The 144179-nt window shown below is 44.3% G+C and overlaps 3 protein-coding genes and 1 long non-coding RNA gene across 6 annotated transcripts; 2 read left to right on the top strand and 2 right to left on the bottom strand.

The window, feature by feature from the left end:
- Positions 1 to 24537: 24537 nt before the first annotated feature.
- On the top strand, positions 24538 to 42880 carry GJA5 (gap junction protein alpha 5). 2 transcript variants are annotated; one of them, XM_066619142.1, is made up of 3 exons: positions 24538 to 24995; positions 36063 to 36278; positions 39173 to 42880. In XM_066619142.1, the coding sequence occupies exon 3, from the start codon at positions 39196 to 39198 to the stop codon at positions 40303 to 40305; it is 1110 nt and encodes a 369-aa protein (XP_066475239.1). In that variant the 5' UTR covers positions 24538 to 24995; positions 36063 to 36278; positions 39173 to 39195; the 3' UTR covers positions 40306 to 42880. The 2 variants fall into 2 exon arrangements, with proteins under 2 accessions (XP_066475239.1, XP_066475238.1); XM_066619141.1 differs by lacking the exon at positions 36063 to 36278.
- Positions 29685 to 61126, bottom strand: LOC136643799 (uncharacterized). The gene is made up of 3 exons (XR_010794059.1): positions 60921 to 61126; positions 30214 to 30314; positions 29685 to 29860 (listed from the first exon to the last, which is right to left on the bottom strand). It is a non-coding gene; the product is annotated as an uncharacterized lncRNA (long non-coding RNA).
- ACP6 (acid phosphatase 6, lysophosphatidic) lies at positions 60740 to 72670 on the top strand. 2 transcript variants are annotated; one of them, XM_066619139.1, is made up of 10 exons: positions 60740 to 61152; positions 65999 to 66127; positions 66218 to 66348; positions 66654 to 66733; positions 68073 to 68160; positions 70090 to 70222; positions 70638 to 70741; positions 71040 to 71135; positions 71903 to 72062; positions 72192 to 72670. In XM_066619139.1, the coding sequence occupies exons 1-10, from the start codon at positions 60955 to 60957 to the stop codon at positions 72327 to 72329; spliced, it is 1257 nt and encodes a 418-aa protein (XP_066475236.1). In that variant the 5' UTR covers positions 60740 to 60954; the 3' UTR covers positions 72330 to 72670. The 2 variants fall into 2 exon arrangements, with proteins under 2 accessions (XP_066475236.1, XP_066475237.1); XM_066619140.1 differs by lacking the exon at positions 72192 to 72670 and having other exon boundaries at positions 71890 to 71976.
- Positions 72671 to 76645: 3975 nt separating this feature from the next.
- Positions 76646 to 97054, bottom strand: BCL9 (BCL9 transcription coactivator). The gene is made up of 7 exons (XM_066621753.1): positions 96890 to 97054; positions 95100 to 95416; positions 87640 to 87829; positions 86893 to 86989; positions 84443 to 86678; positions 79738 to 79998; positions 76646 to 78774 (listed from the first exon to the last, which is right to left on the bottom strand). The coding sequence occupies exons 1-7, from the start codon at positions 96940 to 96942 to the stop codon at positions 77666 to 77668; spliced, it is 4263 nt and encodes a 1420-aa protein (XP_066477850.1). The 5' UTR covers positions 96943 to 97054; the 3' UTR covers positions 76646 to 77665.
- Between the last annotated feature and the right edge of the window lie 47125 nt (positions 97055 to 144179).

Raw genomic sequence — 144179 nt, 5'->3', positions numbered from 1 at the left:
GCAACCCCATTCAGAGCAAGCCGATAATCCAGCACCTGCATCGAGGATTTCTGAACCAGGATTATCAGGATTATCCGATTATCTGAACTCTGTCTTATCCGGATTTAATTTCAGCTTGTTAGCCCCCATCCTTGTTAGTGAAAGCAACCCCCTTGCCCCCCTTAGCAATGCAATCCTGGAGATCACTTCGCTGCCTCTCCCTTTCCCCAGAGGAAAGGGAACAGGGGAACCTTTGAGAACCACTGCCTAAGATGTTTGAGTGTTCCAGGTTCTCTACAAGGAAGTATGTATGAATTAGAGATACTTAAAACGTGTACTTTTTTTGAGACACACTGTAGATAAAGATATGGAGTGGGATGGTGCTGATGAGATGGAATCAGGCAGGTTAAGAAGGAAAGGGGCACAGAAAGGAGTTTTCCATCAGCTATTTCAATTCTCTTCTCAGCTCAGCTGTCATCTAGAGCTGCAAGGCTTAAGATTCTTGTTCAGGCCATTCATGTATACTTATATCCGCAGGGAGCTGTCAGCCCTGAGAGATAAGGCTGGGAGAAAGAGGCTTAGTGGAGGCCACCCAGAGAATTTCTAATTGATGATGAGGTGAGATATACACTTTTAAAATAAATGTTTAGGATATTCGACAAAGAAAGCTTAAATTAGTTTGTGTGTTCCTCTGATGATAATCTACAATTGCCCTAACATACATTCAATTTATTTCATTGTCCTCATACGGATGGAACACAAATTGCATAGGAAAAGTTCATAAGTACATTTTAGTGTTCTGTGCAGGGTGACTGGATGCAATGAAGGACAGAGTGCCTATACCTTTAACTATTGTATAGAAGAAGGAATTTTGGCAGGTGCAGCTTTTCCAACCCTTCCATGTTGAGCTGCACCTGCCAAAATTCCCTGTTCTATACAATAGTTAAAGGTATAGGCACTCTGTCCTCTATTGGATCTGGTCACCCTGGTTCTGTGTGAAACAGTTCAAAGGTCTGAGAGACAGATGGCAAGGGCTATATTTGTCTATATCAGTGGTTCTCACACATTTAGCACTGGGACCCACTTTTTAGAATGAGAATCTGTCTGGACCCACTGGAAGTGATGTCAGGACCAGAAGTGACATCATCAAGCAGGAAAATTTTTAACAATCCTAGGCTGCAATCCTACCCACACTTACCCAGGAGTTAGTCCCATTGACTATCATTGTTAAAAGTATATACATAATAGCCTGTTTAAAGTACAGATTGTAACATTTCCCCAAATGCAGTCATATATCATGGTAGCATCAAGTCTAATAAATTAAAAATAGAATATTAAAATGAATGCGGACCCACCTGGTGGGTCCTGACCCACAGATTGAGAAACCCTGGTCTATATCATTGGGCCAGTCAGCCTAACATCTATACTGGGTAAGATGGTGGAATGCCTCATCAAAGATAGGATCTCAAAACACATAGACGAACAGGCCTTGCTGAGGGAGAATCAGCATGGCTTCTGTAAGGGTAAGTCTTGCCTCACAAACCTTATAGAATTCTTTGAAAAGGTCAACAGGCATGTGGATGCGGGAGAACCCATAGACACTATATATCTGGACTTTCAGAAGATGTTTGACACGGTCCCTCACCAAAGGCTACTAAAAAAACTTCAAAGTCAGGAAATTAGAGGACAGGTTCTCTCATGGATTGAGACCTGGTGGAAGACCAGGAAACAGAGAGTGGGTGTCAATGGGCAATTTTCACAATGGAGAGAAGTGAAAAGCAGTGTGCCCCAAGGATCTGTCCTGGGACCGGTGCTTTTCAACCTCTTCATAAATGACCTGGAGACAGGGTTGAGCAGTGAGGTGGCAAAGTTTGCAGATGACACCAAACTTTTCCGAGTGGTGAAAACCAGAAGTGATTGTGAGGAGCTCCAGAAGGATCTCTCCAGACTGGCAGAGTGGGCAGCAAAATGGCAGATGCGCTTCAATGTCAGTAAGTGTAAAGTCATGCACATTGGGGCAAAAATCAAATATATAGGCTGATGGGTTCTGAGCTGTCTGTGACAGATCAGGAGAGAGATCTTGCGGTGGTGGTGGACAGGTCGATGAAAGTGTCAACCCAGTGTGCAGCGGCAGTAAAGAAGGCCAATTCTATGCTTGGGATCATTAGAAAAGGTATTGAGAACAAAATGGCTAATATTATAATGCCATTGTACAAATCGATGGTAAGGCCATACCTGGAGTATTGTGTCCAGTTCTGGTCGCCGCATCTCAAAAAAGGCATAGTGGAAATGGAAAAGGTGCAAAAGAGAGCGACTAAGATGATTACTGGGCTGAGGCATCTTCCTTACGAGGAAAGTCTACGGCGTTTGGGCCTCTTCAGCCTAGAAAAGAGGCGCCTGAGGGGGGACATGACTGAGACATACAAAATTATGCAGGGGGTGGACAGAGTGGATAGAGAGATGCTCTTTACACTCTCACATAACACCAGAACCAGGGGACATCTACTACAATTGAGTGTTGGGAGGGTTAGGACAGACAAAAGAAAATATTTCTTTACTCAGCATGTGGTTGGTCTGTGGAACTCCTTGTCACAGGATGTGGTGATGGCGTCTGGCCTGGACGCCTTTAAAAGGGGATTGGACAAGTTTCTGGAGGAAAAATCCATTACGGGTTACAAGCCATGATGTGTATGTGTAACCTCCTGATTTTAGAAATGGGTTATGTCAGAATGCCAGATGCAAGGGAGGGCACCATAATGAGGTCTCTTGTTATCTGGTGTGCTCCCTGGGGCATTTGGTGGGCTGCTGTGAGATACAGGAAGATGAACCAGATGGGCCTATGACCTGATCCAGTGGGGCTGTTCTTATGTTCTTATTGTCTATATTTGCAACAGCAGAGCATGATGTATAGAAGCTTAACAAGCAGAACAGGAAAGTACCAAATTCAAAGCCTATCCAGATCTTTACAGGTGATGGGAATATCATCAAGCTTTTCATATATTCAGCCTTCTTAGAACAGTGAGAACAGTTGAATAATGAAGTAAATCACCTTGAGAAGCTGTGAAGGTGGATCACTGCAAATTAAGAGGAGGCTAAAAAGACAAAGTATAAGATTTCCTGAATTGTTGAAAGGGAGCAGACACACACACCTTGCCTTTTCCAGGTCAAAAATCTCTGATCCCACCTCTAAAGCTGTTGCATTCTCAGCAGATTCAGTCAGGAGATTCCATGGTATTTTATCAGAACAACTAGGAGGTGAGCAAGCAGCTGATAAGAGAGTGCTAAGAGTCAACAAGGAGGTGCTGTTGATGAGAACTGAAGCTGAGCTCATGCTCTCTGCCAGTCACATGTGTACTGATACTCTGCAGCCTGATGACATTCTGCAAGCAGCTTCCTCAATGAACAATTCCTACCTCACACATCTATGGGGTGGGGGGGTCCTATCAAAGAGATTAAAGCAGAACTGAAATGGTGTGTGTGTATGTGTGTGAGAGAGAGAGAGAGAGAGAGAGAGATATGAGGAACCAGAAAAATCAGATTAGGAGTTCTACACAATGCACTTACCAGTCATTGCATCCCCAAATGAGTTGCCCAAAAACCACAAAGTGACCTGCATAGTCAGGAGTGGAATCCCTATGAACTTTATATTTTGACCAAGTGGCTGGTAAGGGTGTGGATTATTACAACAGAGATCTAGAGAACTCAATTATGGACATGCCTTTTGATTCCTAATGGCCTGGAAAATCCTCAATGTGTTTCCACATGTGTTTCTTCTTAGAAACATTCCAAAAAAACACTTATGTGGGAAGCCTGTTTATGTTGAGAAGCCTGTGAAGAAGCCAAGGTGCCTCTTTCACCTGTTTCTCTTGTTGATTAGCAATTCTCCACTTTGGAAATTTGGCAAAAATTTTCATTTTCTTTCCAGGGTTATAGTTAGACTGATGACCAGTGTACACATTATATTACACTTGACCTAGATGTTTTCTTGGGTTGATACTCCTGCTGTTGCTGTGGGTCATCTGGTGTGCTCCCTGGGGCATTTGGTGAGCTTCTGTGAGATACAGGAAGTTGGACTAGATGGGCCTATGGCCTGATCCAGTGAGGCTGTTCTTATGTCAGCCAGCAACCAGGCAAGTTGGGAGAAGTGGGAAATATTGTGCATCAGGAAAACTGTAATAGGAACAAAAACCCTTCACCCTTAATTGTACCATCAAGATCAGTTGCTTACATCTCTCAGCCCTCACCTGCTAGTCATTCCTGTCCTTTCTCCTTCAGAATTGGCCAAACATGAAGACAGTTTTTGTTGAGCCCTTGAAATAGAGGCTATTTTTGTCCGTCTTCCAAATGTCAGTTGGAAATCAAGCAGTTCAAAAATGAGCTTCTGGGATTTAAAAGTCTCATGGAAATGTTTTGCTGGAGGAAAATTCATTAGATTTTTCATGTCTGCATTCTTGCCTTTTTTTAGCAATGGATAATTTCAAAACGACAGTGGCATACATCAAAATAGTGGTTTGTGGAACTTGAATTTCTACATCATATAGGCCAGGAAAATAAGGACTTGTTCTCACGACCCTGTCAGGTCATGGCAGCCATGTTTTATGGGATGGGCCATTGTAAAGTGCTTTACTATTGTGTAGCCCTTCTAGGTTTGCCTGTCAACTAATCTCTACCTTTTCCCCCATCTTTGAACCAGGGTTTGCTTTGTCTTGGCACACAAGCCCACAGTCCCTATGACATCACGCACTGCATCTCAGCAGATACAGAAAGGGAAACATGGGCTTTGGCACTCCTCACCATTGGTCCTCAAACCCCTCTCCCAATCTTCTGTGTCTTGTGTGCAGTAAAATTAACATCATAATGTTTCTCTACCTTCCTTCTTTGGTTTGGCATGAATGTTGTGACTATGACGCCTTACTCCATCTCTTACTACTTAATGTGGAGACCTAAGAGATTGTCCCCAGACTTCCAATGCATAGTTCCCCTTACCCAATCTAGAAATGATTCCAAGAAGAATCACCACTTCCATGAAATCACCATCTCAGAGGCTTGGGACATCGGTTAAGAGTAATCAGATGGTGAGAAAGAGAGGCTTCTCCACTGCAAGAGAGTGAAATGTTTTATAGCTTGCTGAGGGGGTCACTGCTTGCCTGTAACTCTGGTTGGCATTACAGAGAACTAACACTCAAATCACAATCTTATACCATGGTTGGAACCTTTAGTACTGTTTTGCTTCTTCTCTCCCTTTTCCCTTCTCTTCCACCTCTCCTCGTTCTGCCTCACTACTGCACAAGCCACAGCTCTTCAGTCCCTGGTCCTCCTGGGTTAGTGTTCCCTAAGACTAGCGGTTTCCAAACTGGTGGGTCACAAGCCACCAGCCTGAGAAGCTCTGTCCCTTTCCCTTTAAGGGGCAGGGGGAAGGCAGCAATGCAATCCCCAGGAACGTGCTGCTGCCAGGGACAGAGGGTTTTTTAAAAACTTACTCTAGGTCCGAGGAGCTTGGGGAGCCCTCTGCAAGACTCCCCGTGCCTTCAAACAGCTGAAGGAAAATAGCCAGTTCCAGTTTTGTTGCAAAACCAGAAGTAGCTATTTTTCAGTATTTTCAGCCATTTGGAGATGCAGGAAGCCTTGCAGAGGGTTCCGCAAGCTCCTCAAACTCCCTGGAGGGCCTGCAGGACCCACAGTAAGTTTTTAAAAAACCCTCTGTCCCTGGCAGCTGTGAGATGTTGGGGATCACGTCACTGCCTTCTCCCCACCCCCACAATGACTTAGTGCTTCCCACATATCTGACGATAAGTTTGGGAACCACTGCCTAAGACTCATCCTGCTTCACACCCTCCTTTTTGCAGCATAATGTACACCTTTGCCATGAAAGATGTTCCTCATTCTCCTGCCTAGGAATTGCTGGTGTTTAGGGCCTAGCTGTGTGAGTGAGTGAGTGAGTGAGTGTGTGTGAATGTTTCATTTCATTATCATTTTTATTCCGCTTCCTGACTATTGCACTTTTATCCCTACAATAAAGCTATACATTATCCCCATCTATATCCTTGCATTTCTCTTCCTTCATGCCACTCCATTGAGTTGTGCCATAATAAGCCACTGTGCGTGGTCCCTATACACATAAGACAAGCTTTTCAAACTGGGGCGTCGTGACACCCCAGCCTGTGAGCCCTAACCTCTGCCCCCTTAAGGGTGGGGGCAGCCTGGAGGCAGGGAGGAGGCAGCCCGGGGGGGGCTGCAGGGGCTTGGGTGCACTTACCCAAGCCTCCTGCAGCCTCCACTTCCGCTTTAGCAGAGGTGGGGCACGATCGCTCTGCATTTACTTTCACTGCTATGGGGAGCCCTGCTGCAGGTTCCGCCGGGCTCCCTGCAGCCTGGGGAGGCTGCAGGAGGCTTGGGTAAGTGCACCCAAGCCCCTGCAGCCCCCCGGGCAGCGCGATCCTGGGATCACACTGCTGCCTTCCCCCCATCCCCGCTGCCTCCCCCCTGCCCACACAAGTACTTAGTGGCTCTCAAACTCTCCCAGAGAGTTTGACAACCACTGACATAAGACATTGTCTCCATGTGTGTACATCACATGTGTCTTAGAGCACACCAAATAACAGTTCATGTCAAGGTGGTTGAGTGAGGTTCAACACCATACACTGGATTCTGCCTGTATCAAACATTTGGTACATGATGGCAGCCCAATTCTACTGAAACCCCTGCATGGCGATGCAGCAGTGCTGGCATGACCTCCACTATATCTTCTTGGGGTAAGTATCTAGGGGTAAGGAGACATTTGTTCCCGTGCCCCAGGGTAAGCCCCAGGAACTGCTATGGGTCAACTGGGATTTGCACCAGTGATATCACTGCCACAAGTCCACATTGTCCTATTTAGTCAGGTCAGGGTTTGGATTTGGTGGGTTCCACTGCCAAACCCACCCCTTCCCAAACCTGATCCACCCATCCCCACCCCATCTCATCCCCATTCCGCCCATTCCCATCCTGTTCCACTACTCCTCATTGTCTCCCACCACGTTCTATCCCCTGTACTGGGCTTACTTACCCTGGCGGGTCCCCAATGTCCACCAATGCACATGGGAAGGCTCCAACCTTCCCACCAGCACACCCACAGCCTGTGCTGCTTCAAAGCTTCACATGACTACCTCCACCTTGGTCTGGTGCAGTGAATGAATCCTAACTGACTGAAAACTGCAATTATTATTGAATTCAGAGTCATTTTAACAAGTCCAAAAAAGACGTTTTCAGGTATTTCTACTCTGGAAAATCTTGTTCAGAATCATTCCAGTTTACTAAAACTGTAAGCATTTTTTCAGCAGGCAAAGTTTGCTGAGACTGAGTCTGTTGGAGAAAGGAAGTGTATGTGATGGCGTTGTCTAAAAATCAACCTTATCACTAATCAAGTGAAAAATGAACAAACAATACAGATCGTTCAGATAAGCCCAAACTGCCACTGGACTCAGAATCTAGGCAGGATATTGATTAGAAAGCCCATTCTTTATTGCTTTCCTATTGTTTAGCATTCACCACCCCCTACTGTGGGAACCCAGCCAGTCTGGTCTGTTGTTAAACACTCTGTTATCAATAAGGCAAGTGTAAAATATCTCTCTTACATATGGAAACTAAAGATAGGCAAAGAGAGGCTATCGGAGAGAAATTTTCTGCAATGCCATAGTATCTACCCTGAAAATATGTTACTGATTTGTGTCTCCAGCCAACTTTGCAAGTCCAGTTCTTTATCAACTAAGATACAACATTCATTTGTCTACATTACTGGTATTTTTTTTTTAAAGAAAAAACACTCCTATGTTTATGCTTACTACTAAGATTATAGCAGGGAAAAAATAATGGACAGATATGTTCTGATATCACTATCCCCAAGGTGTGGTGGTCTGGACGCCATATGGCGAAGTTGGAGTGTCCTCTCCAGTGCGCGAAGCCTGGGTAAAGAAGGTATGGAGGACAGGCTGTTACCCATGCAGCAAATCCCCCCTCTCCACGTCGCTGGAATGGTCCAATGGAAAGGCAGAAGCCAATACGGTTGGTTCCAGCAGCGTCGCAGGAGTTGCCAGAACGTGGCTGTGTTCAGCCATGAACTGCCTCAGGGACTCCGGCTCCTGATTTTGCCTCAAGGTTGACTCCTGAAGCCTTTTCCACAACTGGATGTAGCCACAAGGCAGTGGAGGTTTGGGATCAGAGTTTTCCTTCTCTTAGATGAGCTGCCTTCCCCCCCCTCCCACCCAGCATCCTCCGTTTCACTCAACACAGCTCTCTCTCCAATTTCCAGGTACCCACAATGGCTGGATGATGGATGATGGCCGGATCCCAAAGGATCTCCCCTATGGAGAACTCGTGCAAGGAAAGCGCCCTGCAGGCAGACCACAGCTGCGATACAAGGACATCTGCAAGAGGGATCTGAAGGCCTTAGGGAGGGACCTCAACAAGTGGGAAACCCTGGCCTCTGAGCGGCCTGCTTGGAGGCAGGCTGTGCAGCATGGTCTTTCCCAGTTTGAAGAGACACTTTGCCAACAGTCTGAGGCAAAGAGGCAAAGAAGGAAGGCCCATAGCCAGGGAGACAGACCAGGGACAAACTGCACTTGCTCCCGGTGTGGAAGGGATTGTCACTCCCGGATTGGCCTTTTCAGCCACACTAGACGCTGTGCCAGAACCACCTTTCAGAGCGATACCATAGTCTTTCGAGACTGAAGGTTGCCAATACAAAGGTGGTCTGGATCAGAATATAAGATGTATGAACTTCATTTTCCAAAAGCAACAACACAGAAGCAGCAAGGAGATGTCCTTTCTTGAAGTCACTTTCAGTGGTTAAAGGGTATGATATATTTTTAAAAGAAATACATAGCTGTGTTGGTTCATAAGAGAAAACAAACAAGCAAAACACAAAACCACATTCTAAAGCCGCCAACCAAAATGACACAAAATCTTGAGCAGCTAGCTTTCCAGAACTCTTTGTCAGCCTGGCTAGTAAGAAAATGTAGATCAAGGGAGCTGAGCCTGGCAAAACTATGCACTCACTACGCACTAAACATTACTCAGGCTGTGCCAATCAGTCTGAGACAATGAAGAAACAATAACGGCAATTCTTCCATTTTTAGAAAATATAAATATTCTCTGTTCTCTGTTCCATTTCTAGTGCTAACTGCAACACACAGTCCCTTGTAAACAGAGAACAGAAGTGAAAGTAAATGCTGATAGTAGCTGCGCGTAGAACTCTGGGTTGTATTCAGAGAAAGCCAGTCATTACTAGGCACCATTGAAATCAATGTGACAAGTTACTTGTGACTAGCACTACAACCAATACACATCTACTCAGAAGTGTTTTATGCCAGTAAAGGTTCTGTGCATACATATACTCACAAGTGAGGCCCACTTCAGTTCAATGAAACTTACTTCCAAGTATGTGTGTATATGATTATAACCATGGTCTTCAGGCATGGGAAAATCCAGTAGGGCTTGACTTGAGTCAAGTTCAGAGACACCGCCCCCCGCAACTTGACTCAAAAAAGAGTCATAACGGGGGCACTTTCCAAGTTGCCAAGTCACCCTCTAGTGACCCTAAAAGAGTCGAGTCGAGTTGCCCCTCCCCTTTAGAAAACCCACTGAGGAAAAAATGGGGCTGCTGCCGGGTATGTGTCTGTGTATGTGCGGGAGTTCTCTTTAACTTCCCCCCCTGCTGCCCAGTCCCATCTATAAAGAGGGTGGAAGGGGTGGGAGGGACTGCGAGAGAACTGGGAGAGAAGCGGTAAGAGGGAGGAGGGTCACGTGCAGTAGCTGCAGGGCTTATCAGGCCGACCCGACCCTTTGCAGCTCAGAAGCAGTCCCACTGTAGCTGTCATTCAATGAAGCTCCCTCCTCCCAAGTAACAACAGAGCTTACAGCAGCTATACCATGCAGTTATCAAATATGATTGCTACAAACGGCCTTCCTCCCCTCTCTGGGCTTCTGAAGCCAATCAGAAGGCAAGAACCTCCTTGGGCTCCTCCTCCTGCCCGTCCTCAGCCAAAGATCCAATGATCATCAGTTCCTTCTTTCCTATCAGAGACCTGCTCCCACCTCCCCCCTTCCACCCTCTGCAAAAGCAAAACATTAACCCTTTCTTGCCTCCTGGCTGGAACTTCCCTACTGCTCACCCAGTCAGAATGCTGGCCCCAGGAGGTTTTTCATGCCATGGAAATACATATACCCAGACACAGGCAGACTTGAGTCAGCATGCATGGGGATGCACAACTCAAGTGTTTTTCAGAGTCTTCCATGTGCACAACTCACAAGTCAACAAAAAACACACATTTTCATGACTCAAGTCCGAGACACTGACTCGAGTTCCCATCCCTGATAGTCATTGATAACTTGGATATAATCCTCTGACAAATTTCAGTCTGAACATAAACTCCAGAGGCACAAAGAGGCCTGAACAGAGGAAGACAATATCAAGAATTTCGGAGATTATAAGTAATGAGTTAACAATGAAAAAAATCACATGGCCTTGTGAAGAAGGTAGAAGGTTTGCAGGATGGGATGTGTGCCAGATTGTTTAAATATCCTTGTGCAGGAGGAGAGCCACAAGGCTGTCTACTTGAGAGGACATCATACAGTAGATTAATAAACCAGATGGCATTCTTATCACTCATCCAAGGGCAGCGGTAGCCATAACAATACAGTACAGTGCAGCATCTTCCAAAAATTCTGGAATGCCATTCAACTGCTGGTACCTCAGGTCATTAAACTGAGCAAGCTATTTAAAAAAAAAATCATCAAAGATTTTGATGGTATATCTGTGTGTGTACACTGAATTTAAAGCATCCTCTTAGCATTTTCCCCCACCTCTATCCAGCCATTACAGCTGGACTGTTGTGATGCCATAAGTATAAATTTTAAAATGTATGTTGAATCTCACTGTTCATTCCCATAATCAAAGAGAAAAAAGTAAGCTGTTCCTTTTGCTATGTATGCATGTCCAACAGTCTATCATCCTTCCTTCTATTAACAATTGTGGAGCAGCTATGTAGTGTTAACATACAAAATGTTCACATTTTCTTTTTCCCTTCTTTCCAGCACAATTTAAATAAACTAGCACATACCCTTTCTTTACACCTGAACATCATAGTCCAAAATGCTCCATTGGCCAGCTGGATGTGTATACAAACGTCTGTTACATCAAAAATTATTTAAAAGGCCTAGTATTTTAAAATGGCATTGATCTTAATTAAGAAAGTGAGCAAGAAGGTCCACTGGGGTGAAGGGGCAATGATAAACTGGCCAAAGGAGAATCTACATCATAATATACACTACTAATGTTCAATAGTTGTCACCAGTGCTTTTTTTGTAAAAAAAATAGGTGCAGGAACTCACAACTTTTTATTTATTTATTTTTAAACCATTTTTATACATGCGTGCGCGCACGCACGCACACACACACACACACATCCATCCCGTGTGAGCTCCCTGGTAGCAAAAGCACTCCTGCCACAGCTGGAGTGAATCACCCCATTTTTTTTTAGGTGGGGAGGTGCTCCATTGGGCTATAGGAAACTCTCTCCATTGGGCTATTGGAAAGCCTATACAGTAGTTAAAGTGTTCAGAGCAAATATATAAGGTCTTCAGCCCAGCAGGTGGCCATCAGTGCCTCAAGTGTTAGTTCCAAACACTTTGAATCTAAGATCTCTGGTGGCTTAGTGGTTAAATTATAGATCTGTAGAGCTGGAGGCCTGGGGTTCAAATCCCCCTGAGGAATAATTTTTTTTTTTAAGGTGGGAAGGTGCTCCATGGCTGCAAAATATAAAGGTTGGTTGCTAGTTGTCAAAAGGGGGGCCAGTTGAGGCTGCAAAACTCCTCAAAGTTCAGTCCCAGGCAGGCTCTTTTTTGACCTTTTTTTTTTTTTTTTTTTTGAGTTCCAGTTAGGACTTAACCCACAGTTAAGCTCCTGGAGTGAGCCCCCTGCTGGAGGCTGTGGGTTAAGTCCTACCTGGGACTTAAAAAAAAAAAAAGTTTAAAAAAGAGCCTGCCTGGGACTGAACTTTGAGGAGTTTTGCAGCCTCAACTGGCCCCCCTTTTGGCAACTAGCAACCAACCTTTATATTTTGCAGCCATGGAGCACCTTCCCACCTTAAAAAAAAAAAATTATTCCTCAGTGAGATTTGAACCCCAAGCCTCTGGCTCTACAGACCTATAATTTAACCACTGAGCCATCAGAGGTCTTAGGTTCAAAGTGTTTGGAACTAATACTTGAGGCACTGATAGCCACCAGCTGGGCTGAAGACCTTATATATTAGTTCTGAACACTTTGACAACAGGCTTTCCTATAGCCTAATGGAGAGAGTGCTGGGCTGTGGAGCACAAGGTTGGATGTTCGAAACCCTCCCTAGCAGTGCAGAGCAGCAGTGCAGAGCAGGGTGGTGCAGGCAGGGAAAAAAAGGTGGGGGCAAGGTGGAGGGAAAAAAAGGGGGCAGGGTGGTGCAGGCAGGGCGGGGAAAGGTGGGGGCAGAGAGGAGGGGGGAAAAAAGGTGCCGGACAACGTTCCATTACAAAAAAAGCCCTGGTTGTCACACAACACTTCAAAAATCCCCCACACTCAAAAGATTACAAAAATGCAAATGACAGAAAATATGTATGGAATGCTCATAAGATTCAAATAATGATGCCAAAATATAAAAACAAGTAGTACATGATCCAGTTAAATTAGTTCCCACTAAATTAAACCACATGAATAATCTCTATTACTGAAATCAGTAGGATTAAAGTGCTTCACTTGGACTAGATTGGGGTGTCCAAACATTTTGGCAGGAGGGCCACATCATCTCTCTGACACTGTGTTGGGGGCCGGGGGAAAAAGGAATTAATTTACATTTCAAATTTGATTAAATTTATGTAAATAAATGAATTTATTAGAGATGGAACTTATAAGAATGAATAAAGGTCTTGCAGTAGCTCAAGGCCTATAAAAGGCCATGGACAAAGCAAGGTCAGCCTTTCCTTCACTGCCACTGCTGCATCACAGACATGAAACAGCAAGTGGTGGAGGAAGCCCTCGTCCCACAGCTCAGGTGAGAGGTCGAACAGTTGCGTTGGGCCAGCATGGGCTCCAGCAAGTCTCCAAAGGGCCAGAGGCTCATTGGAGACTAGGGGCTCCCTGAGGGCCTGACTGGGAGCCCCCGAGGGCCGCAAGTGGCCGATAGGCCAGGGTTTGGGCACCCCTGGACTAGATTATGCCTGCAAAGTCTGAATCAGGGAGTTGCACTAAGTCCAAACACAAAAACTAGTTCAGAAACTTTTTTTCAGAAACCAGATGTGAATCTAAACTTAAAATCTCTTGGGGCCCAATCCTACTCAACCTTCCAGTGCTGGTGCAACCACAGTGCAGCCCCAAGGTGAGAGATCAAATATTCCTTTACCTTGAGGAGGCCTCCATGACTGCCACCCTCACTGCAGGATTCAGTGCATGCCCTGTTGGCATGGCTGCATCAGTGTTTGAAAGTTGGATAGGATTGCTTGCCTTGAAGCTGAACCAAGCTCCTAAACTCCTGGGAAGGTGCGGGAGGGTGCTGTCAGGCTAATGCTACTAAAACTTTCCTGGTTTTAATCATGTGGTGCATAAAAGTATCTACCATAATGAACAATAAAAAACAGTATTTTTCTCAAGTGAAAAATTTGTTTGTTACATCCCTTTTAAGAAAGGCAACTGCAAGCGAAAAGGTTTGATTTTTTTTTTTTTTTGCTTGTAATGTATCTAAACAAGCTCAGAACTAGGTCCAAGCAGAGCTGGCCTTAGGGCAATTTGATCAGTTTGGCAAAATTTGGCAAAATTTGGTACTGTGACTGGAATGGAGCACCTGCAGCCGCAGCCAACACTTGCTCTGAAGTTGATGCTCCAGCATGGAATCGTCCATGCCGAGGAATTGTGAGGTATTGTGAGGAGAGCACAGCAAGCAGAGCATTGCCACAAGACAGCTCTCCTGCCTGCCCCTGGGACCTATTGGCTTGAAATTGCCCTCTCCCCAAAGCTGTTGATGTTGGTGACACTGCCAGGTTCCTCACCATTGCCACTCATTCTGGTGAATGGGGGGGAGGGTGTGGGGTTGAGGAGTCCCACAAAAATGTTTTGCATTGGGCCCCACAGCTCCAAGTATCTGAACCAGTCACTGAACACTGAACTATTTTTTGAAGTTAGTTCAGAACCAGAACAGAACCTAAATTTTTGATGGTTCAACACCCTGATTTGAACGTGCCCTTCCCCCAGGAAACCCCAGCCTGAAGCCATCTGCTCTTATGTATAAACTCAAACCTCACCAGTTATTACCATAAAAATACTGATAGCACCAACAATGAATCACAATTATGAGGTAAATCAGGAACTTTTACCAAATATTCATAGCACAGAGCACTTCTGCATTCATAGCACTTTTACCAAATATGTAGCACAGAGTTTCTTTTCTTTTCTTTTTTAAATCACCCATCATAAATATCTCATAATTTACTGTCCTCTTCCCTGCAGGATGAAAATAAACCTCCCTTTCATGAGACCAAGCCTTGAAAAAGAGTCTGAGGTTTCATTTCAGAGCTCCAACTAAAAAAATTTCCTGCATCTTCAGCCATTTCTAATTATATTTTCACTGACAATTCTGCAGCTACATCCCGTGATATCCATTACTTGGTGACAGGACTCCCAAATACTGGGTGCATTGTGTTAAGCCAGACTAGGGTTCCTTTTGATCACAGAGGAACCATTTGAAATGTTTGCATTAGAGGACACAAAATAATTTTCTGAAAGGCTCTGCTCAGTCCACATGACGATCACATGCAAGGCTGATGTTCCACTGCTGATGACAGATGTTCATACAGGCAGACAGACAAATTTCCTCCACCCTCCTAATCTATGAAGGTCACCATTATACAACTCGCCATGTGTACACTTCCTTCTTTTTGCTTTCTATTTTCTGACAAATCTCTGCTTTCCCACAGGGTCTCCTACTGATAAAACCCTGCTGGATCAGACCAAGAATCAATCTCATCCAGCACCCTAGTTCCCACCATGTCCAACCAGATGCCTCTGGCAAGCCACTTTCCTACAGGTAGTTCCCTAGCAACAGGTATCTCCACTCTAGCTCTAAGTGAAATGATGCCCAAGAGCCCAATTCTATCTGATTTTCTAGCACCAGTGCAGTTGCAATGTACCCCAAGGTAAGGGGACAAATATTCCCATACCTTGAGGAGGCCTCAGTGACTGCTGCTCCACTGGAGAACGCAGTGCATGCCCAATTGGCGCAATTGCACCAGTACTAGAAAATTGGATAGGATTGGGTCCCAAGTCAGGATCTAAAATTCCCACTTCCCCCTGCCTTTACACACACACACACACAAGTCCCTTCATTGCTTTGTCCCTCCAGCCTGTTTTGAAGAAGGACCAGTATACAAGGACCTTCGGGGAGAAAGGCGGGGTAGAAATAAAGTTATTATTATTATTATTATTATTAAGGAGAGAGCAATGAAGCTATCCCAGAGCACCTACTCCCCCTTTCCTCCACCACTGCCTTCATCTTCTTTTCCGCCCAACCAGTTCTTTGAAACAGACAGTTTTAATCACAAACCCTACCTAAGCAGTTCAAATATTTTATTCTCACAGTTTCCATGGCACCAGTCGGTTTGATAGTTCATAATAGCCTGGAAGGCAAATTATACAGGAAACAAATATCATGCACTAGGGATGGCCACGGTATATATCTTAGTGTTTCATCATTACATAGTTGAGCAAGCCTGTTTTGTCACTACAAGACTATCAACCTGTCCTGTGCATCTCAAAGGATACATGTGCATTGTAAAACCAGGTTCACTGCATGAGAACAAATGCGGTAATATTCAAACAGGACTTTTCAGTCACTGCATATAAGCATGAACCCCCATGAAAGTGACGTACTCATTTGATTTGCTACTTATTATTGCAGTAGAAAACAGCTTGTGTGCCGAAAGTTACATGATATTCTTTTAATGGCAGAATACAAAGTTTATGATGGCAACAGAGCTGAACACCTCCAGTGAGATAATTCATGTGTGTACTGTATAAAAGTGTGTCAGAAATTAGTTTGTTGCAACAGGCTCCTGCTTCTTTTTTTCTCATCCACACAAATACTGTATTCACTCTAAGTCTTATCATTAAAACTGAATCTCATTAAGCAAACCAAGGCTACTGATGTTCCTGCCACAAGGGGGGAGTTAATCTGTATGGAAAATGGATAGGAGGACAGGCAGGTGCTTTCTCAAAAAAGACTCTAGCCCAAGATTCTTCAGATGCCAACACTGCAATGTTTAGTATTCCAGGCTGTTGACAGTTTCTCAGCATGCAGCTTTTACCGAAACAGTAGTTTCCATTCTTTGATGATACTTGCTGGTTATTAACAATTTGTTGAGGGCGCAGTATTTTTGGCATGGTTTACTTCCTGTCACACTTGACTTACAATGCATTTTTCAAACAGAAATTACTTCACACAGGTTTGGAAAGTGACTGATGCCGGGTTACTCTCGTCCACAAATAGGCACTACTGATTACTGCAACACATTGTGAGAGGGGCTGTCTTTAAAAGACTACCTGGACATGTCAATTGGTCCAAAATACAGCCACTCAATTGTGAACCAGAGTGGACAGAATGGAGCACATCTCACCAGCTCTGAAGTGAATTAATTTGCTGCCTGTCCATTTTTCAGTTCAATTTCCAAATGCTGGTTTTAAGCTTTAAGGCCCTCTAGGGTTTGGGATCCTGATATCTTAGGACGACCTGTTCCACATGAACCAGCAAACCAACCCAAATGGTAAGATCTTCTCTAGAGACCCTCCTCCAGAGTTTAGATGGGTGGTAACCAGAGGAAGCAGGGTTGGCCTGTGCATGAAGTAGCTGCATCAGGTAGGGGTGTGGCCCATGTACATTCAGCACCTGTATGGTTTCTCCACCAGTTACCCACTCTCCCAGCCTGGCCATTTGCCCTCTGGGTCAGTCCTACAGTAGCAGCAACAGGAAATAATGCTGTCTCCCCTTCTCTGGGCAGACCAGCCGTCCTTACACTTTCTCTTCCACTCTCTTCTCAGACTCTTTGGCCAACCCAGACTTTTCAATTAGGAGGAAATGGGGACAGCTCCTGCTGCTGCTGCTAGTGCAAAGCTGGGTGGCAGCAAAAGAGGAGGATGGTAGGGGTCACATCAAAGAAGGGAGGGCGGCATTGCAGTGCTTTAGGAAAGGGCTTTTTCCATTAGGAAATGCTCTTCCCAGAAGATTCACCCAGTGCCAAATCTTGTGGTTTTCCAGCACCAGGTGAATAGCACTTTCTTTGCCCTGAACTTTTAAATTGTCTTTTAGAACTCGTTTAATGTTGCTGTTATATTGTGAGTTTCTGCTCTTTGTAGTTACATGTGATAATGTTTTAGAACTGCTGTGATTCTTTTGACTATTTGTCAGCAACCCAGAAGCAGTGAAACTAGAGGAAAAGGTATCATATGTATTTAATAGCTAATTAGGGCTTTGGTGTGTTTTTTTAACCTATAGTAGATTAATTCAGTAGACAAGTGACACCTCTGACAAGGAAAAAAGAGCAAAGATCATAATCAAAATCACAATCTATAAATGAAAGATTCCAGTTACATATAATTTGTTGATTAAAACTTAAGTGGCATCAAACTCTTCTCATTCCTGTGTATTCCCAGACCAGATGTACAGCAGGACAACTGTCTAGTCAGCTCTCTATATTATTAGATGTCTTAATCTGTTTCAAAAATAGTTTTCCTGCTTCGGAGAAACAGACATAAAAATAATTCAAATAGGATCAATAACTGGTTTTGTCTTGCGATAAAATTGTAGCAACATATTGAAAAGCTGCACATTTTTTAACATTTGTCATGAAGGATGTGAGAGGCTTTAAATCTATGTCTGGCTTAGTGACATCACTGGGGGGATGCAGACTGCACTGGGTGACACCATTAGGGATTGACACCAAAATGACTATCTATATTGTGCAAGCAGCAGGCTTTCATTAAGAGTTTTTCCTAGAACTGCAGAGAGGGGGGATTGGATGGGTAACTGCCTGGCTGCTTGCTTATGAAAGCAGGATTCCCAGGGTCTGGAAGGTTTCAGCTGAGAGGGCTGAGGATCTATCACACCCCAAGTCCTGTGAGGCTCATTGTGGAGGAACAGTTCTTCCTCACCCTGAAGGGTGCCTGTGAACAGCAGGGGTGGGGCCAGAACTGAAACAGGCTGCTTGTGAAACCACCAATCAGAGGACAGTGAGAATACTGGCTTGTGCCTCCACTGGTCTGGCTGATGGAAATATCAGACTTTTAAAGGTTATTGAATTCAACTCAAGTCTACTGTGATATATTTGATTTCAGAGTCTGTAGGTTGTACCCTAAATCAGTGTTTCTCAAACTGTGGGTCGGGACCTACTAGGTGAGTCGCGAGCCAATTTCAGGTGGATCCCCATTCATTTCAATATTTTATTTTTAATATAGACTTGATGCTACCATGGTATGTGACTGCATTTGGGGAAATGTTACAGACCTGTACTTTTAACAAGCTACTATGTACATTCTTTTAACAATGATAGTCAATGGGACTTATTCTTGGGTTAGTTTGAGTAGGATTGCAGTCTAGGATTGCTAAAAATTTTCCTGCTTGATGATGTCACTTCTGTCCATGATATCATTTCCGGTGGGTCCTGACAGATGCTAATTCTAAAAAGTGTGTCCTGGTGCTAAATGAGTGAGAACCGCTGCCCTAAATTAATGTTACATGAATGGAAGAACCCATGTTTGCTCAAAGGGAAGAGGGGGTGATTTTTGCCTAGTGTGGTGTCTACTGAAAATCTGCTCCTGGGGGTTGGGGGACCATCTAGAACAGGATATGCAGCTTTGGAGCTGCAGTAGGAAGGAAGAGGGAAGAGGTTTTAAAAAACCAGCCCAGTGTGAATGAAAGGTATTCTGTTTTTAGTACAAGATAAACCCTATAGGTCTTGCATTGACATATCCAGACTGTAATTTAAAAACAGACCCAATTCTTGATTTTATTTCTGTTCATAATTTATTTTAAAAGTCCAGTTTCACTTTTAAAACTACTTGAAATGATTTTATTTCCTTATGACCTTTCATATTCAGAGTTTGACTGCATTTCATTATGCTGGCATGGAGTATGCCAACACAAACCTTGTACCTATTTTTAAATGGTGACTGGTCTCTTGTGTGTAGTCCAAATCACATAAAGATTACGACTTCTCAGATTCTTGTCTAAGCAGTATTTTGAAATATTTTTTTCCAGAAAATATTGAGCCATAATTTTGGCATGTGATGGCTGTCAGGGCATTCTTGCCCTGGGGCAAGGGAACAAATGTTCCCTTACCTCAAGGAAGCCTCTAGGGCTCAAGCCACCACCGCCCCATGGGATGCAGTACAAACTTCAATGGCATAGCTGCATTGGTGTGGGGGGGGCAGTTATGTTGGTTGGGCTGCCCACCTTACATCTCTGATAATTTCTTTGCCTACTGCAGTGAGGCCCTAAAATCCATTGGCACTTGTGAGTGGTTTCCAATCAAATACTGCATTGGATTATCAGGTGTGTTGCCCCTCTTTTCTTCGCCAAACTGACATCATTATAATCCCCATTGAAACATAAACATTCAAAGCCACATTTCAGTTGAAAGCAGAATGTTAGAGGGATCATTGCTTACTGTACTGTAAAACACATCTTTTATCTCACTGTTATCTCTAATTCAAGGATTGACCTTGAAATAGTGGTTGACCAAGTCAGATACTGGCCAAGACCTACGTCCATCAGAGTACCCATCAGCCAGACCAACTTCTGTACTCTCAGTATCAGTGGCAGTAGTAGTACCCAGTATGCCATCATGGAGGGCATGTGTAGGGCTTAGCCCCGAGAACCCCAGCAATGTGGTACAAGTGACTTTTGCAGGCTTTTGAAAGAAGCACAAAAATCTAAAAAATGAATGTTACCCAAGAAATAATGAGGTGAGTTCATTATATCTTTTTCAACATCCGGCAGAAATAGTCATCCATTTTCATCCCAAAATTATTGCAAAGATAATACAGAAATAGAAGGGAGATACTAGAACACTCAGCTGCCATAGTATTTTGCTCTTCATTATGAACAAGAGTGTTTTAGTACATAGCTATTTGGTATCTATTGAAAAATAAGAACTGTTATGCTTAAGATAGAAAAGTTGTGAACCACTGCAGCAAGTTCAAGTCATTAAAATGGGGGTCAAGAATGCCATTCACAGAGATATTCTCCTGTGCGTACCTCATGAATTGGGGTACCGCAAGAGCATTCATGCACAAGTTCCATTTAGTTCAAGGGGTATGTACCCCAATGACAGCAGAAGCTTACGACTTCTTTTGTTAGCTCAAAAAGTATGGGAAGGCCTTGCTTCAGATTTTAATACAGGCAGCTGTAGTGTAATGGAATAAATCGACCAGAGAAACACGTTGCAAGGGAAAGGGTTGGGTAAGATAGACATTTCGTTTAGAGAAAATCCTGTTGTGTACATAAACCATAGCAGACACTACCAAATATCATGCCATAACATCTTACTCACACTTTTAAACTGCTGCCTTTTAAAGATACCAGTTTATGACTTTTAAAAAAAACTTAAAGCAGAATTGATGGTGTCAGTATAGTGAATAAATCTTGCAAATAAATAGTCCGTCCATTATCATAGTCCAATTGACAACTCCATTCCAGGTCCCAGGGGAGGAAATTAATAAAACTCATAGTTACTTGGCTATTGTTTTCCTAAAACAATTTGACTTCCTTTGCGATAGCCCCAGATTCCTTTATTTAAAATAGAGAGGCTGGGAGCCAGAGGAAGTGTTTGGCTTGAGCCAAGCCACTCTTACAATAAAGCCTTCTTGGGACCACATTTATATCCCCATCCATGACTGTGATTCTTTTAAGTGAATTGGAGTTCAACAGCTGCTGGACTGAGAGTGCTCAGAAACTGGGAGACCCCACAGCTTCAGCTTTTTGGGAACCTCTAACCAGCCAGCCGAAAGCAGATAAGAAGTGAAGTTTTAGCAACTGTCTGAGCTTTGCTTATCCCACCTATAATATCCCCTTCCATCAGAAAGGATCCTTGCTGGATACAAGAAGAGAGGTATGTTCCTGTAAGCCGTAACATGGCCCCAAAACTAAAACATTGGTGAACTTCTCCATCCGACTTATTTTGTGCACTTCCCTCTACCTATACAAAATCTTCTGAATGGCATATAAAAAGAACATTGTGTTTGGAAGGTTTCAGCAGAGAAGTTAGTCTTACCACAAAATGTTTGGGTTTAATCAGGTTTAAGCAGATTTTATTAACTGAAGAACTTGTAGTTTTGCATGGTGCTTGATAACTCATCCAAAGTTGCATGTCCTCCTGTGGGATAATAAAACTAGATTGCCTCAAAGCAAAGATTTGCAGTGCAATCCTATGCATGTTTACTCAGTACTTGGCTTCCTGGCTTCCTTCCAGAGATGAATTTACAGGATGGATGTCTAAGAGCCCAATCTATGCATACTGACTCAGTGGAAAATTTCACTGTATTCAGTGGGATTTATACACAAGTGTGTAAGATTGCAGCCTGAATTGAATGGATGTTTTGAAGGTCTATAAGATTAAAAGTGCCATGGAAGTGATCAATAGCAGCTATAGGTGGTGACACTATTTGGCCCCACTGTTACAATATTTATGTTACTTTGTGAGTTATCATTTTCGTTTTAACTTACTCATTATGTTTTACTATGTTAATACCTTGTTTTTCAACCACAATGCATAATCCCAAAATGGGATGACCTTTCTTCTTCTGTTACCTATTTTACTTCTAACTGGATAAATTTTCTTAATGGAGAATGATTAAACAGGTAAAAAGAATATAAACAATTATTTTTTTATAATCTCACTCTTCCTCTGAAGATGACAAAGCTCTATACAAGATTCACTCTTCCCCCCCCCCCCCCCGATATCAGTGTCATGTTATTGGAGGTCCTCAGGCAGAGCCCTGCACTGGGCTTCCCAAGTTTTTCAGCAGTAGGCAATTGGAGGTGGCAGTGGGAGGTAGCTCTTTTCACCCTCCCCACTGGGAAATGGAGCGGTATCTGTGGTAGCTAACTGATAGTGGGAGATTCAGGGGGTTGGTACAGCTGGATGGACCAACTTGTGGCATTGGTTCCTGGCCTGTGCCCTACCTGGCCACCTCTGTCACCTCTGCTCTTCATTTTATCCCAGATCCTATTCAGTTAGGTTAGGCTCAGAGTGTGTGGCTGCCTCAAAGTCACCTAGTGAGCTTCATAGCTGAGTGGGGATTTGAATTTGGGCTCTCACAAATCTTAGTCCAACCCTTTTACCACTGCACCATACTGCCTTTCATTATGATGAAGAATTTAACGTTCAGGGATTTAGCACCCAGAAATGAACTCTACAAAGGAACGCAGAGGATCTCTCTCAGAATCAGCTCCCTCAGGCAATTTGTTTCAGCTCTAACATGCTTATATAAATCCATTGAAAATATTTCACCTCCCTGTAAAATTGGAGAATTGCTTATCTAGATCATTCAGAAACCTCATAGAATTTAAATGAAACACTTCCACTACATTGTATCAGTGAGCAATGCCAAACTATTGATCTTAAAAGCAACTATTCCAAGTCATTCTATGACAGAAAGCTTATTCCCCTGTCACATTTTTACCTGGTACTAGAATTTTTCATTATCTCTTTTTATGTTGTCTATCTTTTGTCTTTTATGCTGCTAAATGCTTTACATTTATCTGATCAATTAATTAATCCACTCACACAGGACTGAAAGATCATTATAATTTGATTATATTCATCTAAGGTAATTTCTCTGGACAGTAAACAAGACCGAGTGGCACAGATCGCCTGAGCTGCAGGGATAATCATGGAATGTGTATTAACAATCCCCCTGCTTGAGAGGAGATCCACAATAATAGCTTACAGCCCATTGTGAGACAACTGAAAGGTCAATTTGGCTTGGGGTGGCTCCAGGAGTTAGTCAGATTGGGTATCAGCCAAGGCCCCATTCCCATCAGTGGGCTTACCCAGATGAGTTCACCCACTGTACCCTTCAGTACTATTCAGATTTCTACTACAAACTACAGATTTCCTTCCCAAACTCATTGTTAAGGAGGGTGGGAGGATAATCCGCCCTGTGAACGACACTTGAGGGTTATGGTTCAACCTCCTTGGCATGCAAGGACCAGAAGCGAAGCTGGTTTACAAGTAATATCATGTAGTGGACAACTTGTTTTCCTTGGATCTTCTATAGTAAGCACTGGGTCACAAGTTCATTTCTTGATAGACTATTTGTGTAGCAAACAGAGTGCTTTCCCCCCTGTTTTTAACTTGATGCTGACATGTATCACAAATTGGAGGGAGCCTCAAGGCCATCTTGTCCAACTCCTTGTTTGAAGCAGGAAAATCTTTGCTAGAGCACCCCCAAAAGTGCTTGTAAAGCTTCTGCTTGAAGACCTCCAGTGACAGGTTTCTCCTGGTATTCAACTGGAATCTCCACCCCCCCCCCCCAATTAAATCCTTTAGGTCTAGTTCTACTCTCTGAGGCAGCAGAAAACAAATCCTTGCCCACTTCAATGTGACAGCACTTCAGGTATTTGAAGAGAGCTATTACATCCCTCTCAGCTTTCTGTTCTTCAGGGGCTAAACATCCAAGTCTTTGCAACCATTTCTCATAGGTGGAGGTGTTTGAAAACAGTGTTATTGATATAACTCAGAAGTGAGCCCAGCGAGTTCAGTAAGAAATAGGCTGTAATCCTGTCTTACTCACTGGAACAAGTCTGTGCCTCTACACAAACACCTCTGTACACAGGGCTTGTTTTTCAGGGCTTGTTTTCAGCAGCTGACCATCTTTGTTGCTCTTCTCAACACAGTATCTCTCTGACACAGTGTCAGAGAAATGATGTGGCCCTCCTGCCAAAATGTTTGCCCACCCCTGGTCTAGATGTATAAAGACTGGTTGTTTTTTAATCTGTTTTAATATCTTTCCTGATGTTGAGGTCGGACTGATGGGTCTGTAAATATCTGGGTTCTCCTTTTCTCCCGTTTTGAAGATCAGGACAACATTAGCCTTTCTAGTCTTGTAGCACCTTTCCTGCCTTTCCAGGATTTTTCAGATAAGGGCCCCTTATCAAATACCCCAGTTCCCTAATGTACAGTTCATCTGGTCTAGGTGACTTGAATTCATTTAAACCAGTTAGGTAATTCTTGACCAGCTGTCAATTTTAATCTGCAGACATTTGTCCTCCTTGTTTACACCACTCTTGTAGGTCTGGACAAATTTTCCCCTATCCTGCAGGAATATATATGTCTTTTTTTTCCTCCTAAGCAAAGCATGCTTGGGAAATAAAACTGTATGACCATCAGGAATTATGCTTTGATTGGTTGAGCTCCAGAGAAGAAGCAAAGGACAGCTTATTTTCACCCCACCCATAATCACTCACCCCCTCTTTTCCTTCTTGAGTGGGGAAAAGTTTCTCAGAGATCTCTGGTTACACAAGGGGCATCACTGTTTCTCACTCTAATGAAAGGCTTGATAGCGTCTTGTTATCTGAAGAGGGTTAGATGTGCAGTGCTTATATCCTGACGACTGAAAAGGGCAGTGTTAAAACAAGCAGTTGGTGTAAAATGTCTGCAGGGACAAACTGGAAAGGTGAACCGTGGAAGAAGGCTAAGAATATCTATAGAATGACTATTAAAAAAAATTGACTACAAAAGGGGTGAGGAGGACCAAGTGTGAGGAAGGAATGTGAATACATTGGGAGGAGGGGAAACAGAGTTTAAGAGGGAGCGAAAGAAAGAAGAGGTGGGAAAAAGAGTGAAAGAAAACAGTGGAAAGAGAAAGAGAAGATGATTAAGACTACGGAATAGGAAGTAGAAAGCAAATATTAAAACTCCCTCTTGAAGAACAGAACAAAAATTTCAAGACACAAGAGGAGACACAGGTGAGTAAAATTGCCAATAATAATAAACAAATGGAAAATCAGATTGGAGAGAGAGTGTGAAAGTGTAAAGTTGCAGTCTTCTCACCTTGACCCTTGAAACCAATGAAATATACTCCTGGGAAAGGACCTGGATTGTGGAGAATTGGAGCCTAACGACCTATTCTTGCCTTCTCAAAAGTAAGCACCTTGAAATTCAATGGGACAATCCCTAGTAAGTATGTATAGGATTGCAGTCTAGGACAACAAGAACTTGTAACCATCTCTCTTTCATTTAATTCAAATATTAAGAACCATCAGTGTGCTTCTTTCAACAGTGTAACAGAAGCTTCTTTCAAGAGATTTTAGCTTGTTTGTGAAGTTTGTGGAACCAAAGAAAGGAGTCTTTTACTACAGCAGAGGGAAAGAAATTTTTTCAATGCAATCATGTGAAGTAAATATAGGGTTAAAAAAACATGGGTAAAAAACATGATGTGCTAGGTGATGAACAGTGCAAGCCTATACATGTCTACTTAGAATTCAGTTCCATTGTATTCAATGGGGCTTACTCCAAGGAAAATATGTATTGGATTGCAGCCTTAGTTCAGCCTTTTTTTCCCTTTAGAGTACTTTAGAATGTTGTTCCTTGACAGATTGCATCCTCCTAATGTCGTCAATGTGTACATATAGTAATAAATGTTATTCTTATCAACATTCTGTCTTCCCAAGCAGTAATCTAAAATTGTGATTTGCCTGTTAGTTCACTTTTTAATTAGAATGTTGCTATCTGGTAACCACAGAAATGTGTAACTACTAAATACACTTTGCTTAGTAAAGAATTTTTGATATCGTTGGGTTTTTGATTTTTGCTTTTACTGTTTTGTAAGCGTTTGGGGAGACAAGTGCTAGAATTGGTGCTAGATTTTTGCTTAATGTTTACATTTAAATAGTCACATCATGATGAGGATAATTCTGGTGGTGGTGATGAAGTTTGCAAAGAAGTCTTCTAATCTCAGAAAAACCTATAAAAATTTTCTTACTTCTTGGAAACAGGAGACAAATCTTTCATCTCCTGATGAAAGATTTGGTTTAAGCTAGCCTGATCCAAGGACTATCAGAGGTGTTCTTCAGCAGAAACGTTTATAAGCCATAACAAGGAAGGTGGTAAATGAAGGGGCTACAGGAGCCAAATACTGCCATCACAAACATAGCTTTTGAACCAAACCAAAGAAAAAACATGAATGAAGTAGTCACACAGTTATTCTTATGGGATGCTCAGTGCCAGTGACAAGCAGAGGAAAGCCAGCCAATTTTTCCAGTAATCTGACTCCAAACACCTCTTTTGAATTCCCACTTGTCTTGGCTCAAGTTTCTAAATTTCTCTGCCAAGCAATGCCCAAATGATGATGATGCTGTTTTGGAGCTTTTCTTGCAGCTTTCTGGAACAATACCTTTGACTGGACAATACCTTTGATTGGATGTGAAATACTAGCCCCCTGAGACACAAACACACATGCAGTATTTAATGGATATATTTGTAGACATTTCCTTCCCATGTATGTGTGTGTACCTACACCAGTAGCTGTTTTGAAAATGAAGGTACACCTCCATCACTCGTGTCACATACAAACATCTGCCCTGCAAATTGAGCCCTGCAAAACATCTACCCTGGCTAATACTACTGGTACTACTTTTGCTGAAATATGTGATAATTCCTATGCAATGAGGCTCATCCCCCCCCCCCCAACTGTCACGTTGTGACTTTTCTCATAGGATTTCTAAAATGTTTAAGAAGCTCGGGCTGAACCACCCAAGTAGATGAGCACTCACGAAGTCTTTTAAGAAACACATACACAAGAACACATCTCCCTGTCAGCAGCATCTTGGCATTCAAACAACCCAATCCTAACTTTCCAGTGCCAAGTTAGCCATGCCAACAGGGCATGCACTGCATCCTGTGGTTGGGGGCAGTCTTGGAAGCCTCCTCATGGTAAGGGAACATTTCTGATCCCTTACCTCGGGGGTTCATTGTGGCTGCATTGGTGCTGGAAAGTTGGTTAGGACTGGGATGAAAGATATGTGCCTAGTGCACTACCTGAAATTGATCTTTAGCTTTTCAGTATAAAGAACACCACGTTTCAAGTTCCCTCCAAAGGAACTGTGGGTTTCACTTAGAGCTGGAGATAGCTCCAAGCAAAAGCTAGATATATTTTGCACGATGGAAGAACAGCCATTTTTGTTTCTTTGTCCAAGTGGCCCTCCATGCAAAATGTCTCTCATCTAGCAGAGTCTGATCCAGCTAAGCATGCAGTCCTCCCCCCACACTCAGCTCTGGAGAATGGAAACTTTATCACCAAGCGGACATTTTACTCTCTCCCTAACCCCATTATTTTGTCTATCATCTTGCCTGAAGAAAAGTTCTAAAGAACTTGAAAGCTTGCTGCTCCCTTTGTATGACATTTTCTGAGATAGTCCTAATAAAGGTATTAACTTACTTTGGCTTACCTTAGACACTGAATGTACTACATCAGATTTTTTTTTTTTTTTTGCTATTTGGTCCACTCAGTTCTACTATATCATGGGTAGCCCAATCCTGAGCTGCCCGGGGCACGCAGCTGCAGTGGCACCAAGAACGGCTGCTGCCGCATCCTGTGCACCTCAGCCTGCAGCAGGTGGCACCTCAGGAGAAGGGGACGAAAGTCCCCTTCCCCAGGGTAAGGGAAGCAGCCTCGCAATGGGGCTACCACTGACCAAAGGCAGTAAACTCAAGGCAGTAAAGTAAAGGCATTCATGTAGGGCAGGGGTGCCCAAACCCCGGCCCTGGGGCCACATGCGACCCTCGAGGCCTCTCAATGTGGCCCTCAGGAAGCCCCCAGTCTCCAATGAGCCTCTGGCTCTCCAGAGATTTGTTGGAGCCTGCACTGGCCCGACGCAACTGCTCGCAGCGTGAGGGCAACTGACCTCTCACGTGAGCTGTGGGATGAGGGCTCCCTCCACTTCTTGCTGTTTCACAACTGTGATGCAGCAGCAGCAAAGGAAAGGCCAGTCTTGCTTTGTGCAAGGCCTTTTATAGGCCTTGAGCTATTGCAAGACCTTCAGTCATTCATATAAGTTCGTTTTTAATACATTTATGTAAACTTATGTAAATTTATTCAAATTTTAAATGTAAATTAATTCTTTTTTTCCCTGGCCCCCGACACAGTATCAGAGAGCTGATGTGGCGCTCCTGCCAAAAACTTTGGACACCCCTGATGTAAGGCACCGAGCCCTGCACAGACAGACAGGATCCAGTGGAGCTGAGCTCCAACTGACCCACCGCCTGCCTGCCTCCCCCTGGCATGCCTCCCACCCACCCTCTCCCCACCCCACCTCCCCGTCATGCCTCCCACCCACCCTCTCTCCAACCTCCCCATGTCTCCCTCCTCCCCGGAATGCCTCCTCCCCGCCCCTGCTTACCATGCCATGGCTTGAGCAGCAGAGGACGGGCGCCTGCCCGGCACTAGCCCAGCCCCAGCCAGCACTGGGCTAGCATGGGTGCTGGCCCAGCAGTAAGCCTTGCAGGTGTACCTTGTGGCATGTTTGCAACAGTGCGGTCCGGCGGAAAGCCAGAGCGCCTAGCTCAGGACTGGGCTCTGCAATTTTATACACACTTACTTAGGAATAGATCCTATTGAACTCAGTGGGACTTACTTCTGAGTAGACATGCATAGGATTGTGCTGTAACTTATATAGACTCAAGGGGGAGTAGCTGCTTTTGAGAACTATGAAAATCAGGTGAACAGGCTTCCACTTTCCTCAGTATATGTACTGTTATTGTGTTAATGATGCTGAACTAGGGACAGTCATTCCTGTTGCTCTATATCTTAAAACAGAGGCGTCACTAGGGTCTGCATCACCTGGTGCAAGATGCAATGTTACCCCCACGATGGACCTCCTTCCATACCAGACCATACAGAATAAATTACAATATCATACACACAACCTAAATGCAGTGGCATCACTAGAGTTGGTATAACCCATATTAACTTTATTTTAATCTATAACTGTACAGGTCACCTAACAAATCATTAACCAACCAAAAACCAACCAAATTTGACAACACACAATGGAATAAAAGTGCTAATATTAGCTCTGATACATGGAAATGAGAGCTGACTCATGCTAACACCCAGTTGGTTCTCTGCTGTGTCATAATAACACCTCATTGACTCTCAGAAGAATCAGTCTCATTGGTCAGTTTTGAGTTAAAGAAATCCATTTTTTGTTACATAAGGCAGTTGTGATTTTCATTTCTGGCTTTTTTGGCTATAACTTTTGATAGAATACAGCTATTTCAGTGCAGTTTGTTTCATTGCATTCTGCATTAAATTGAATGATATACAGCATGGTATTATTCGAAGATATGAAGATTTTAAAATTTTTGCCAGTAGTGATGTCATACACCCCCACCCAATAGTGCATCTCCCGGTGTGATCTACACACCCCCTAGTGACGGCAGTGCTTTAAAGTCTCCAGTAATGGTCAGCCTTACATAGTCTAAGAGGGACTTCATTAATTAAGGCTTCATGCAAAATTTCGGGTCAAACGCTACCATATTTGATTCATTATGCTCTGGCAAAAATTGCAGATAGCCATGTTGGTCTGTGAATTAAAAAAAAAATCCAGAAACAATAGTAGGGCTATAACTTTATTGGGACTAACTGAAAGGTCACAAACGAGAAAATCCACAACTTCACCAGAGCTCTTAATCAGGCAGAATGTTCAGCATGGAAACCACCACCACCCAAAAGAGTGGACGATAATAGAGAACAAGATGAAAAACCAAGTGAGCCTCTTAATGTGGAAAGCAGGAGGTGTCTTGCAGATTTCATGCACTGGATGCACTCTCCCTTTGAAAAAATAAAAACCTCTAGTTATTCTGTCTTGCCTTTAATACTAATCAAAACTCATGTTGTGGGACAGAGCAAAAACAGAGGAAGAGGTGGTAGTCCTTTCACTAGCAAAACTGGAAATTAATTTTCCACATAGAACAGTCTTACTTACAATCACACCTTCTCCCTGGATTTTGCTATGCTGGGAGAATTCGGAAGGGTTCAGAGTTCAAATGGCCACTTGAGAACTATGCCAAGTATTCCTGCTGCCACAAGTATTTCTTTATTTTTACCCATTTAATGTTTTATTTTATCCCTGTACTCTGCCCTTGAGAATGTCAGCCCTTCACTGGAGGGAATTTGAAACATACCAGAATATGCCATCACTCCTCTTCAAGTCCTTTTCTCTTTGGCCTTTAGGTGGATTTCACATATCCTGCCCTTCTGTTTCTGCTTGCTTTATCTCACAGCACTGAAAAGAAATGGGAGGAATGAGCAGTTATTAGGCACCCAGGGATTGTGTGGCATGCCTGGGGTGCCATCACGTTGAGGCAAGATAAAGAAGAGGCCAAAAGATGGGACACAGCACAGCAGACAGCAACCCCTGGGAAACAAAGAGCATGGCAAGAAGTCAGTTTCCTCCTAGTGATAAATCTGACAATCTTGTGCTCCCACTTCACAGTGTGACGTTTGGGGAATATCCATTCAAGGACAACAGTACTATTTGTTCCCATAAAAACTTAAAATTCAGGGGCCTTTGGGGTTTTTTTCTTCCCTATTACTCCCAGTACAAAACAGAAAAAAATTTCACCTTCTCGGTTTATGTGGACAGAATGGGTGCATATGACACATACAAATAAGGGCGCAATCCAAACCTGTGCTGGAGCAGGCAAGCCAGGAGGCTTGCGCTGCATCCAACGCAGGTTTGCAGTGAGCAGCAGCTCAGCCAGGGGCAAGGGTAAGCTCTTCCCCTTACCCCGGGTAAGGGCTGCGTGCCCCTATGGGTCTCCTTGGACCTGCGCCACCTCTGGTGGTGGCGCAAGTCCAAGGAGAGCGGAGCGACACAAAGCTGCTCTGCTCGCCCCAGGGACAGGGGTTGGGATCCAGCCCTAACCTTCGCTCCCCGCATGCCCTTCCCTGGGCACGCCCTCCCCCCACCCAGTAATGCCCTCTCCTGCCTCCTCCCCACGCCCACCTTTGCTGCTTGTGTCAGCGCGCTTGCGCCAACACAAGCAGCAGCGCGGGAGCCGCGGTGGAGGCTTCTGCCTGCCGACGCAGCTCTCACCCACAGAGGTGCAAACGTGCTTTACGGCACATTTGCGACCCTCCAGGACCACCTATGCCGGTATAACTGCCGGTTAGGATTGTGCCCTAAGATATATAATTTATGACACATATATGACACATATAAAGAAGAAACACCGGTCTGTTCCTCTGTGTGTGTAGGGCATTTTTATTTATTTAAACATTTTATCCCTTTTACTACAGTAGCAAAGAGGCTTACAAGAAAAACAAAAGGGGGAGGGGGGAAGAGATCAATGTAAGACACAAAGTGTTCCTGACAGCAATTTGGCAAGTTGCTTTCTTCTAGAGAACACAAAAAATATTTTTTCCCAGAAACACAGATTCCTTCAAGCTGGGACTAGGCACAGTCCCAAGTTTAAGCAACACTCTAATTTTTTTGCCCCCCCCTTTTTTGTCCATATGACCTGCCACTTCTCCTGCTGCCTCTGCCTCCTTGTCCTTTCTTAAGCACCTCACTGCTTAAGGAAGTTGCTGGGCAAGGAGAAGAGGGGGAAGTGCAATGCAGCAATCTTGAAGCATCCCCCTCTCCTATCTGACCGCTGCCTCCTCCACCTTGTTCCTTTCTGACTGTATCTTCAAACAAGCAGACCGGGCAGAGAAACCAGCATGCTCTACTCCGTTGGAAGACCTGAGAAGGTGGAAACAAGGAGGCAGTGGCAGAGGTGTAAAGATGTAAAGGAGGCAGGGCGAGAATCATCTCCTCCTTGCCCGCTCTGCCATACCTGGTTGGGCAAGAAAGTGGTGGCAGCAGAGTGATCCTGTTTTGATCACTCTCCTGGAAGCCCCTTCCTGCCTTTTTCTCTTGCACCACAGCAGCAGCAATGCTGGAGATAGAAGAGGATGGCCTTTGCCCCAGTCCTCCTCTTGCTTACTCTTCCTGAGTGAGACGTGATTTAGAGTGCAGGTGAATACAGGTGCTGTGTGGGCAGAGGGCCGGGAGAGGTGGCAGCGACCACCTCAGGCTGCATCCTATCCATGCTTTTCTGGCTGTAAGCCTCATTGACTATAATGGAATTTCCCTCTGAGAAGACATGGGATTGAGTTCTCGGTCCCCTCTCATGATAGGGTTGATCTTGGCTGAGATTCTTCTGACAAGTTTGATGCTAATATATTATACGTTTCATACTTTTGTGGTCTTTTGAGAGTCTCTTTTGCTTTCCTCTTTTGGCATCTTAAAGACTAACAGATATGTTGTGGCAGGAGCTTTTTTATGGATGACAGTAGCAGAAGCATTCATAAGCATGGATAAGAATTTTTGAGTTACGTTCTGTGCAATACTACCTCCAAGTATCTGCAATTGACAAATATATACAAACAGGAGTAGAAGGGAAAGCTTACAACAAGTGGACCTGAGATGCCATGAAACACAAGTACAGTGTGTGATATTTCTGTACAAAATTCATAATGCCAAGTGGTATTTACAATGCCCTTTCCCAGACAATTACACTGTATCAGTGCCACTATACTTCATCTAGTTCACTATGCCAATATTTCCTAATCTGTGTAGGTTGCTCCATATTATTTGGCTGTCCTCACTGGTGTACCCAACACCTCCCAATTTAGTACCAGCCATACGATTTATATCCTTAGCTACGTGTCAGTTAACTCTACTTTGAAGTCACTGATAAAGACAGTCCTAGTTTACTTAGTATTCACTATCTGTGTAACAGCCTTCTGTTATACTCAAGCCCAAGGTCATTATCTGCCACTCAGAATTATCCTTCAGTTACAGGTTCATCTGGTTCTCTGCCTATGAAGCACTATTCATAAACATGGATGTGAGTTTCACAGTTGTATTTGTATAAGACTGCATCAGATTCAGCTGCTTCTCTCTGTGATCTCAGAGGTGTTCAGACTCTTTCTCCTGTTGATTGGCACATAAGAACATAAGAACAGCCCCACTGGATCAGGCCATAGGCCCATCTAGTCCAGCTTCCTGTATCTCACAGCGGCCCACCAAATGCCCCAGGGAGCACACCAGATAACAAGATACCTCATCCTGGTGCCCTCCCTTGCATCTGGCATTCTGACATAACCCATTTCTAAAATCAGGAGGTTGCGCATACACATCATGGCTTGTACCCCATAATGGATTTTTCCTCCAGAAACTTGTCCAATCCCCTTTTAAAGGCTTCTAGGCTAGACGCCAGCACCACATCCTGTGGCAAGGAGTTCCACAGACCGACCACACGCTGAGTAAAGAAATATTTTCTTTTGTCTGTCCTAACCCGCCCAACACTCAATTTTAGTGGATGTCCCCTGGTTCTGGTATTATGTGAGAGTGTAAAGAGCATCTCCCTATCCACTCTGTCCATCCCCTGCATAATTTTGTATGTCTCAATCATGTCCCCCCTCAGGCGTCTCTTTTCTAGGCTGAAGAGGCCCAAACACCGTAGCCTTTCCTCATAAGGAAGGTGCCTCAGCCCAGCAATCATCTTAGTCGCTCTCTTTTGCACCTTTTCCATTTCCACTATGTCTTTTTTGAGATGCGGCAACCAGAACTGAACACAATACTCCAGGTGTGCCCTTACCATAGATTTGTACAACGGCATTATAATACTAGCCGTTTTGTTCTCAATACCCTTCCTAATGATCCCAAGCATAGAATTGGCCTTCTTCACTGCCGCCGTACATTGGATCGACACTTTAATCGACCTGTCCACCACCACCCCAAGATCTCTCTCCTGATCTGTCACAGACAGCTCAGAACCCATCAGCCTATAGCTAAAGTTTTGATTTTTTGCCCCAATGTGCATGACTTTACACTTACTGACATTGAAGCGCATCTGCCATTTTGCTGCCCATTCTGCCAGTCTGGAGAGATCCTTCTGGAGCTCCTCACAATCACTTCTGGTCTTCACCACTTGGAAAAGTTTGGTGTCGTCTGCAAACTTAGCCACATCTGTAGTATCAATCTGGTACCATTAAGCATACCACTAACTTCAGTGCAGGATTTTGTAAAATACATTCTTTTTTGTACCATGCTTCTGGCTGTATTAATTCCAGAATGTACACATACTAATCCTTTGGGCATTATAGCAAACATGTGGGAGCAGCTTAAATTTATTATTAAAAGTCAGTATGGTATACATTAGAGCAGCAGGTTTGGCCTGGAGAGATCCATGTTCAAAACCCTCTTCAACCATGAAGCCAACTGAGGCTGCAATCCAGTACACACTTTCCTGAGAATAAACCTCATTAAATACAATGGGACTTACTTCTGAGTAGATATGCATAGGATTGTGCTGTGAGTGACCTTGAGCCAGTGTTGTTGCTAAGGAGGCAGAGGGGGGTTAATTGAATGTGACTCAGATTGAAGCCTTTAAACAGGAACTTCCAATTTTTGTGAAAAGCAGAAGTCCCTGTTTAAGGCTCCAGAGGATACTCCAAGTCACATTGACTTCCCCTGGCAGTATGGCACTTGGGGCAACTGTCTCCCCCTCACCTCCCCACAACTCAGAAGAGCTCCCAGCACCTTTAAACGGGGATTTGTCCCCGTTTAAAGGCTCAAGGAGCATTCTGAGTTATGAGGTATTGTCAAAGAGGTGCTTACTTTTTGGGGTTTTCATGTGAAAAATGACCATGGCAGTATTGAGAAATGAGTGCTGTTATCTCCTGAAAATAATCGTGTCACTTCTGGGCGTGCAGTGGGAAGGCATAATTTTGAAGTTTGCCCCAGTGGCACAGTGGCTAGCTATGCCACTTCCTTGAGCCAGTCACTTTTTCAGCCTAACCTAGTTTACAAGATTGTTGTGAAGATAAAAGGTAGGGGAGAACCCTTATGCCACCCTGAGCACTCTGAAAGATAAGCAAGAAAAAAAGATAACAATAAACGACAGAAGCAGTAGCTAAACGCAAATTAAAATAGCTAAGTCAAAGCAGAAGCTGAGACCATGATGTAAGGTTTTACATACTACTAAAAACATGGGAAAATAGAACTTTGGTAACTAAAAGAAAGCAGTTGTGACTCTATAAAGAAGTCCCAGGGAGAAGTCTCAGAATTTGGGCACCACCACAGAAAAGGCCCTCTCACTGTTGGGCAACCACCCAAAGGTGGAGGCACTTTTCAATGGGTTCATTCCCTGCTAAACAAACACCTTCACTTGTGCAAAAGGGGAACCACTTAGTTTAAGTCGTTTGCCTGAAACCTGATGCTGCTTGTCTTTTCGACTCTTCAGATGTTACAGCAATGACTGGCAGAGGAATCACATAGTTTCAACCCAGTGTGTTGCTGAAACGTTGCTGTAACCCTACATGGCTGGGCCCAATTACATGCGTCCTTGGCTTGAAATTGTTGTTTGTCTGCCTGAAACCTGACACTGCTTGTCTTTATGACTCTTTAGATGTTATGGTGATGGCTGGCATCCCATGGTTTTCATCCCAGGGTGTTGCTGAAATGTTGCTGTGACCAACATGAGTGGGGCCAGTCATATGGGTTCCTGTCAAGAAATTGTTGCCTGTGATCCTGGCCAGGCAAGAAGTGTGTGTGGTAAGGAGCCACAGAATTGGTGCTTATGTGGTACTGGGCTTCTACGCATTGAAACAATACCACGGAATGAAAGCTGTTTCCACACCATTATAGTAATGTCTCAACTGAAGGAAAACAGCATCAGGTCAAGCAGGCAATGTCCCTTCTGCACAAAGATCTTTGTTCTTTAAAACCCAGAAAATTCAAGATAAATTTTCAGCATCAACCATTATTTTGCATGGTAGCTTCTGAGTCTCCCAACGTTACACATTTTAGAAGATGTTCTTAACTGTAAGAATTGTCCAGCACTGAAACAGGCTGCCTTGTGCAGTTGTGAACTCTCCCTCATTGGAGGATTTTAAGGGGAAACTGGGTAGCCACTTGTCAAGGATGCTGAACTGAGCACAGTGACATCCAAGCTCCCTTTCAACCTTCACCTTCTACCAGGTCCGGCTCATCCATTAAGCCAAAAGAAGTGGTCACGTCAGGCAACAGGTTGGCCAAGGGTGCACACAGCTCTCGACCTGCTTGCCTCCACTGAGTCTCCTCTTTCTCCTCCTGCTCCTGGGATTAAAAAAGGAAGAGGGGGATAAAACAGAAGGATGGAAGAGAGATGAGTGGTGGGCTAGAGTTCTGGAGGACTAGAGGTTGTCACATCATCAGGTAAGGAAGGCAATATTTAGAACACTGTTTCAGGCAACAAAAAGTCTTCTGCTAGCCCTGCATTTTGTGCCTGTACATACAACTTAAACTTAAAAATAATATTAGAAAATGGTTCCCATCCCAAAGGGGCTAACAATCTTTAAAAGATGAAAAGACACAAAGAAAACAGACACCAGATTGCGAACAAACAAGTTTGTTGTTGATTGCAACAAACAAACAGATTGCAAGGTTGGCAATCTTCAGTCACTTTTCCTGTGGGAAAACGTAGATGCTGGGTTCCGCTATTCATATATCTGCTGCTCCGTTTTAAATTTAAGCATCAACTTTTTTTGGAAGGGAAAAATTCTTGGCTTTCCAGGCTGAAAACAGAGCTGAAGCTCAGACAAAAAGGGCTCTCTATGGGTCCTATCCTATCCACCTTTCCAGTGCCAATGCAGTCCCAAAGTAAGGGAACAAACAATTCCTTACCTTGAGGAGGGCTCTGTGACCATTTCCCCACTGCAGGATGCAGCAGACACCCTGTTGGCATGGCTGCACCAGTGCTGGAAAATTGAATAGGATTGGGCCTCAAAATGGAGGCTTACACAGGAGGAATTGATTCCCCACCCCCACCCCCAACCACCCTGCCAGTGCCAGTGTGCTCTGTACATTCATCAACTATGCTTGGCTTTCCAAGTTCACTGCTTTGTTTGGAGCACCAAGTAGTGATTTGCAGTATGGTTCAGTCCTCACTCTCATTCAGAGCATGTAATAGCATGAGTAATAGTTATGAATTCAAAAATGCCATCCTCTCTCCCCTGCAAATGGTGTTTAATAAACAAATTAAACATATTAAATAAATGGTGTTTAATAATTGGGTGACCTAAAAGCAAAGGGCCACTGGGATTTGGAGTGCAATGTCCAGATACATAGAATTACAATTGAACAGATCCATATAAGGCCCATCCAGCCCAGCATCCTGACATCCACAATGTTCAACCAGGTGCCACCAGGAAAGGACTTTTCTCTTCTGCCATTGCTCCCCTGCAACTGATATTCAGATGTCTGCTCCCGCTAAGCTTGCAGGAAGCATGCAGCAATTGTGACAAGTAGCCACTATAGACCTGTCCTCCGTGAGTTTGTCTCCTTTGACAGCCATCCAACTAGTGACCATCATCACGTCTTGCAGTAGCAAATTCCATAGATCAGTGGTTCTCACACATTTAGCACCAGGACCCACTTTTTAGAATGAGAATCTGTCAGAACCCACTGGAAGTGATGTCATCAAGCAGGAAAATTTTTATCGATCCTAGGCTGCAATCCTACCCATACTTACCCAGGAGTAAGTCCCATTGACTATCATTGTTAAAAGAATATAAATAGTAGCTTGTTAAAAGTACAGATCTGTAACATTTCCACAAATGCAGTCACATACCATGTCATATCAAGTCAAATATATTAAAAATATTGAAATGAATGGGGACCCACCTGAAATTGACTCACAACCCACCTCATGGGTCCCGACCCACAGTCTGAGAAACCCTGCCATAGATGATATGAAGAAGTACTGCCTTTTGCATGTTCTAAATTTCCTACCAACCAGTTTCATGGGATGATCACTTCATGGGATCAGAGCGCGATACCATAGTCTTTCGAGACTGAAGGTTGCCAACACAATACACTTCATGGGAAGTTTAATGTTTTGAGAGAGGAAGGAAAGTATTGCTCAAGCCACTCTCTCCATACTATGCATAATTCCATAAGCCTCAATCATGTCCTTCACCCATAATTTTATTTTTCAAACCAAAACTGTACATGCTAATCCAAATGTGGCTTCTCTGTTGATTTATTATAAGGACATGATAATATTAGCAGTCCTATTTTCTGTCATTCTTTTCTGGCATGGACTGTTCTTTCTTCACACTGAAACTGAGCAAAGATTTGGGTTATATTAGACACATAAAGGCTGCAATCCTATCCACACTTACTTGGGAGTAAGCCTCATGGACTAAAATGGGACTTACGTCTGAGCAGACAAGAACAGGCGTGGGCTCTGAAGCAGCAATCCTATCCAGTACACATTTTCCTGGAAGTAAGCTCTACTGAACACAATGGAAATTATTTCTGAGTAGACTTGCATAGGATTGTGTTTCAAGTGACCCCAAGACAGGCTACTGAGGGACAGAAGCTTTTGGTGTACTTACACTGGTGCTTTGATGCACTAAAAAACAGAACTGCAAGTTTTCATTGATTGAATAGATTAGTGAACAAAAGCATTTGGTGATGAGTCAGTGGGAGAAATTTTAATAGGTGAAACTGAGTGAGAAAAAAACATCTTAACTTTCCGAAGGCACTTCAGTTCTTACCATACAGCAGGGCTTTTCAAACTGGGGCGTCGCGACACTCCAGCCTGTGGGCCCTGGCCTCTGCCCCCTTAAGGGGTGGGGGCAGACTGGAGGCTGGGAGGAGGCAGCGGCGCAATCCCCAGGATTGCGCCGCTCAGGGGACTACAGGGGCTTGGGTGCACTTACCCAAGCCTCCTGCAACCTCCCAAGGGTGTGGGGAGCCCGGTGCGACCTTTGGCAGGGCTCCCCACAGCAGTGAAAGTGAAAGCGGAGCGATTGCGCTCCACTTCCGCTTTAGCCTTCCACCTGCCCCCGCTGCCTCCCACCCACCCCTGCAAGCACTTACAGTGGCTCAAACTCTCCATGAGAGTTTGAAAACCACTGCCATACAGTAATGAAGTAATGCAACACTAACAAGAGGGAAATTGCCTTTTTTGAGTTCCATGATGGGTTTTGTGGCAGTTTTAGAGCCTTTTAAATGTCATTCGTTTGGTAAACAAAATACTAACCAGTGGAACTGTTTTCTCTTCCTTTCACTCTCACTCACTCTTTCTTGCTCTCTTTCTCCAGAGGCTGAGCCCCTGTGAGCCAAAATGGGTGACTGGAGCTTCCTGGGAGAATTCCTTGAGGAAGTCCACAAGCATTCCACAGTGGTGGGGAAAGTCTGGTTGACTGTTCTCTTCATTTTTCGGATGCTTGTGCTCGGCACAGCGGCAGAGTCCTCCTGGGGCGATGAACAGTCTGACTTCATGTGTGACACCCGGCAGCCTGGTTGCGAGAACGTCTGCTATGACAAAGCTTTCCCCATCTCTCACATCAGGTACTGGGTTCTTCAGATTATCTTTGTCTCCACCCCTTCCCTACTGTACATGGGCCACGCAATGCACACTGTGCGCATGGAGGAGAAGAGGAAACTCAAGGAAGTCAAAGAAGCAGCAAGGGCAACAAAGAACAATAGTGACTCTTTCCACCAACAGGAGTACCCTGCAGTGGAGAAGGCAGAGCTGTCCTGTTGGGAGGAGCCAACCGGGAGAATCATTCTTCAAGGTACATTGCTGAACACATATGTCTGCAGCATTTTAATCCGCACCACAATGGAGATAGCTTTCATTGTTGGGCAGTACATGCTGTATGGAATCTTCTTGGAGACCCTCTACACCTGCCACCGCCAGCCCTGCCCACATCCAGTCAATTGCTATGTCTCTCGGCCTACAGAGAAGAACATCTTTATCATCTTCATGCTTGCTGTGGCAGCACTTTCCCTCTTCTTAAGCCTGGCTGAACTGTATCACTTGGGATGGAAAAAAGCCAAGCAGAGACTTTCTGGTTCTTGCAAAGGCAACCCTAGCCCAATCACAGACAAACTGGAGGCAGAGTCCCAAGTGAAGATCACACAAAGTTGCACTCCTCCTCCAGATTTTAATCAATGTTTGGCCAACTCTGGTGGGAAGTATATCAGTCCCTTTAGTAATAAAATGGCATCTCAGCAAAACACAGCCAACTTTGCAACAGAAAAGGTTCATAACCAAGAGGATGTTGATGGAGGAAGTCAGTTTATTCAAGTTAACTATCACCAGAATCCTGAGACCAGCAACAGCTCTGCACCCAGCCTGCTGCCCAATGGTTACTTACAAGACAAGCGCAGGCTTAGCAAAACCAGCCGCACCAGCAGTAAGGCTCGGTCCGATGACCTGTCAGTGTGAACTGTCTTCCGCTGGGACAAGCAGAAGGAAAGACCCTCCTACCATTCTAAATATCTGCAGTTTAACTTTTGAAATCCTGCCACTCTGAGCTCCAATACAATTCACCTCGACTCATTTAAAGTGAATGGCATGGTGTATTCAAAAAGGTTTTTGTGAAAGATCTATATTTAAAAAAAATCATTGTTCAGAAATTTGAAACATTTTAAAATAAATTTTAAACATTTAAACAAAACGTTTTAAAATAAATAATAAACGTGTCGGTTAATAGGGAGGACACTTAGCATTCTCATAAACAGCACGTGACTCAAATCATATGTATATGGTATTGGCAACCTTCAGTCTCGAAAGACTATGGTATCGCGCTCTGAAAGGTGGTTCTGGCACAGCGTCTAGTATGGCTGAAAAGGCCAATCCGGGAGTGACAATCCCTTCCACACCGGGAGCAAGTGCAGTCTGTCCCTGGTCTGTCTCCCTGGCTATGGGCCTTCCTTCTTTGCCTCTTAGCCTCAGACTGTTGGCAAAGTGTCTCTTCAAACTGGGAAAGGCCATGCTGCACAGCCTGCCTCCAAGCGGGCCGCTCAGAGGCCAGGGTTTCCCACTTGTTGAGGGGAATCATATGTAACCTCACCAATTTAAACCAACAGAATCATTATGACTTCCCCAAAGTACCCTAAGAATTGCAGTTTTGTGATGGTGCTATGAAATATCCCTTGGATGTCCTGAACCCTTTCATAAGACAATCGTTCCCAGGGTTACTTGACTGGGGACCATGACTGTTTCAATAATGGCAGTATGCACACACCCTCAGTCACAAACTAGCCGAGCGTAACCATTGGCTGCTTTCATTCTGCAGCGTTGACATATGACAACTATAATTCATAATTTCTCAGTCAAAGACTAAGAGCTGGCTTGCTGAACTGAACTTCTACTTCAAATGAGGCTGGCTCTCATTTCTGGGGTTGCCACAATACTGAAGGGTTGTGGTTGCGTTGCTCTACTCCTGTTTTGCAATAATTTTAGATTTTGGAAGTACATCAACTTCACTCCTTCTGGAAAAGTAAAACATCAGGCAGAGCTGGCCCAAGGCCTCCTGATATCTGAGGTAGCACACCAAATGCCATCAGCCCCTTACCCAGCGGGATACTTTATTGCCTCCATTCCTTTCTCCTTCACAGTTCCATACCATTCTCCTCTTCCTTTTTGAATACAGGAATTGGAAGGAAGTGGAGGAGTAGAGAAAAGAGGTTGGGTGGAGATTCACATGCTCCACCAATTCACCTCTGAGGCCTCACAGACAGGCTGGCCTTTATATATATCTTATCATTTCTCTGTTGGACCCCACACATTATACCAGCTGACCATACTTATTTCAACTTCATGTGCAATGAATTCTACTTGAATTTGTGATATGTTTTTATGTCTGTTGTGTAACTACTTTGGAATTTGTAAAATCTCACAACCCTAGACAATATTCTGGCTCAGTAAGATACTAACTGAAGATACTCTGTCCCAATCCTCTGCTTTTTTCCCCCTTGCACCTTCCTTCTTCTTCCTTTAACCCTTTAACCCTTCTCCTCTTTCAGTTATGCTTTGTTCTCTCAGTACTTCCTCACCCATCCCTCCACTCCTGCTTCCATCTGTGACCACTTCTTCATCTCTCCACCCATTCTCCATCTCTGTCTCTCCTTTCTGCTGCCAACCTTCTTTCAGAGACCAATACCAGCTGACTGGCCTCATCAATTGCTGGCTTCTTCGCACTCAGCAGTGCCAATCAATGCCATCATCAGTCAGCCATATCACTGTGCACTGCCTGCCACAGCAGTTCCTGAGAGCCTTTAGCTCTCTCTCAACCAGCTGGTCAGTTCACAGTACTTATTAGAGTTGTTCAATAGAACATTCTTTAAATGGAAATATTTCCCATGGGAAAAACTCTTAAGAGAAACATGCAGTGACTGTGTGGGGATGTACATTGTTGTAAATGTTTTGCCTATCTGCCTTTTTGGATGTTCCTATCACCAGAGGCTCCTAGATATCACCGAAGTGACTGCAGAGTCATTTGGATGCATGTTTGCCCTTTTTTCTTCTTCCCTAACTGACTGGTAAACCAAAAACTTTGAGCCAGTTCATTGAATCATGAAGCCCACATGGCTCCAAAAGAGCAGGAGGTTCAAGAGGTTCAGGTAATCTCAGGGGACAAATCCAAAAGTTAAAATCTAGTTAATGCCCACAGGTTGTAAAAAGCAGAGTCATGTATGCACACATACCTTTGCCCTGATCTCTCATCCAGTTAGTGGGATACAGTGATGGGAATTGCCCACTGGCCCAGCTAGGAGTGGGTTTAAGGACCAAGATCCTGGACTAGTGTGAGGATAGGTAAGGTACCCTGCATGTTGCATTAGCATTTGATTTATTTTCAGCTAGCTTTTTAACCTCTGTGCCACTCTTTGCCCAACTCATACGCTTAAACTTTGCCTTTCCATCATTTGTCGAGTGCCATATTTGTGCCTGTTTATTTTAACCTTTTTTGACATTCTTCAGCCCTTAATAAAAATAAAATTATTTTTATTGTTACTAATTAACCTGCCTGGTCTCAGTTCTCTTGGGTTGCCCCATCTTCTAAGGGGACTCCCATGGATTGTGGGGCTCTCAGTTCTTTTGGGAGGGAAGTTTCCCCAAGGCGGTCTTCTCCTGTTTGGTCTTCCCTGGCCTTGGGTGGTGGCAGCAATAACCACCATCCCAATTTATGCTGAGTTTCAAGAGAAGATAGAAGTGGGTGCTCATTGCTAGATGCTCTGCGCTACGTCTACTGCCACAACTGATCATTGCTGTTTTTATTTGGTGCTCTTGATTCCAATTTTGACACCTGTGCTGTTGCATATAAAGAACCTGGCACAAATACACCCAGGAATAGAAGTGAGATAAACTATCGTGTTTTGGAGAACCATTCAAACATCAGCAGTAGAAAGTTCTAAACAGTTTCTATGCTCAGGAAGTCCAGTCAGAGTCAGCATCCAGAGAAGCAGTCAATAGTGCTGGGCAGACGCACTGGCTGGAAACAGAGATAGCAGCGTTCAACGTAGTTGGACAGTTGGAGAAGGAGCCTAGAGATTCTGAGGCACCAAATCATAGCAGCAATGTCCTGAAATGCATGTTTGACCACCAACTTGTATAAATCTTCTAGAAAAGACTTGTGTCCAGTCAGAGCTACAGAAAATGCAGTTTTCACGTGAAGACTCTGAATTGTATGTCTCTTTGGCCTTCTTAGTCTTCTGGAGCAGACAAGATAAAGTGCAAGGCCCTGCACAGGTCTGTTGCCTCCTACCCCCTTAGCATCTCAGATATGTTAGAGGGAGGAGAGGGATTTAGTCTACACTCATATCCTTCTCCTCTTCATTCTCTCAGAATCTACCTAGATCAGAGCTAGTCTGTTGACCAGCAGGGCCTATACTTACATATCCCTTTCTTCATCAGTGCCGTATCTGAGGTTTTCAGATCCAGTGCCACAGACTGTACAAACCTTGTGATTACAGTATTTCCCATTCTTTGGAACCTAGAGCTGACATCTCTGTCATCCTGGATAGAGATTCCTACCCAGGAGGAATCTCGCCAGTAAACCAGGATCTGTGTTATCTGTGGGCAGCTCCCATCAAGTTTTCCCCTGGCATGCAACCCCCTGCTCCATCTCACATGAGACTGCCAGCATTGAGATATTGCCACTTAGCTGGTGATTCCTCCCAAAGAAACCTTTGTCTTTGACCTTTAGGGACCTGAGTTTGTCTTCCACAGGTCCTGACAAAAAGTGCCTGTTTAATAGTCTAGGTAGGCACCAAAAGCTTTAAGGTATCCTCAAAAGGCCTGAAGCATGTTTCATGTATGTAAAGACTTCAGTGCCTTCAGATGAATACATATTTCAGCTTTACCTTTATATGACCTCTTAGAGCGAGTATATTATTTTGTGATGTGTTCCAGGCTAATTGACACTTATTCCTAAAGAAACCAGAAACACTCTATATATGTTTATACCACACAGTTCATACTGGATGTCCAACTGATAGCAAGTACCCTTAAAGAGACTTTGTAGGTTGCTCAGATGACCAAGATAGACTGGGAACCTGTCTGCTTATCACAGAACCGAGATAAGGGAATTCATTTTGTTTACCTTTTATGAAGATCTAGTAGCAGGTAGCAATATGCTCTACCTCCTTTTTCAAGCAATATGTCTTTCATGTGTTTTATATTATGTTATATATTTTGTTCAAATAATGGGAGGAAAAGGAGACAAGTGTTTTCACTACTTTAAATGGCAGCCTTGCAAGCGGACATTGCCTTCCCTTTTTTGTGAGCAGAGGAAGTAAGGACATTAGCACCCAATTTGTAGTATTTTTGGTGTCCAGTTTCTCCATCATTCAACCACTGGTTTTGTCATTTTAATTTGGGAGAAGGTGAGAAGACGCATGTTCTCTTCTCAAGAAGTTTCAGATAATGTATTGTGCTTTGTTTTGTCCTAATAAAGTTTGGACTCAAACTCCTCGTTTGCATCTCTGTTCTCCCACAGCCACAATAGGAAAATGAAACTCCATCAAGGAAAATGTGTGTGCCTGGCAAACTTTTGTCCCAGGTGCTAACCTTCAAAAACCAGAACAAGTATCAGGATCTCAGCATTCCTGTGGCATTGAAAGGCAATTACTTTAACTATGATATATATTTTCATGAACTAGAACGTGCTTGATCAGATCAGATTGCTGCTGCTACTGCTGTTGTCTTAAAACCAATCCTAATCAACTTTCCAGAGCCAATGCAGCCCTGAGGTAAGAGAACAAACATTCCCTTGGCTTGAGGAAGCTTCCATGTCTATCCACCACCAGCACCACCACAGAATGCAACACACTGCACTGGCACTATAGTTGGGTAGGATCAGAGTTGGACCTGGGCTTTTTCCTACCTTGGGAAAAGAGCTCCTAGGGGCACTTTACTGAGCCCCACCTCTGAACCAGAAGAAATTGCAGTGACATCACCACATCACTGCAATCACTTCCAGAACAACACCAGAAGTTGAAGTCTCTCCCGGCGTGATTCTGTGGTGCTTTTGGCCACTCCCCTTCCTCTCATCCAAGGAGAAGAAAGAAGCAGCCCAGAGTAGTGCAGAATTGCACTGGGAATGGCTGCAAGTCTTGGCATGATGCTGCTCTAGGCCGCATCTTTCCTTTCCAACTTTATAGGACGAGAGGAAGGGGGTGGCCCAGAGCAGCATGGAATCATTCCCAGAGTGGCTGCAACTCGCACCTACTCCAGGCATGATTCTGTGCCCCTGTTTGGTCACTGTAATACACAAGCAGACATTCATTGTGATACAGCTTGTGTGGCCAATGCCAGTCTTCTAGCAGCATGGGATGAAGCCTGTGGACAATCAACTGTACCTAGGGTTGCCAACTTTCTAGGATTAGCCTGAAGTCTCCAGGAGCTGGCAACCATTTTCAGGTGACTACTGAAAGCAATCCTGGAGATGTCAACAGACTCCTTGGTTCAATGACCTCACATCAAGTTGGAAGGTAACTTCTCCAGGATTTGCTTCAATCACATATAGCAACACTAGCTATGCTGTGTACACATCAGACCCCTGAAACAGGCAAAACAAAACTCTCATACTGGTCCTTGAAAAAAGCAATTTCTTATGTGAAGATTGCCTGGCCTGTTTTGACCAATGTTCTTCCAATGGAGCAAGAGGTCTTGATAGGTCTGTGTGTTTAACATTCCACATATTTATGTATTACACATGAAGTTAAATGACCTGACATGCTTCAGTGGTCCTTGGTAAACAGCAGCCAGATCGGCAAGAGGTAAGGATTGGGGCCATGGTTTAACCCTACCTCCCACTGCAGTTCCAATCCCTGCCTCCACACATGTATTTTCCAAAGGAGAAAGTTTCAACCAACATTAAATACAGTGACATATTTATTGTCATGTGAAGCCTGTCCCAGATTCCAAATCAGTGAAAAGAATTCACGTTGACCATGAAGACATTCCTGCTTCCAAGGAAGGTTACCATTTAAAATGCATTGGGCAATAGTGTGTGCGCGCACACTGGCTTTTTACAAAAGAGGAGGAAGAAAATTTGGCCACCATGTCAGATGCCCAAAGATGTCCACCAAACCTCCCCTAGGGAAGACCCTGCCATGTACAGCAGTGTACTAGGCATCTTGGAGAAAGGGTCGGCTTTGACAGTAATAAGTACAAATGAAATAAAGCACCCCAATCCCATCCAAAGCCAGGGTGAGTGGGTTCTGGAAGAGACTGGGAGAAGGTGGAAGGCGAATCTCCTTGGTGGACTACCCAGAGCTCCACTTTCCCTTTTTGTCGCCTCCAGATTCAGCACACTCTTGGCCCAGTGGAAACAGGGAAAAGGAGCAAGAGGAGAAGCTGAGGCACTTTCTCACACTTCACACACAAAACACCCTTCCCAGACACTTGGCCACTAGGGCCACACTGAACCTTAAAAGAACAACCTAAACACAGAAGTGAAGGACTGCCACAGAGACCTGCCACTTGCCTACTTTTCCTTGGCTATTTGACAGCATCCCTTCTAACGTCGTCTGGATTATGCAGCATTGCTTCTAAAGCTGTTTGATGATCAGCTGTTGAGGCCCAATGGTGTTGCTCAGCCTGAGTTATGCAAGTAGAGAATTTAAAGCTGGTCGAAGACTTCAAACAAAAGTATGTCTATTCTATATAAAGAAATCAAACACACCAAAATTAAATACTAAGTTGCCACATAATTCATTTTGACATCCCAGCATTTATCCACAGTTAAAGCAGAGGTTTTTCTCAGCAATGCTATCTAAGATGCCTTACCAAATGGAGATTGCCAGAGCTGGACTCTAAACCCCTACAGGTTTAGCATGTTCTGTACTTTTTAACTATGAGCCTTTCCCATAGATTGGAACTGATATTCACAACTATTGGTGACTAGAGGCACTTGGTGGAGCTGTAATGAGAGGAGGAAAAGGAGTATACTCACTTGGCGTTCTCACCTCACCTCCAGCAACCTAGCTCACATCTATTCATAGTCCCCACCAGTGAGCCTCAAAGCCCTTTCTGAAGACTCACAATTTCCCTCAGTCTACATCACCAATGAACAATTGCAAAATAGAAGCCTTCACCAATACAAGAGGCCTGGGGCCCACAAAGGTTATGCAAATTGGGCATGTTCAATCAGTACACTCCTTTGTGTGGCATCCAATTGGCTCCTTTTTCTTTAATTTGAACTATCTCATGCATGTAATTCGAATTCCTAAGATGGTACCTAGATACAGATAGCTGTGAAGGCCTAGGGGAAGGCAGGCTAGACAGCAAAGGGGAAAGAAACTACTGGGACCCCAGAACCTTAGCATTAATCTGTGTTTGTGTAGGAGAACCTGGGGAAGACGAATCTATTTTGTGGACTACCCAGAGTATCACCTTCCCATTTTTGCCTGTAACCATGCTTAAAGCATTCTTCAATCAGGGCAGACAGGGAAAGGGAGTGAACCAAGACACCTCCACATACTTCACTGCACAGAACACTCTCCCCAGTCATGTGGTCGTTTGTGTCACACTGATCCTCAAAAACGTGACCAAAAGGTAGAAATGGACTGCCACTCATACATGCATAGAAGGAGGAAATTGCTCCTTTCTGCCACCTCCTAAAAGCAGGGAATGGATGGATAACATGACAGTATTTTGAAGTTGCGGACACTCCCACTCATTGAGGGAAAAGTTACAGTTCAGTGAACTCAACCACCAGCTTTGTAAGCAGATGGTCCCGGGTTCAAACCTTGGTAGAATAGCTTGAGACACACCCACGTCCAAACTTCTGGAGGGTGGCTGCTGCTGGATAGCATAGACATTTCTGAGTTTACTGAGTATAAATCAGCTTCCTCTGTTCACGTCAAGGAAGAAGAAACATTTTCTACTTGCCTGTAAAAGGCAGCAACTGAAACTTACATAACAGTAACGGGTGGTCACCCAGTACAGCATCTAACCCTTCATGGTGTGTTGCCAAGGATATGAATGTTTTCAGCCTGGATCCCCTGCCAACTTCAGGCAGCTTTACAGGAAATGGGCACTTGGCAATTCCTGATAAGGCAATTCCTCTCTTCAAGGTGTCTGTACCCAGAAATTCCAAGATCACTGATAAGGTCTGCAAATCCTGTCTCAAACCAGCAAACTGATAACCATCAACTGTTGGGAAAGTTACCAAAAATTGAGGAGTTAAGAGGATATTTTTATGCTACGAATAGAACAAGATGTTATAAACCTTTCAAAAAATGATTTATAATGGAAACTTTGACAAGCTGAACTGTTTTAGCAGTTCTGCCCAGGCACCATTATAAGCCACAGAATCTTTCAAATCAGTTGGAACCATTTGAACATATATTCTCTCTCTTTGAGTGTGCACTAAAAATACATCAGAAATGGGGAAATAGATACTGTTAAACAAGAAACAGGTGCTGCTTGGAAGCAAAACTCAAAAAGGGACATACTCTTGGTTTACTGCATTCCAATGGCCAGCCATAATTTCAATGTATTCCTGTGACTATTCGGAAGGAGCCAGTGCATTCCAATGTTCATTCAGTGGCATCCTATTGAAAAGACTTGCACATCCTAGGATTTGCCCTCCCAGGTCCAAAGAGAAACCTTCACTCATTTTTGGCTGGATTTGGTTATACTACAGGCAAATCACCTCTCCACAGGTTTCTTGCCCTGCAGTGCCTAAGGAGGCTCCTAAGCTTTTGCACCTCAATCATCCAACATCCACTAAATCCTACCCGTAGGCTCTCCCTCTCCCCAGGGATTACTGAGTTTCTGAAAATAACGTGCAAGCAACAGCTGGGAAGACCAGCAATGTCTTGAATGCACATGCCATGATCCCCGAGACAAGGCAAAAGCCCTTGCTCCTATCCGTTGCCTGATCTCCACCCACATGAAATATTGGGGTAACAACTAAAATAGAAAGCCATTCAAAGGGGGGGTGATAAGCCTAAGGTTCTTATTCAGTTGCTTGCTGGATGCGGAAAGATCTGTTGCTCTTTACGTCTTGGTGGTGCGGTGCTTGTATTTAATGGAGAAAGTTTTCCACCACCTCTAAGCAGTCACTGTCTGCATACTGATAAGAATAGACTATTGTTTCACGGCTCATAGTACTTAAAACAAGAGCAAACAAACCATTTGGTGCATGACCTGGAAAAGATTCTTCTGAATGTTTGGTTGGGGATAACATTCTGCACTGCATGGAGGGAACAGCTTTGTCCAGGGAAGAGAATCTTCTCTGAATGTAGCCTACAAAAAAAACCAAAGCCTCCAAGGCGGAGTTGCTAAAATAGTAGGTATTGTTGCAGAAGGTAGAAACTAGCCTGGCTGTCCCTTGCAACCTTTTTGTTTTATGATTACACAAGTAGTGTATTAATCTAACTAACTGGATGGATTTGTAAGATACCCCAGCATATGTCCATGATACCCACACAATATGCAAGAAGCTCTCTTCTGCCAAATCAGACCACTTGCAATGCAATGGTTGGAAAACTAATGGTCCAATCCTATCCAAGATCGGGCCAGCATGCAGGTGGGTCTACATCAATAGAACAGAGTTCTGCTGTTGTAAAATGGGTTTTAACTGTGCACACAGCATGCCAGTGGTGTATATTTTGCACATACTGCTGCAACTGGCAGCTGCCCAGGAGGCCTGCCATCAGACAGGGAAAGGTAAGACCAACAGCAGTGAAGGTGGAATGAGGCATGGAGGGGTGGAACAGGGGATTTCCCAGGTATGGTGGGGGGCAAAAAGGGAGGCAGACCAGGGGCAGGAGGCTTTTAGATCTGAGAAGTCCCATGGTGGCAGCAGAGGCTTTCCCAGGTTAAATGAAGAACAGTTCACTTACCCCAAGATGACTTTTCAAATTGCCTGCTTCCATGGATGCAGCGTGAGTGCCAATGGCATTTCTGCATCTGCAGGGATGACTGTGATATGATTGGGCTGTGTGTTCCTTATTCATGCTTCTCATGCAAGCTCTTTGTCAAACAAGGACCTAGGAACCCACTTCAGTTGTCAATGGCTCCCAGGGTTTTAATAAGGATCTTTCCTTGCTCTGCCTGAAGAGGCCAGGTCTCAGCCTGAGACTTTCTGCTTGCAAATATGTACTTTATCACCGAGCTACAGGCCCAAGTGCAAGAAATGCAGAACTCAAAGGGGCAATGTAAGCACTTAGGTAAGCGGGATGGGCAATATGGGATTGGGGTACAATAATGGCAGTCAGTAGCAAAGCTAGTGAAAATGCAGCCCAGTGCAAAATGATGTTCCAGAAGTGACATCGCATCCAGACTTTTAAAAAGTGAAAAATGCAGCAGTGGCATAGCTAAGGCATTTGTTACACAGCATCAAAGAAGATTTTGTACCCAGTCCCCTCCATGGCAAAATAAATAAAAAGTTTTCTGGTTAATTGGCCATAACTTTTGATAGAACACAGATATTCCAGCATGGTTTGTTTCATTGCATTCAGCATTAAAGTACCTTTCCAATGATATATAATATGATGGTGTAATTCGTACATATCAAGGTTTTCACGATAAAAACATTTTCAGGTTAATTGGCCTTAGCCTTTGATAGAATACAGATATTCCAACATGATTTGTTGCACTACATTCAGCATTAAATTACCTTTCCAATGATATATAATATGATGGTATTATTTGTACATACGAAGGTTTTCACTATTTTGGCCACTAGAATCAAGCTCAGCTTGTTGCACCCCCTCAAGCTTGTTGCTCAGTGCAGTTGCTACCCCCTGCACCCCTTTAGCTATGCCACTGATGACAGTGCCCAAAGAATAATCCAGAGGTAATGGTGGTATTGGGCCCTTGGTGACCAAACATGAACCATAGGCACACCCATTTATAGATCTACCCTCCATGAATTTGTCAAACCCCTTAAAAAAATCTTTCAAACGGAGGTTGTTGATACCACAATAAGAACAAATCATGTACACTTAGAGCTTAGAGGAGAAATGCATCATTTGGTGGTTAAAGCCTACCATACCATGCAATCTCATTTTCAAATCCCATGGCTGCTCTCTAGTGGACAAAAGGAATATGAATAAACCTTATTCATAAAACATAAAATCGCACTTTCAATTCAACTTCTTTGTACTAACAGAAGGCCCATCACATAAGAAATGGGGTACAAAGGGAAAGGGGGGACTTGTTCACAACACTCTCTCCACATTTACAGGGGCATCTTAAATGAAGGGGGAACCAACAGCTGGAAGAAGTAGAGCACCCAGAGTGAGACCATATTCCAGAAACCTTTGGCTTCTCTGAGAAATTCTTTGTTTGTACAGAGTCTGGACTGGGCAAATTAAAGCATCCTGTGATGTTTCTGAAGAACCAAGCAACTGTTTTCATGATGGTTGTTGCTATTGTTATTTATACAGTATACCACTTTTAAAACAAAAGTCGTTCACAAAGCAGTTGACATAGCAAAATAAATCAACCCATGGTTCCCTAAAGGGCTCACAATTTAAAAAGGGAGAACAGCCACTGGAAAAGGTGCCATGCTGGGGTGAAGAGGGACAGTTGTCTCCCCCTTTAAAAGATGCATCTTTGCTCAGTTAGCAAGGGATCTTGCCCATTTAAGCCCAGTTATTTAGGCTAGGAAACTTTCTGAATTTGATAATGTTCAATTATGATACTGGAGGCACACACTGCATGCTATGGGGGGGGGGGGGCAACCAGACAGCCTGTGAGAGGTAAGTAAAAATCTTTTTTATTTATCTCCCCATAGGCTGCCTGGTTTCTAGTGGGCCTCCTGGGATCCATTTACCTGGCTTAAGGAGCCTCACAGAGCATGTCATGGTGGAAAAAGGGGGATAGCATTTTGGCATGTGGCACTGCCTCCAAGATCCTCCCCATTCTACCCCAAACTGTCTCCAGTTCAGCCTGGTCCCTGCCTCGATCATCTCCTGAACTACTACCCCCACCAACTTACCTGTCTCTGGTGGGGTATTGGGAAGCTGCTGGTGGGTGTGCATGGGCCCTCCAGCCAATTGCACCAGTTGCTCCACAGTGCACAATGCTGACACACACTGCCAGAATGGTGCTTACACTGACAGGTTGTGAGATCTGCACTGGATTGGGCTGCTGGTGCATTATCCAAAACAGCTGCATAATATTCACTAAAGATGAGAGATTTCCACTGGCTATGGCTGCAGTTATTGTATTGGGAAGTAAATCCTATTAAACAAAGTAGGACTTCTGAAGAAATTTAGGATTGGGTTTTAAGTGCCCAGAACTTTCCAAAAGCAAGTGTATGTAGTTATAGGACAAAATAGTGTTTCTTCATAAGATACAAAATAATGTTCCATACTGTTTGCTTATGTCATAAATATTAGTGTTGTGAGAAATGGGCACATTACAAAGCTCAGGTAGGTGGAAGGTATGAAACAGGTGTAGAGGATCATATACATCTGCTCGAGAGCAGATCCTGGTGAAATACAGGCATCTCCTCCGGGAACCAACAGCTTTTAAGGATGTGCTGGGCCCTGGATCCAATAAGGGTGTCCATAATACATACACTATTCCTAATGTTTACATTCAGAAATTTATCCCCCCCCCCCCAAGCCTTTTACACAGAAAATCAAACTCTTAACAGCTCAGTCCTAACTAATTTTCCTGCACCGATGCAGCCATGCAGGGCTCACACTGCATCCTGTGATGAGGAGACAGTTGCGAGGCCTCCACACCATAAGGCAGAGGTTTTCAAACTGGGGTGTCGTGACGCCCCAGCCTGAAGGCCCTGGACTCTTTCCCCTTAAGGGGCAGGGGCAGGGGGGAGGCAGCGATGTGATCTCCAGGATCTCGTCGCTCACAGGGCTGCAGGGACTGGGATGCACTCAACAGTCCCTGCAGCAGCCGTCCTGGGGTGCAGGGAGCCCTGTGCGAGTGCCTGCACGGCTCCCCAGCTCGTTAGAAGTGAAAGTGGAGCAATCGCGCTCCACTTCCAGTTTTGTGGAAGTGGAGCGCCATCTCTCCACTTTCACTTTTAGCAGACTGAAGAGCCCCGTAGATGCTTGTGCAGGGCTCCCTGCACCCCAGGACAGCTGCTGCAGGGACTGGTGAGTGCATTCCAGTCCCTGCAGCCCCCCCAGCGATGCAATCCTGGGGATTGCGTTGCTGCCTCCCCCCCACCGCCCCCGCAAGAACTCACAGCAGTGCAAACTCTCCTCAAGAGAGTTTGAAACTCTCCTCAAGAGTTTGAAAACCGCTGCTGTAAGGGAACATTTGTTTCCATTGTCACAAACTGTGGGCCTCTAAACTCACAGAACCACCAAAGACTGGTCGGTTTTTGGCACACTCCTGACCCACTGCCATCTCAACCTTAGCAGGTCAAGCACGTGGCTTCCAGTTAGTTCCTAAGTAACCATGGCTCTCAAGACTTCACCAATCAGTCAAAGAGTCAAGGCTACTGATCCCAAATAGTTCTTACTGCTCCCGCCTAGCTCAAAAAAGAATACTATTTCAGAAACATTGAGGTACATTTCTGGTGAAGGATGCCGCTGCCACCACCCTGATTAACAGCCAGACACTTTGACTTTGGGGCAGTTGAAGGCTTAGGGCAGGGGTTTCAAACATAAGGCCTGTGGGCCAAATGTGGCCCTTGGAAGCAATTTATCTATAATTGGGCCCTCCCAGCTTGATAATTGGACTCTCTCATATCTTGAAAATAACTGGGGCGTACCTAGGCCATCTGTCACCCGTGGCAAACTACCATTTTGGCACCCTCCCCAATTAATTAATTAATTAATTAATTAATTAATTAATTAATTAATTTAATTATTATTATTATTATTATTATTATTATTATTATTACTGTATTATAGAAGATAGCAATGTAAAAATGGTAGATGAAATAACTTTAGCTTACAAAAACTTGTGCCACATTACTTTGTTAGGGCACAATCCTAAGCAAGTCTACTCAGAAGTCCTATTGCGTTCAATTGGTCCTACTCCATAGGATTGGCCCAATCCTATCCAACTTTCCAGCACCAGTGCAGCTGCAGTGCAGTCCCAAAGTAAGGGAACAAATGTTCCCATACCTTGAGGAGGCCTCTGTCTGCCTCCCCACCACAGGATGAAGTGCATGTCCCACTGGCATAGCTGCACTGACACTGGAAAATTGGATAGGATTGGGCCCCAAGTTGTCACAGGGTCATGAATATTTTACAATCTTGGCACATCTCCCACACACACAGTTCTGTCTTAAGTAGCATTACGAACTCTGAAAATATCTGATCAAAAGCATTCTCTCAGAGACAACTGCATCCTAAAGTGTTCTGGATCTTTAAAATGCAATGTAAGAAGTTGCCCATAAATCATAATCCTGAGCACATTTATTTGGAAACCACACCTCAGTTACCCCCAAAATGGGGGTGAAGGTGTTATAATTATACACTAGAAACAAAACAAAAAACAGCTGCCAGCACTCTGAGGCTGCAATGCTAACCACACTTACCTGAGAGTAAGCCCCATTGAACAAAATAGGACTTACTTCAAGTAGACCTGGTTTAGATTGTGCCCTGAGTTTGTTAGCAGCACGCCTGGAGGGCTTTGGAAAGGGGGGGAGTGATGAATTTGCTGGGGGAGGGGAAGACTTTGTTTTGTGTATATCTGCTAATTGCAAACTGAGACCCAGAGACTGGCTGCAATCCTAACCTAACTTTCCTGTGAGTAAGTCCCATAGAACTCAATAGCACTTACTTCTGAGTAGACCTAGCTAAGATTGTGCCTTTTGTCTTACAATAGCAGCCAACGTGGGAAGTTCCCCCTCAGGAGGCAAAAGGGGAATGGCTGAAAAGGAATGGGTATTTTTATTTTTTAATCAAGTTTTGGAGGCAGATGCCCTGTTTGCCCCACCCTAGGTTCACCAGTGGGAAATATGAATAAGATTTGCACATTTTCTCTTCTGAATTTGAAGCTAATGTGTTTCTATACAAGAACAAACTGCTTATTTCTGGCCATTATCTGATTAATGACATCTCTTTCTATTTTATGATGTCACTTCCAGTCCTCAGCAGGCACTATGAATGCTAACTTTAGCCCTCTGTATGAAACAAGTTTGACATCCCTGGCCTAGTCAGCTTTTGTGCCCCCAGCACTCTTCTAAAACAGAAGTCCAAGTTCCATGACTCTGACCTAACAAGTCACTTAAGTAGCAGGTTGACTACCTGTCATAACAAAGATGCACCTATGTTTCTTCAGTACTCAATAAAACACAGGTGTAAATATATATTTGATTTATCTTTGATATTCAATAAGGTTACACATATACATGGAAAGGCACTTAAGTATAGCATTATAACTCATACAAATTAAAAGCAAAAAAAAGCTAAGCTTCCTAAAACTTATTGAACCTCACACTCACCCAAGGTATTCAATCTTTGCATATAAGCAAAGGACCTCTCTTTCACCAGCTGAACTTCCAAGAAAGGTCAAGCAACTGTCAGGCCACTCATTCCAACCTTAGAAGCACAGCTGTCTTCAATAAGGTGTTTTTGAGCGAATCTGAGTTGTGTTGAGCTACGTATATTACCACAATCCAGGTCAAGATAAGGAACCCATTTCCCACAACTGGTGCAAGATGGAACAAGTTGCTCAAAATGGAGTCAGAGGCCTTGCTTAAAGTCTGGGTTTTTTACCAGCTTTTCCTTACCTCAGGGCTGCATTGCATCAGCTCTGGAAAGCTGGTTAGGGCTATTAATGTGATAATTATGATAAGACTAATTAAGCATAGGCTTTCATATCCTTGTGTTAAATTAAATTTGGATTTTCTTTTAAGATCTATAACTATGACTTTATGATGAAACATGAATTATGAGTTAAAATGTTTGCTAATAGCTGGATTTTAAAAAATGCAATTTAAAATGTAAAAATTTATTTAAAAGGAGAACTTGACAGTGTTCTTTGGAGTCACTAAAAGATGATTCAGTGACTTGGAAGTGCTTCCATTATGACTATTTTTCCAGTCAAGTCACAAGGAGTGGAGACTCTAGACTTGACTTGAGTGAAGCCCTGCTGGACTTTCCTGTCCTTTGGCTTGTGTCCTTGAATTGACTTCACACACACATCCTGGTCACTTTGGAGTACTGCTGACACTCAGTGCTTTTTATTCCCAACCACTGACTATTGTTGCCAATTTCCAGATGATGGGCAAATTCACTAGTCCCTGTATCCATCTCTTCTTCCCCCCTGCTCAGGCTGGTCTGGTAGAATGAGTTGTAGAGCAGTTCGGCTGCAGGAACATTGTGGCATCTGCCTCCTCTCAATCCCTCCTGGCTCCCACTCACAACTTATGCTGGGGGGAGAAATAGGGATCTAGGTGGCTGACTGAAGGAAGTTTTTATGATAGTCAGTGTTATCAATTAAAGTAGAAATTGCAAGACCTGAGGAAAATGTGGCCAGCATGACTATAGTGTTTGGTGGTTTACCACTATGTGTCCATGTCTTGAAATGATGCCTTCATTTCTTAGCTATTCCCCTTGAAGAGCGAGAAGGTTATTTATTGCAGATGACTGATAGAATGTGTGTGTGAAAAATTTCTCCCTTTGTTTTGTTCCCTGCCTGACTGCCTTTGCTATGTAAATGCCAGAGAGATACTTTGATGACTTTGGCAACCAGATACCTCCAGGAAGGAAGTTCCATGGCCAGCTCCATGGTTCTACCTTACAAAAAAGTAACATAATGGGGAGCTGCAGTCAATGGCCAGTAGGTCAAGGGAGTCTCAGGTCAAAAAAGTTCAGGACCTATTGCCCTACCACCTTAGGCCTCTGGCCCCAGCCTGGTTAGGATGAAAACTTCTCACCACTTAGCACTGATTTCTCGGCTTCTGTTGGCAGCCTTGTAAATTCATACTATGAAAACTCTTTTGACATGGTTGCAAAAGCCACCAAAGCCTCTGAATGCTGGATCTGCACTTACAGACAGCACATATAGGCATGCAATCTGAAGGGTTCCCTAAGGTGCTTGAACCCATTAGGTTCTGATTTGTTAAACTGGTCCTGGGTTACACCACACTCCTGACATTTAACTCCACCAAATTTCTGGGATTAGGGGGTAGGGAGAACAAGGGACCTGCTTCTTCATAAGGAACAGGAAGAATCAATGTTGAATATTCAGCCTATAACTGATAGTACATATGATGGTCAAAATCTCACACACCCTAACAGCACTGCTGTACTTCTCTCAGAACCAAGTAACACAGCAACCTGTACATACTCCCATCTCACTCCTATAATTATATAGGTAGTTGGACACAGGTGTAGTTAAAAAGATTGCAGGGACCTCTATGGTGAGTATTTATAACAAAGTATGGGAAGGCCTCAAAATGGCCACGGTACCAGAAGATTGGAGGATAGCAAATGTCACGCCTATCTTTAAAAAGGGAAAGAGGGGGGACCCAGGAAACTATAGGCCGGTCAGCCTAACATCCATACCGGGTAAGATGGTGGAATGCCTCATCAAAGATAGGATCTCAAAACACATAGATGAACAGGCCTTGCTGAGGGAGAATCAGCATGGTTTCTGTAAGGGTAAGTCTTGCCTCACAAACCTTATAGAATTCTTTGAAAAGGTCAACAGGCATGTGGATGCGGGAGAACCCATGGACATTATATATCTGGACTTTCAGAAGGCGTTTGACACGGTCTCTCACCAAAGGCTACTGAAAAAACTCCACAGTCAGGGAATTAGAGGACAGGTCCTCTCATGGATTGAGAACTGGTTGGAGGCCAGGAAGCAGAGAGTGGGTGTAAATGGGCACTTTTCACAATGGAGAGAGGTGAAAAGCGGTGTGCCCCAAGGATCTGTCCTGGGACCGGTGCTTTTCAACCTCTTCATAAATGACCTGGAGACAGGGTTGAGCAGTGAGGTTGCAAAGTTTGCGGACGACACCAAACCTTTCCGAGTGGTGAAGACCAGAAGTGATTGTGAGGAGCTCCAGAAGGATCTCTCCAGACTGGCAGAATGGGCAGCAAAATGGCAGATGCGCTTCAATGTCAGTAAGTGTAAAGTCATGCACATTGGGGCAAAAAATCAAAACTTCACATATAGGCCGATGGGTTCTGAGCTGTCTGTGACAGATCAGGAGAGAGATCTTGGGGTGGTGGTGGACAGGTCGATTAAAGTGTTGACCCAATGTGCGGCAGCAGTGAAGAAGGCCAATTCTATGCTTGGGATCATTAGGAAGGGTATTGAGAACAAAACGGCTAATATTATAATGCCGTTGTACAAATCTATGGTAAGGCCACACCTGGAATATTGTGTCCAGTTCTGGTCGCCGCATCTCAAAAAAGACGTAGTGGAAATGGAAAAGGTGCAAAAGAGAGTGACTAAGATGATTACTGGGCTGGGGCACCTTCCTTATGAGGAAAGGCTACGGCATTTGGGCATCTTCAGCCTAGAAAAGAGACGCCTGAGGGGGGACGTGATTGAGACATACAAAATTATGCAGGGGATGGACAGAGTGGATAGGGAGATGCTCTTTACACTCTCACATAATACCAGAACCAGGGGACATCCACTAAAATTGAGTGTTGGGCGGGTTAGGACAGACAAAAGAAAATATTTCTTTACTCAGCGTGTGGTCGGTCTGTGGAACTCCTTGCCACAGGATGTGGTGCTGGCGTCTAGCCTAGATGCCTTTAAAAGGGGATTGGACAAGTTTCTGGAGGAAAAATGCATTATGGGGTACAAGCCATGATGTGTATGCGCAACCTCCTGATTTTAGAAATGGGTTATGTCAGAATGCCAGATGCAAGGGAGGGCACCAGGATGAGGTCTCTTGTTATCTGGTGCGCTCCCTGGGGCATTTGGTGGGCCGCTGTGAGATACAGGAAGCTGGACTAGATGGGCCTATGGCCTGATCCAGTGGGGCTGTTCTTATGTTAAGATTTTACCCTCCAACTGGGCTGGTACTTATTGCCAAAGTTGGGTAATTTCTGGGATAAAATTAACAAAACAACAACAACAACAAAAAACCCTGGGATGTGTTACAGGCAAAAAGAATAAGACAAAAAAAGTCCATTTTTCTGGGAATTATTTTCTATGTGTGTGCCTTGATTGGTCTGGAATAAAAGGCAGGAGCTATAACATTTCACATCACTTAAGCCAATGCTCACTTTCAGCCATACCTCTTCACAAGCCTAGGAGTATCTTTATGGAATTCACTGTGGGATTAGATCCCCAACAGAGGAGGATGGTTCCATGCTGTACTTCAGTGGGTAATAATAATCATCATGCTCCTGATCATCCTTGGTTGTTTTATTCAATATGTTCCTAGCCTAATTAAAACTCCAGTGCCCCACAAATATAAATCCACAGCATGAGGGTTCACATTAGTAATAAAGTACTAGTGAACAAAGAAATGGGGAACTGAAAGCGGAACTCATGGCTGAAACATAAGACAAGGCACAAGCAGCTTGTAGCTTGCATGAGAACTAAGCAACACATAGCTAGCCAATGACAATCAGAGCTGAGCCCAGCAAGTCCCACACCAGAAGAAGGCCAGAAAGCCCAACCAAAAAATGCAAGGGTGTGGATAAGAATGAATGGGTGGGAATGTAACTGGGATCCCAGTAACTGGGAATGAAACTGGAATCCCGGGCACAGAATATAATAAGTTCTGCCCTTATTTTTGCTGGGCCCACTGGTGTACCCATTTGGTTCCTGTTGCTTATATGCAACAATGGGCAGAAATGGCTTAAAAGAAACAGAGACTCAGGCTGCAATCTTTCCTGGGAGTAAGCTCCTTTTACTATAGTGGGACTTACTTCCAAGTAGGCATGCATAGGATTGGGCTCTTAAAGTACTGTATAGTTCTTTAAACACTGTTTAAAGTAAAGTATAGGAGTGCACTGAATTATTTAACCTTTTTATTCCTAGAAATTGCTTGGTCCTAATAAGACCTTACTCTACTCTGGTTTGGGATTTCTTCTTCTTATGAACCAAAAATCCAATCCTATGCATGCCTACTCAGAAGTAAGTCCCATTCGAGTCAATACTCCCAGGAAAATGTGGCTAGGATTGGGCTGCAACACTCCAGCCTATGATTTGTAGACTGGTGCAGACTGAATGTTGCTGCAACAGCACCATTTCACACTGAGTTCAAAGGCAGCGCATCCCCAACCACCAGGACAGCCAATTTCACCCCCACCCACAAGCAGATTAGCCCAGCAGCGCCTCTTCCCCCATGTGACGCAGACAACATGAGTTGGCAGATCCCACCGAGTGCCCCGCTGCCCCCTGGGAGTTGTAGTCCTGTTGCTGGGCTGGTGCGAGAAAGCTGGGATGAGGGAAACCACATTTCCCAGGAGGACCCACCCTTGTCCCACACAAGTCTGGGGTTGCTCCCATCAGCTGGGAAGGAGCTGGAGAGCTCCCAGGGTATAAAGAGGAGCCTGTTGCTGCATCCTGGATGGGGATGTTGCCTGCAGGCATGCGCTGGTGAAGCAGAAAGAGGTGCAGCTCTCCCGGGCTGCAGCTGCAACAGCTGCTTTGTCAGCGCTGGTGGGGCGAGCGAGAGGCTGCCTACCTACCTGCTCGCCTGCCCCTGGTCTTCCTTCCCGGAGCATGCACCTGTGGGCGCGGGTGGGCGTCCTGGGCACGCTGGTCTGCTGCGTGCACAGCACCCGGAGAGCCCTGGCCGAACCCCGGGGGAGCAGGCAGCCGCGCGGCAGCAGCAGAGAGCGCATGGAGCTGAAGCTGGTGCAGGTGCTCTTCCGCCACGGAGCGCGCACTCCGCTCAGGCCCATCCCGGGCGCAGAGCAGGTGAGGGCAGCGCGCGCTGCTGGGGAGGAGAAGCGCGCGGGCTGGGCTCGCGCTCGGCAGTGCGCGGGTGGCTGCAGGGCATTGCATTGCACGGGGGGGCTGACGTAGACGAACAGGCCTTGCTGAGGGATAGTCAGCATGGCTTCTGTAAGGGTAAGTCTTGCCTCACGAACCTTATAGAATTCTTTGAAAAGGTCAACAGGCATGTGGATGCGGGAGAACCCGTGGACATTATATATCTGGACTTTCAGAAGGCGTTTGACACGGTCCCTCACCAAAGGCTACTGAAAAAACTCCACAGTCAGGGAATTAGAGGACAGGTCCTCTCCTGGATTGAGAACTGGTTGGAGGCCAGGAAGCAGAGAGTGGGTGTCAATGGGCAATTTTCACAATGGAGAGAGGTGAAAAGCGGTGTGCCCCAAGGATGTGTCCTGGGACCGGTGCTTTTCAACCTCTTCATAAATGACCTGGAGACAGGGTTGAGCAGTGAAGTGGCCAAGTTTGCAGACGACACCAAACTTTTCCAAGTGGTGAAGACCAGAAGTGATTGTGAGGAGCTCCAGAAGGATCTCTCCAGATTGGCAGAGTGGGCAGCAAAATGGCAGATGCGCTTCAATGTCAGTAAGTGTAAAGTCATGCACATTGGGGCAAAAAATCAAAACTTTAGAAATAGGCTGATGGGTTCTGAGCTGTCTGTGACAGATCAGGAGAGAGATCTTGGGGTGGTGGTGGACAGGTCGATGAAAGTGTTGACCCAATGTGCGGTGGCAGTGAAGAATGCCAATTCTATGCTTGGGATCATTAGAAAAGCTATTGAGAACAAAACGGCTAATATTATAATGCCGTTGTACAAATCCATGGTAAGGCCACACCTGGAGTATTGTGTCCAGTTCTGGTCGCCGCATCTCAAAAAAGACATAGTGGAAATGGAAAAGGTGCAAAAGAGAGTGACTAAGATGATTACTGGGCTGGGGCACCTTCCTTATGAGGAAAGGCATTTGGGCCTCTTCAGCCTAGAAAAGAGGCACCTGAGGGGGGACATAACTGAAACGTACAAAATTATGCATGGGAAGAGTGGATAGAGAGATGTTCTTTACACTCTCACATAACATCACTACCAGGGGACATCCACTAAAATTGAGTGTTGGGAGAGCTAGAACAGACAAAAGAAAATATTTTTTTACTCAGCATGTGGTTGGTCTGTGGAACTCCTTGCCACAGGATGTGGTGATGGCATCTTGCCTGGATGCCTTTAAAAGGGGATTGGACAAGTTTCTGGAGGAAAAATCCATTATTGGTTACAAGCCATGATGTGTATGTACAACCTCCTGATTTTAGAAATGGGCTATGTCAAAATGCCAGATGCAAGGGAGGGCACCAGAATGAGGTCTCTTGTTATCTGGTGCGCTCCCTGGGGCATTTGGTGGGCTGCTGTGAGATACAGGAAGCTGGACTAGATGGGCCTATGGCCTGATCCGGTAGGGCTGTTCCTATGTTCTTATGACGTAGGAGGCTGACACTCCTGCAGGCCTTATTTGGGAAGAACGTGACTGCCTTTGAAGGCTGACCCAAGTCACTGGCTCCTCTGCTCGCCGGTACTCCTCTTGCACACTTCCCTGTAGAGAGAGAGCAGCCTGACCGAGGTCACCTGGGGAGGCTGCACACCGCGGAAGTGCAGTGGATGGGGAGGCAGGTAAGGCACAGCCTCCCCACCAGAGTCCTTTGAAAAGTACCACCACTGTGTGGGGTGCCCAAGTACTCACAACCCACACGAGTTGTGTGGGGAGGCAGGTGAGGCCGAGCCTCCCCAATGAGTCCTTTGAAAAGCACTGCTGCCACACGAGGTGTGCAAGCACATGCAACCCATGTGCAGAGCCCATGCGTGAGGGCAGAGGAGCAGGCAGGCAGAGCATATGGGCTGTGTGTGCTTGCGTACCTCACATGTGGCAGTGCTTTTTGAAGGACTCCAGTGGGGAGGCCACCACACGTCCCTGCTACACACAGTGTAGACTCATGTCCCACCATAGACACATGTCCCTGCTACACACAGGTGCAATGGGAGACCCTTGCAATAATCAGCACAGCCCTTCTGGAAGCTGCTGCTGCTGCGAGTTTTCAGCTTTAAAAGCCACACTAAACAGGAAATGCCTGTTGTGGGCAATATGATTGTGAAACGTGTGTGATTGTGAAACATGAAGAGCAGCAGATGCATTTGCTTGCCCTTGACGTTTGCTGCAGCCTGAACTGTAAAATGTGAACTGAAACATGGTTAAAACAGCTTGCTTTGATCCTGTCCTGCGCTGATACCTTCTATGGGTGCAGTGGTCAAAGTACAGAGGCGTAGCTATGCCATGCTTTCATACCGCAGATTATAGCCTGTGATACAGCTTGCATTTTGCCTGGAAAGTGTAGAAAATGCATAGTGAAACTCATAAGTGGTGTTGGATTAAGAAAACCTAAACTCCTGCACAGCTAAAAGAATGAGCTGTGCATGAGACCAGCTGCATTGTTATGACTTGCTTGATGTCAGGAGTGCAGACAGGCAGTGTGCACTTATCTCCTACCAGTCAACATGTGAGCAGAGAGCAGCATGTGAGCAGAGAGCAGCATGTGTAAAAACACATTTCTAGGTTCCTGGGGCAGGAGGTGCAATCTAGAGGTGGAACCAGTGCCTGGAACATCCTGGGTTCTTGCCTTGGATGGGAGACCGGAAGTTGCTGACAGACCTCACAATAGGCACTGTGAGAGTACATTGTGGAAAGCACCGGGAGAGGGTGTGGAACGCAGAGGAGACAACTACAGCGGGATAACATCTTGAGAATGGACCTACAGAGAGAGAACTGCAGCTGTTATGAAGCTTTGGAAGGTAGAGCACAGCCAAGAGGCTGGCTGCATTTGGACGGAAGCATCTGGTGAACTGAGGGTTCTGCGTCTCACTGAACAATACTTGTCAAAACCCTGTTTGAAAAAAATGGTGGATTAGGACTAGCCTGCCTATGTAAACCACCTTGAGCCGGGGGGGGGGGGGAGAAATCAGATAAAGGTGGTACAGTACATAAATAAAAATCAGTAATGTAGGAGCGTGGCTTTTATCTGGACACTTTTCTTACTCCCAGTTGTCTGCTTCAGCACCTTGCCAACAGCATCAGAAGGTCCCATCTAGAATTCTTTCAAGTGCAGTTGTAAGCAAAGCTATGAGCAGGACTGGCAAGTAGGGCTGGATGTCCCTTTTGGAGGATTAGAATCGGAGGATTTCAACATTCACGGGTTTGGTATCTGCAGGGGTTCCTGGAACAAAACCTCCACTTATAACACAGGTCCACCTGTACTTTGCCTTGTTTATAAACTTATTGCATGTCTCATCAATGCAGCTCACCAACGTAAAAACAGGCTCCTGTCTTCCCTCTCTCAAACTGCAGTTTATTTAGCTTTGGTCAGTTCTATAACATACTTTAGCCTTTTTGACTGGTACTAATAGTGATTAGTGATTTCCCCTGGGGGCTGGGGATAAGAATAGGCCCTCTGTTTGGCTGTACTTGTCGTAAGAGGCAACTAAACAGCCACCAGGTAGATGGGACTCTGTAGCCTGGGAAGGCAGCTCATCTGAGTGAAGGAAAACTCTGATCCCAAACCTCCACTGCCTTGTGGCTACATCCAGTTATGGAAGAGGCTTCAGGAGTCAACCATGAGGCAAAATCTGGAGCCGGAGTCCCTGAGGCAGTCCATGGCTGAACAGAGTCACATTCTGGCAATTCCTGCAATGCCGCTAGAACCAACTGTATTGGCCTCTGCCTTTCCATTGGACCATTTCAGCAACGTGGAGGGGGGGATTTGCTGCATGGAAACAGTCTATCCTCCATATCTACTTTACCCAGGCTTCGCACACTGGAGAGGACACTCTGTTCCAGAAGCACCATTCAGAACCACCATACCATAGTCTTCTGTGACTGAATAATAATAATAATAATAACAACAGGTATTTATATACCGCCTTTCTTGGTCTTTTTATTCAAGACTTTATTCAAGGCAGTTTACATAGGCAGGCTTTATTTAAATCCCTTATTAAATAGGGATTTTTACAATTTGAAAGAAGGTTCTTTCTTTCAAGAACCACTACATTCAGGTGTTACATTCCGATCTGGCTTCACATTCTGGCCTCCATCCTCCCACGCTCAGAGCAGATGGAAATAGCTCGGCTCAGCTTGTCAGCTGCTTCAAGGTCACACGGTGCCGGTGGCCTCGAACTGGCGACCTTGTGGATGTTATCTTCAGGCAGACGGAGGCTCTACCCTCTAGACCAGACCTCCTGCCCCCCTCCTGAAGGATGCCAACATGGAATAGTGATTATTAGATTTCATTTCTCTGTTGTAAAGAACATGGGGTTGGGGGGGAGCATTGAGCTAAATAGTTGGCACTGGATGTTTCTGGTCCTGCCTTTACTAGACCAGGCCTACGAGACATCAAAACTGAATCAGATGACAAAGAAGGCATTACGGTTTGGGATTAACCAGTGAACAACTTCTGCTTGTCTTGGTTGTGAACCCATTATCGCCACTGTGCCTGCTTGAGTTTTTTTAAACTAAAGATTATGAATGGAACAGTTAAGTCTTCACAAAGCTTGTAACTGACTTATGGACATTGCTGCTACAGGATATTGTGATGGCTGCTAGCATAGATGGCTTTGAGTGGGGATAAGACAAATTCATGAAAGAGAGGTCATCACTGGTCATTATAGTGATGTGCACTGGCCGAGCACATCTTTAGGATTGTGCTGTTTTCTGCAAGATTTATCTGTTTGAAGCTTGTGAATTCCTAGTTAAATATTTCTCTCCTGCTTTTGGAACAGGTGAAGTGGGATCCTGCTCTTTTGGAGATTCCTGATCAAACAAAGTTTGACTACACAGTAACTAACCTGGCTGGTGGACCAAGACCTTATTCTCCTTATGATGAGAATTATAAAAAAACTATACTGAAGGTGAGAGTTTCTCTGAATACATGATGTGTTTTCCTAAAAAATGATTGCCTTTCTTCTTTCAACAATTAAATTGATCTCTTCTGTTCCCAGGGTGGTGTGATTGCAGGGCAGCTGACAAAGGTGGGCATGGAGCAAATGTTTGCCCTGGGGGAACGGCTAAGACGACGTTACATTGAGGAGACCAGTTTCCTCTCGCCTACATTCAAACCTTCTGAGGTTTTGTGAGTCTTTAAACGTTTGGATTTCCCAACCACATTCCCAACCTCAAGATTTCCATGCAGAGTCCTAATTTGTTTGCTGTCCAGCTGTTGAATTCAGTTTATGCAAAGACTCTCCAACTAGCATTAAGTAGACCTCAAGTACTTTCATGTAGCAAAGCTAGTGTTTCACAGGACTTGATCTTGATGCCTGGCGCTACTGGTGGTCCAGAGTGGAGAAATCCTCAAATCCCCTAGAACATGCTGGTCTAGAAGCAGCAGTTGTCGTTTTGCTCCATTTCACTGGTAACCTTTTTTCTGTCTTTCAGTGTTCGTTCCACTAATATTGTTCGGAATCTGGAATCCACACGGTGTTTACTAGCTGGAATGTTCAAGCAGCAGAAAGAAGGTTAGAAGCAAAGGGGATCTTTGTAGTAGTTGGCTGCACTGAGCAAGAGGTTGGGAATAGATGACCTCCAAAGTTCCTTTTGACCTCCAAACTAACAGTTTATGATCCTATAAGAACCTCATTCTTTGGGCAATCATCCTTTTTCTAAAAGCATTTTTCCTGGGTGTTTTTTCTTTATCTGATGCTTTTTGATAGGGTATACATACAGCTGTAAATATGGTCCCTTGTTCAGGAAGAAACCACAGTATGTAGTAGAAATGTTTGTTTTGCTCTGTATTTCTGACTGGATACCCTTATTTCTCTTGGCACTAGAAATGCAATCTTGAGCCTCCTTTGCTCATTACATTCCTGTGTTAATTGAACACAGCAGAAGCAGGACCACACCACCTGCCTGGTCATGCCGCCAAGCACCTCATACTCGGCACTTGTTTGCAGCACCAAGCAGTGAACACAAGGCAAGTTTCTCTCTACAGTTCAAAACTCTGTCCGCCCAGGGTTTTTAATTGCAGGGAGAAACTCACCTTGCATTCAGTGCTGCCTCTGTAGACAAGTGCTAACTGAATATGAGGACAACAAGGGCATGGCTAGAAAATACTTGTTTTTAGTTAGCCAACACATTCTGGCTTTCTTTGGCTGCCAGGGTTCAGTAAAACAGGAAGGTAATGAAGGAAAAGTTGATTAAGAATGGGATTTTCATTTTCAGAAATTGAAAATGAGAAATTGAACAGAGTTCAACAGGTATGATGAACACATTAACTGAATTACTTAGTCCTGTGTGTCCTTCAACCAAAAGTGGATGATTTGTAGACCCCAAAGTTCTGGCACAATGTGGTACCTTAAAGTTTACAAAATCCTATCTTGGGAAACCATCATTCACGTTCCATAAACCTATTTGATAACAGTAACTTATTTTAAGTGCTTTGATGAAGAGCATAGCATGCTATAAGTATTCATTTACAAACAAAAGAATTGCAGTTTTAAGTTGTGTTGATGTACAATCAAGGTTTCCTGTCTCAATAATTATTTGGAGTCATTTTAATGCTAGGCAAAATATTTGTATTAACATAGTGCCACCACCCCTTCCCCCAAGCTTGGTTAGACTGTATTCATGATTTATTACCACCTTGGAGTGGACTTAAAAACATACGAGTGCAGAGGAAGGTCCCTGAGAAAATGTGCACAAATGAGGAAAGATGGCTGGGAAGTTATTTTCCTCAAAATTGGGCTCACAAGACTGTTTAATTCTGCTTAAATTAGTATGTGTTGGAAATGCTAATATCTGATGTTTAAGAAAATAGTTATATATGTTTTGGCAAAACCATTTCATTCCATTTTGCAGGGTCTATTATCATCCTAACAGATGAATCTGAATCTGAAATTCTGTATCCCAATGTACAAAACTGCCAACAACTGAAAAATATTCACAGGTAAACAACTGCCGTTCTACAGACTATGTTAAGTGCCCTTACAAAGACAAAGTACAGTTACACCTTAGAAACTAATGGGGTTACTGTGACTTGTTCACTCAAAGGCAGCAGCCTATTTTAAATTCATGAGTTCAGTTGACTTATTGGAAGTAACATCTCCCCCACACTGAGGTGTTTTTGCAGGAATAATTCTATACATTAGCTCTCTGGGTGTGGTTGGTCTTCTGTTGCATCTGGCAAAAAATAATTGCAAAGTTGACTCTTCTCTGAAGCAAGTCCAGGCTTGGTATTGTCTCTGTACATTTTGATGGAATCACTTTTATATGCAAAAACTATTATGGACTGATCATGTTAGCTCCTTGCTAACTGGGTAAGAGGCACTTTCTCAAGGGGGTGCTCCTCTTTTATTTAGCAGGGGGAGAGTCACCCCAGCAGTGTCTTTTCTAGTGGCCATCTGCTGGTATTTTGCATCTTTTTAGATTGTGAGCTCTTTTGGGACAGGGAGCCATTCATTATTTGATTTTTCTCTGTAAACCGCTTTGTGAACTTTTCACTGAAAAGTGGTAGATAAATAGTTATTATTATTTTGACATAGTCCCTAAGAGTGAGACATCCAAGCAAAAAAGCAACATAGCTCCTGTTCTGTGGCAAAACAATTTTGTGACCATGCTGAGTATATTCAATCTTGTGAAGAAGAAAATTGATGAACAAAATCCTAGAAAGCTAATTTGGCAAACTGTACACACATTGCATTAGATATTCAGATGACAATGATAAAAGCATCTATTTCACCTTTTACTATAGGCTTCATGTAAGAATCCCTGCTGTGTTGGAGCCCTTCTGTAGCAGGACTTCCAGATGTTTGGCAAAGCCACTGAATGTCATTGTCTAACCTCTGGGTAACAGAGCACTAAGCTGCAGGGCAGCACACCTTGGGGAAACCGTGGTCCTCAGGTAGCTGTTATGAACTGACTCTTCCCAATTTAATTTTAGAGATCGGTTAATGTGCTTGTGATGAGCATTGTTTAGAATTGGTATGAAAAGGTCTGCTCTGCTTTCCTGATAAAGTGAACTGCTGTTGCACTCACTGGAAAACTCAAGCAAAACCAAGAAGTTTACAGTAAAAACCCCTGGGAGCAAACTCCAAATCCCCCATCTCAGGTGATTGAGATAAAAGCATTTAAATAAGGCATACTTGGCATATGGCAGGTTCTGGGAGGTCCAGGCTGAGTTGTCCATAAAGTAGACCAGGGTAGCCTTCTCAGACCAGACTGCCACAGGTCACCTGTACCATCTGCTGCCTGCTTGCTGGTGCTACTGTTCTGCACTTCCTGGATTTAAATGCTTCTCTCCTCTCCTGGTTCAGATCCAGGAAGGGCAGACAGATGTCATGTCACTTCATAAATAGAAGAGGAGGCTGCCATTTGGCATAGAAATATGCCATGCACCACTAGGCAAAGAGATAGTGGCATTTGGTGTCCCACCTCATGTACAGCCAGATTTTGGGCTGGACCTGTAAGAAGAGGCAATAGGGAAAGAGCTATTTTCATTTCGTACAAATATCCAGAAAAAGATGTCCTGTTTTTAAATTGGCAGAGGTGCATAACAGTAATTTCCACATTCTCCTTAAGAGCACACACTTTTCTTTTATACTCATTCTGAATCCCAGAAACAATCCTACACTTCCTTTCAACTTTGCTTACCTTCACAACCCACTTTGTTGTCCATAGTGGGTTCTGGGCCTGCCAAGTCCAGGAAGCTGCCAAGTCCAGGATGCTGCATATGCCAATATGCACCATATTCCTGCCAAGTCCAGGAATATGGTGCATGACCCAGAAGCAGCTTCCTTGTCACACATAATGCCTGGACTCTGTGGGCCATGACCACACTGAGGAATCCTGTCCTAAAGCATTTATTTTCCTTTGACAGAGAAATATATGCCAAAGTGGCTCTACAGGCAGACTTGTCTGATGACCTGAAGACTATTAAAGAGAAGATCGGCATTGACAGTGAGAAACAAGTGGATTTTTTTCTCCTCTTTGACAACCTCCTTGCAGAACAGGTATGCTACATCTTGGTAGAAACATCTTTTCTAGTGCTGAGATGGAAATTGTCACTACATTTTTGACCTCAGATTGGGTTGATAGGGGCTGAAACTGGAGTTGACTTCCAGGGAGGCCTAGGGAAATTGAGACTTGGGGGCAGCTTACCATTAAAGGGCAAGAGGCAGTTTATTTTCTTAAGTTTGCTTCCCCCTTCCCAGCTGCTTGTTTGGTGGTGGTAGCAGTAATAGTATGGAACCGTAGTCATGCAGAACCCTTTTTACTAGATAATTCCATTCTCCTAATAACACTTGTTGAAAGTGCATGGTGGAGTCAGTACTGGAGTAAACACTGACTACACAATGTGCTCGTGCTTAATCTTGTCACTGTAGGCAAGAGGTGTGTGTGTGTTAATTGCGCTATTTTGCCTTCCAGGCCCATGATCTACCAAGCTGCCCTGCTCTTAAGAATTTTCTGCCAACAATTGAGCACAGAGTCATTGACTCTTTCTATGCTTCAGGCACAAAATACAGTTCAAGGTGAGCAGTCCCAGGGGATGGGGGGGGGGGAAGATGGAATGTAACTAGGATTTATATGCTGACATAGCTGTTTATATACCTGCAACAGGAAGCATGACTTAAGTTTTTTCATAAGTAGTTTTGTGTAGTTTGGATTTAGGCTAGTGTGATCTACTGATTTCTAATCTCTTAACCTACACTTGTAGGTTAAGACCAGCTATCTAGGAAACCAAAATCAGACAACATTACAATGTTATGAGCTTGGTTAGAAAAGTAGGAACTTTAAAAGCTGACTCCTTTTGTTCATATTTTCAACTAGGGAGTCTCTTCAGATGTCTGTGGGTCCTCTTCTTTGTACAATGGAGAAGAATATTAAGGAGGCAATAGATCCTTCCACTCCTGCTATCAAAGCCAGGTACATAAATTACTAATATCTGTACAGTCTCTTCTTGCTTCCACTTGCAATATGTATAATCCAGAAATACCAGTTGCTACACTGAGCACAGACATGCAAAGGATACCTGCTGGCTAAAAATATATAAAAGCAAAACCAAAACAAGCAGAAACTGGAAGTAGTATTGAGTGAAAGGAACAAATAAGCATCCAGTCTGGTCTTGTGGCAAGTTCTCATCCATTCAAACAGGGCAGTTCTTTGTATTTGACTTTTTTCTATTTCTGTTGAGGAATGCTAAGGAGAGTTGACAGACCCACCAGTTCTCCAATATTTGAGATTTGCTTTACCGTTTTTAACATTCAAACTGTAACCAGTAAAAATCCACTTCTAAATAGCCCTAAGAGCCCAACCTATCCAACTTTCCAGCACCAATGAAGTCCTGAGATAAGGGAACAAATGTTACCTAACCTTGAGGAGGCCTCTGTGGCTCCTCCCCCCCAGTGCATGCCAACAGCTGCATCAGAGGTGGAAAGTTGGATAAAACTTGGTTAACATGAAGATCTCAAACTTGGGTCCACAGGAAGTCTGATAAATGAGAACTGCATATGGAATTGCCTGCATGCAATATCCAGAGAAAATGGAAGCATTCTTAGCTCAGTTTACACAGTCATCCTTGAATGCAAGAAAACACATTACCAACATAACTTATACTTTTACATAGAAAAAGTAGGGGGTATGACTACAAATTGCTAATACTTCTGACCCAGTATAACAGTTTTTTCCTTTAGGAAGCTCATGCTATATGCTGTTCATGATGTTACCCTCCTTCCACTGCTGATGGCTCTGGGACTCTTTAACTTCAAGTGGCCTCCATATGCTGCAGATTTGATATTGGAGCTTTACCAGCATTCCAAGGACTGGTTTGTACGGTTGACCTATAATGGAGAGGTATGAACTTCAAGCTGATAGTCACACACCCATTCTTTACCAGACAAGAAATAATGATGCTGTAGAAAAATGCTTAATTTCTTTTGCTAGCAGTGCCTACAACTTGATAACTTTGGTTTCTTTCAACAGGAAGTGGTTCCAAGAGGATGCAGAGCTGGTCTCTGTCCATTGGAGGACTTTCTGAATGCCCTTTCAGCCTATAGTATGAAACCTGCAGAATATAACATGCTTTGCTCACAAACAGAAGAGATGCTATCAACAGATTAGTGATACTAATTTATTCTATTCTGTCTTGTTTCTAAATACAGTACCATAAAAACAAGATACTATCTTATAAGTGAGCTACATTTATCTGGTATAGTAACAGACAGCTTGTTCCAGAACCGGGGCTGAATGCTGCTATTCCATTTTGGAAATGGGCTTCAGTAGCAGAATATAAGTATGTGCCCAATGGGACACACGACTGCTACAGTGCAAGATTTAATGGTAACTCAATATGGACTACTAGAACATATAATTCTGCCTGAATGAAACTAGAAATGGATTCCAGAAAGTTATCACCTCTTGTGCTTCTGACCTCAATTTTGCATTAAAATGTTGTGGCCTTCCTTGCAGAAGTTCTTAATATCTTTTAATTAAGGTATCAATTTGTACTAAGTCTAATCCTATTTTGCTATAGAACTTAATATGAATCCCTTCTAGTTGCAGTAATAAAATAGGAAGGGAAAAAGCTGCCACTATCTAAGCAACTAGCTTCTAGCCACAGCATAGAATTTCTATCCATACCAGCTTTCTTCCTCTCAAAGGAACACTAATTTTGGATTGTCCAGTGTTTTTGAAGCGAAGACTAAGCTTGTTAAGTCTGCAGCAAAAGGATTGTTTTCCCATTTTAGAACTAAACTATCCTTTTTGTCATGGTTTCTGTAGCCTTAGTGTTACTGGATTTTGTAGCCACTTTATCATAAATGGCTGATGTTAAAGTGGCAATGCCAACTCAGTGTGCAAATTATGGTAGCGGTCCTTTGACAGAAGTGAGAGTGGAGCCTGAAATGAAGACCAGAATTATCTCTAAGCTAGGAAAATGGGTAGCAAGATGGCAATGAGCTTCAAAGTAAGTGTTAAGTACTGCACATTGGGGGAAGAAATCAATGAGTTCTGTGCTGTCTGAGAGAAGAGAGATCTTAGAGTGGTGGTAGACAGCTCAATGAAATGACTTGGTGTGCAGTGGAAGTGAAGGCTAATTCCATGTTCTGAATAATGTCTGTTATGCCACTGTACAGATTTATGGGAAGCACATATCTGGAATATTATGTCTAGTTCTGGATACAGTGGAACTAGAAAGGTGCCGAAGAGGACCCAGGGAACCTTCTTTTTGAGAAAAGGATAACTATTTTCTAGAACAGTGGTTCTCACACTTTTAAGAATGAGAATCTCTCAAGACCCACTGGAAGTGATGTCATGACTGGAAGTGACATCAAACAGGAAAATTTAACAATCCTAGGCTACAATCCTACCCACACTTACCTATGAGTAAGTTCCATTTACTATCATTGTTAAAAGCATATACATAGCCTGTTAAAAGTAGATGTGTAACATTTCCCTAAATGCAGTCACATCCCATAGTAGCATTGTCTATTAAAAATAAAATATTGAAATGAATGGGAACCCACCTAGTGGGTCCTGACCCACAGTTTGAGAAACACTGTTCTAGAAAGAAGGTGCTGGGGACGACGACAATTGAGACATGAGATTTATGGAAGGGATGGACAGAGGGATATTTTTCTCACAGAACACCAGAGCCAGGGGCCATCTACTAAAATTGAATGGTGGGAAAATTAACAAAATAAACATTTTCCCAGTATGTAATTTATGGAACACCTTACCATAGGATATGGTGATGGCACTAGCTAGATGCCTTTTGAAGGACAGTAGACAGATTTGTGGATGAAAAGTATCACATGGGACAAGCCATAATGACTGCAACCTCCAGGTTTTAGAGGTAGCTTATCTCTGAACAGCTGCAAAGAAGTGTCAATAGGATAAACAGTCAGCTCATCAGCTGGAGTTAGGTTCCTGGAAACCCTAGCATATACCAAATCATTGATCCTAGGTTGAGGTGCCAGCAGAAGACCTTCAGAATGGCTGTGAGAAGCTATCTGCACCATTTTGAGGCTTCCCACAGCAATTTTAAAGGGCTCCATGCTATTTGGGAAATTCTTGGCTGGTAAATGGTGCTGCTGAATAGCATGGAAACTTGACTACTATAGCTGAGAACAGACTGTATCACAAGATGTAGGTGACAATTCATTTACATAAGCAAATCTGCACATAGAAAAACATGAATAGAGAACTGATTGCCATTATCTTCAGTGCTCCAAGGCATCCCATGGGCCACTGCAATAGAGGAAGCTGGATTAGATGGGCTCTTGGCCTGATCTAGTTGGGGGGAGGGGTTGTTTTTTTTTTATAGGTAAGCATGCCATAAGCTACAATGCTATGCTTACATTAGCCTCTGTTAGAAGGTCAGATTGAATAGATCAGCAATTCTCACAAGTTTGAAAACTCCACAGGTTTGAGAACTGCTCTAAGGCTGCAGGGGAAGGGGTGGTGATGTGATTGCAAAGATCATGCTACTGCTGGGAACAGAAGGGGTTTTTTGGTACTTACCTATGCCAGCACCAGCCTCTGGGGTGTGGGGCTCTGCAGGGCTTCCTGCACCTAAGTGAACTGATCACAACTCACTAACTTTTCCAAAGTGTGGGGAATCCTGCATTAGGGGTCCAGGAGATTCCTTGCACCCTCAAGTCCAGTGGCAGCATAGGCACTCTCTCCTTTTGGAGAGGGTGTCACTCCCTTCCCTCACACCCTACCTCCTAAGGGGGCAGAGACAAGGCTTCTCTGGCTGCTAGGTTGTGACACAGCAGTTTGTTTCCTGCCCTTTCAACATCTATGGAGGGGTTCTCAATGTTAAGTAGGAAAACCCCAAATTCTAATCTGGTTAGTGATAGCAAGCTTTCTTGCTTGCTGAGAGAATAGCTCTGGACATTGTATTTTACTACAGCTCATGCAGCATTAACTATCTCAAGTCAACTAAACTATATACAACCTTGTTCCTTTGAAGTGCCTCCCCTTCTCCTACTTTGCTCCCTATAGCAATGCTTGGATTAACCAAGGAAGACCTGGTTTGGTTAACAGGGCTGAATTCAAAACACATCACTTTCTAGCTTCATAAGCTATGCTGAAGAACTTTACCCCAGCCATGAGTAGTTCAGTGAACCTTCCCAGAAATTTGTGGTAGAGAAGATATCCTCAGAATTGAAATGAAGGCTTAAAGTGCCTTGTTGCCCTAGACAGTGGTTCTCAAACTGTGGGTTAGGACCCACTGGTGAATCACCAAAAGATGATGAAAAGATCAGATAACTAATTGCCTCAAGCAGTAGTTGCTAATTACCCTGAAAATAGCTCAGCTTCTGCAGTTTGCAAGCATGTGGAAGTATAAGGAGAGGAGGGTCTTTTCTGGCTATATCTTTCTAGATCTTTAAAAGTCTGGTAAACCTAGGTGTGTCCGTATAAGAATGTTTTAAAAAGTGAGTCTGGGTGTTAAAGTTTGGGGACTGCCCTAGAACAAAGTTTCAGGCCCTCATAGCAGAATTTGCCTGCTTGAAAGAACCTTCAGGGAACACTATTTACAGTCTTAAGTTCATGCTTGGTGGTATAAAGGGCTGGAAATATATCCATTTCAAACCCTATGGGGTAAACTAGATGAACCAATGGGGTCTGGATTTAGTTGAAGACAGCCACATTACTTAAAGTGGTGGGTTTTGACCCACCAAAGGAAAATGGGGCCATTTCCCCCTTAAGGGGGGAAATGACTTAACCTGGGGCATTGAGAAGCCTCCCAGAGGGTCCTGGAAGCTCACAGCTCCCTCTGCAACAGTGAGTTCCAATTTGCAACTGGAGCTCCAATCACAAATCAGAGCTCACTACTGCAGAGGGGAGACACATAGAGGCTTCCCACCCCACCCCCTTATCTCTGCATATCCCTTGGCACTGTGATAGCCTCAGTGCTGGCAGGACACACTCCCAGTCCCCACCCTCATCAAAACACCCTGAGAGTTTGAGAACCACTGCTCTCAGCAATGCATTATGTAATGGGGGAAGTCTCTTGCAGTGGAAAGGCCTTAGCTAAGATTGCAAGCTATGACACTGAAAACCATTTGCTTTTCAGCTAAAGATAGATGACACTGATGTATGGGACTTTGCAATCGAAGTTTACCTGAGCAAATGCACACTCTTCTAATAGACACCACTTGTAGTAGCTTATGCATAAGAGCCAACTTACTGGAAGTACTCAACCTTTTTTACATATGCCACAGCTAAAGATGAATCTTACTAACAGTTACTGCCTCTGCAGAAATTTTAATTCAGTCTAGAAGGTAGCAACTGGAGAGCAGACTCAGATAACCAGCTACAGCAGAAGAGTTTGGAAATCATCTTAACACAGGCTGAACAATGCATAATGGCAAAAGAGAAATGAACTGTTTCATTTTTGTAAGAAACAATATATTTTATTTTTCTGACACCACAGCCCTGGCAAGTGGTTTTGTACCAAATTTAATGGAGGTTACACAGAGAACGTTTTACGCTGGGGAACAAAAAAAGATAGCCACAAAAAAAGTCAGGATAACTTTTAGTGTCTATTCCACTCCCACATTAATAAAGTCACTTGAGGGTTCTAAGAAAAGGAGACTAAGAAACAGTAAGACTACTGTAGAATGTAACAGTGTCCAAATCCAGCCTCTTCCTGAAAGTAGTAACACTCCCAGTATGAGAAGGGGCTCTCCTAGATTTACTCCCCCAAATAATACAATGTATTGCAGCTGCCAGAGGAGGAGACAGTAAAGGGTAGGGAGGACTCAGATGCCTATTTTTATCTTTTTTTTTTAAGAGTGGGAGGGAGAGACAAAAGGTGCTGGACAGCACTCCATAATTTTGAAAAATATGTCCTTAACTTATTTCTTTTAAAAGATTCCCCCTCACTGAACTTAAGTTCCTTTTGTGCTTTTCATTAATACTCTGCTCTGAGGTCGTAGTTTGGTTTTTCTATACATTGGAGTTGAAGGAAAATAGTCCAAAGTTCTGAAGATGGATTTTCCACCTAAAAGTAAACAGCCTCTCACCCCAAAGACTAAAGTCTCTGCTAAAATCCCTTTTACAATATTGTACAGTACACAAAAATAACCCCCCAAAAATAACAGTCCTGGGAGAAGCCAGTCCAAAGGACGTAAACATACAGAGAATGGTGCAACTTGTGACAAATGGCAATTCTCAAAATACAGCTACAGATTCTCAAAGCAGGTGCCATCACAGGATACCCAAGTACACAAAAATAATTTTTAAAAAATAAATCTTAAAAAAACAACCTGTTAAAATGAATTCATTTGTTTTCAGGTAATTCCATACATTCGAGATTTTCCAAAGCATCCTCTGGTCTGTTTTCACCTATTGCATGGCCAAATTGTGCTCCTGGAGCTCTCGGGCAGCTCCCAGGACCGGAATCTCATCTCAACAAGGATCAAAACCATCCAGTCTTACGTAGCAGCTTAAAACATCATGTTCCCTGGATTTCCAGGGCCTTGGCTAAATCCTCCCATTCCTACATCAGCAGCCATACCCCGGGGTCTCATCTGCGGAGGGATCATGATGTTCTGTTGGGGTCCTATCATGCCCTGCATGGACATCATCATACCAGGTGAACCCACAGGTCCTGGGTGGCTGTACAGCCCAGCAGAAGCTCGGTCCTTGCCTGGAATCATACCCACTGGGTTGCTCATTAGAGTGGGCTGGCCAGGCATTGCTGTTTGTGCTGGTGACATCATCCGATGGTGAGGTCCCATCATGCCTTGTTGCAGAAAGGCAGGTGGTCTCATTGGGTTGTGGCCTGGCATAGCTGATGCTGTTCCCAGAGAGATATCAGGAGTTCCCACTGGCCCTGGGCCTCCCATGCCAGGTAATGCCAGACCCATTCTTGGATTCTGTTCTCCCATCATTCCTTGCATGTGTGAAAATCCAGGCCCAACACCCTGTGGCTGTTTTCGGCCTGGTATTTCCCCTCGAGGAAAATATTGTAGCGTCTGGCTAGGCTTCTCTGATGGAATAATCCTGGACAGGTCAAATTCCGGTATTCCAGTGGCTCCAGGGCGAATTACTTCCTGCAGCTCTGGATCAGTAAAAACCGAAGGCATGTTGTTTCCTAGGACAGTAAAAGAGTCTGGTCCCCCAGGACCTCCAGGCTTGCAAAGTGCTGGATCTGTTGAACTTTGGGGCATGCTGGTGGGACGCCCTAGAGGTCCTTCACCATGGAAGCTCATTCCAGCTGGGAAGTTGCCTTGTCCTCCACTAGGTCCATTATGTGGAAATGGCACCTGTTGGGGAGGGGATTGTACTGGAGGAAACCCCTGTGGGAAGCCCAGGCGTCCTTGAGGTACCACTGGAGGCTCTTGGGAACCATGGCCCATCATTGGATTGTGTGACATCAGGCCAGGTCCCACTGGGACCCCATGAGGAGGTATATTGGGTCCCATCGCATTTGGAGAGGGCATCTGGTTACTGTGAGTTAGAGGTTGAGTCATACCCATTGGGCTAAGAGTTGGCATTGGGCCCACCTGGTTGGGACCCGAAACACGAGGATTCTGGGGATTAATGCCCATTCCTAGAGAAAACAGAAAGAATTAAGTTTAGAAGACCACAGCAAATACAAGAGCTTTCTAGAACTTAACAGAATCTTGCTTTCTTCAAGCATCTCTGCTATGAAGGATGCCGTATCACTACATTAGCAGTCCTGCATATAGTACCAGATCGAACCAACCCACCTAAACACCTAGTTTCTCACTCTGAATTTTAGGGATTTCCCCCCTCCCAAGGTGATTTGTATCTGAAGAGATTAGCATCTCTAAAACAAACTGGAAAATGTGAGTCTTCTAGCAGATTTTTCTAGGACTCGATCAAGCTCATGGTTTTATTCTCTTTGCCCTGATTTAAAAGTTTTTGAATTAAAAAAAATTGTATGGTTTGTTGGTATAACATTTATATCCACATTTTCTCCTACTAAGGGACTCCACAGTGGCTTCCAACAACAACAACAAAAAAAAGAGTAAACACAAACATGATCCAAAGCTCAACATTCACAGTATCAATCAACATTAGAAGGAGTCTGTCTCCCATGAACTTCTCAGGTGAAACAAGCACTTGAGAGACAGACTCAAGCTCGCAGGAGCCGGGAAGACCCAGGGATCTTCTTTCCCCTGGGCCAAAAAGTTTGAGAATGGACTTCCAAGTTCAAAGCAGTGTGAACAAATGCATATTGGTTTTGCTGCTGGAAAAGTGTGAAAAAATGTTTTTTCCATAACTGCTTACAAAAACCATCACCTACAAGTTCTCTGATTACGTTACCCCTCATTAGGCACACAACCTGGTTCATCTTAAGCAAGTACCTCTTGACCCTACACATTCAATAGGACTATTTCAGTGAGCCAAAATAAATACATTCACACTCAAGCTACACAAAGAAACAGCTTTATGAAAGCAATTTCATCACCTCCCCTGCTCCAACCAAGGAGAACATAACCACACACTACCCACCAGGCACAGCACCCCAAGAGCACTTGTTTCTCACCCGAAAGATTGTTCATTGGTGGCAAGTTTGGGGAACGTGCTGGAGGAGAGTCATCATCTGAGGAGGCTACAGTCTTGATAGCATCATGGTAGAGCGGTGTAGAGCTGGGCATTGCAAATTTAGACATCCGCGACATCATGATTGAGAGAGGATTTTGAGACAAGGTGGGCTCTGGGGGTATTGTGTAAGGACTACTAGAAGGAAGATTTCCAGGAAGAGTCACAGGTGCAGCCTGGCTAACTGTTGAGGGAGGTGCACCGCCTGAAAAAATAAAATGCAAGTTGTTAAAGCCTATTTTACCCAGAATGCTCTAGGATAGCAGTTCCTAAACTGTGCACAGCAATGCCCTGGGGTGTCACAAGGCACTTGCCAGGGTGTTGCAGGATGCCCACCGCCTGGCAGGAATACTGCACTGTACCAAACAGCAGTTGGTTGGCTCAGTGTGGCAGGAAGAGCTCCAGCACATGGTTTTCACACACTGAGAAAAGCCCACCTATCCTGGCCCCCTTACTTCTGTTTGTTGTGGCATTTCTCGCCTTCAAATTCAGAAGTAACTGGCAATGATATCAAGAGGCAAACATCCAGGCAATGATATCATCGCCAGTTACTTATAGGAGTCGTGCACTGCATTCACAGCATAGGAAGCGCTGTGGATCCTAACAGTTTGGGAACTGCTGCTCTAGGAGTTTCACTGCAGGAATACACACACAACCACTTATGTTCTGGGGGTCAGGTGCTACTGTTCCCATACAAACTTGCTTTATACTGAGCCAGACTGCTGTTCCATTTAATCCAGAACTATTTAATGACTGGCAGCAACTTTCTAGATCTCAGGCAGGATTTTTTCTAGACCTGCCACACAAAACCAGTAACAAGGGCAAGTTTTCATATACAGCATCCAGGGAACACTCTGCTGTATATGAAAGCCTGATCCCAAATCAGGGTGTCTACAAGTGATTTAGCACCACCCTCACAAACATGCTCTACACCAGGGGTGCCCAAACCCCGGTCCAGGGACCACCTGCGGCCCTCAGGGGTTCCCAATTTGGCCCACGGGGAGCCCCCAGTCTCCAATGAGCCTCCGGCCCTCCAGAGACTTGCAGGAGCCCATGCTGGCCCAATGCCTGCTCTCAGTGTGAGGATGGCTGTTCAACCTCTCACCTGAGCTGTGGGACGAGGGCTCCCTCCACTACTTGCTGTTTTCTCATCTGTGATGCAGCAGTGGCAGCTATGGAAAGGCTGGCCTTGCTTTCTGCAAGGTCTTTTATAGGCCTTGAGCTACTGCAAGACTTTTATTCACTCATATAAGTTCCATCTCTAATAAATTCATTTATGTAAATTTATTCAAATTTGAAATGTAATTTACTTATTTTTTTACCGGCCCCCAAAACAGTGTCAGAGAGATGTGACCCTCTTGCCAAAATGTTTGGACAACCCTCTCTACACTATAGCCAGGAGCCTTCCTCCCAACCCACACTCTCTTTGTACAACTCAGAGACAGCTTTTTGAACTGGATCAATAGCACAGTCATCCAGGGCTCCAAGATGTTGGTCATTTTTGCCTGGCCCACAGGTATACACATTTAGTCGCTGTTGCATATATGCAATTGAGCAGAAACTGCTTAAGTCACTCTCCAACAAATACAGCATTCAAATTCCAACTATGGTAGCTTTCTCTTATTGGGTCTTTGGCCAATATACCAAATATTCAAGAGAAAAACCAGAAGTTCCAAAAAGAGGCAAACATTCTTCATTTTCACTCATCTGCCCTTTGTAAAACATCTATAAATTCACAGTCAGCCATGCCAACTATACAGTCTGCTCAGTCCCAAGGTCTTGGAAAAACATGGACCGATCTGCCAAGTAAAAGCTGTAAATGGGCCCTCCCTATGATGAGTGGTTAGCAGAATAGAACTACAGTTAGAGTTATTACTTGAGGATGGGCCCAAGAGAAAGCAAGTACCTGAGAAGATCCACTTTAATAAATGCAAGTGAGAGGGGAAAAAAGTGAAAAGTGTTTGAACTACAGGTGTAGTAAAGGCACCTTTATTAACCCACACACAAAGCAAAACTGATCACAGAGAGAGAGAGCTCAGAAGTTACAGCACATTTAACAGTGACGTTTTGAAGCTACACAAGTTCCAACCTGAATCTGTGTTCATGGCTCTCACTGCCTGCATGTCTTGGCATTTTATTGCTTTTCCTTGTTATGACATTGGCAAGTTTTCTAAAGTTTTCAGCAAGTGTTCTATCTCCAAGTCCTGCTGCCTATCCCACTAGCTCAGGGGAACTGCCTCTGTCCTACAGGAAGAGGGGTTCCTGGACAGTACCTGAGGCTTCAGCCACTCTATGCCACTTTGAGGGCAAAAAGCAGCATATAAATTTAAATATTCAAATCTATTTGTTCACCAACCCAAGGCAAATAAAATATTCAGAAGTGTACCATAAGCAATCAGTTCAGATGTCCACAGGATGGTTAATATTTCCTACTTTAGGCCCATATCTTAAAAGTAGGCTCTCATTCTAGTTTCCTGGAATGAAACTGAGATGGTCTGCCTATACTCTAATTTGAAAAAAAGCCAACAAGACATTCCTAACAACCAGGACAGCATCATTTTCTCTGCATCATTCCAATGCCAATTGTTCCCAGCGTGATATCCAATGTTCTTAAGTTTCTAAAGTCCCTGCTGTCTCACATCCAAGTTTCATCTAAGTGCAAAAAAGAGAATGCACGCAATTTATTCAGAATCTGGGAAGTGTACATGTATAGTAACAAACCTTAAAACGGCTTTACCACACTAAGGCTTAGAAGTGCTTAGGATAGCCTGCCTCAGAGCTACAGAAGCATTCCACCACTGACAAAGCACGTGTGCCATTGCAGTGATTACTCTGAAACACTAGAGGGCAATGTAACCAAACAGCCCGGCTGCCTTCTAATTCCTGGAATAATGCAATTTCATAGACTGAAGAGCTCCCAAGGCTGACTCCATCAAACAACTGCATGCAAACACTGCACACTGGGGACTTGCTTTATTAGAACCTAGCATGATAAGAACAGCCAATTGCTTTTATGCTATAAATCTGGAAGATTAAATAGGGCTTGCAATTCTGCAGGGCAAACAAGACCATGTGAATCAGGTGACAGGGGATACGTTTGGAGAAATGGCAAAATCCATGCAGCATCCCAAGTGGCATCTTCCTAACAATTCACAATACAGCTCAACCCCAGGTACAGTGTTAAGACTTCCTGCAGGGGGAAGAGACTTGTGATGCCAAAGACAAACAACACAAAAAGAGTTTAATAAAAAATGAACCTACATGAACACACACACACACACACACACACACACACACACCGTTTTCTTGTTTCAAAAACCTAAAGCAATGCATTTCTACAGCATAAAAATATCAAAAAATCATTCCGTGATGTACAATAAAATCTGTTCTAAGTTTTTGTAAGAAATATAACCACCTAACAGCTGTGCAGGATTTAGGCAAGGTATTCTTATCTTTACACACATTTTCCTCACTTCAGGAGGTTACAGAGGAGGTTACAGTTAGTACTCCAGGACACCCTACTTCAAACTGAACAGGATTCTTGTATATGAATAATCATGTTTATCATACCTGATGAAATCAACTGGTTTGGGCACTGTGGTGCCCCCTGCATCCAAATGGTCATCCCATGGGGCAGGTGCACATTGTACAGACCGGGATAGGACATACTGCCCTTGAAGAATGATTACCAAGACACAAAAAGAGATACTGTGTAGGAGGTTTATTTTTGTGTCACAGAAAGGTACACCCTTCCCATGAGGGTTAGGCCCAAGTCCATTAGAGACTTTCTTTGGTCAGTGACTTTGCCCACCAGCCCCTTTTCAGAAGGAGTTTCTTTTGGGGTAAGCTCGAGTGTGGGGGCATATTATCTCCAAGTCCTGCTGCCCATCCCACTAGCTCAGGGGAGCTGCCTCTGTCCTATAGGAAGAGGGGTTCCTGAGGCTTCAGCTAATGGGGGGGGGGAGGTCAGCCCATTATTTTAGCCATCTGAGGCTGAAGGAGATCACTCTGGCACTTTTCCCCAGTGGAAGTTTGGGTCTCTCTCCCTTCCCCTCCTGCCCAAGCAGTCCTTTGTCCTCTTATTTAGCCTTCTTGCTCTCCCCCACCCCATCTCAAAGTTGTCCTTTCCTCCACTCTACCCATCAACTTCCAAGCTCTCTCCTTCCATTCCTGGCTCCTTTCTGTATTCTCCTTCCTGCCCATCTCTGGTTCTATCCCCTTCTGATCTCCTGGCAACTCCCTCAAAGCTTCCCAGCTGGGATCACCATTTGCTGTTGAGCTGTGGCATCCTTCCTAAGAATGAACCAAGGAATATGCTAACAGTAGGGCCACAGCTTGCCCCAGGAACTCCCTGCAGTCAATCTGAAGCTTGTGCGAGGCAATGTGCTTGGGCCCACACATTAATTATGTCACAGCACATGATGTCCATAATTAAGCCAGTACTGTTGCAATCTTTTTTCTAGCCCTGCTTTGGTGGCTTTGAACAGCAACTTGATACTCAGAAATTCAGTAAATAAGATTTTCCCACCTCACTATACCAGAAGCAGCTTGACTTGTTACATTTGTGGCTGCTATTAAAAGATCAAGCAATTTTAAAAAGGTAATAACCCAATTAACCAGAAATTTGGGGAAACAAAACAAAAACTGACCTGACTCAACGTTCCCCATCATGGCTGGCGAAGACATAGTGAGAGACGTTTTGTGGTTGGGGGGAATTCCAGGACTCTGCAATGGAGGCTTAGGAGATGAAGTCCATCCAGGAGAAGGTGCAGGGAGGGACGGAGACTTGAGATGGACAGGAGAGGCTGCGGCAGAACCCATAACAGGGGGAGATTTGATTGAAGCAGCGGCAGCTGCAGCAGTTGGACCTGCAAGTATCCCTGCCAGCTGGGATGGAGTCTGAGGAGATTTAAGGTTCCCAGAAGGAGAACCCAGCATGGGAGATTGGACCTGGCGCATTGTGGGGGACTTCAGTGGATTTATGCCCGGAGAATGAACCTGGCTGGCACCAACAGAGACATCCAAGGGCTTGCGTCCGAGGTTGCGTTGAACTGGAGGAGCAGTGTTGAGGCTGTTTGGGTTACTGGAGGGGTTCAGAGGTAGTGGCGGCATGTGGCTAAGCCGGTTGTTAGTCCTTTGGTCAGGCCCTATTTGTTCTCTATGATTCCGGAGACCGGCCCCTGGGCCCTGAGTCATTGGATGGAAAGGTCTTGGGCCCATTCCATACTCCTGCTGTGGGTGCTCACCAAATGGCAAGGGCAACATCTTCTGTTGAGAGGGGAGCATTTCTGAGACACCTGGGCGCATTTTCATAATCTCCTCTGGGCCCACTCCAGCTTCCCTCATTTTTTGAGGTATCATCGGGGGATTGGAACTCATGTTAACATTCAGATTCACATCCCCCTTCAAGTTACCAGGGCCCATCCCAAATTCCAACTCCCTACCAGCCGCCATCTGAGGAGGCATCCCTTTGGGGAAATCTCCTCTGGAGGGACTCATGGATCCTTCAACTGGCATTCGTGGAAACATGGGGTTATTGCCAGGCTCCATGTGTCTCTGAGGGGGAATCATCCGGTTCATCTCTATGCCAGGCCTGATATTTTCTATGCTCATACCAGGGGGAAGCCCTAGCTGTTTTTCTGCCAACTGCTGTTGAAACATATCTTCAGGCAAGCCTTGAGGATTTGGAAACCTCTCCCCTCGGCCAGGACCACTGAACACACCCTGCCCAGGAGGAAAATTTCGACCATCAGGAATTTTTGGCACATCTTCTGGCCAAGGGACACCCGAAAGACCAGGTCTAGATGTAGCATTTGGGACATTGGGACCCTCTATGTCAGGGTTTATCATTCCAGCAAATCCAGGCAGACGCATCTGACTGCCAGGGACGTTGGGATGGGGGGCCATGCCCCTTGGGGGCAGTGAATGGGACATAGTCATGCCATCAGAAAAGGGTTCTGGACCACCAGGTCCCCAGCCCTCACCAGGGGTCATCTGATATGGAGGTGGGGGGCCTCTGACCAACCCTCGAGGCCCATGCTGGTGAACCATCATATCCTGAAGAGAACACTGCTGTACAACCTGTTCTTGCTTTCTCCTCTTTTCCTCATAGAACTCCTGTTGCAACTTCAGCCATGCCACTTGCTCAGGAGTCATGTGATCCAGATGGTCTGGTCCTATAGGACCAGACTGAGAGTTTATGGATGGTGGCCCAACTTCATCTGGTGAAAAGGGCATCTCTCTGTGTCCTTGGGAGCCAAAAGGAGTCCCTCCTTCTGTCCGGGGCCCTGGCCCTTTACCTAAACTTTGGGATTGGGCCATCATGGCCTGTATTGGGCCTTCAGATTTCTTTTGGGGACCATCCAGCACACCAGAATTTGGCTGAGGTCCCCCTGTTTGGCCTCCAGTGAACTCTTTCTCATCCGGGAAAAGCATACGCTGAATATCTCGTAACGTCTGCAGTGAACGTTCTCTATGTTCCAGCTGCTCCTGCGACAGTCCATCTGGATTTTCACCCATGTTTGGTGGGTCCCCTCCAGATACCTGCTGGTTGGGGCCTTTAGGGTCTGCAGTAGAACTATTGCTCCCTTGGGAGACTGGGCTAACTGCTCGATTATTAGGGGTTGATGTTTGCCCAAATCCTTCTGTTTGCAATGGGGTGGAGTTTGCAGGACTTCCTGCAGACATCACTTTACTGTCTAACCCAGGATTGTCCTGGTCAATAGGGCAAGGGGGGCCAGTAGATTTGGGTACTGGTGCTGGAACTGGAATGGGTGGAGTCTGCTGCATTTTGGGATTCTGGGGAGGAGTCTGCTCTTGGGAAGCAGGCAGCTGTGATTGGGCCTGGGGCTTTGTTTCATTTCGGAGCGGTGGAATCTGAGTGTTCTGAAAAACAAGTAAGATTTTAACTAACTAGTTTGAACAGAACAAGTAACAAACTACAAAATCCAAGTTTTAAGGCTACCATTGACCAATTTAACCTCTCAAGTTGAAGCATGTGGCTCCAGGTAACAATGAGCTTAGTTGCAGCCTCTTCTCTCCCACCAACAACCCTCCATTTCCATAATTTTCCTCTCCATTTGCAAAAAAGGTTACCTACCAAAGGTACAGTGTTTCGTTCTGCCTTGTTAGAGATGTTTTGAATGTGAAAGGACACAATGGTTTCCACTTGCCCCTTCAGCACAGCTTCTGCAGCCCTGAGAAGATAAACATATGCAGCCAAAACATCACCAAGCATGTCAGTTTCTCAGTCACAGAAGCCAGGGACAAAGTATTGAATCTCTGTGGTTGAGACCACAGAGGGCGACGGGGGGGGGGGGGAGCCTTGCATATATACATCTACTGCACTGCAATTTCGTGTTATGCGTTCATTCAAGTAGTCGATGCTACAAGTTTGCCCGAACAAGTTGGAAAATTGAAGCAAAACATCTTTATTCAAAAGGTAAGGTTTGGCAAAGGGAAGACCATCAATGGGGAGGAGCTGAAAATGATGGTACCCTTCCACTGAACTCCTCCCCTCTCTAGCTTTCCCTTTAAAGAGATCTTTAAGTACTGTGCTCCCAACAAGAAGTGATGCTTTTTATTTACTTACATGGATTCTATTTCAGGGTTAAAAAAAAAGGAACTCTTAAGGCATGCGCTGCCTCATGAGATGGACATACATGTACATCCATTTCACCAATTGTATTCACAATAGGAAAGCATGATCAGCTGTCATTTTTTGACATACTAAGTGGCAAAACAAACCCATGTAAGATAGGAATAACCATGTAGAACTCTGTGTGAAGTTCTCCTCACATCAGAAGCAACATGAAATTACGTTAAAGGTAACTTCAGATTCACTTACTTATTAGCCATCTCTGTTGAAAAGACATAGACCACTTTGGATGGCGTCTTCTGCATGCTGCCTGGCTCCGAAGTGGCAGTCTGACCATGGGAAGGCGTGGAAGATTGTGGTGCTGAAGCATTTGAAGGAGCCACAGAGTGCGCAGTGTGCTGGGAATCTTGTGATTTTGCATGCTCAGCAGAGCCAATATCTTGCAAAGAAGAAGGAAATAGGTCTCAGTTTCAAAAAGATACAGAAACTCCATTCCCATTTCTCCTTAATTCACTCTTAATCCCACATTCATTCCAGATGTGGTGAAATCACAACAAGAGTTCCCTGTGTCAATCCCCCAGTATCTCTACAAGTTCCTAACCTCAAGTTGGGTGTCACATCTACTACTCACCATTTACCATACTCCTCTACTAGCTGGGAGCTCACGTCTACTACTACTATGGGCAGAAGGTCTGGTCTAGAGGGTAGAGCCGCTATTAAGCCCGAAGACAATATCTGAAGGTCAGCAGTTCAAGATCCCCGGAAGCTTCAGCAAGACCTCAAAGCTGATGAGCTTAGCTGAGCTCTCATGAGTGGGAGACAAGAAGCCCATTGCAGCTGTTTGTCAGAGCAGGAGGCAACACGGTCAGAATGATGACCAGACATTAAAAAAAATCCATCTGAAATGTAGTTCTTGAAAGACAGAACTTCTTTGTTTATTGTAAAAAAAACCCTCAGGGCAGGGCTTTTCAAACTGGGCGTTGCGACACCCTAGCCTCTGAGCCCTGGCCTCTGCCCCCTTAAGGGGTGGGGGCAGCCTGGAGGCAGGGAGGAGGCAGTGGCGTGATCCTGGGGATCACGCCACTGCCTTCCCCCCGCCCACGCAAGTACTTAGTGGCTCTCAAACTCTCTCAGAGAGTTTGAGAACCACTGCCTCAGGGGTTTGGAGAAAGCCTGCTTATATAAACCGCCTTGAATAAAATGAAAAAAGCATACCAGAAAAGTGGTATATATAAATACAGTATTATTATTATTATTATTATTATTATTATTACATCAAACTATTTCTTCCCAGTTGTACTACAAGTTCTATTTTGCTCGTTACCACTTTGCATTGTTCTATTTTAGAATATGTAGGGCATATACTGTGGGTAACCTTTGTTGGTCTTCATGCATCCCACAAGAGAGATTCCTATAGGTTTATTAGAATGAAGGCATAGAATCCTATCATCAGCAAAGCTATCAAACCTTTTACATTGCTCACTTGCATAAAATGCTCTTCCACAACTCCACAGGTGTCTGCACACATATTTAAGATACATTTTATAATATGCACACACATACTTACCCCAACATAAGGCTAACCCACATCAATCACTACCACCTTAACGGGAGAGACACTGGACTGGAGACACTTAAATTTGTGCCAATCACAAAGGTGCCAATGAAAAACAAAAGAGCTGTAATTAACTTATCCTCAGCTGCAAAACTTTTAATGATTGTTATCCTTGTACAGGCATGCCCCAGAATCCACGGGGGTTCCATTTCTGAACGCCCCATGGTTAACTAAAACTGCAAATACCCAAGGACACCCCTCCCCCACCTTCAAGGACAAGGGGAGCTGGGCTCCCTTCGCCTCTGGAGGGTATTCTGAGCCTTGTAAAGGCTGTGTACATCTACCCATGGCCTATGTTGGCCTCAGAATGACTGCTTAAAGTAAAAAAACAAAGCCAGAGGTGATGTTTTTATGCCTTTAAAAGGCATTAGGAGAGCTGGGGAAGATTCCCCAGGCTTTTTAAAGGCATATCCCCTGCACTGGGCAAGAGACTTTTTCAGGTGGTGCTCCTCTCATATCAAGTGGGGGGGGGGGGAGAGTGACTTTTCCTCTTCACCCAAGGACAGTGTCTTTTCTAGCCCAACTCCCCTCACCTCCAAAGGGCATGCCCAATGGGGACATGGAGGGCCCTGCGGATCCAATCTATGGTTAACTGAAAGTGCAGATACAGGGCCTCCCCGTATAGGAAACTGCTAGGCACTGTACAAATATTAAATACACAGATCCTGCCTGCAAGTTTAACACACAAAAGCAATTGTCGAAGGAACCTAGCAGGCTGTCTTACACCAAGCCAGACCATCAAACTACCTCTCAATTCAACAGCAGAATGCCTCAAAATGCTGGTTGTAGAAGGGAAGAATGGTTTCCCTTCGCAAAAGCAACTGGTGGACCACCATTTAGAGAATCAGGATGCCAAAGGAGTCTTTGGCCTGATCCAGATTTGGAGGTGTGCAAGGAGAACACATGTATCTGGTGCGAGGAGACTGCTAGGAAAGTATGGCCCAGGCCAGTAGTGTGATGCCACCTCCAAGGCTGATGGAAAGAGGTAGGCCACAATTTTGATATATCAGAGCCATCTTCCCCCATTAGACTAGAACTTTGCCTGCTCTAAAATTCTGTTGAAGCAAGTTTGACCTGTGACAAAAGCCACCTCCAAGGGCTCCCTGGCCTAGGAAAACAAGTTGTTAGCAAAACAAAAGTTACCCAGTTTTAGCTATCTTTACCAACTCCCATGGCTATAACACACCTCCTGAGCTAACTGCCACACCCTCAGTCTGGTGCAAAGTCATCATCCATCGAGAACCATCAACTAACAAAGAAAGATCCCCCGATGAGTCCAGTACACAAAGATCAAGAAGATTCTATGGTGGAAAAACAAAGACCAGGGTCACTAAACCCTTGCTGTCTTTCATCTTTGACAGCAAAGCAGGATGAAGGCTGTCTTTTGTGCTGACAGACAAGCAACTAAGGGCCAAATCCTATCCAATTTTCTAGTGCAAGTGCAGCTGTGCCAATGGGGTGTGCACTGCATCACATGGGAACATTTGTTCTCTTACCCTGGGGTTGCACTGCAGCTGCACTGGTGCTGGAAAGTTGGATACGATTGGGCCCTAAGTACACTCTTGGTGCTGCACAAAGCTAACCTCACCTCTAAGGACTACTGCACCAAGCTGGCAACCAAGATTAGTAGCCCAACTTCCTTCTCCTTTCCAGCCTCTGTTCTGCATGTAATCAAAGCCACTGTGGGTTAGACAGACATCCTTTGTAAGCCACTTCACTGAGTGCCCCTTCTCTCCAGGAAAGCAACTTCAGGTCTCGTGCCCTGCTTCCCTCACCCAAACGAATCCAAGCCCTGGCCTAGTTCAAGGCTAGCTTCAAGCGCTTCAAGATTCTGTCTTTGAACCCTGCTTTAATCAGGAGATTTGCCCAGACTTGGCTCCCACAACACATGGCTCCCAATTCAGCAAACTGAGCCTGCTAATCTTCATCCCAGCCACAGCCTCACCATTGATCTACAAACCCCCCACTATTTTCCATTGTCTGTCTCATGTGCAGTGAAACTGATGACATGCTTAGTGCCTGTAATTTTCCTCCTTTCTGGGTAAGTGCTATATGTGAATGAACCAAATCATTTTATTTTTAAACTACTTTAAGGAATTATGGGAATGTCCAAGCCCTCTAAGTGAAACATACACCTGTAAAAATCACAACTACCAAACCTAGGTCTCCAACAGTGCTCGAGTTAGCTGTACTAGTTAGACCAGCAATTTTCAATCACTGTGCAATGGCACACTGGTGTGCTGTGAATGCTCTGTGGGTGTGCCATGAGAGTTTGAGGGAGGTCATATATTATTAGGGCCATTAGCAGGACCGGATCCACCTAGAAGCAAAAGTAGCATACACTACAGGCCTCACATTTTTATAAACACTAAATGTTTACAAGCTATGTCTGGTGAAATCAGCATCTCACAATCTGGCAACAACCCTATTTACATGTCAGGGGAGCTCCGTGGTGCATAATTACACACATGCCAGAAAACATGTGACAGTGGAAGAATCTGAGGAACTGGCAGGAAGACCTGTGCTTACCTGCCGGTACCCATGAAAGACTAGTGGCCTCAGAGTAGGTAAGCTCTGCGTAAGCAGCAGAGGGGTGGGGGGAGGGCGGAACAGGGGTGGGAGGGAGTGTAACAGGGCCCCTTTATATGCTACAGGCCCTACACTAGCTTAATGCAGCCCTGGCCATTAGGGGACGTGAGCCCCTGGCCAGCAGTGTGGTATCTGCCTTGTCAATTGTCTGATGGTGTGTCTTGACAATTTTAGCACCTTGTCAGTGTGCCAGGAGATGAAAAACATTGAAAATTGCATAGACATAAGGCCCACGGGTCACATATGACTCACAGAAGGTCATTATCTGATCCATGCAATAACAAGGATCTCTCAGCACTGAACTTCAGCAACACCACTTCTGCCAAGACTCTGGGAAGAGGAAGAAGACCTCAGAAGACACGGAATACTACAGGGGAAGGGGCAGACCAAGAGGGGTGAGATGCAGAGACTGCAGAGGAGCTGGGAGAGCCCAACTTCTGCCATGGTGTCACTTCACAGAGCTGAGCTGCAAAGTGATACCTCAGCAGAAACAGTGCTGCTGAAAGGGCAGCCCCACATGATAATTAGGTTCTCTCATATCTTGGAAATATGATCCTGATTTACATACTTTCTCTTCTGTCATTTGCTGCTGAGTTCCTATGGGAGAATAAAGTGCTTATTTCTGGCTTTCTGTTTAACGACATCACTTCCTGGTTAACAATCTCAGTTCTAGTCCTCAGCAGGCACCATGAATGCCATTTGCCCCACTGTATGAAATGAGTTTAACACCCAAATTAAGCTATTCGATAAGACAGTCTAGTTCCCACAACAAAAGTGGGTGAAGTGATTTTAGTCTGCAGAGGGGCTCTCAGGCTACAGAAGATCTAATGCAGTCTTTTCCTGAGACTCCAACCACAGGAACCTCTCTCCCTTTTTATCCTTCTGTTCCAACTTCCTCCCCACACTCCAAAACCTCTACTTCCTCCAACTACTGGTCCACCTGAGATACCCAGAATTTCCCTATCCCTCCACTCCATTACATACCTCAAACACGTTGAGAGGGCAGCCATCTATTTACCAGTTGTGAGAGTCTTTCCTGATTGCTCACCAGAGCCAACCTTGCTGAGATGGTGTGCACAGAAATAGGCACCAGTCTTTAGCACAGGGGTGGTCAACCGCAGCACGCGTGCCACTAATTGCACACGGACACTTTATAAATGGCACACTGCCTCAAGATCTCCTGGTGGAGTCCAGGTCTACCTTTTGGGTATTCAGAAACTAGGTCTACTCTTGGCTTTCAGTAGCCACTCAAAGCAATGGGTAGACCTGGTGCCCACCTTGAGATTCCGGGGGGGTGGGGGGTTGGTCTACTGGTCACTAAGTAGCACATTTTACACCCAGCACCGACTGCCCCACCCTTGGTACGCTGGTGGAGTCGCACATTCAAGGTTCTCTACATAAAAAGTGGCACGTGGCGTGCTGTGGGTTAACCACCCCTGCTTTAGCACAAGAACTGCTGCTAGAGAGGCACTGACAAATAAAAGAAGTCTCTCTACACCAATCTGCATTGGGCCAAAAAGCAAAAAAATAAAAACCCACTTTTGCCCAGTTCACAACACACAGGAAGCTACTTACCCCTGTTTGTGGTAAAGGCTGTGTAAAGGGAACCCATGAGCAACTCTGTTCTTTTGCAAGTTTTTTCCATTCCTTCTAAGCTCCCTCGGAAGGAATTTATATTCCTTGACAAAATTTTTAACCATTCAATCGCAAGGATAATGCAACACAATATCCACTGAACAAATAAAATAAACTGCTTAACCAGCCCTGTTTAAGCCAACATAAAGCTTGTTTAAACTAACTGAAACAAACTTTAATGCTTACAAAAGTACTTGGGCTCAGACTTGGAGAACCACAGATATAATGCACGTACTATGTCAATTATAGATGGCATCCAAGTGTTGCAAACAGGGCTTTCCCTTTTACACTTATGGAAGCTGCAGTCCATTCTTTTGCATAGCAAGAAACTGTCTCTGGGAGAGGTCCACTATGGAATAGCCACAGAAGTCTATAGTATACCATGGGCTCCTTCTCCCGGTTGATCATTAAAAAACAATATGTTCTTTAGACTTAGTTATGCTTGATTTTACTAACTTACATGGCTCAGCATGACAACTTTTAGAATCCAAATTCTTGCAGGGGGCTCCTTTTGCTGAAACTTATTTAGGAAATTCTATTTCGCCTTTCAGCCCGATTCAGAGGATCATCATAGTAGCTTACAAATAAGACTTACAAATAAGTCTAACAGTCACAAGAACAGCCCAATCCTATCCTCTGCCACCACTGCTGATGCAGCTGCACACAGCAATTCTTTTTTTTTGGGGGGGGGGGGTGTAATCAAGATGTGTCTTTGGGGTAAGTGAACTTTTGTTCCCCAATACCCAGGTAAGACCCCCATCACCCTATGGGTCTACTCAGAACTGCATCCATTCTTAGGCCAGCAAGGGGCAGGGGTAATCAGATATCATAACAAGAAGACAAGGCATCCAAAATGTAGGACATCCAAGAAAAATGTAGGACAAGGCAAAATAAAAGCTAAAAGCACTCAAATATTGATTTTATGTGGTTAAACACTATATTACCAACTAAATTTATAACTATATTACATATAAATTATTAATAAGGCTATGCGCTTCCTGCAGGGGCTCGCTCACAGGAAAAGGGGGATATTTAAGTTCTTTTCCACAACATGAGATTAAAAAAAGAAGACATGTCCTGGAAAAAGAGGACATCTGGTTACCCTGCCAATAGGGTATAGTATATTGACAGTGCCACTGCCACCAACCACCACTGCTGTCTGCCCCCAACACACTTCCTGGCAGCCCAGATACCCACCCTGTTCCTCCCCTTCCCTGCTCACCTCCATGCCTGCTTACCTGACCAGAACAGGTCACTGGCCATGGAAGCAGGCTGCTGATGCTCCTGCCACTTTACAACTACAGCTTCAAAATGGCCACCAGCGGCACACTCTGCACATCTGTGGCTAATTTATAACGGGACAGTGTCCCAAGTATTAAAGTGGGGGATAAAGATTGAGCCATTAGTCACAATCCAGCAGAGGATAGAACAAAAAAGGAAACATGCTACCCATGGAAAAACCAAACACACAAAGAAACATCTTTCCTGCCCACTTAAAGGTAGACAGTGTCAGGTCATTCAAGCCACCACCTGACAGGGGACTACCACTGAATAGGCCAAGAGCTGTGTTCAAACCATTCTCCAAGAGCACTAAGTCATGAAAACAGAGCCTCCAACAACAAATGCAGAGTGCTGAAAGGTTCATGTGGAAGGAAATTCAAGTATCCTGGACCCATGTTATAAAGGACTAACTCTTCTGTCTCAATTTTTTTTTAACAAACTTCCTTCGTATTAATATATAGAATTTACTTACTGCACTCTGCTCCATTCCTACAGTTAGGAGCAAAATCAAATTAATACACAAGAGATGGATTAGTTACAAAGGCTTTCAGCCAAAATTAACAGTCGTCCATATTTCTAGTAGACATACCTTTGATTTCAGAGTCATCACTGGGAGTTCCAGTATCTCTCTGCTCAAATGAGTCTGCTGAAATGCTCCTCTCTCTTTTTCCTTTCCCTTTTGAACCATTGCCAGACCCGTTCTTCAACCCCATGCTCCCTCCTTGTCCTGGGAGCACTTTAGGTGTGTGGCCCCCACTCTTAGGGTCACAGGGAGAGGGCTGCGATTGGCCCGTAGAGCCCCCCTGTTTACCCTGATTAGAGAATTTAGAGTCCAGCTGGGGATTGCCAGATGGTGACATCACTGTAGGGGGACGGACCATCACCTCCTGCTTCGATTTAGGACTACTGGAAAAGAAAAATGAGGGGAAAGTGTATTTGTAATTAAAGTAGATAGATAAGAATGCCAATTTAGTCAGCAGCTACAACTACCTTAATCTCTCAACAGTATGGCAGACACCAAAGTGTTAAGTTAATCTGTATAGTTCACGTCATCCGGTTGCTATTTCAGAAATGTAAAAAAAAGTCCTGCTATCTAGGGTCTGAGGTATCACTACCTGAGGAAAAGGAGCAAAGCAGCAGCCACCCAGACTCTAGGAACCAGTCAGTCACATGGAAATCTACCTCTGTGGCTTCTGTCAATAAAGACAATGGTTTCTATGTACAAAGACATGCCTCACACCAAGATCGGCACAAAATAAATAAGCAGGGGACCATAAAGTTCATAATGCTACCCATCTGGATTTAAACACAGTTTGTCAGAAGACAATCTAATTCAAGGAAGTTCAACCTGCTCAGAAGACCAGAATTAAATTATGCTCAATTCTCAATTTCTAACGTAAGTTATCAGTCTAACAGTAGTAGTTGGAAAAAAAAACAAAAACACTTCCAATTGCCTTTCTGCTCAAATTATATGCATAAAAATTACATCTCCAAAAATAAGGGCAGGCCATAAATGTGTTGAACTAAATTCCTACTGTACACAGTTCCCAATGTTGTACAGGTGGGGAGAATATAAAATGCCTCAATGCTGTTTCATGCATTACATTCAGCAGCCACTGTAAACATTTTGCAATGCAAATGGGGATGCAGCTTCTGCAATTATCACAGACTGAAGGCAATTTAGCCTAGATCGGTTCCTGTGAACAGGAAAGTTTCTTCCTGATCCAGGGTATCATGCAAGTTTTCTTCTGCTATTATATTGTTCAGGTGAACAGAACACTTGCAGGCTGTAAAATGTACATCACTGGTTAAACATTACAAACAAGTCAACTTTCAGTTACTATGTGCTAGACCAATAACATGGCAGAGGAAACACCCTATCTTGCCACAAGCTAGGCTATCTTAAGGAAAGTAGCTTTGAATTCCTATCAAACTATTGAAGCTTGACAAATGCATTTTTTAAAACCATATGGTCAAAATTTGTGTTCCCTCTGATTAAAGAAGCCAGTTTCGTCCTGAACACTAAACACAGAGAACTGGCACAGGAGCACTTCCTATTGTGTGTTACAATATTTACCTTTCCCATGAATGGAAGTAGCAGCAAGGTGTCCTGTCAAGCAGATTGGATAAACAGGCATTGGAGGCTGAAGGGGGGATTGACAACATCATCCCCTTCCTCCTTGCAGGAGCAGAATGCCTTGCCTTCATGGAACTTAGGATACAACTCAGAAACCCTTTGGTCTGAAGAGTATAAATAATTGACCTGAAAAGGTTGCAAAGACAAGCCATGCCTGGTAAAATAACACAGGTCTGAGAAAGGTCTAGCTTGCCAACAGTTCAGTGTCCCTCACAGAGGTCAGTGAAGGGTAATCCACTTACCTCTGGGCATTTCCTGATGGGGAATTTCTCACTTTGGGGTTACTGGAATGCATTGACAGAAATCCTAAGCACACAGTCACACACACTGACAGGTTCTTGTCAAGTTCCTCGGTTGCTGCTGGCAGTTCTAAAGCACCTTCTATCCCGTGCTTTCTTCAGTGCTGTCGGCCTGCTTGTCTTTTTCCTCTTTGCTTCTCTCTGTTGTTGCACTGGGCCTTTCCCTCTTGCAGCTCCAGCATTCTCCAAATATGTGACTCCTGCTGCTGTGAGGAAGTCTCGCATCTCCAGGGCACACTGCAGCAAACCAGCCACAGATCAAAAGACCAGTAAAAACAATCAGTGTATGACTATTTCTCCACCTTTTAACTGAAAGAGATAAGATGTTGAGCCAGATGGAACCTGCATGCACATTCCAATTGCAATGCTTTTTTGAATATTACCATACTTAAGCAATAACCAGGTGTGCTAGATCTAACAGATAAGGGGGGGGGGGGTTTCTCTGTAGTCAAATCCAAAACTGTGTACAAACACACAGCTGCAGAGATAAATGTCTCATATCAATTGGTGCTTTTCAAACATACCATGCAGTCCACATCATTCCTAAGAACCATAGCAATGGTTTTACAGGATCAACCTATCAGCTTAATCACAGACCATCACCACCCTGGTATAACGCATGGCTGCCAATTAAGAAAATAAGGGAGGGAAGAGATCTTCCCTACTTTAGAAAGATCAATAATCACCCCAAACCACTGCACATCCATTTGTAAGATATGGCCAAAAGGTCACAGTTTCTTTAGAAACTGCTAGTCAATCTATGACTCATCAAATCCAGTTTTCTAAGGTGTGACTCAAGTAGCTTGCTTGATTAAACACATACTATGAAAATTCAAAAATGTAAGACATCAAGCTGCTTGGGCAGAGTTTTACATAAAAGCCTAATTCAGACTATTCAGCAACGACTACTTGATTGAAATAATGAACAAAATACGTCTGTACATGGCCCCTTTCTCCTTTTCCCACATGCACCCAGCTGAAACACTTCCTGGTTTCTTAAATGACGTTTTCCATGATTTCATAAAAATAGTAGTAGCCAAAAAAATAGTAGCTCTAGCACTACCCTGGTATAGGGTATTCACAAAGGAAAACAAATTACCATTAAGCATTTCCTATAAGCTTCTGAGGTACATTATTCTTTCAGTAACAAACTGAATTTCCCACCAAGTGAACCTTGAACCTCAACAAAGTTTTATTAGATCTCCCCGCAAACTGCCACTTTTGTGCTCACATTAGTTTCTTCACCCAAGCCAAACCATTTCCTTATGCTCAAAAAAGTTTCTAAATAACTCCTGATTACCCCTCATTTAAAAAAAAAATGTGAATGGTTGGCTCAAAGTGATCCTCAAAGGATGAGTTGCTCCAATTTCTTAGCCTTGACTGAATTCTACACACCTTTACCTCAGAATAAATTCCAATGAAATCAACAGGACTTCTTTCCAAGTAGACATGCATAGCACCTCACCATGAACTTGCATATGGAATACAAATGTACCACAATATTCAAGCACACACTTGTCTAGGTGTCCTTGATTGTAGGATGTGTGTTAGTGCACAGTGTGTACTACAACACATACAGACTTCTGTTAAATACAATCAAATTCCCTTGGGGTTCACCTTTAAACAAAATCTGGGATGGCCAGTTACCCCTCTAAACAAAAGGTACATTTTCCGTTTCCCAGTAACAGTTAAGCAATCCCAACAAACAAGGTATTAAGCTACTGTGGGAATTGCTTAAACCAGTTTCCTAGTTCCTGGAGTTTAATTCAGCTGCGCACATGAAGGGGGGGGGGGGTGGAGAACAGTACATACAGGCTTGTCAGCTTTTTCTGTCCTTTGTTGGATTGCATGAACTGGGCCAGAGCTACTTTACTACAAGAATTCAGGAACTTTCTCCTTCAGGGTATACAGTTTGGAACAATTTAGTATCTTACATTTCAAATAAAAAAGTAGATTTATGACCAAGTTAGCACTTCATAAATGCTATTCAAATTTAAGTAGTCTCAGTGTTCTTTTCATAATTCAGAAAACAATTTGGCAGGTTTCTACAGGCTACCAAGAAGCTAGTGTTTTAAGGGAACCATATACAGAGGACACCGATTTGTTTGAGACATGCCAATACCTCTGAAAGGCTCAAGAAATCTGGCACTGCAGGAGCACAGTGCAAAAGACAAGACCAGCAGGTATGACAGAAAATCAATATTGAATTCTGTTGCTCTCTATGATGCTGCATCAACATATTTTGATGAGGTATTGGAAGATAACATCAGGATATCACATAATTATTTTGGTGCTCTTCTTCATCTCATCTTTCCTCTTTCCAGTTCTTTCCCAAGTCTCCTAAAGCAGCACCCAATGGCCCCTGCAAGTGGCAGACTCATTTCCACAGCCGTACACATATGCAAAATGGAGTGTTTGTTTTGTCCATGGCAAAACGGAAAGTCAGTCAAATTTCACACAGCCTCAAAAAACAGTTACTACTAACTCTGATGCTCGAGAAACATACTATTACCACAGAATTAGATAAATTATATGAACAATTCTCAGTACCCTTTCTCACGTGCACCAAGAACTGCAGATAGGACACTTACTTGCATTCTGGAGGCTATGCTGATACTCTTAATCATGTAAACTCTTTGTTGCTCAATAAAAACCAACTAAGATGCAATTCTTGATCTAACCATTAAGACAATAACAGAGCAACACAAGACAATCTACAGCACAAAAGAACATTAACTACCAATGCATGGGAGATTGTCTTCATAATAGCAGCACAGTTTGCCATTTAGTTACCGTATTTTTCGCTCCATAAGACGCACTTTTCCCCCCCAAAAAAGTGGGGGGAAAAGTGTGTGCGTCTTATGGAGCGAATACTGCAAAAAAAAACTCCGCCACCAACCCCGACCCCTGCCCGCTCTGCTCGCCTTCCCAGGAAAGCGTGGGTGGGGTGGCAGTCTTGCTGAGCAAGCCCCTAGAGCAGGGGTGCTCATTATGTCGATTGAGAGCTACCAGTTGATCTCCAGGCGAAATGAGTCAATCGCAGGCTTCTCTCCTGCCCAAGCATCCCTAGGAGCCAGCCCCTGGCAGGCTTGTGAGCCCAGGGAGGGAGCCTAGGGAGTGAGTCCAGGGAGCCCAGGGAGTGAGCACCTGACGGTTCTGTGTGCAAGGGGTTTTGCACTGGTCTTGCTGTGATGTCTATACAGAGATCTTCCCTCCCCCACACCTTTCCCCTGCTTTTGTACTGGTATGTATGGAGATCTGCCCCCCCCCACTTCCATCTGTTGGTTCTGTGTGCAAGGGGTTTTGCACTGGTCTTGCTGTGATGTCTATACAGAGATCTTCCCTTCCCCACACCTTTCCCCTGTTTTTGCACTGGTCTGTATAGAGATCTGCTCCCCCCCCCCCGTATTGGAACCCAGGAAGATCTGGTGAGGAGGCAGATGTGGTGTCAGCAGTGGCCCCTTTAAGGGTAAGGCCTGGGCATCCAGCAGAGTGTGCTGCACAGCTGCAGCCACTGGAAGGCAATAGGGCCCTCAGGGATATAAGGAGTACCAGAGGCAGAAAGGGTTTGTGGGTTTTGAAGGAGTGCAGGTTGGAGGTAGGAGAGGAGACTGACTGGGTTTATTGAATTTGGAATCTGACTGTGGATTGTGACTGAACTTGGATACCCTGATGGATTTGACTGACCTACCTGGAACCTGACCTTGGACTGTAATTTGGCTTATTGGCTCTGGACTCTGATTTGGCAACTCTGATTGATGGGACTGATTTACTTGGCATCTGTGGACTGGAACTGGACTCACTTTTGCTTGCTGCACTGGTGAGTTGCACAAGGGGGACTGATCAGCCTTAAGCGGGCACGAGGCCCAGTGGTTTGGAATTTGGCAGAACATCATTGTAGCAGAAAGATAATGTGATCCCCTATTTGTGTGCACCTGCTTTTGTGAGCTTCATAAATTCTGACTCTAGCGATGATGAGTTCTTGGGGTTTCCAGAAAACTAGAGTACTCAAACCTTTAAGTCTCTCCATTTGTTAATGACAGTGATAATGGTTCTTAATGCCATTGTTGACTACTGTTCACTTTACATGGTTCAAATGTTATTCTGTTATAGTTTATTAAATATTTTATTACACTATTTGGTTCAGAATATTTTTTTCCTTGTTTTCCTCCTCTAAAAACTTGGTGCGTCTTATGGTCAGGTGCGTCTTATGGAGCGAAAAATACGGTATTTGATTTTCTCTGTAAGCTGCTTTGTGAACTTTGTTGAAAAGCTGTATATAAATACTGCTGTTGTTGCCAAGGCTCATCTAGTACAGTTTCCTGTTTTTCCACAATGGCCATTCAGCTGCCTCTAAGAAGTGCTCTCATGTCATTGCTCACAATTGGTATCCACATCCATACTGCTGCTGAACTGGAGATAGCATATAGTAAAGACTAATAGCCATTGGGTTGTCCTTCACTAGGGGCGCAATCCTAACCCCTTATGTCAGTGATTTCCAGATACATAAGGGCAATGCAGCTCCGAAGTAAGGGAACAAACATTTCCTTACTTTGAAGAGGTATCCATGAGTGACACCCAACTGCAGGATGCAGCACACGTCCCATTGGCACCGCTATGCTAGTGCTGGCAAGCACTGACATAAGGGGTTAGGATTGCACCCTAATCTGTCTAATTCCTTTTCAAAATAATCTAAGCTAGTGCCCATTATATCTCTTGATAGCAAATTTCAGGAGTAAAAAACATGTATAGCACTTCTTTCTTCTGCCCTCATCTGTAGTTCATCTCTAATTGAAGTCAGTAAAAAAAATTGGCCTTTGTATCATTCTTTATTTGGTACATGAATACCAAATATGAATTCATATTTATTTTCTCTTTTTAAGGCCAAATATAAAAGATAGTACAACTGGAATATCTTGCTGAATGTGTGAAATATCCCAAAAAGTTCATTAAAAAGTATTCTAGAGTTATCCCAGAAAGGTCAGAAAGCAAATGTAAATATTTACCACTGACAAAGTCTTACTTCTTAATTGCTTAAGGAGTTACTTAAAATGAAAATTATATGAAATACACACACAGGGTTTCTGAGATTTTACAAGGTAGCATCAGAATATCACATGATAATTATTGTAATGCTCTTCTTAATCCAATTGTTCTTCCACCCAATGCTTCCCCAGAGTCTCCTCAATCAAGAGACGCAATGGCTTCCCCTACTTCATTTGTTTCTCCCAAGACATTTCACAGAAGTTGCCTTCTCACCACAGCACTGCACTACTTACCTCAGAATATCAATGCTTTTTTCTCTTTTGCTCTACCCTTGCTCTACTGCTAACAACTAACAAAGGACATTTTAAAGCAATTCTGTCAACTACTTAAACCAAGCCTAGGTGGAGCCTATATTCCTGCAAGGTTTGCAACCTCTTCCTTTCATTTTTATAGGCAACTTACCAGAAGTCCTGTGTCATGACATTGTGCTGATCATCCTGGAGGAGGTTGGCTCAAAAGCTCTTTGCACAAAAATAGTCACCTGAAATATAATAAAAGCTTCATTAGGGAGAATCCACAACATGAGTTAGCCTCTTTTTTGTCCAAAGTAAAGTACAGCACTTAAAGTGGTCCAGCCACAGAAACAAGCAGATGGATGAATACAGGGGAAAAATATATAGTACTTGTCTGCCCTTCTCCTTGCCATTTTAAAGGACTGAAATAAGCAACCAGTATAACACAGGTCCTGCTACAAAAACAAACATGGGAGGAAGAGAACGGTGCAATTGCCGTTGTGTTCAACTTAGCAAGGAAGAATTGCCCAACAAATTGCACCATCGTAAGCAGAACACCTCATCAAAATAATGGGCGGACAGAAGGACAGTACTGAGCCCAGTTAATAGTATAGTGCAAAGTTTATGAAAGCTAGAGGACAGTCTATTGCTGCAAGCAAAGTAGCAGTTTCAGCAGCTACAGAAGTCTTTAGCCACTAAGCCAGAGATCTCCAAACTGGAAACCGCTGTGTCCTAAAAAAGCCCACCCTGTCCCAAGCAGTGCTTACAGTTCTCCCTTAACGGCACATTTCTTTTAAGCTGATTTGGGCACAGGGAAGCAGAATGGTAAACGTCGCTCATGGGGGGGGGGGGGCTTTAGCCAAATCCTGGATCCAGTCCACGGGCTGAGGTTTGTAGAGCCCTGCACTAAGCTTTAGGCATTTGGCTTTACATGCCCAAAACATTGTTGCCTTGAAATTCTTTACCAATTCTTTACTCTTTCCTTACCAATCCTCTGAAACTCAAGAGAAACTCTGCCCCAGGCCTGGAATGCAGAAACAGAACAGACCCTATAGCCTTGCAATGGCAGCCAACAGCATAATCCAGTGGTTCTCACACATTTAGCACCAGGACCCACTTTTTAGAATGAGAATCTGTCAGGACCCACTGGAAATGATGTGACATCATCAAGCAGGAAAATTTTTCATAATCTTAGGCTGCAATACTACCCACACTTATCCAGGAGTAAGTCCCATTTACTAGCACTGATAAAAGAATATACATAGTAGCTTGTTAAAAATACAGGACTGTAACATTTCCCCAAATGCAATCACACCCCATGGTAGCATCAAGTCTAATAGATTAAAAATAAAATATTGAAATGAATGGGGAACCACCTGAAATTGGCTCGCGACCCACCTAGTGGGTCCTGACCCACAGTTTGAAAAAACACTGGCTTAATCAATAGAAACTTCACCCTAGATGGAATCCACAGCCAAAACTAAAATGACTTAGCTACACCCAGGTAGGTTTTAGACACTTGGATCTACAGTGGTAACTGATCAGATCACGATCTGAATAGCTCAACATAGCCTGGTCTGCCTACAGTGATGCTGCTCAACTATGGTACAGTTCAAGAAAGACTGGGTCAATTCTATTTTAAATACTGGTCCCTATTTTCTGTTAAGTGCTAGACTATAATTCAAGTGAATTAAGCTCCAAGTACAAGGAGTTACAGTTAGAGGGTTACTCTAGTAGCCAAGAGATCAAAGAGTGGAAAGCATTGTCCAACCTGTATCTCAGCCCATTTCTATTTCAGCAGGAGGAAAGGAGCACATGGCATACCTAGCAAGTATCTGCAACAATGGAAATGTAGCTTTCCATCCCAACACTACTACAAACTAGACCAGCAGGCCAGGCAAAATCTGGATGACAAGATCTAATGTCCTCACAAATCTCCAAGTAGAGATAAAGAAATAATTAGAAGTTTGAATTTTGGAAGTATTATACAAGTTGCACGTATTATACAAGGCTGCAAGAAATTGAGTGTTGGGCAGAAAGGACTGGGAAGTCCCCTTGACTGCACTAGTACAAGTCTAAATTCTGGGAGCTACGCAACTGGCTTCTAGCATCATCTTTACCTGAACTAGCTTTACTTTTCTCCTGAACCTCAACACTTTAACTCGACATAGCACTATTGCCCTACAGTGCTGACAACAGAAATTTGGGTCCTGGCAAGCAGAAAGCTGCTTACCTAATCCCTGAATCTGAGATGTAGAAAGCAAGGTATTTCCTTCTCCCTTCATTTACTTTGCTGTGGTGACTGGGTGGGAAATTGGGACATGGGAAGCATATCCATGGTATAAATTTTCCATCCTAATTTTGACAGGTCTTCTAGATATCAGAAGCTCTTAGAGACCGTTTCAGCCAGTTTCCTGCCATCCTCAACATTCTGTACTTCTAGAGCAGTGTTCCTCAACATTTTCTCCCTTTGTTAACATTTTGTTACAAATTTTCAGCCTGCCTTGTAATATGAGCACAACTGACTGGTGGGAGAAGGGATGCTTCAAACAGAGCAGGTTAGTGCTTGCATGCATGTGTCCCTTCCTCTGTTTGCAGTGAAACCCCAGTGTACATTTCTGTCTAGCAGCAGCGTGATGACTCTGTCAGCCAGATACCTCCAGGAAGGAAACTCCATGGCCTATTTGGCACCCAGAGCCTGACTCTTGCTGCCTTGGGTCACATTTTAGTGCCTCAAGTAAACATACCTAGCTCCCTTCATCCCATTCTTCTCCCTGAAAATAACTGTAAGTAGGACTGAGGCTGGTCTTACCAAACTCCCAAAAAACTACCGTAATGAGGAGCTGCAACCAACAGGTCAAGGGATCTTCAGGTCAAAAGAGTTTGGCAACCACTGCATGACAGTGTTCCTTCATTATTGACTGATCAGCTCCTTCCATGCATGGCTGCTGTTGGGCATCACCATATTGTTAATAGCCACTGAAGTTGCTACTTAATTTAAGTGCTATCATTTTCTTAACTTTGTTGGGAGAGCACAGCACCCCCAACTAAGTTATGCTAATAATATGCCAGCATTAGCTGGTCACCAGCGTAGCAGGATCACTGGATGGTTCTGTTAATCACGACTCCCATAAGCGTCAAGTAAAACAGACATGAATAATAAATTGATAGCACTGCAAGTATCAGACATTGGTTAAAACATAGCCATTTCATTCTAGTCTTTTATCAAGGGAGTGGCTTACTCTCAGAATTTAAGATATTCCAAAATATCCAGGGATCGCAGGATAGAACATATGGCTCCCTACACCTACTCTGCTGGCCTAAAAACCCTCTGAAATAAGTTAGTGACTGGCCCAAAGAAAAGTTTCATAACTCAAGTGAGAAATAAAATTTCTGAATGATTGTTAATACAGTGCAACCTCTGTATCTGTGGGGTTCTGAACCCCCAACCTGTGGATACCAGGTTGTTATTTAAATTGCCCTTATAAGGGGGGGAAGTGCAAACAATCTTTTACTTTCATGCAGTCAGACTCTCTTGGCTAAAAATAGCACTAATGACCCACTTCTGAGGCACACTAAGGTTCCCAGCATCACCACAAAATGCATCCCTCCGGGAGGAGCCATAAACCTCAATACAACCCAGAAGTAAGTTATTAGTGCCATTTTTAGCCAAGAGAGGCTTGGAAACCACCAGTGGTATAGCTAGCAAGGGGCAGGGGAGTGCTCCATCCCAGGTACCAGCCTGGGGGGGTGGGGGTGACATCCCAAGTGACCAAAAATTGCTGACATCGCAGTGGTTAGGAATAACCCCATCATGCTATATACCATTGGATGCGGAATTTCCAGTAGAATGCAATGAAAAAAACCAGAGTGAAATATCACCTTTCTATCAAAAATTATGGACAAAACACAAGAAAACAAAAATGCTTGGAGCCTGTAATGTCCATGGCAGGCGGCCACGCCACTTGGGGGGCGACCAAGTGCGGGGGCTTACCCTGTCGATGAGAGTTGGTCGTTGGCGGAAAGGACGGTAGGCAGACACAGCTGTTTTGCACAGACGGTTTACTTGTGTCAATCACTTAACATTCATGGGGCCTGTTACATCACAGGCCCCATTGCCTTACACAGACTTGTGGCGTTGGTGCACGAAAGGCTCGTTCCCCGCTCCTTCCCGACGCCCTGAGGTTTCAGACAGAGCTCCCTGGCTGATGCCTGTCGGCCAGGGGTATGGGTTCCCGGGGGCTGTAGTGCTGTTGTCCGGGGTCAGCTTAGCTGTCCTCAGGAGGGCCCCCGGTACCTCAGGGCTTGTCCCTCGATCTGCTGGCCTCCAATGGAGGTAGTTGGTACCGGGTCCTTGGCTCTGCAACCTTGCCTCTCCTGCTGTCCCCCCCCCCCCGGGGCCCAGGCGGGCCTAGGATCCCAGCCCCCAGCCCTTCTCTCCAGGGCAGAGGTATGCAAAGTTCCCTTTGGGGCCTGGATCGTCTGAATAAGGCCGGGGTGGTTACCCCCTATTGCCTTCCCTTCGACCCTGCTCCCAACTGGAGAGGAGCAACCCCCCTCTAGGCTGCCCAGCCTCCTTATGAAGCCAGCCCCACCCCTTTTCCTCAAGTGGCTGCTGGCTGCTCCCAGGAGGCACTAGGTCCTACTCCCAGGGAGGTGTCTTGCCTGGGACCCCAGTCCTGACAGTGCTTTGGTCTTACTCCTGAGGAGGCCCCTACCCCTGAGGAGACCCCTGCTCCTGCAGAATTCCAGGCTGCCTGGGTTGGGCCTAGGTGACAGAGCCCTATGGAAAGTGAAACCGATCCCTATTGTGCATTTACTTGCGAGTAGGCAAATTTCCCTTAGTCCACTGGAAAGGGCAGGCTGAGAGGAATCCAACACCACTAGAATGGTCCTGCTCTGATGAAAGAAGCTCCCCCTAAAACATCTCCCTCCCGCCAAGCTGACGAACTTGATGAACTACCATGAACAAGCTGATGAACCTCCCTCCAAGCTGATGAACCTCCAAGCTGAGTCCTATGGAAAACGAAACTAAGCCATACGTCACGATTACTCGCAAGTAAGCAAACATGTCTTGCCTCTTGGTCAGGTCAGGCATAGGGGAAAGCGAGGCTACCAGAATGGTCCCGATCTGATGAATGTGAAGCTCAACAAATACTCCAGAAGGCAGTCCCCTCCCCCCCCCCACTAAAAGCTTCAGCTGATAAGGTGAACTTTTTTCTTTTTGAGACTTGCAAAGCCAGGTGGATCTTGACAGTGATATGGTTTGAACAAAAGATAAATTGAACTGGGCACTCAGTAGGGCTGAAAATCTCACTAATTTTTGTGGGAGGGGGTGTTACTGGAAGCTACAGAGAAAATTCACTTGGTGGAACAGGGCTGGCTTCCCCTTTAATTAATTGTTTTTCTTTTTTTATTTATATTTATTTTAATATGCTTGACGACGTCACTTCCAGCCATGACATCACTTTCGGTGGGTCCCTATCAGACTGGCATTCTAGAAAGTGGGTCCTGGTGCTAAACATTTGAGAACCACTGCCTTAAGTCAAAACGGACCAATGAGACATCCTTGGGGGAGTGACACCCTAGTGACCACAACTGTGGAAATCATGGCTTTTAGCAATAATACCATATGTTATATACCACTTGATGCAGAATTTCACCCATTGCTTGTGGGGAAATATTCACTGCATTTATTTTCAGGTCATTATTATTCATTTCATGCCATGACTATTACTATCTCTCAGTTTCACCTACCTCACAGAATTGCTGTGAGGACAAAATAAGGGGAGGAACCATGCACAACACCCTGAGCTCCTTAGAGCAGTGGTTCTCACACATTTAGCACTAGGACCCACTTTTTAGTATGAGAATCTGTCAGGACCCCACCGGAAGTGATGTCATGACTGGAAGCTACATCATCAAGCAGGAAAATTTTAGCAATCCTAGGCTGCAATCCTACCCACACTTACCCAGGAGTAAGTCCCACTGACTATCATGGTTAAAAGAATATACATAGTACCCTGTTAGAATTACAGGTCTGTAACATTTCCCCAAATGCAGTCACTTCCCAGGGTAGCATCAAGTTTAATATACTGAAATGAATGAGGATCCACCTGAAATTGGCTCACGACCTACCTAGAGGGTCCCGGACTCAGTTTGAGAAACACTGCCTTAGACAAAGAGTGGTAGAAAAATGTGAAAAAAATAAAATTAATAATAATTAATTTATTTATGTCATTAAAAGGGTGACAAAAAATTTATGGGCCCCAAGTGTCAATTGAGCTAGCTATGCTACTGGAAACCACACAGTTTGACTGCATGAAGGTAAGAGATTATTTTCATGCTTCTCCCCTTTAAAAGATATTTAAATGGTGACCCCAGTATCTGCTGGCATCCACAGGGAGTTAAATCCTCAGATCACACCTGTACCTTGCAGAACTTTACTAACACAGTGACAAAGTTTTAAAAGCTGACACATTTGTGGAAAATGTATAACACTCACAATCATTTAAAAGCCTTTGATCCAGATAAAAAAACATATGTCTTCCTTCAGGACCCAATAAGCTTAGAACTACAATCAGAACTACACACCAAGAATAAACTCACACCTTTGCGTGAGAGATGAGATGTAGTGAGGAAGATAATTATTTTAGGTTTTAACATTAAGAGTAGAAGTTTACTTCCAATGTAGCCAAAAGTCTCCAGCCATCATTCTGTTCTCAAGAAACTTAACTGTTGATTACCTCCCAAACAAGCCATTTGAGGCAACTGCTGCCATATTATGCCAAGCAATAGTTTCCTGTGCCTGGAAAAAAGGCTGGCACATTGTTGCAAAACATTTTCTGTTTAGCACATTGTGACTAAAATTTGGCTTTACCTTTCACTCTAAAAGCTATCACGCTGAAAACTTTATCTTTCCATTTAAAGCTTGTTCTTTTTTCAGTTACTGTGCAAGCCATCCTAAGACCTAAGCAAGCCACCTACCTCCACAAACAGGGAACTAAAGCAAACATCAGTTTTGATGTAAAGCAATTGCCATGATGCGGATGTACTTAAGGAAGCCTACCAAAATGCTTCTGCAGCTGAAGTGTGATCCAATGCCCAGGAATCAGAGCATCATGCCCAAGCCAGGGAACCTGACGCTGTCCCCTTAAGGGACAGGGCAACAGCAACAATGCAATCATCACAATCATGCCACTGCCAGGGATGAAAGGGTTTTTTTTTACTTACCTGGGGGTCACTTTCTAGAGGGTCCAGGGAGCCTGCAACCCCCTCGGCACTGCAAAACTGCAGTAAAAAGCAAAATAAAAGACTACTTCTGGTTTTCCTTGTGAAACCATGAGTAAGTGAGCGAGCGAGCACATGCTTTTTACTGTAGTTTGGAGGTAAGGGAGGCCTGCAAAGGAGTCATAGGCTCCCTGGACCCACTAGAGAGCCATAACGACTCCCAGGTAAATGGAAAAAAACCCTTTTCATCCTCAGCAGCACCACCACAATCATGCCCCCCCCCAATCACTAACCATGTTCCAAACTCTCCCTGAGAGTTTAACCGCTGGTCTACAGGATTGCACTTCTGGCAAAACTTCAGAAACACAGGAAAATATAAACTAGTGCATATACACATCCAATTCTAAAACTAAAATTGTATTAACTTGAATAATTTTTCTTTAGAGTATACTGTTTTATTAAATTTTGTGGTGCATTCTACAAAAACCTCCCTTTTTACCAAGTACTAAAAAGCACACTCTTCTCTATAGGCTGTATCCATAGTGATCCTTCCACTTGCATGAAGGGGCTCATGCAGGCAGAACCAATAGCATAAGATTCTTGTGTGCAGAAACCTAAAAGGAATCCTAACTTTGCACTGTGCTTGCACAAAACTTCACACAAAATGTCACACAAAATTATCAGCACCCCATTGTTTTCACTGTTCTGCCTGCAAAACTGCGTACAATGCCACATTCCTCCCCCCCCGCCCATTTTTTAAAGATACAAACATAAGTGTACAAATTTATGAGGCAAAATCAGTGTTGCATAAACTGAAGAGTTTTCAAAGCTAGGGATTAGAAGACTACTGAACTTAAGGTTGAGTTCAGTGACAAACCCAAGGTAGTTTTTAGCAATCAAGAACTAGTAGGATGAGGGCAGACAAAGAGGCTGTAGGATTTATGGCTCAGTTGTGAATAGGCCATATTGCCCCAAACACTGATGTATAAAATGAGCACATAAAAGGATCACAATATGGAGAAGAGACTCAATAAGAAACAATTCGATTAACCATTATTAAGGTAGGTTCAATAACTGAGGATAGATATCAATGGGGAAAATGCTCCCATTTGTTGCAAACTTTCCTATGCAACTATGAACATGTTTCAAAGTATACAAGCTGGAGTTGAAAAGTGCCCATGACCACTAGTTTAGTCTACTGGGATTTCTATTCAGGCACTTACCTCACTATAGCATATATGCAGTTGATGCCTGTGCTAAAGGTAAATGAGCAAGCTTGAAAACAGGTTCATGCAACAATCCTGGAGAAATCCTTCCAATTGCCCAGCCCACCATTTGAACTGAAAGAAACCAGCACAGGTCCCCTTGAGAATCAGAATACCAACACCTGAAAAACCATCCAGTCCAAGAGATGTATTGTTGGATGGTTAAACTTTTTGGTAGTGCTCAGTTTGTACACAAGTTTACAGCACCCATAAAAAGGGAACAGAGTTCCTGAAATATTCAAGCAATCTTAAGTCACACACATTGCATTACTCAGTATGAATTCCCCAACTTTTATATTCGGATGACACATCTAGCATACTGACCAACATAGTTCAGGTTAAACTACGAATTATGAAGCATAATTTCCTGGGGTACTTTTATTTATCCAATACAGGGTAAACTGGCAGGAGTAGGTGGCATTAGAACTTTCGCCCACTACAGTTCAGACCTCAATCACACACCACCTTGCATGCTATTTACAGGAGAATGGTTTATTACAGAGACCCATATCCTCATGTTAATCAAAGAGCTTCTTTTGTGGAAATATTTTGCATTCTAAGAAAATAAGCACCCCAAGTCCACATCAAAGATTAAGCCATATGAGAAAAACCCAAATCCTCAACCTAAATATTAAATTAACCTAACAGCCGGAACTTAAAATCTGTCTCCCACAGAAAGTTGCCTTATTGAGTCAGGAAAAGTTGTCCTGAGCAAGATGAAATAATGCTCTGGCTGTCAGAGACTAGAGCAGTGGTTTTCAACCAGTGTGCCACAGCACACGACTGTGCCATAAATTGGTGAGCCACAGGGCCAGAGGAGACAGCAGCAGCATAGAGAAAGCCACATAGCACGTCTGGAGCCACACAGCAGCCCAAATAAACAAAGCAGCCAGCCAATCGGGTAGAAGCAGCCACTTCGCGCCTCACACCATGGCGTGCTTAGAAGCAGCTGGAAACTGCTTCTCTGAGCATCATGCTGGGCTTAGTGTTTGGCATGTACCTGCTTCCCATTCCTACTCATGAGAAGCACTGCAGTCCTTGAACCACCTCTGGAGACCCAAGAGCAGAGTGACTGGTGTTCTGTGTGCACGGTGCATATGAGTGAATCACATCTCTGAGGGGACCCCTGGGCTTATTATACATGGATAGATTTGCAATTAAAAAACGCAAGTTAAATGATGATGAATCACTCAATATAATTACATGATTCATTGTCATGTAATTTAATTGTATTAATTATAATTAAATTGTATTTATTAATTGGAATGCAATAATTTAATGCAGTTAAAAATTGGTGGTGTACCTTGACAATTATAGCACTATGTCAGTGTTCCACAAGTGGAAACAAAATTGCTGACTAAGGCAAAGAGGTTTCCCCACTTTGTAATCCAACATTTAGTTTTAAAACTAAGATGCCAGGAATTGAACCTGGGGCTCCCTATACACCAAGCATGTGTTCTGCCTCTGTGGTATGGTTCTGCTCTCTAATCAAGGGATCTATGTTAAGGTCCTAGATTTGGACAGTTAGCACTTTTTCAGACACAACTCTGAAACATCATTTGTGCAAAATGCTTTAAAAGAGGCAATGGCAACTGACAGTAGAGTTAAATGGGAAGTTCCATCTCAATATAATCTTTACTAAAATTGGATCACAATTTGAGTACAAGTTATGGGAACTAGTGGGCTACAAGACAAGGACATCACAGCAGCTTAACAGTGTAAAGGCGCTCCTAAAGCTAGACAACTTTAAGGCAGACCAACAATACACAGTTTTGGCTTGGTCTCCGTCACTAATCAAAACTGCCATGATCATCCCAAGATACACCTCCCTCTATGCTTTCCTTTCCTGCTCCTGAAAGCCAAGTTTGAGGGTGGGAAGACATTCCAGATGGTTGCTGCTCAATCAAGATGTAGTGCTTCTCAAAGAGCAGTCCATAAGCCACTGGTCACCAGTCTGCAGCATAGCTCCTGCAGCTTCCAACTACTCTGGTTGATCAAAGGCATCCTGAGGTAGTAGAGCCATGAGGTCTCCCAAGGCTTGCCACAGGACTTGGACACTGGCATACCAAGCATCGCAAACATTTACAAGGAGAGGAAGCAGAACGAAGGCACACCAGGAGGACTTGAGCTAGAGATGAGGGAAGGATGGGGTGAAAGAGGAAGGAGAGGAGGATAGGTGGGTATGAGATGAGGAAAAGCAAAAGGCTTAACAGCAGCAGCAATACAGGGAACAGATTGACAAGGAGCAAGAGGGAAGACTTTACAGGAAGAGGAGATGAGGCAAATGAATTGAAGATACAAGATTAGGAGGTACAGAAGGTGGAAGGAAAGGGTGAGAGGATTAGGAGAAGGGCAGAGGAATACAGAAGCACGGGAGCCTGGGCCAGGAGGGATAAGTGGAGCATCTGAATAAAAAGCAGCAAAAGACAATACAGGTGCAGCCTATTTGTCCACGGATTTTTTATCTGTGGATTTGTCTCAACGTGAATGGGATGGGGGAACTGAAAGTCACACACACCTTTGCCTACTTTGCCCTGCTCTGTCTCGATCCATTTCCAGGCAGGCCAAAACACTGCAAAAAGGCTCTGTCTCGCCCAGGCAGGGAATAACCTTGGAGCCATGGAAGATGTTCCCCTCTTGGGAAGAGGGACAGTAACATTCCTGGAGCCCCTGAGCCAGCAAAGAGGCTGAAGAGGGGAACGGGGGGGGGGGGGGCTAAAATCTCTGTAGACAGAACACGTGCAGCAAGGTGGAGCACTCACTCACGCTCTCTCTCACTCACTCTCACTCACATGGGGCAGGTGTGGTAGCAACAGAGGGGATTGCTTTAAAAAACCCAGGGAGTGTTTGCCAAATTCCCCCCCCCCCCATTGAGATGGTACAGGCAATCATGGACACAAGCAAGCCTTCCCACCAAGCAAAGAATGAGATTTAGCCTACAATCCTCTCCACACTTTCCTGGGAGTAAGCCCCATTGACTACAATGGGGCTTACTTCTGAGTAGAAACGCATAGGACTGGACTCTTAAAAGATCAGCATCCCATGTGAAAGAAGCTGGGCAGCTGGCAACGGAGAGGGCTGAGTACAGAGGGGATTGATAACAGCTGCCTTAGTTTCCCCTCTATCTGGAAGTGTCCGGTTGCAGTGTATTTGCGTAACTCTATGGAATTTAGCACATCACGTTTTTTGTTAATCGCGTCGAGTCACGGAACGGAACTAACGCGCATAAATAGGCTCCACCTGTAATAAGACACGGCTGGGCAGAAGAGCTTGACAGGCGCTGGGTATAAAACAAGGGGAAAGAACACCAAGAGGGAGAGGGAAACAGCTGGGACAAGGGAAGCAAGCCAGAAGGCTGGAAGATGGTTAGAGAAAAGGGAACATCTCTACAAATACACTATACATCAGTGGTTCTCACCCTTTTAAGCCCAGGACCCACTTCTGAGAATGACAATTTGTCTGGGACCCACCGGAAGTGATGTCAACCTGGAAGTTACGTCATAGCCAGAGATGACATCATCAAACAGGAAGTGACATCACTATGATGTCAGAGCTGGAAGTGATGTTATCAAGCAGGAAGTTCTTGCCTAGGAACTAAAACTGTAAATGACAAGAGAAAGTATTCCAGCTCAGAAGCTTCTTCCAATTCTCCCTGCCCTCACTACTATTGCTATCAAGCAAAAAGAATAAAAATAAAACATCTGAAACAAAATATTTGTGTATTTACTACTGTTTTTATTTCCGTCTTTATTTACAAAATCTCTAGCTACTTAAACCGCTCTGTGAACTTTTTGTTGAAAAGCAGTATAAAAATACTGTTAATAATGTTAAAAATAATAATACTTCTTGTATTACGCTTGAAATTAACTAACACTGATGTGGATGTTGATACTGTGCTCAGTACTGGTCAGAAGCAAGTGCACCCTACTTAGGCACCTCAATGCAAGAAGTAGCTTGAGCTTTAGCAAATAAAGGAAATAAGAAAAGTAGTATCCCCCTCAGAAGGAACATAAGGAGAGACACCTCCCCTTACCTCCCGCTCTTAGCTGCTTGCCTAAGCATGACTACTCAGAATTAACTCCCATTATTGACAATGGGGCTTACTCTCAGGTAAGCAATGGGGCTTACTCGCCCACATGCCAGGTTTGCCCCCCTCCCCCCCAACTGCTCTCTTGGCAGCCAGGCAATCAGGGATCCCCCCTCACCCCAGCAAAGATGTGAAGAGAGCATGTGCTAGCCAGGGCAGGAAAGGATCGCAGCTTCCAGAGAGGGAGAGATGATGCAGAGAAAAGACTCCTGCAAAGAGCCCTAGAAGAAATGCTGGGAGAGAGAGGATAGAGTAGTACCATAAGGGGTGCTAATGGCAGTGGGGAGGTGGCAATGGCGATGCTGCTTTCAAGGCAGGCTCACAAGAGGGGAGATCATGCGGGTCTGCCCCAGTCCAGCTGGGGGGGGGGAAGCTGCTCTATCTTGCAACCCCAAAGCAGCCCATCCCGTCCAGGCAACTGAGCTGACAGAGGTTGGTGGGGAGAAGCCTGGTTGGCTCTTCCAAGTCTCTCCCTGTCCTTCTTTGCCTGCACTCCACAATTTGCCCCCTCCCGGGAAGCCTCTGAGTACAGAGGAAGGTGCAGCTGGAAGGCAGCAGCACGCTGCTTCCTTTGTGCATGTGCAAGCCGCTCTTAGTTACTTTGCAATGCTGGGAAGTTTAAAATGGTGACGCCCAGGTTTTGCCCACTTCCAAAATGGCGCCATCCAGGTCTTTCGCCATCTTCCAAGATGGCAGCCGCCAGCTTCTCGCGACCCATCACAAATTGCATCGCGACTCACCAAGTGGGTCCTGACCCACAGTTTGAAAATCACTGCTATACATTGTATGCACACTCCTATTCCAATACAGTGAAGAATGTTAGTTTTTCCGATTCAAGATGTCTATGCAAAATATGTACATGTTACCAGTCTCTGGGCAGGAGGTCTGGTCTAGAGGGTAGAGCCTCCGTCTGCCTGAAGATAACATCCACAAGGTCGCCAGTTCGAGGCCACTGGCACCGTGCGACCTTGGAGCAGCTGACAAGCTGAAGCCGAGCAATTCCATCTGTTCTGAGCGTGGGAGGATGGAGGCCAGAATGTGAAGCCAGATCGGATTGAAACACCTTGAATGTAGTAGTTCTTGAAAGAAAGAACCTTCTTTGAAATTGTAAAAATCCCTATTTAAATAGGAATTTAGATAAAGCCTGCCTATGTAAACCGCCTTGAATAAAGTCTTGAATAAAGACCAAGAAAGGCGGTATATAAATACCCGTTGTTGTTGTTGTTATTGTTATTATTATATTGGTAACAAAATTGCTGGTCTGACACAAAATTGAAATGGTCTACCATATCAGAAACTTGAGAAGCACTGCTCTAGAGCAGGGTTTCTCAACCACTGGTACTTGTACCACTGGTTGTACTTGAGATGGTGTCCAGTGGTACTCGCAGGACCCCCCAGACTCCCACCGCCTAGCAGTGAGACCAGCAATGCGACAGACTGGTAGGAGGCTCAACAAGCAGTTTCAAGGTATGCTTTACGTGTGCTTGAAAAAGCCCTCCCATATGCCCTGAGACTCTTACCAGTATTCTAGCATGTTGCGCATGGCCTCCCAATCCAGAATGACATCATCACCAGTTACTTCTGGTGATACTTCCAATAGGTGGACTATGCAAAGTGGTTAGGGACAAATGGCAAGAGACAAGTGTTGAGAAACACTGCCCTAGTCCACTGTGACTGAACGGCAGCCAAGTCCAACTTCCTTTTCCTGCTCCTGAACAGGGGCCAATCCATCTAGCTTCTGCATACCAAACTTCATGGAGCAGAAGACAAAGGCTTGCTCATTTGGTTCTATGTGAGCAAAGGGCCCGGAGACAACCTTGACAATGAAGCAGCCAAATATCAAGCCTGCTTCCTAACACAGGAGCTGGGGAAAAAGAAGGAGACACTGTGCAACTATAAGACAATCCCCACTCACTTCTGCTCCCAGGTTGGGAGGAAGTCTGGCACTCGTCAACCTTGCCAGAAGGCAGTAATATAGCCACGTGCAACTGTGGAAGCAAAGTACTTCTAGTGGATCAGAAGCAGAAGTGCATTCTTAACAGACGGATACTTGAGATACTATACAGGGCAAAATTAGCACCTCACGGAGATTTTGGAGGCAAAATGTTCATAGAATAAGCCAGACTAAAACCACAGTTCTGTAGTACTGCAGAATTACAGTTCTTAAAGTGAAACCTTTTCCCACACATTGGAGAGGGAGAATGCACAGTTTTCCAAGATTTGTTCTTGCAGTAGCAAGACCATGGTATCCCTATATTCCTTAATCCAGTCACTATATTCCAGAGTTCTGAACCTACCACAGAAGCAGCCCTGCTACCATCAGACATTTATAGAGAACAATGATTGGCAGTTTCAAAAATTTAGGGGGGGGGGTCTTATGAAAGAAGAATAACTCAAGACCTTTAAGGGTTTTAAAGGCTGAAAGTAGCACCATGAACTGGACTTGAAAAACTGGTAATCACCCAACTCATTTTTCTCAGCAGCTTACTCCCACAATAACTGGGCAATCACATTTTATACCAGTTGGAGCCCCTGAACTACTATAAAGATTCACACCACACGAAATGTATTATTGTATGTAATCTAATCTGCAAGTTACCATGACATGGTCAACAGTTGCCAGATCTGTCAACCAGATGTAGAGACTGCTGGTGAACCAATTAAATACAACATGCCAGACCACAGTGACATCGGATCATCAAGCAACAATTACATAGCCAGAGATACCTAGCCCAATAACAGTTCCCTCAAGGGAGAGTGTCTTGTACAGTACAGGCATTTCCACAACTAGCCATCCTCCAATTCTATCATTATCAGCTCAAGTTTATTCATTCTTACCAGATAATCACTGTTCTTTAACACCTGTTCAAAAAAACTAGTGCTGTACAAAGTGCAGCAAAAGAAAAAGTTAGATATCACTAGCAAACACTTAACTCCAAAACATCAAATGGTTTCATGTTCATATTAAATGTATGGAGGCAAAAGCATGAACTTTGAAGAACCCTTTAGGGCAATTCCCATAGGGCAGAACAGTCTTCCAACTAGAAGGAACAGGACTGCTATTAAGTTGTGCTCCTAGCCTAGAGAGGTGATCTAGGACATCACAGCCAATAAAATTGTAAGCTGCTAAGAGCATCAGGACAAACAGGGTATGCTTCCACATTCTTCTACTGGTATAGGGTTTCCACTGGAGCAACTAAGGTGGCTTTGTAACAACAGAGTTGAAAACCACAACGCAGAATACTATGGAACTAGGTAATGATTTTCATCCAACAGAGTCTGGAGATGCCCTGCCACTACTCACTAGCATCTTATGCAAAATTGGAAGCTAGCCTATAGTTAAAAGTGTCAAAATCAAGACCCTGCAGACTTTAACAAGCAGTGACATCACCACTATCTCCTTCCAGTCAGCAGGAAAATAACCCCTCTACCTATTTTAATAAACAGGCACTGGTTTCCCTGAAAACAAGGTCAGCCAATATCCTCCAGCTGCCTTTTAACATCCAAATGGGCCAGAGGATGAACAAGCACACTGTGGCATAGGCCATTCTAAATATCTTAATGTTCTCAAGTGAAATCAACAATGCTCATCCAGAACACACATCCCAAGGACCTTTCAGTACAGACTCTGAAGCAAATATTGGGCTTAAGTCACAGCAGATTCCTGCAGTGTGACAATTTTGTAAAGCAGATAGCGATGCTTCCACCAGTTCATTAATAGATAGCTGAATAAACCATTCACTACAGTTCTGCTAGATGGCACTGTGCAGATGCAATATTTGCAAATAATCAAGATTGCTTTGGTGCTGCCACCACCAAGGAATTGGTCCTCAACCGGGTTCTAAGTCAGTCATATTTGTTTCAAAATTTTTTCTACCATTTAGCCATCATCCCAACTAATTAATTTCCATTAACCCCTAGAAAGTCAGAAAGAAAAAGCATAAAGAACCAATCATGTCAACTCCTTATTCTAGAAGCTGATTTTTCATTGAGGAAAAAGAACTTGCCAAGCCACCCAAAGAGTAGTATAGAAACCCATTTGACTCAGGAAGTACCAGGGTCAGACCATTTTAACCAGTCACCTCGTATTATGAAGGTAAGGGTTCCACAATTCTGACAAGTGAATAACTAAAGAATGTTGTCTCTTTCCTCACCCCAATGGCTTTTTCCTCATACAGTTAACACATTGAACCACAAGTACAACCTATAGCATGAGTTAGGCCAAACCTAACAAGCCAACCTCAACATATGCTGAAATCCCTCAGAATAAAGTTGACTGAGGCATTCACCTTTCCATGGAAATAAATGCACAAGGAGTTTCTTGTGAACATGCCATAGACACACCCTCCCAATTATTAACATGTCTACAGCAACAGAGTGGCAATTACACTGTGATCAGCATTTGTTTCTACAAATCAATACTGATCATGTAAAGGGGAGAGTTAACATATACATCGTTGGAAAGGCTATGTCATACCTTCTCAAAGACCTTGAAATGTTCACATCCACAGAGATATGGGCACTGATCAAGTACTGTATTCAACTTAGGTTTCCCTCACAAGGCTTGAAACCATCTTTACAACTTTAGTTGGAGGGAGATCTGTTAGGCAGCGAGGTGAGCATTTCAGCAACAGAACACCTAATCGGTCCCCAGAGCCCAATTCAAGGTATACACACACTCAATAGAAGATGTTTGCCAGACAGATCACCTGTTGAGCAAGACAGAATTAGTGGGTCATAGCAACTCCACCTTCCCTGTGCCAACATGGTATCAAGTACCCAGTCAAGATAAATGTGCCAATTCAGGACATGCTGCCTCACAGCCAGTTATTGGCATTACAAGCTAGTGTGGCCTTTTCATCCAGAACCAACTCTCGGATTAGATATTTATTAGAAAATGACCTAGTATTAACTTAGCAGGAGCAAGGAAGAGGGGGGAAGAGTTGGGCTGAGATCTATACCCCAAATTTCAGACTATTTTTCCTAATCTAAAATCCCCCAATAGAGCATTAGAAAAACGCAGTGATCAACATCCCTTACTCAACACCATATTCTCTTTCTGCAGATAGAATGAGACCCAAACCTAGCCAATATTCAACCCTTGTCATGAGTAAGCAGCAAATTAATAAACCTTGTCATGAGTAAGCAGCAAGTTAGCCTCTGACTGACCCTTAGCATGCTTTCTTCCCTGTACTTCTAGCTAGAAATCCTAGCCCTTGTGCCACTTCTAGTATCTACAGACTAGGGAACTCCCTTTAAGTGTTGATGTTGTAAGCACAGAAATATAGGACTTCCCTCATGAGGGCAAGAGCCTAGGTGGCAGAAGAAAAAAAAGAGTCAGACCACTTAGCAAAATGACACCACTGACAAGATAAAACACAGAGTGAAAAGGGAAACATTACTTTTGCCCTTTCTTCTAATACAGATAAGCTACTGCTTATAAGAAAGCAACATGGACAGCACTAGTCTGGCTGACCAGGCTCAAGTCATTTCATTTTACCAATATGGCCCTGCAGCATATACCTGGTTTACAGTTTATGGGTCAGAATCACAGAAGTCACTAGCTTCATCCATCAGAAGTGTTACATTCTCACTGCTACTATCAAGTATAAAGTCAAAATACAGTCTAAATTTATTCAGCACCCATGATTTATTTGCTTCTGATGTACATAGTGATGCAGAGTAAACGCAAAAGATCCACCAACTTTTAACAGTTCATAAATAGATCCCCCTATACCGATTATATGACAAAAACCCAAGTTAGCTGCAGCTTCTCTGTGACAGTGTTTTCAGTCCATGCGAAACAGTTTGCTGGACGATAACTCAAGTTAAGCAACACTAAGTAACAAACAAGCATAGGCATGTGGCTAGTATTGAATTTGCCTCATTCACTTGATGACTATGAACAAGATTCACAATTCACCGCATTACACTGATGAAATTTCACACATATGCAAATGAATAGAAAAGCCATAATAACTAGAACATACATATCTTTTAGAAGTAACTGTTTCACCTTTTTGAAATACACAGTATTGAACCGTATATTCAAAAGGAAACAAAAGACTCTTAAGCACCTCACTTCTCAGGGAACACTGAGCTTGTCAGCTGAAACTGTTGCAATGATTATTAACAACTTTGTACACTTGAAATGCTAAATGAATTAGAAATAAAGCCAAATAGGAGTATGTGATTTAGAAATAAGTGTGTACACTCCTGTACTCCAATGTACAGTCTAAAAAAACAAAGAGAAACACAGCAAAAAGATGCTATTCTGGGCCAGCCACAAAATTTAAAAGCACTAATTTAAAATATGCCTTTGTCCAGTTAGCAGGGGTCCAAGCATAAAATTCCAAGCAGTCTGAGAAATCTACTTTTCTCCATTACATACTATCCTTTTGTATACCATTCCCATCAATAACCCAAGTCTTTCAGACCACTCAAGGAAATGATGGCCAAGGCCACATTGCATGGCAATTGCAAGCTTAGGGCCCAATCCTATCCAACTTCCCAGTGCTGGTGCAGCTGAAATGCAGCCCCTAGGCAAGGGAACAAACTTTCCTTTACCTTGTAGAGGCCTCCATAACTACCCTTCCACCACAGGATGCAATGCACACCCCATTGGCATGATTACACCAGGGCTGAAAAGTTGGATAGGATTTGGCCCTCAGAGCCCAATCCTATGCATGTCTACTCAGAAAGCATTTGCTACCAGGAAAGCATTTGCAGCCCCTTTAAACCCCATAATTACCATTCTAGTCCCATGGACCTTGATTTCATAGCCACCCCTTATTTTATGCCTCCTCTTGTCATTCATGCCAGAACCCTCTGATTTTATTCCTCCAGCCTGCCCCCAAGGGGCCCACTTCAGCCCTCTCCCCACCATGAGAAGCTTAGAAGTATTTCACCTCTAAAGGTATGTGTAAGACCCTCACTTCCTTGCAAGACCCTCACCCACTCACCATATCTGCCCATTGAAGAGAAGGGGGAGAGGCCTTACTTAGGCCACCCCCCAAACCCCCCCCCATTGAAGAAGGGAAGGGGGAAAGAGGCTTTACTGAGGCCAACCACCCCCCATATCTCCCCACTGAAGAAGAGAAGGGGGAGATACCTTACTTAGGCCACCCACCCCCATATCCCCCCACTGAAGAAGGGAAGGGGAAGAGAGGCTTTACTGAGGTCACTCACCCACCCACCATATCTCCCCACTGAAAAAGGAAAGGGGAAGAGAGGCCTTACTGAGCCCACTCACCCACCCTCCATATCTCCCCATTGAAGAAGAAAGAAATGGGGAGAGAGGCTTTACTGAGGTCACTCACCCACCCACCATATCTCCCCACTGAAAAAGGAAAGGGGAAGAGAGGCCTTACTGAGCCCACTCACCCACCCTCCATATCTCCCCATTGAAGAAGAAAGAAATGGGGAGAGAGGCTTTACTGAGGTCACTCACCCACCATCCGTAACTCCCCACTGAAGAAGGGGCGAGGGATTTAGAGAAGCATTGGTCGACCCCCCCCCTTCCCACTCACATTCCCAGGTGTGCTCGGTCTCTCTCTCACCCCCTTCCCCACCAGAATCTGGCATCCCCTTGGGCACCACACAGGCCCCCTCCCCCAAATGCCAGGCATGCCATTCAATGGAGGAACACACATCTCTTCCCCCTTCTCAAGCTCAGAGCCCCCCACCCGCTTGTTCTTCCCCCTCAGGTCAGAGACACGCCTCCTCCCCCTCAGGCCTCCTCCACAACCTCCCTCACCACCGCCGCCTCAGGCGACTTCTCCCAGCTCCCCCCACCCCAGCTCCCCTCCCGCCTCAGAAGCCTTTCTCCTGCCCGCCCGCGCCAGGTTTTGCGGCCAGCCCCAGAACTCTGAAACTTTCCTCCAAGCGGGCGGTTACCCGGCGGCGGCGGCGGCGCCCTCCCGCCCCTGCCTCTCCTCCCGCGGCGCCCCCTCCCTCGCGGTGGCCCGCACCATGAGGAGCCTTCCCCCCCCGCTCACCAAGGGCGGGGGGCTGGCCTGGTCTGCCCCAGCCAGGAGGCACCTCTCAGCCCCGGACAGGAGGGGGCGGCGCAGCCTCCGCTGCCCCCGGCGACGGCGATTTCATTCCCTTCCCGCAAACACACACAGGCTCCATTGTCCGTCAGCCTGCCTCCCTCCGCTCCCACATGGTACCGCCCCTTCTACCTTCCCCCCTTTGAACGAATGAAACCGCCTCTAGGGCTCTTCCCCCCCCGCCCCGCCCTACCATTGGTACATCCCCCACTCACTCACTCACTCCTTGACTCGGACTCCTCTCGAGCCATTGCACCGCCCCCTCTCCCAGCGCCGGGAATGGGATCGTCCCAGTGGAGACAGGAGGAGGGGTGGAAGGAAAGCTCTCCCCCCTTTGTTTCTCGAGTGGTAGCAACCGGTTCCTTAAAGAGACAGGCCCTTCCTCCCCCGTAAAGCGGTACCGCCCTTACCTCCCTCCATTCATCCTGGCACCGCCCCCTCAATTAGCATAGGCCAGCCCCGTCCCTCAAGGTGGTTGTCTTCCCACCGCCTCTTCCTTTTAAAGGGGCAGCCACCCAGTGGCTCTGTTAAAGGGCCACACACCCTTTTTGCAGCCCACCACGCCTTAGGCAAGGCAGAAGCGCTCCCAGCAGGGCAGCCTGTGCGTGTGAGATGCCTCTGGGAGTGGAGTTCATGTGGCAGGACACACACACCAGGGAGGTGCAGTGGGGGGGGGAAGGCAGGTGAAGCAGAGCCTCCCCACTGGAGACCTTTGGAAAGTGTCACCACCGTGTGAGGCGCCCAAGCACCCACAGCCCACAGGCAGAGCAGGGAGGGAGGGAGCTCTGAGCGGCTAGGTTGGGGGTGCTTGGGAGTCTCACACAGCGGTGGCGCTTTGCGAAGCACTCCAGTGGGGAGGCACTGCCTCACCTGCCCCCTAGCTGTGCGCCTGGGTTGAGTACTTGAGCACCTCCTCACATGAAGGCAGTGCTTTTCAAAGGACTCTAGTGGGGAGGCAGATCCAACCGCACAGTCCTCTCTCTCTCACACACACACACCACTTATTTCCTCTCAAGGAGGCTCCACACGCTGCTGCAAAGGCAACCCATGCCAGGGACATATAGTGGGTGGGTGTCAGGGACCTGTGGTGGGTGAAGAGGCAGGTGAAGCAGAGCCTCCCCACTGGAGTCCTTCAAAAAGCACCACCTCAGTGTGAGGCACCCAAGCACTCTGCACTCCTCACTCTGCACATGGGTTGTGGGTGCTTCACAGGGAGGCGGCACTTTTCGAAGGACTCCAGGGGGAGGCTCTACCTCACCTGCCTCTCCACCTGTGTGCATGGGTTGTGAGTGCTTGCATGAGTGCTCACATGACAGCAGTGCTTTTCAAAGGACTCTGGTGGGCGGCTCTGCCTCACCTGCCTCTCCACCCACCACAGGTCCCCAACACACATACACAAACTCAGTTAAGGTAGAGTTTGCCCAATTCCCAGGTCCTCTCACAGTACTGCAACCAGCACATCAACAGGTCTCTTGTGGTCTTGCGTGCTCCCTGAGTCATTGGTGGGCCACTGTGAGCTAGAGGAAACTGGACTAGATGGGTCTTTGGCCTGATCCAGAAGGAGGGCTCTTATGTTCTTAATATATACCTTTTACAAGACACTGCAGAACAGACACATGCCTCAGCTGATGCTGCCCTTGGGAAACTGGTGCGCAGCAAAAATGTGTCTCATGTTCTTATACTGCACACTGCTTTAAAAAATGGCATCTTGATACAATGAGATGTGTAAACCCATGTAAACTCTTACCAACATTCGTGACAGGACAGATAGGAAGTCAATGCATTCATAAAGCAGGTAGTGACAAAGATAATGGGCGCAGCATCTATCTCAGTTGAAAGCAGGGATTTTATTTTACAGAATCACAAGCACATTGTGTATGGAGGGGAGGCTTATTGGTTTCATCGTCTCAGTTCTGTTCCATTCCCCCCCCCCGTTACACCCCAGGATTCCCAAATCAATTCCTCTTCTCTCATTCCTCACACACTGGTGTGCCCTATTACATAATCCTGTGGGTTATCAGCAAAATCAAATCCACTTATTGTTTCATCTCACAGGATGCAATCCAGCTTCATTAAAATCAATGGGGATTCTGGTGTTGGTTTCAATAGGCATGTGGATTGTGGCTAGCTACAGGGATCCACAAACCACAATGGTTATAATGAATTTTCAGGGGCTACCTTCTAACATGCATAATTTCTATGCTTCTCATCAATTAAAAAGCAATAAGCTTAAATGGCATACTTTACTTCTCTTACATGACAGGAGCTTTTTTTCCCCTCTCCACCATGGACACTTCACTGTTAACTCTCTCACCTAATCCACTCTCTTGCTTCCTTCCCCCACCTTCACAGGAACTTTCCATCTACCTCTGCCCATCCCCCACTTCTTAAGAAAGGGCTGAGAGAAGAATTTGCATAAACTCTGCAGCTACTGTTTTTCAGTTCACACTCACTGCAAACCCAGAACCCAAATTCACCTTTTTCATTTTCTTTCCAGGTACCCCTGAAAATAACAGAAATAGCCAATTTTTAAGGCAATATCTAAAGAAAACATCATGATGGGGAGAGAGAAAACAAAAATTGTGACATTACTAAGAAGGAGATATTGTTGAATAGCCTGATCATATGGTATATCACTAGTAAAGGTGTCAATAGATACATGAATGCAAAATCCCTCTCCTCCCTTAACTCTGAGGAAATTGTGCTGCCACTGTGTCATTGGGTCATTCAAAGTGGCAACAGTGGCTCCACTTTCATTCCACCCAAGTACAGATAAAGCACCAAATGTGGGATTTTGTAGTACTGGGAACTTAGCTTCCTGAGAACATCCACTTTCCTTTTTAAAAGAAGCAGCAAGTCACTAACGCTTATGATTGAAAAAGAATGATCAATACCTGTTAACAGTGGCATAGCTAGAGGGGGCGAAGCTGCAGATCTCTCAGGGAACTTCACTGCAGCATGCAAGGGGCCCCTCCCCTTCAGAGCCATTCCAGGCAAGGGGAGCAAGTTCCCCGGCCTGGAACAGCTCCAAAGGGCCCTTGCACATTGCAGTGAAGTTCCCTGAGAGATCTACAGCTTTGCCCCCTCTAGCTATGCCACTGCCTGTTGAAATCTCAGGAACCAGAGAGGTATCTCAGTGGTCTGACCACTCTCCTCCTCCACTCCAGCAGAAGCATTATCAACAATGCAGGGCATTGCTGATAAGAAGAGACAGTTCTGTACCGTTCTTATTTTAAAGGGCTATGAGAGTACTCTTGGAGACAATCCTCTCATGAACTAAAAATGTTAGAAATTTAACCAGGAGAATGGTAAATGGTGAATAGGCACCCATGAAAGTCACACCAAAACATATACAGTAGTAATACTTTGGGATCAGTTTCAGCTTTCCACAGAATGACCTGGAGCACTTGGAAAAATGATCAAATTATTCTTTTGAAAACCTGCCAAACTGGTTTAACCATAGTGAGACATGAAAAGTGAATATGTGTACCACAGGCTATGACAGCCTTCTATGATACCACTTCCAAGCTTCTGAACTGCTATCGTTTGTTCAAAAGTATATCTTAAAACATCTCAAGGATGCATTATATCTCTTACACACTGAGCAGAAAGAGAAGTACACATATCCACCCACTCAAGAATCTGCGACTCTATTAGTAGAAGAGGAAATGAATTGGCAAATAGGCAACTTGCATCACAAATGACAAAGGAGAATCAAGTGGTAGGCATCAGGATTGAGGCCAAAGATCCAACAGATACACTGTCTCTGGCTTCCAGAATGTATAATGAGGATATGCTGCACTAAAAATATACAGCCCTTCAGTGTTTCAGCCACATACACTGTGGTTCTTACAACAATATCATAAGGTAGTATTACTGTTCCTATAATGCAGGCCGAGGCTGAGGCTGAGACAGTGGCTTGCCTAAGACCATCTAAGGCCCAATCCCATCTAACTTTCTGATGCAGTCATGTCAATGGGGTGCACACTGCATCCTGGGGGGTAGGGCAGTCATCAAGGCCTCATTAAGGTAAGGGCATGTTTGTTCCCTTTCCTTGGCGTTGCACAGTGGCTGTATCAATTCTGGAAAGCTGGATAGGATTGGGCCCCAAGTGAGTTTCCAGCTGAGGGAAAGTTTAAATCATAGACTGTTAACCACATATAGTAATTGACATTCATAGACTCTGTATACTACCATTTGTTCTTGTGTCATGAAAGGAGAAGGGAAAAGATGTGGTAGTCATAGAAAAACCAAGGTATTTTATTCTTAAAGGGACCCATGATAAATTTGGCCAAAGCAAAGACAAGTGAGTAGGAAAATACTATACTGTTTATTCTTTATCCCTGATGTTTATTCTTTATTCCTGATATATTTCAAAGTATACTCTTTTTCCCTGCAGCTCCAGTCATCAGCAGGACCTATCACTCTCATCAGTGCTTATGCACCGACTCTGTCGTCTCCAGCAGAAGCCAAAGACAAATTCTATGATGACCTGGCCACCACTGTCAAGAAAATCCCTGTAAAAGAGCCATTGTTCATCCTCGGCGATTTCAATGCTAGAGTTGGTGCTGATAACAGTTCATGGCCCACTTGCTTAGGTCAGTTTGGCACTGGGAGGATGAACGAAAATGGCCAACGCCTGCTAGAGTTTTGCTGTCATCACGGTCTCTGTGTCAGCAACACGTTCTTCAACACAAAGCCCCAACATAGAGTCTCTTGGAGACATCCAAGATCAAAGCACTGGCACCAGCTCGACCTGATCCTCACCAGACGCTCCAGCCTTCCCAGCATCAAGATCACACGCAGTTATCATGGTGCTGCCTGCGACACTGACCACTCCCTGGTGTGCAGCAGAGTGAAACTGCAAACAAAGCGACTGTATCACACGAAAAAGGAAGGAAGACCTCGCATTGATACCAGCAAGACCCGGGATCAGAGAAAAGTGGAGGAATTTGCACAAGTGCTTGAGGAATCTCTTCCAGGCCCGGCCGACGCAAACGCATCCAACAGATGGGAACATTTCAAGAATACCGTTTACAACACCGCCTTGTCCATATTCGGCAAGAAGACCAACAAGGCAGCAGACTGGTTTGAAGCCCACTCTGAGGAGTTGACACCAGTCATTGAGGAAAAGAGGAGAGCTCAAGCAGCATACAAGGCCTGTCCCAGTGAGCGCAACCTGCAGGTCCTCCGAACTGCTCGCAGCAAAGTCCAACAGACTGCCAGGAGATGTGCTAACGACTACTGGCTCCAGCTCTGTTCCGAGATACAGATAGCAGCTGACACGGGCAACATCAAGGGGATGTATGATGGTATCAAGCAGGCCCTAGGTCCAACACAGAAGAAAATTGCCCCTCTGAAGTCTGCCACAGGCGAGGTCATCCAGGATCGGGCGCAGCAGATGGAACGCTGGGTGCAGCACTACTCTGAGCTATATTCCAGAGAAAATGTAGTCACCGAAGAAGCACTGAACAACATTGAGTGCCTGCCTGTGCTGGAAGAGCTTGACAGTGAACCAACCCTAGAAGAGCTTCACGTGGCCCTGGACTCCCTTGCCTTTGGCAAGGCACCTGGAAAAGACAGCATCCCTGCTGAAGTCCTAAAATGCTGCAAAGAGATCATCGTCACTGAGCTGCATGAAATCCTCTGTCTCTGCTGGAGAGAAGGTGGAGTACCTCAAGACATGAGGGATGCAAACATCATCACGCTGTACAAGAACAAAGGTGACAGGGGTGACTGCAACAACTACCGCGGCATCTCTCTCCTTAGCGTTGTAGGAAAGCTGTTTGCCCGAGTTGTACTAAAGAGGCTCCAGGTACTTGCAGAGAGCGTCTATCCAGAATCGCAGTGTGGATTCCGAGCCAACAGGTCCACCACTGATATGGTATTCTCCCTTAGACAACTGCAGGAGAAATGCAGGGAACAACGACAGCCACTCTTTATAGCCTTCATAGATCTCACAAAGGCTTTCGACCTGGTCAGCAGAGACGGCCTCTTCAAGATTCTCCCCAAGATTGGATGTCCACCCAGGCTCCTCAGCATCATCAGATCCTTCCACAAGGACATGAAGGGCACTGTTGTCTTCGATGGCTCCACATCAGACCCTTTTGACATCCGAAGCGGAGTGAAGCAGGGCTGTGTTCTTGCACCAACCTTGTTTGGGATTTTCTTCGCTGTCCTGCTGAAGCAGGCCTTTGGAACTGCAACAGAAGGCATCTATCTCCGGACCAGATCAGACGGAAAGCTCTTCAACCTCTCCAGACTGAGAGCAAAATCCAAAGTCCAGCTGAAATGTCTGCGTGACTTCCTCTTTGCCGACGATGCAGCTGTCACTACCCACTCTGCCAAAGATCTCCAGCAGCTCATGGATCGTTTTAGCAAGGCCTGCCAAGATTTTGGACTGACAATCAGCCTGAAGAAAACACAGGTCATGGTTCAGGATGTGGACTCACCTCCCTGCATTACAATCTCTGAGCATGAACTGGAGGTTGTCCATGACTTTGTGTACCTTGGCTCAACGATCTCCGACACTCATTCTCTCGATGCCGAGCTAAACAGGCGCATCGGTAAAGCAGCTACCACGTTTTCCAGACTCACAAAGAGAGTCTGGTCCAACAAGAAGCTGACGGAACATACCAAGATCCAGGTCTACAGAGCTTGTGTCCTGAGTACACTTCTGTACTGCAGCGAGTCATGGACTCTTCGCCCACAACAGGAGAGGAAACTGAGCGCTTTCCACATGCGCTGCCTCCGACGCATCCTCGGCATCACCTGGCAGGACAAAGTTCCAAACAACACAGTCCTGGAACGTGCTGGAATCCCTAGCATGTATTCACTGCTGAAACAGAGACGCCTGCGTTGGCTTGGTCATGTCGTGAGAATGGATGATGGCCGGATCCCAAAGGATCTCCTCTATGGAGAACTCGTGCAAGGAAAGCGCCCTACAGGTAGACCACAGCTGCGATACAAGGACATCTGCAAGAGGGATCTGAAGGCCTTAGGGATGGACCTCAACAAGTGGGAAACCCTGGCCTCTGAGCGGCCCGCTTGGAGGCAGGCTGTGCAGCATGGCCTTTCCCAGTTTGAAGAGACACTTTGCCAACAGTCTGAGGCTAAGAGGCAAAGAAGGAAGGCCCATAGCCAGGGAGACAGACCAGGGACAGACTGCACTTGCTCCCGGTGTGGAAGGGATTGTCACTCCCGGATTGGCCTTTTCAGCCACACTAGACGCTGTGCCAGAACCACCTTTCAGAGCGTGATACCATAGTCTTTCGAGACTGAAGGTTGCCAATACAAATACTCTTTTTCAAGGGATGATGGTGTAGCATCATGGTTAAGAGACTGGGCTGTGAATCAAGACAGCCTCAGTTCAAATCTTACTTGTGTCAAAATCTTACTAGGTGGTCTGAGGCAAGCTGCTCTTGGTTCTCTACCTGCAGTATGGTGAAAATAATACTTTACAGAGCTGTTGTAAGAATCTATATTGGGATGACACATGTGAAATGCCTTGTACACTCAAAAGGCTGATATAGTAGCATTTGATGCGGGACATCATTTATGAATGATCCTCTACGTTAAACTCCACAAGTACAAAACATGGCATCTAAACTGGCAGGGACTAACCAGTTAAGAGATCTTGATATTGTGGCAGATAGATCAGTCAAAACACTGACTCTGTGTGCTGAAAAGGCAAATTCTGTGCTACACATTAGTAGAAAAGGGACAGAAACTAATTCACTAAGGGCACAATCCTAACCCCTTATGTCAGTGCTTTCCAGTACTGACATAAGGGCAATGCAGCTCTGAGATAAGGGAACAAACATTCCCTTACTTTGAAGAGGCCTCCATGAGTGACACCCAATTGCAGGATCAAGCACACGTCCCATTGGCACCACTATACCAGTCCTGGAAAGCACTGACATACAGGGTTAGGACTGCACCCTAAATTCATTTACTTATATACAACTATGGTGCATCTGAAATACAGTGTTCAAGTTCTGTTCACCCCATCTCAAAAAGGACACCTTAGAGCTGGAGATGATGCAAAAAAAGGGGCCATGATAAAGGAATTGGAGCATGTATTCTATAAGGAAAGGCTAAGGTTTGGGGATATATAGCTCAGGAAAAAATGAACCTAGGGGATCTATGACAAATTGATAAATTATGCATGTTGTGTGTTTGGGAATAAAGTAAATGTTTGCTTTCTCATAATATATGGGTTCACTGAATGAAAATGATTGGCAGTAGATTCAGGACAGACAAAAAACCTACTTTTTCCACTCAATGCATAATGAATTTGTGGAACTCACTACCGCAAGATATCGTGATGGTTAGATGTTTTTAAAAGAGGTTTACATTAAGCCATTTCTGCCCAACATTTCATATACGCAACAGGGACCAAATGTGTACGTCTGTGGGCCAGGCAAAAGTGGGTTAATTCATGGAGGGCCTCTTAATGGGTATTATTCATAATAGCCTATTATTATTATTATTATAGATACAAAAAAATATACATCACTTTTCAACAAAAATAGTTCACAAAGCATTTTCATAGCTAGTGTTCAGAGCTAGTGTTCAGAGGTAGCATTCCTCTCAACACCAGTAGTGGAGGGAAGAGTGGGGAAGAGTTGTTACCTTCATAACCTAACATGGGCTTCCCAGAAGGATCTGGTTGGCCACTGTGGGAAACAGAATGCTAGATGAGAGAATGCTTGATCTGAACCAGCAGAATTCTTCTTCTGTTCTTAAAATCAAAACATCAAACTAAGGGTTGGTTAGAACGTTTCATTCAGATGTGCTAGTTGTTTTGGGGTTTTTTTTTTAGTTACAGGAACTGTATTCAAAGAAACTTACTTAGTCATGACAAAATACCACTGAAATCAATAACACCCGTTACAGCCCAATCCTACCGACAGGCAGCACCGGTCTTGCGTGTGCTGCCCAAGAGACGGCCATTGTGAAAGTGCTGTGAAGCACTTCACTGCAGCCAAAAGGACGGTTGGTACAGAGGCCAGTACAGGCAGGCACTGGGCTTCTTTGCTGTAGCAGCAGACCTGGGAGCTGTTGGTGGTAAGTCTGCTGCCAAGCAGCTTAAGCGCATTCTGGGGCAAGGGTAGGCAAGGAGGGAGCTAAACTGGGTGGGGGAGGAGGGCAGTTCAGGCCCTGATGGGGGTGAGGATGTTGCCAAATCCTATCCCCCATCCCAAGCCTGAGATCCCTACATGGGAAACTTGGATCTGCACCAGGGATTGAGCTGGTCCAGATTTGAGTAGACCCATAAAGGCTGCCAGGGCTTGACGTTGGGTAAGGGAACAAATGTTCTCTTACCTCAGGGAAACTTGTGGCTACCTCCCTGGCCACACAGGATACAGCGGTGGCCATTTCGGTACTGCTATATTGCAGCATGGACAGCCCAGTTAGGATTGGGCTGTAAGTCATATACGGTAATTAACATGTACGTTGATTTCAATGGAAATCAGGATGTAATCCTGCACACACTTACTTCAGAGTAAGCCCCTTTGAACTCAGTGAAAGTTACTTCCAAGTAAACATGCACGACATTGTGCTGGCTGTTCTGACTAACTTCTTTTAGATAGAACTTAGGGAGTTTTTGAATGCAAACAAGCATTCAACAATTTTATCCTCCACCTGCATTCCAAATTGGTACAGTCCATTCTATCACCTCTGCATTGTACGATCTCATTTTCATCTCATTTCATCTGTAGACTCAGATATGGAATTTGAGGTGTCGGTCACATAGGGAAAATGGAATCCTAGGCTCTCTTTTCTTCATTGCCTTTACCACCTTAATTGTTTTTATTCAGGGACAATGGATTCAGGTCCAATCTATTTTTACATTCAGCAAATTTCGATTGCACCAGCAAGTCAAACATGGATGAAATAGCACAGATCTACTGTGCTGCAGCACAGTTTGTGTACCTCACAACTCACTGTTCAACATTTGTGAACTGTCAGTTCACAACCGTCTTTGCATGTTCAAAAACACTGTTCAGTTTACTGCTTTGTCTTTTTATTTATTTATTTGCCACCTTCTATTCTGCCTTTCTCCCCCTGAGAGGCAACAAAGCTTTTAAAACAGTTATAATTGTGAGGGGTTTTCTTTGCTTTGTTTCTTGTATTTTGGTATGATATTTAAGCAGAAATGAATTTCACAAGGGAAATCACTTTAAACAGAGCACTTGACTTCCACTGGCAACAAAGTTGTTTGGAAGACTCTGTGAAGCTATCTTTAAGTTCACGGCAGTATCTTTAAAGGTCCAAGAACCTTCAGCTCAACTCTATATTGACGCTCGAGCTCTGTTTCAGTATGGCAGATTAGGTTAACTATACATGGTTCTGTGACACTGTTATATTGTAATTTTATTTCTTTATATAATGCTACAAGTCAATCCATGATAACCTTTGAAAATGTTGATCTAAAAAAAAATTCCCCTTTTTCATCAAAACTAACATTCTTAATAATGCCCTTACACATCACCTAAAATTCTGGGCCTGACTATTTCTCCAAAGTGCTAATTTAGCACATGGCAATGGTGAATGATATTGAGATGACTGTAGAGCCTCACTTCATTCAACAGTGAATAAAAAAATAGACATATATAGTTTATACTTGAGTTCGATTTTCCATTAAAACAAAGAATATTAAAATTTAGTTCACAGAAGAGATCCTACAGTCATATATGGGGGGGGAGGAATGGGGGGGTCCCTTTTATAAATTGGGATTAGGGACCAGAATGTTTGAATTTAAAGTGAAATGACTTACAAAGGAGAATTTTTCTCCATAAGTAGTAATGTAAGCAGAGTTAATGGGGGAATCATATAAGCATCGGTGCCCTTCAGCAGACTTAAAGATGGAAATTTTATCCCATAAGAAACAATGGAATAAGGGATTATTCCATTGTTTAGGGATTAGAGAGTGGCATGCAATCCTCAGCACATATAAACCAGTACACCCTCCATATGGGTAACCAATCCATGATGTGAGATGAAAACTTTGTGCCAGGCAGCAAAGTGGAGGAGGTAGCAAGTTGGCAGGAGTACCCCACGTCGATCTATTGCCTCTTCCAGCCTGCTATCTCCATAGAATCCAGACTGGTCTCTTCCTTACCTCATGCTGTAGAAGAGTGTGAGCGGAGGATGGGGAAGGCTTATGCCTCTCCCTAAGCATCCACTAGCCTGTTAAGGGATCTCCAGATTTTGGAGTTTTTCGTTACCCAGGGAGAGGGGTTCTTCCAAGGTGGTTCCTTTCTGTCTAGTCTAGTGTGCACCTTTTTTTGTCTTCCATTCCTCTTCCTTCACAGTATGCATGCACAGCTCTGGTCTAAATCTTCCACCCTTGCTAAATTATTGCTAGCCAATCAACAAATGCATTTGTTTGAGAAAGAGTAGGAAGAGGTCTAAGAGAGTAAGAGTTGGTGAACCTTGAGCTTGTTTGGAGGTTCTAGCAGGGAAGCACAGTTATCTTATACCCTTGACTGACGAGCAGTACACTCCTTCTATCTGGGATGGTCATCCTCTTCCATCAAGTGTGCAGCTTCGAGTTGCACATGGAACGGTGAGGGAGAAGGGGACACCAACTTAGGCTGCAATCCTAACCAAACTTTCCTGAGAGTAAGCCTCATTGAACAAAATAGGCCTTACTTCTGAGTTGACCTGGTTAGAATTGTGCCCTTTGCCAACCAGATCAGCCCAATCAACCCTGGTGATCAGTGGAGTGAAAGATGTTGCAGCCAGATCACTCTCACAGCAACGAAGAAAACATGGCTCAAACACAATTGAGGAAGATCTAAGGAACCAGCAATTGACCATCAATGAGGCTAGAAATATCACCAATAATTGCCTAGATGGAAGCATGTCCCCTGGGGGCTGGGGGATAAGAATAGGCCCTCAGTTTGGCTGTACTTGTCGTAAGAGGCGACTAAACAGCCACTGGGTAGATGGGACCCGTCAGCCTGGGAAGGCAGCTCATCTGAGAAAAGGAAAACTCTGATCCCAAACCTCCACTGCTTTGTGGCTACATCCAGTTATGGAAAAGGCTTCAGGAGTCAACCTTGAGGCAAAATCTGGAGCCGGAGTCCCTGAGGCAGTTCATGGCTGAACACAGTCATGTTCTGGCAACTCCTGTGACGCCGCTGGAACCAACCGTATTGGCTTCTGCCTTTCCATTGGACCATTTCAGCGACATGGAGAAGGGGGATTTGCTGCATGGGTAACAGTCTATCCTCCATATCTACTTTACCCAGGCTTTGCGCACTGGAGAGGACACTCTGTTCCAGAACCACCATTCAGATACCATAGTCTTCCGAAACTGAAGGATGACAACAAGGAAGCATGTCATGAATGACACATGGATCCCAGCAGCATCTACAGTAGTGTATTGGTTGAGATGTCAACCTGCTCCCCAAGTGCCAGCTAACTACTAAAGAAGAAAGAAAGAAAAGTTGATGGATTTATAAATGGAGGGACCACTGTAATGAGGAACAAACAATCATGAGAACAGTGGGATGCGATGCCTAAGAGAAAGCTTATGATGTGTGTGTATGCAACAAATATGAAATTGATGGGCTGTCACTATTGTATTTCTAATTCACAAATTAGTTCTCAACCATTTCCTACTAAATATCATTTCTCTGTAAACACATGCATGAGCCACTTAACAACCCTCCGCTTAACAATGGACCACATATATGACAGTTGTCAAAACAAAACAAAGAGGCTCCTAATGAGGCAATCTGGTCTCCAATAGCCTGCAGCAGAGTGGCTGTTTACACAACAAAGAGGCTCTTAATGTAAAGAAGAGGCAGTCAGTCTCCAGTAGCCTGTGCAGCCAGCTAGTGTCTAGCAGGTAGTGTCTGTTTACACAAAGGCACTAGATAAGGCTGAATGTTCGCTTAACATCCTAAATGCATAACGGGGATAGGCAAACTTATCCCCGTCATTAAGTGGCACACACCTGTACAAGTCTCTCATATCCTGATACAGTATTCAGCTTTAGGAGACATTTTCACTCTGAAATCCAAAATGGCAGATATCAGTAAAGATTAACTGGATAACCAAATTAGTCTTCTAAGACCACATTCTAGTCTAAAATGGTGCTTACAGTCAAAAATGATTATTACTCCACCAAAGGACCCTCCAGCTTGCATTCATACTTCTCTTTTATGAGAACTCTGCCACTTCAACCATCATTAAGCATAAGGATGTTATAAGGTAATTCACTGAATTGCTCAACCCAACACATATCCCAGGAACTAACCAGGTGCAAACTGCATTTGCCTCAGCAAAATCTGTCCAGTGGAAGTGATCAGGCACTCATAGTTGTTTGATTTTCTCATGCAGTACATGACATGCTGGATGACATGCTGCATGAAGATGCCACCAGGGAAGGCACTGGGTTACATCTTGGATGAATCTCTGGACAACAACCCTTATAGTCAGAGGTGATAGCTACAGAGTTGCAAACTCACTCCTAAAGACAATTCACCTCATAGTAATGTTTCCTAAACTGCACTATGGTGCCTCAGGGAGCTGCAGCAAACTCACAGGGCAGTGCAGGATGTCCCTGGCAGCCTCTTCTTACTCACTTTTATGGGCACTACCATCTTGGCCAGACCAAGATCTCACATGGTTCTTGTGCAAGGCACTGCTATGTAGGAAGGACACCATGACCACAGTAAGTTTGGGAACCACTGCCTCACAGGAACTATGCATTTCCATGAAATAACTCTCCAGACCTCTCATAACCTCCAGCAGAATGCTGTCTTTTCTGAAGATTTCCATAGCACAGCCTCCATGGACGAGTAAACATTACAGTACATGAAAACAGGAGACCATTTCTACATTCACGTTCTGGAATATTGTTCTGAAGTAGAAAACATTTGTTCAGATCATCCCCAAAAATACAGCAAAATAACCTGCGTTACCAGAAGCTTCAGAAGAGCTGACAATGAACCATGAGAGGTAGGCAAAACCGATATCAAAGCCATATCAGAAAGAATAAATCATTATCCCATCCAATCACTGAGAAGTTTGAAAATCAGAATCAGCAGCACCCTAATAAGAAATTCTCTACACTCCCAACTGATCAAGTAAGACAAGTTGTCAAGAGATCTATCTGGGCATCTGGACAGCGAAAAAACCCACTTCTCTCAGAAGCTGAACACTCTCTGACCCACACTTAGTCAGAAGGTGGGCGAATGTTTTTCTGATGATGACCTCACAAACCTTCCAGATTCTGAATATGGACACAAACTAGATTAACTTTCAAAACCAAGTTAGAAACCAGTCTCAGACTATAGAAACCATGAGAAATTCATTCTTGGATGATGTCCCTGGCTTAGTAATATTTGACAGATGGAACTCTGCTGATGATTCAACTGTTGATTCACTTCACAAACTAGGAGATAAAAGCAACAAGCAGTACCAGGATTTCCAGAAAATTGATATTGAGAATTGTACAAATAGTATCCATGATATTATCAGAAAGAACTTCTTTGCTCTTTTTAGCAACCCACAATCCATGGAAAAGACAAAATGACCTTAAAGTGCAGGATTGTGCCATCATTATTCATTGCCTGCTCACTGCTAGCACATCTACAATTGACAGGCTTGCTAGACAAAGAATTACAACATGCCAAGATAGTGGGCAATGTCAGCTAGTCGAACTATTTTGAAAGAGCCAAAATAGAGAAAAAGAGGGAAAGCGGCACACAGGAAAGTATGCTGAATACCAAGCAATGTCCTTCAATTTGCTGAACAATCAGGAGATTTTTTTTCAGTCTTGACTTCCAAGATAGGAGCTGCCACAGGTGACCTAGGCAAAGCTATGTACTCTGCATCACAGAAGAAGAATCTGTAATATCAGTGGGTTCGAAAAGTGGCAATTTCAAATTATAGTCAAATGGAATCCCATTACAGGATTGTGACAAATAATGCTATAACTGTCTGGGAGATGCATCACAGACACAGACACGTTGTCATTCTTGCTAGAGAATTCTGTGACCTGACTAATCAACCATTTGCAGATACCTGAGTGGCCTTTTGAATAGGTAGGAATTTCTACATTAACCTAATGAATAGCAATAGCTTGGACAAACAAGATCAAGAACTCTGTCAGTGTTCTACACATTCTCTGGCTGCAATATAACATCCACTTTCAAGGTTTAGAGCAAAAGGTCCATCTAGCAGTTTGGTAGTCATGTGACATTGATAATCATGTGATGTTGTTTTAGGTAAATGTATAAACTTGGTCTGTCATTCCTTTAAACAGCTATATGCATCATCTGAGCCAATATATATTTACTCAGAAGTGAGCACTACTCTGTTATATGGTATTTACTTCCAAACAAGTGTACATACAACCCCTATCATGCTGAAAAGCTAAATAGACTGAACATTGTCATGTTTGATAAAATCAGTTTTCTAAGTTGCGTGAGGGAGGCCAGAATTTTGTCAGGAACACCAAACTGCTACCCATTCAGGAAACAAAGTAGAGGTTCAACATGCTTGACTAGCGGTCTTCCAGGCTAGAATTTGAATTATGAGCTTATGTTGCAACAGCTGATTCTTTCTCAGGCAACTCTGACTGGACCAAATTGGGTAACAATCTGAAAGATTTCAAACCATATAGCAAACTGAAATATCCCACAAGGAAAAAGGTTTCAACTGTTTGGGAAAGCCAACTTAGAATGAACATTTTCAAATAACAATGTAAGGAATTTGTACAATATATGTGTAAACGTGAAATGTTATCACAGATAATAATAGTATTAATAAATTCACTTTTCAACAAAAGTTCATAAACCAGTTAACGTAGTAAAATAAATGAAAATATGGTTCCATGTCCCAAAAGGCTCACAATCTAAAAACAGATGTGACATCAACAAACAGCCATAAGAAAAGACATAATGCTCAGGGGGAGGGGAGCGAATAGGGAGTGTTTTCTCCTGATAGCTAAAACCTGCTATCATTTAAAAGATGTCTGACTTAGCCTATTAATATGCATTTTGAAAAAGAATCACTTTTCTGTAACTGGCCGAGTGACTTCCAAAAAACAAATATTGCTTTTTTTCCCCATAGTGATTGTCAGCCATCTTGGGTTCCAGTGTCATACTTGAATATTACCAAAAAAACAGAAATATTCCTACCTGCAGTGGATCCATTTGAACCTGTGCCAGCTGTATCACTGGGACAAGTCCACGTTGATTTGTGCAGGAGGATCAGGCTCGATCACATATATGAAGGCCTTTACATTGAGCAGGTGTAGAGCCCAATCCTATACTATACTGTGCATGTTTTCTCAGAAATAAGTCCCACCGAGTTCAGTAGGATCTGCTTTCATGTAAGCACATGTAGAACTATAGTCCTAAAGGATTACAACACAAACAAGGCAGAAAGGTCAAGGGTTTGACATTTTGAATAGCAGGATCATCCTTTCCTTAGGCTGCTGCAGACAGCAGAGGCTTTTTCCTGTGTCAGCATACTCAACACCTGCAAGTGACACAGGGACAGTGACAATTCCCTTTTTTTTTTTTAAAGAGGTGTATACACCTCCTTTTGAGCGAAATGATTCCCAAAGCGGCTTACAATAACAATTAAAAAAAGAAGTCAGGAGCCCTGACTGATACCTCCGCTCATTTCTCCAGTCCCCAGGCAACTGGCAGTTGAATCCAGTTCTTTCTCAGGCAAGGTGAGGGAGGGGAGCTCCCTGCAATTCCTCCATTCTCTGACTGATAGCAGAATCATGCTGATATTCCCTTTGCCACAGTAAAAATGCCAACAAAGAAATAATGACCCTTCTAGTTCAATGGCAGTCCAAAAGAGCAATGATTGCACAGCATCTTCATGTTAACTGGTGCTTTCCTTTTTATAATTCACTCTTATTTCAGGTTTAGCATTGCAGTGCTGGGTCAATGACGAGGACAACTGCTGACTGGACAAGCCCTTCTACTTTTCTTATTGCCTTCTTGAGTCTCTCAAACCTTCCTGTATTGGATGTGCCTGAAAATTTTCGCAGCACTTTCCTCATTTTTGAAGTTATGTCAGTATTCAGACTTGTCAACAGAGGGAATCTGCTACAGCAACTGCCTAGGGGAATGAATTCCCAAGGCAGGGATTCTCATAAGAGAAATTCCTACTGAGGCATTTCACCATGGGAGCAAATAGTATTGCATCTCAGCTGCACTAAATTGCTGTTTAACAGGTGGGATGCTGAGAAGCAGGCTCAGGTGGAGATGTCTCGGCTATTCAGGTATTTAGTCACCACTGCCAACAATTTGAATTAGACCCTGAATTGGGGACTTTCCTTTACAAATAGTGCAGCACTCCCACATCTCTAGATTATTACAGCAAATCCAAGCCTATCTCAAAACAGCACCACTTACACAGTTCTGTGCACTATGGCTGGGAAAATATTTCAAATTCTTACATGCCAGTATCAGTTTCTTAGGTCTTTAGGAGCTAGCTCTGTTGGGCTAAATAAACCGTTCAAATTCCTAGGTATCCACCCATTTCTAACAATGATAGTTACCATTTATATAGATTCTCCTGCTGCCTGGTAAAGAGGCACGTTTAAAGTGATGGCTCTGTCATATTTAGCAAGGACAGCGCAACTGTCCAATTGACCCAAACAGAGCATCTTTTTCAGAGACTGTTTGCTGGTATGTTCCTTCTGTCTTTTTAAAGTAGAGATAGGGAGCCTTTATCACGCAAACTGCTTTGTGAACTTTTTTTAAAGTGGTACATAACTAGTATTAAAATTTTGGAGAGCAGGATTTTTTACCATTTTTCCAGGAACACGTGCAACTACTACAGGTTAGTTTGCCTTACAGTTGTCCCTGCAATAAGGAAGAGGATTTCCAGTTGTTGCTGCCTCCCGATCCTTTCTCTGCTCCACACCTTTCTCAACACCTCTTTTAAAGGACCAGGGTACCACAAAGTCAAACTTTGCTACCAGTGCACCTCTGCCCCACTTCTAGCAAAGTCAGGCCAGGCAGAGCAGTGTCATGTGAACTAAATGGAGTGGGGGCAAGTACCAGCCATCATACTAGTGTCACTGATGAAAAAGGAGTGTTTTGGAACATTCAAAATGCTTCACACAATAACCTCAATAATCTAGACATGTCTAGAGACTCAGGGGGCAATCCGATGCACATTCCTGGGAGTAAGTTTCATTGACTGTAATAGGGTTTACTTCTAAGTGGGCATGCATAGGATTGGGCTCTCCAATCTTGTTAATATACTGATCCTGAAAATTTCCACATGCATGTTGCCCTATTTATTTCAATGTGTCTTTACAGTAGAGAGCCAGGCTACTTGGATTTCACATTGTCAGGAAGAGAGAGAAAACAATATGTTCATGAATTCACTGTATAGACCAATGCCAATATTTGTACCGGTTTGTATTTATACTAAACGAGTGTGATACCTGTGCTTCGCTACAGTATGTAACTACTTTAAATCAGTTTTGACTCCCATAAACTTTCCTTTGATTGCAACGGACAACTGAAATTTAGCACAACTACCCCATATCAGGCAAGAACCCTGTAATTACTGAAAATCATGGTTCCATCACATTTTTGTTTAATAATTTTCGCATTTTGAACTGGTTTTGTACTATAATAGCATAGTACCCGTGCTTCACAAAGATATTTGCGAAAAGAAAACAAATTAAGAATAATATATGTAGTTTGAATAGAATGAACTGTGTTGATGCAGAAAAATGATGAAGTGAAATTTGAAATATAACATTTGATGAAGAAATAAAAAGAATATTGTAATGAAAAAATATTGTGGAAAATACTTATGACCATCGGTTAACTACTTAAGGACCTCTTTGTAGACCACATTGGTGGTTCTCCCCTCAGGTGCTAGGATCACCAGGCTGCTGCAGGAGCTTACTCTGAAGAAGGCCACATAGAACTGCCCATGTGAGAAGCAGTCCTCCCTCAAGCCAAACCCTGCCATGTTCAGCGACTGCCTCTGGGGGCACAATCCTAACCCATTATGCCAGTGCTTTCCAGCACTGACATAAGGGCAATGCAGCTCTGAGGTAAGGGAACAAACATTCCCTTCCTTTGAGGAGACCTCCGTGAGTGACACCCAACTGCAGGATGCAGCACACATCCCATTGGCACTGCTATGCCAGTGCTGGAAAGCACTGACATAAAGGGTTAGGATTGCACCCTGGGACTTGTTGATGGTCATAGAAAAGCATACCTTGAGGGGGAACTGCAGTCTCTTGAACTCGAAGGGGATACTCTGGTATGAATGGTAAGTGAGGTATGAACACTCTCCCCATGCACAGCCAGTGAACACTGTGGCCTCTATGATGTTCCTGTGGAGGGCCTTTACTCGCAGCCTGATGCCATTGCAGAATTTGGGTTGGTTGAGGTTCTGAAGCAACATTACTGGAGCCCCCACTTTGAGGAGAAGCTTATGGGTTGGGAAGCCAGGAGAGTTGAGGGTACTGAGGAACTCCAGAGGGTAGCAGACCACATCATCAGTTTGCACCACCAAGTCCACAGACCTGTACTCCATTTCAGCCCTTTCAAATGACTTAAGTTGAGTGTCATTAATGACAGCAGTCTTGTCATTCTTGGGGGTCAGAATGGCACAATCACAGAGCCAGTCCATGAACTGATATTGGCAATATCAGCGTTTATCCTGACTGTGAGGTCCGTGAGGTTGTTACTTCCGAGCCCAGGCCTGCAGGCAGAGGAATCTTTCCCTCAGACTCAGGATACTCTCCATCCCCTATTTTGAGCAGGAGTTCAGAGAAATGCCCAGCAGACAACACCCCTCAAGTGGACCCTCATGTTCTTCCTGAAAGTTTCCAGATGAGGGACCATAAATTCACCCATCAAGATGTGCCTTGATGCATGCTTTAACCTCATCAGCTTGAGTTCCCCTTGGCACTATGGCAGAGTCTGACTCCAGCAAGCAACACAGTGCCTCATGTACCTCCTAGCAATTAGCTGAGTGTTATACATGAAATAGGAGAAGGACCAGAACAGGCATGCTCCATCTCCTATGATGGGGACAACAGTGTGAGGCACCATCTCTCCATTGATATGTAAATACTCAATTGCCATACCAACTTAAATTGAGAGACCTCAGCTGTTATTTACAGCAACTACAGTCAAGAGAAAATGCCTCCTGTGAGGGAAGCTAGACTGCGCCACTGGAGCCAGTGCCCCTCCCTAACTCTCCTCTCACTGGAATACAGGGATAAGCAGAGCAAGGACTGAGACAGTACAAGTTCTCAGGAGAAAGGCTTGTCAAAATCTTGGGGTAGCAGAATTTCGCAGTGAACCAGATATACACTTCATTGTTCAGAGTAAACACTCGAATGACTTTTATTGTTTTGTTATTTTACTGTTACTACTCCTTGCCATACCGACTTAGAAAGGGTTAAGATGAAAGGGCCAGCCTGGCCTCAGTTGCCTTGTAGCCCACAGGAGTCTCTCAGGCAGTAGCATGGGGAAAAAGCCAGCCAGGCCTAAGTAATAGGAAGGGTTCTATAATTCACCCCCAAGTTTAGATTTGCTCCTTTAGGAGCTGATTAGGATGAAATCCTGAATTATGTTTTTAAGCATTTGTATGGGTAACCTCTGTAAGCAAAAACCAAGTTGATAGATAGATTATATATATATATATATATATATATATATATATATATATATATATATATATATATATATATATATATATCTATCAAGAGATACCAAGGAATCTGTCAAAACACATTTTATCCCTTTTTACCCCATTAGGAGTCAAATTTCTAAAAATCCCTTCTTAGTGGGTCTTTACATCAAGGAAGGAACATGCTCCCCAAATTTCATGTTTCTAGGTCCAGGAGTTTGGACTGGGCATTGATGAGTCAGGACATTCATTTATATATTGACATTCCTTGATGCTCCCCAAATTTCATGTTTCTAGGTCCAGGAGTTTGGACTGGGCATTGATGAGTCAGGACATTCATTTTTTATATATATATAAAGATTTATAGGCCATTTTTCCATGAAAAAGCATCCCCAAAGCAGGATTCTGAATACTTTTCAAAGGCTGCCCCACACAGAGTATATTACCATAGTCTAACTTAGCTTGACCAAAGCATGTGCAACAGTGGTCAGGTACGTCTTCTCCATTATTTGCACAATACTTAGATTCAGTACTGGGTAGCATACCTATTCCTTTAAAAGTTATGCAGAATTTTGGCAGTTTCATCTTCCATAATGGAGTGATGGAAGAAGCCACATCTGTGAAATTCTTCCCAACTATAAGAGCTAAACTACATGTTAC

Source organism: Tiliqua scincoides, chromosome 3, assembly GCF_035046505.1.
Source record: "Tiliqua scincoides isolate rTilSci1 chromosome 3, rTilSci1.hap2, whole genome shotgun sequence".
Classification (NCBI taxonomy): Eukaryota; Metazoa; Chordata; class Lepidosauria; order Squamata; family Scincidae; genus Tiliqua; species Tiliqua scincoides.
The sequence above is the reverse complement of the archived record's forward strand: the minus strand, read 5'-3'. Positions and strand labels throughout refer to the sequence as shown.

Coding starts and splice junctions, on each gene's coding strand:
- ACP6 (XM_066619139.1), top strand. CDS start 60,955: ATGCACCTGTGGGCGCGGGTGGGCGTCCTGGGCACGCTGGTCTGCTGC. Junction 70,223..70,637: donor ACAACCTCCTTGCAGAACAG/GTATGCTACATC, acceptor TTTGCCTTCCAG/GCCCATGATCTACCAAGCTG. Junction 71,136..71,902: donor ACTCCTGCTATCAAAGCCAG/GTACATAAATTA, acceptor TTTTTCCTTTAG/GAAGCTCATGCTATATGCTG.
- BCL9 (XM_066621753.1), bottom strand. CDS start 96,942: ATGCATTCCAGTAACCCCAAAGTGAGAAATTCCCCATCAGGAAATGCC. Junction 86,990..87,639: donor TCAACAGAGATGGCTAATAA/GTAAGTGAATCT, acceptor TTATCTTCTCAG/GGCTGCAGAAGCTGTGCTGA. Junction 86,679..86,892: donor AACGAAACACTGTACCTTTG/GTAGGTAACCTT, acceptor CTTGTTTTTCAG/AACACTCAGATTCCACCGCT.
- GJA5 (XM_066619141.1), top strand. CDS start 39,196: ATGGGTGACTGGAGCTTCCTGGGAGAATTCCTTGAGGAAGTCCACAAG.